The sequence below is a fragment of the Monodelphis domestica genome, chromosome 4, assembly GCF_027887165.1.
Source record: "Monodelphis domestica isolate mMonDom1 chromosome 4, mMonDom1.pri, whole genome shotgun sequence".
Lineage (NCBI taxonomy): Eukaryota > Metazoa > Chordata > Mammalia > Didelphimorphia > Didelphidae > Monodelphis > Monodelphis domestica.
In genome coordinates, this window is record NC_077230.1 from 429,573,263 (window position 1) to 429,709,241 (window position 135,979).

Here is a 135,979-nt window from a genome sequence, read left to right on the forward strand (position 1 = left end):
GTTAATGTTTTTCCGTTTGCTCAAGTCTAGTTTTAGTTGTGTGGCGAGTGTTTTGTAGTTTGTGTTCATATAGTTCCTGTGTTTGTCTCGGGAGGTAGATTCCTAGGTATTTTATTTTGTCTAAGGTGATTTTGAATGGGATTTCTCCTTCTAGTTCTTGCTGCTGAGCTGTGTTGGAGATATATAGAAAAGCTGATGATTTATGTGGGTTTATTTTGTATCCTGCAACTTTGCTAAAGTTGTTGATTATTTCCATTAGCTTTTTGGTTGAATCTCTAGGATTCTTTAAGTAGACCATCATGTCATCCGCAAAGAGTGATAACTTGGTCTCCTCCTTGCCTATTTTGATGCCTTCAATTCCTTTATCTTCTCTAATTGCTACTGCTAGTGTTTCTAGTACAATGTCAAATAGTAGAGGTGATAATGGGCATCCTTGTTTCACTCCTGATCTTACTGGGAATGCATCTAGTTTATCCCCATTGCAGATGATATTAGCTGATGGTTTTAGATATATACTGTTTATTATTTTTAGGAATGACCCTTTTATTCCTATGCTTTCTAGTGTTTTTAATAGGAATGGGTGTTGTATTTTATCAAAGGCTTTTTCTGCGTCTCAATTGAGATAATCATGTGGTTCTTGGTAGTTTGCTTGTTGATGTGGTCAATTATGTGGATGGTTTTCCTAATGTTGAACCAGCCCTGCATCCCTGGTATGAATCCTACTTGATCATGGTGAATGATCCTTCTGATTACTTGCTGGAGTCTTTTTGCTAGTATCCTATTTAAGATTTTTGCATCTATATTCATTAGGGAGATTGGCCTATAGTTTTCTTTCTCTGTTTTTGCCCTGCCTGGTTTTGGAATCAGTACCATGTTTGTGTCGTAAAAGGAGTGTGGTAGAACTCCCTCTTTGCTTATTATGTCAAATAGTTTGTATAGTATTGGGATTAACTGTTCTCTGAATGTTTGATAGAATTCACTGGTGAATTCATCAGGCCCTGGGGATTTTTTCTTAGGAAGTTCTTTGATGGCTTGTTGGATTTCATTTTCTGATATGGGATTATTTAAGAATTCTATTTCCTCTTCTGTTAGTCTAGGCAGTTTGTGTTTTTGTATATATTCATCCATTTCTCCTAAATTGGTGTATTTATTGCCATATAATTGGGCAAAGTAATTTCTAATGATTGCCTTACTTTCCTCTTCATCGGAGGTGCTGTCCCCCTTTTCACCTTTAATGCTGTTAATTTGCTTTTCTTCCTTCCTTTTTTTAATTAGATTGACCAGTACTTTGTCTATTTTGTTTGTTTTTTCAAAGTACCAGCTTCTTGTCTTATTTATTAAATCAATAGTTCTATCACTTTCGATTTTATTAATTTCTCCCTTAATTTTTAGGATTTCTAGTTTGGTTTTGATCGCTTTCGAGTTTTTTCATTTGCATTTCCAGTTGATTGATCTCTGCTCTCCCTTGTTTGTTAATATAAGCATTCAGGGATATGAATTTACCTCTGATTACCGCTTTGGGTGCATCCCAAAAGGTTTGAAAGGATGTCTCGCCATTGTCATTTTCCTTGATGAAATTATTAATTGTTTCTATGACTTCTTCTTTAACCTAAACGGTTTTGGAGTATCATATTGTTTAATTTCCAATTGGTTTTAGATTTGGTTTTCCATGTACCATTACTAATCATTATTTTTATTGCCTTGTGATCTGAGAAGGCTGCATTCACTATTTCTACTTTCCTGCATTTGTGTGCTATGTTTCTGTGACCTAATGTATGGTCAATTTTTGTGAATGTGCCATGTGGTGCTGAGAAGAAGGTGTATTCCTTTTTATCCCTATTTATTTTTCTCCATATGTCTATTAATTCTAATTTTTCTAAGATTTCATTCACTTCTTTTACCTCTTTCTTATTTATTTTTTGATTTGATTTATCTAAATTTGATAATGGTTGGTTTAAGTCTCCCACTAATATGGTTTTACTGTCTATTTCTTCCTTCAATTCTCCTAGTTTCTCCATTAGAAATTTGGGTGCTATGTTATTTGGTGCATACATGTTGATTAATGATATTTCCTCATTGTCTAGAGTCCCTTTTAACAAAATATAATTACCTTCTCTATCCCTTTTGATCAGGTCTAATTTTGCTTTGGCTTTATCAGATATCATGATTAACACTCCTGCCTTCTTTTTATCAGTTGAGGCCCAGAAGGTCTTACTCCATCCTTTAATTCTGACCTTGTGGGTGTCAACCCGCCTCATGTGTGTTTCTTGAAGACAACATATGGTAGGGTTTTGGATTCTAATCCATTCTGCTATTCGTCTACGTTTTATGGGTGAGTTCATCCCATTCACGTTCAAAGTTATGATTGTCATTTGTGGACTCCCTGGCATTTTGATATCCTTCCCTAATTCTAACCTTTTCTTCTTCGGCTCTACCTTTTAGTCCAGTGATTTACTTTGAATCAGTCCCCCTTGTCCCCTCCCTTGATGTTTCCCTTTTTAGTCCCTCCCTTTTTGTTCCCTCCCCCTCCCCCCTCTCTTTCCCTCCCTTTTTGTTTACCCTCTCCCCCATCCCCCCCATCCCCCCCTTGGTTTTCTCTTCTCCCTACCCTTGTTGGGTAAGATAGAATTCATGATCCCAATGGATCTGGATGTTTTTCCCTCTCAGAGTTGATTTCCCTGAGATTAAGGTTTAAGTAAAAAACCCCTCTCTTCCTCTCCTTCTTATAGGAGTTTTCTTCCCCTCCCCTTCCCATGTGAATCTTTGTGTGAGAAAGCTTATTCTATTTGGTCTTTCTTTACCCCCTATTTATACATTACATTTTCCCCACATATTAATATATATAATTTGATGTAAATGTAGTCCTTATAGAAGAGAGTTTGACTTGAAGAAAAAGATAAGATTTATCTCCTTTTCCCTTTCTTTCATATTTCCCTTTTTATGTTTCTCTTGCTTTCTGTGATTGGATATCAAATTTTCCACTAAGTTCTAAGTATTCAGAGAAAATAAAGTGAGAGCATCAAATCAAGATTGATCAATAGAATGAAAAGTGATATAAAATGGTATAAAAATGTTCTTAAAATACTTTCTCTCTTATCCCCTTTTTGTTGTTTTTGAATCGCATACCAAATATATTCGCATCTTTTACATTTTCCAAACAGCAGTGCAAACATCAATTCAAGTATCAATGTTCCCAAAGACATGACATTCTGATTTGTAGTAGACATAATAAGAATGAAGCTAATGAAGTGACCTTGCACCTTCTGGCTGCGTGTTTCTTATATGAGCCTTATTTAAATCTCTGCTTCTGGGTAAATGAACCATTCAATAGAATAACCCAGAATATACCATAACCAATGTTTGCAAAATTCATTCCACCAAACCAACGTTTGGATTAACAGAAACTTGATTTGCTTTCGATGTAGAAGCAATTTCTACAGCTTCTTGTTCATATAGAGTTTGATGTGACTTATTTTTCCTAGTTGTCAATGAATAATATTCCATCTGCTTTTACTACAAGCTTATTAGTGTGTATTTTTTCCTATTTTCAATACATACTCCAAAAGGGGAAACTGAGGGAATACTTTGCCCTTGCTCCATGTATGTGTGCAATAACCTATTCCACCCAGGAGGGTCAACAACTGCGCGTCCACAGACATTGTCCAACCTAGAGCACTCAGTTTACCTCTGAGGCTTTACTTTCATATACCAGAACGTCTTCCAGTACTTGAAGTGGAAGCTAATAAACCACGAATCCAGTGGCCTGCCTGAATTCTGGGACTGGTATTAGAGAGCCAGAAAGAATCCCCATAAAGATATTCCCCAAGAAGATGGAGTTCAAGGACTAATGATCAATAATGATATTAACATGTAACTACAGCAATGGCAGTTGGAACATAATGTCTACATAGGCATTGCCAGGAACATAATCTATACATGGATGTAGATGATCAATTTTCAATAACTTGGGTTCCTAATTAGAATTTCAAAGTGCATTTTGCCTGACATCTCATCGCTTTCCTAAGAGCAGGAGGAGCAGTGGGTTGGCTAGGAGGGTTAATGTCCAGAGCAAGTTGGGACAGAGATTTTGATAATGTTCTTAACTCTCTTTTAATGTTTCTTATGAAAGCTACAATCTCTCCCTGACTTTCCTCTATAAGCTCAAGCCGAGTATTTAGTTCTGCATTTTGTTGAGTAGTAGAAGGAACATTCCGTTGGTTTGACTGAGAAGTGGGTTTTTTAAGGAAATACAATATTACAGCTATAACAATCAAAATCCAAGGGGGAGTACTGTGTTGATTATATTTTGCCATAAATCGCATGGTATGAGAAATTTCAGAGAGACAAAGAATGCGAATTTTACAAGCTTGGTCATAGAGCTGAATAGCCAGTTGTTAAGTATGTTGTGAACTGGCTGTAACCACATATTTCTAAAGTAAACACGTGGGAAGCAGGACAAGGCCAAAAGCTTTCCCAGGTTTTTCTGGTCCTAATTTAGGCAGCTGCTAGCCAGGACCTTAGGACCCTGTTGCTAAGATCTAAAATAGCTTAATTTAAGGAGATTCAAAAAGGTTTTTTACTCACCCGTTCTTGCAGCTGTATTTTTGAAGTCAAGTTAAAAAAAAAGAAAACAAAACTGACTGATAGAGCAAGTAATAAATCAAAGAGAGAAAGGAAAAAGATTTCACAGAAACTTTTTGAGGGTTTTCTCACCAACCTCGTGGTCAGCCATAAACTGTAATGATTAAAATAGTGGAAGACATAAATTGTTGTAGATATAAGAGTGGTTGAGTAAATTGTGACCGCAGAAAATATGGTTTCAAGACAGTGTCTTGTTTTAAAATCAAATATATAAGGTGGTCACCAGGGAAATATTCCCAATTATGAAATATACCCAAATCAACTGGGTTTTATAGAGATTTTAATTCATCCAATGAGGAATTAAAGAAAGAGAGAAAAAGGAAATAATGAGAAACGGATAGGCTAGCCCAGGGCAGCTCTGGCCAACCCAGGCCTTAAGCCCTAAGAGAAAGATCAGTCAGTCCTTAATCACTCACCACAAGATTTGTTCAAGTAAGGATTCTAGTGACACCAGGCCAGCTTCATCTCAGCTGACTTCACCAGCTCAATCCTGAATCTGAATGTCTCTGAGCTCCTATTTGTGAATTTTAAAAGTCTCCATTTTGGTCTAGCACCCAAAAATTATGCACACCCACACTACACGGGCATGCGCTAGTCAATGACAAATCAGAAATAACTAACTGCCCACCTGGGCTGTCCTAAGCCAAGCTAGAGCCAACCATTGGATTTGTGAGACACAGGAAGTGAGGTAGGGAACAGCCTCTGAGATTCGCGGAACTTCCTGTGGGGAGAGCTAGAGAGGGGGTTGGTGTTAGGAGCTTGGAGAGAGAGGACGCCCGCAGACAGCTTTCCTTCAGATCGGTCACGTGAGTTAAGGACTGGTTCTTTCCACCTGGGCCTTTAGGCCTAAACTCCCTCTGCCTTGGTCAGAGGTTGAGTAGCCTCTTTCCCTTTTCTCTTCTCTCTTTCTCTCCCTAACCTTTTCCCTACTCCCAATGTGATTAAACCTTTATAAACCTCATTCTGACTTGAGTGTTTCATTTTAGGAATTTCATAAGTAAATTCCTTGGCGGCCATTGTTAAATATTATATAAATCTTGTAGCCACATTTGTAACCATTACTATATTATAACCTTCTCCCAGAAGCCTTAAATTTCCCCATTACAGTTTTGGCTAACCACTACGGGAAAAAAGAACCTTATCAGTCTTCTGATCTCCTTACTATCACCTGGGAGAAATCCCACCCCGGCTACCCCCCCCTGGCTCTTGGCCCTGCCTTAGTGCTTGGAAGGTTTCTAGAACCTCAATAAATTTCCTGAATTTTCTTGCCTTTTCAACCCACTTATTGCTCACTCCCTCAGTCCTGTTACCAAATACCTTGGCTTAAAGACACAGCTGCCAGAACAGGTGAGTATAAAACACCTTTTCTCTTTTCCCTTTACCCCTTAAGTTAAATTGGGGTCAACAGGATTTTTTTTTTCCTTCTCCTCTTTGTCTCTCATTTCCGTCTCCTTTTACTTTAAGGAGGTGGCTCAGTAGAGAGAGGCAGGCCAGGCTTACCTAATCAACTAAGCAAGGAGGAACCTCAGGAGAAGGAGCTCTTAGGAGCTCCTAGCCCGCAAAAAACAGCTGAATACAGCTAGGGAGCTAACTTAAAACCCATTTTTTTTTTCTGTTTCCTGGCCTTTCTAGTCTTAAAAATTTAAGTGGGCTTTGCTCAAGGAAGATAGCACATGGTCATAGGGGCTTTAGCCTGAGGGCCAAAGAAGATTGCTGGGACCCACCCACATACACTTTGTAAAGAAGGAGAATTTACAATACAATAGGCCCTTAGCCTGTATAGGGTTGTAGACTCAGAGCCACCTATTGTAAAAAGAAAAAGCCTGTGGAAAGTTTGCTGCTTTGCCCTGCTCCCCACTTGCTTTGTGAAATTACAAAATATACATATAAAAATGAGTACTATATCCTTTGACAATTATAAGGCAGCTGAAGAAGTAGGGGCATTGAGGAATGAAGGATACCTCCAAATTTTTATATTAATAGGTACTGTCATTTTTGTACTCCTCAATACTATATTTAGAGATGAAAAAATAAAACAAATTGAGGATAAAATAAAACAAAATGAGGAGAAAATAAAACAAAATGAGGAGAAAATAAAACAAAATGAGGAGGAAATAAAGCAAAATGAGGATAAAATAGAAAATATTGAGGATAAAATAGAAAATGTTGAGGATAAAATAGAAAAAATTGAGGATACAATAGAAAAAATTGAGGATAAAATAGGAAATATTGAGAATAAAATAGAAAAAATTGAGGATAAAATAGGAAATATTGAGAATAAAATAGGAAATATTGAGGATAAAATGGGAAATATGGAAGATAAAATAGGAAAAATTGAGGATAAAATGCAAGCCCAATTAGAAGATCTAAAAAGTTTCTTACAGGATCAATTGACAAACAACCACTCTACCAGAAATAGACCTGTTTCTGAACCTTTGAATGAGGAAATTTCCTTCCCTGAAATAGAGATGGAAAATACCTTTCCTATAGCCAAGTTAACAGACTGCTTCTCTCGTGTAGTGCAAATCTTGTCTGAATTTAATCCCCAAAACCCTTCCCCGGCAATCCCAGATTCTCATGTTCCTTCTCCTACAGAAAACCAAATTCCAATGCAAGAGAGATCTTGTCCCCCTAGAAAAACCTGTCCTTGTCAAACTGACCCACAGGTGCAAAATCCAACTAGAGGCCTGTTTCCTCTAAGAGAAGTACCTGAAATAGGACGAAATGGGGATGTGGTGACTTTAAGACATAGGATACCGTTTACTCCCCAAGAAATAAATGAATTTACACGAAATATTCCCACATATGAACAAGATCCTTTTCTAGTAACAAAAAAGATGGGAGACATATTTTTTCAGTATAATCCGTCTTACAAGGACGTTGAGAGCTTACTCCAGGCTTTTTTAAGTGAACGTGAAAAAAATAAAATAATTGCTCATGTCAACAAAACCAGGGGGCGTAATGCAGCACATTGGCCATCTCAGGATCCCGAATGGGACTATAACAATCCTGAGGATTATCTACAACTATACCGTTGTAGAGAGGCCATCCTCACGTCCATGAAGGAATGTGCGGACAGTACAGATAAGTGGATGGAACTGGAAAAAATTAAGCAAAAGGAAAATGAAACACCCTCCAGATTTATGGACAGAATTATCGAGTTTGGGGACAGATACTTAGATTGGGACTTAACTAAAGAGAGTAGTATAAGACAAGCTAGAAGAATCTTTGTAAACAATTCTTGCAAAGCAATTAAAAATTATTTCAAAACACAATGCCCAAGATGGTCAGATATGGACCTTGAAGAATTGCGAAAAACAGCTATATATGTTTTAAAGGGAAACGAAGAAAAGGAGAAAGAAAATGATGATGACATGGAGGAAATGAAGAAAAAAATGAGATATTTAATAGATAGGATAACTAAATTAGAAAGTGGGCAGGGTAATGAACCAACGACAATTGCCCCTCTCCAGAAATCCAATTATCAATCCATTACTTGCCACTTCTGTGAGAAGAAGGGCCACAAAATGATGGAATGTAGAACCTTTCTTAAGATGTTTGGAAGGAATACACAGTTTAATAATAGTTTTAGAAATAATAACTATAATGAATATAGAAATAAGAACTTTAGAAACCAGAATTATAGAAATAGGAATTGGGAAATTAATGACAATGCTCAAATTGAAGAAAATTTTAATGATAATACTCAACAATATATGAGAAATGGCGCTCGTCCAAAAATTACTCGAGGTACTAATGACTCTCAGAGAGGTGCCCTTCAGGGGGGTGCCCAAGGAATATCCCAAACACAATGATGGTGCCCGGGGGGGGGCTAGGGCACAGGAATCAGAGGATACAACCTTTGATTTCCCGGACCCTGATGTCCTACTACCCGTTGTCCCTATCCACTGCCCTCCCCATACTAATGAACCCCATGTTACCTTAAAGGTGGGTAACACCTATTATGATTGTCTATTAGACACCGGAGCTTCCTGGTCTGTATTGAAGAGAAAACCTGATTTACAATGTTATTCTATTGGCTCAGAGAATGTAATGGGAGTATCAGGAATAACCCAAAGAGTTAAAAGACTTCCTCCTAGAATGGTGTCTGTAGGACCCCTAGAGGTACAACACTCTTTCCTTTTGATGCCTGACTCCCCTTTAAATTTGCTGGGGAGGGACCTTCTATGCAAACTCAGAGCCACAATAACCTGCTCCCCAGATGGCTCATTATCATTAGAAGTACCAGAGGAATCTTTAAAATTACTCCCTGTACTTCTCTCGGAAAACCAGGACGCAAAAGAGCCTTCCATTTTCGAAATACCTAAAGATATACCTGAGTCTCTTTGGGCCACATCTTCTTCTGATGTAGGATTACTTAAATCTGCTGTTCCTGTGCAGATAAAAACTAAATCTAGCCCACCTCCTTCTATCCCTCAGTATCCCCTCTCAAAGGAGGCAATTGAGGGTATTACACCAGTTATTAACTCATTAATAGAACAGGGAATAATAATCCCTTGCAAATCTGAATACAACACGCCCATCCTACCAATTAAAAAACCAAAAAAAGGGCCCGATGGCAAGCACATCTATAGATTTATACAGGATCTAAGGGCAGTAAATAATCACGTTATAAAGAGACACTCCATAGTTTCTAACATACATACTATTATTTCATCTATTCCTAGCACAGCTACATACTTTACAGTAGTAGACTTGTGTTCAGCTTTCTTTTCCATACCAATACATGAAAACTCCAGGCATATTTTTGCTTTCACCTGGAAGGGCTCACAATATACCTGGTGTCGGCTGCCACAGGGTTATGTCGAAAGTCCGAGCTTATTTGAGCAAATTTTGAGCCAAGACACAGACAATATAACATTTAAAAATAGCAAATTAATCAAATATGTAGATGATCTACTCTTGGCTTCAACAGATGCAAAAACATGTCAAGAAGATAGCAAACACCTTCTTTTGGAATTGCACAAAAGAGGTCATAAGATCTCGAAGGACAAAGTTCAGTGGTGTCTCCCCAAAGTAGAATATTTGGGGTTCATTCTGACAGCTGGTGCCCGCTCTATTTCTCCCAAGCGAATTGAGAATATTCAAAAATTGTGTGCTCCTACCACTAAAAAACAGTTAAGAGCAATTCTGGGAGCAACAGGGTTTTGCAGACAATGGATTCCTTGTTATGGGGAAATTACTAAACCTCTTATAGCACTAACAAGGGATGTAGTCCCTGAACCCCTCAAATTAGAGCCTGAACACCTGTCAGCTCTATCAGAGCTAAAAAAGGCTATCTTATCTGCCCCTGCTCTAGGCATCCCAAATTACAACAAGCCATTTACTTTATATGTACATGAGCGAAGAGGAGTAGCCTCAGGCGTTTTAACTCAGACTTTGGGACCTTCTCAGCGCCCAATTGCCTATTATTCTGCCCAACTAGACCCAGTAGCAGCAGGAGCACCACCATGCCTTAGAGGAGTAGCTGCTACAGCCTTACTAGTAACAAAAACCGTTGATTTAGTATTGGGATGTCCATTAACAATAATGTGCCCACATGAGATTGAAGCATTATTGGTAAAACATAGAACACAGGCATTCTCGGATCAGAGAATTACAAGGTATGAAATAACCTTATTAAATAGTGAAAATATTACCTTGAAACGCTGTTCAACTCTTAACCCTGCCACCTTGCTTCCAGATTTACCTACTTCAGGAGAACCACTACATAACTGTGAAACATTAGTGTCCATGGCAGAAAAGCCTCGAGATAATCTCTTGGACACTCCCTTAGACAATGCAGATCTGATTTTATTTACCGATGGTTCCTCTTTTATGAGGGATGGCATACGTTACACTGGAGCTGCTGTAGTCTCAGAATTTGCCACTGAATGGTCAGCTTCACTACCTTCTAACATTAGTGCTCAAGGAGCAGAGCTCATAGCTCTGAAACATGCCTGTATAATTGCCAAGGATAAAAAGGCAACAATTTATACGGATTCTAGATATGCTTTTGGCATTTGTCACTCAGTCGGAATGCTATGGCTCCAGAGAGGATTTTTAACCTCAGCTGGAAAATCCATAGCTAATGCAGAAATTATTAATGAAGTTCTTTCTGCTCTCAAACTGCCTAAAGCCCTAGCTGTAGTTCATTGCTCTGCCCATACAGGAGGCTCAGACCCTGTCTCTAGAGGAAATGACCGAGCAGATGCCGCTGCAAAACTAGCAGCCATAGAAGGACCTGGATTAATTTTAACATTAACAACCACTGATGATTTAAATTTATCACTCTCCTATAATGAAAAGGAAGTGGAAAAATGGAAACAAAAATTTAAAGCAAAACAAATTAATGGAGTATGGGTGTCATCTGAAGGAAAACCCCTGCTCCCTAGAAGTTTCTATAACCAAATTTGCCAATCTATTCATAAAAATGGTCATTTTGGTACCCAGGGCATCGTGGACTCTGTCAAGAGAGTATGGATAGCCCCTGGCATAACTACCATAGCCTCTAAAGTGTGTTCATCCTGCCCTACCTGCCAGGCATATAACCAACATGCCTTTCGTGGTAAAGCCTTTGGTGGACGTCCTCTGGCTTACACACCGTTTGAGCACCTGCAGATAGATTTTATAACGATGCCAAAGGCTGGACAATATAAATTTTGTTTGGTCATAGTAGACCAACTGACCAGATGGCCAGAAGCATTTCCTACAGCCCGAGCCACAGCAGCTTTTGTTGCTAAGGTGCTTTTAAAAGAAATTATTCCTCGCTTTGGCCTACCAGCACGTATTGACTCCGATAGAGGGAGTCATTTTACCGATTCTGTCTTAAACCAGATATATTCTTGCTTGGGGATAACTCCCAAATTCCATGTTCCATATCATCCCCAGAGTTCAGGCCAAGTTGAGAGGATGAACAAAGAACTTAAAACTATGATTGGAAAATTATGCACTGAGACCCATTTAAAATGGCCTGAAATTCTCCCTTTGGCCCTATCTTAGAAGCAGGCCTAGAGGAGACTTACATATTTCACCATTTGAGATGCTTTTTGGACATCCGCCTATACAGGCTAAGCCTTTCTCCCCGGCTTATACATCGCTATTAGGGGGAGATACTACTATTGCTTCCTATATACAGGAATTACAGCACAAACTGCGTGAGCTACATGAATCCGGAGCTGCAGTACAAGCTGGACCATTAGACTTCTCCCTTCACGACCTGAACCCAGGAGACAACGTGTATATTAAGAATTTCAAGCGTACTGGAGCAACTGAACCTTCATGGGAAGGACCATTCCAAATATTGTTAACTACTCCAACATCTATAAAGGTTGGAGAAAAGGACTCTTGGATTCACTGTTCTCATGTAAAGAGAGCATCTTCTGTTGAGACTGATTGACTGTATCCTATACATGCATTGGAGATAACTACCCATTGACAAGTGGAACTGTTTTATTCTGCTTTTGGCACATTGAATTCCTAAATTTAATTTTTTTTCCTTTTTTCCTTTTTTTTTTCTCTTTTCCTTATTTTATTATTATTATTATTTTTACATTATTTTATTTTTTTCCCTTTTTCTCATTTCTATGTACTTAAGGTACATATGATCAATATTAATTTTTATTCTACAATATTAGTTTAAATATATATATACTTGTTGTTATTATTAATACGCACCCAAACAGCTTTAGACTATGGGAACCTGCCATTTATTGATAATTGTTGTGGGACTATGATTAATGTTTATGTCTGATTCTAGATATGAGATCAAACAAGGAGCACAGATATAACCTGGATAATGCCAAAAGAGCTCACAGGTCTAAAAATCAAAAGACCAATCCAGGTAGGATTAATGCATTTCTAAGCCAATACTAAGGACTTGAACCTAGTGTGAGACTCGGGGTTGCGACACTTGACAGACGTTAAGATGTAGGCCTTCCCTGTATCCACACTCTTCGTGAAAATACCTACAGACAAGTACCTAAGGTTGGCTACCATCCTGGCTCCATCCATCCCTGAGAACGAAGGTAAAATCAGACGAGGGAATGACACTTCCCTAGATATAAAATAAGAATCTGGTCCTCTTTTTTCTCTCCTATAGTATGGCAACTTCCTGTAGCCTGGGCTGCAAATGGGGAAGTAAAATATACTGCATTCTGTCCTACAGACTTGTGGGATTAGAAATTACTTAACTGGACCCTAATACAGAGGCCTGTGGAAAAAAAAAAATTTTTTTTTATTCTTGCTTTCTCAAATTTTGTATACATAGATTTTTTTTGAATTTTGATACTAATTTTGAATTCTTCTTTAATATAGATATGCATATATAAAGGGTTTATATTTTTTCCCTTAATTTTTTCCCTTTTTTTCTTCTTCTGATTTTGAATTTTTATTTTATTTTCATTTTGTTTTGTTTTTCTTTTGAATTAACTCACACACCCCCACAACTAAAACTTGAATCCTCAGCTGGACTCAGTGTTTTTTCAACACTTTCTTCAGGGGGGATTGTATTTCATCAATTCCAAGATTTAAATTTTGTTCGAGAGAGAAATCTCCAGAGAAGAAGCTTGCTAACTAACTGAATCCAGAGAATGAACTGTTTGCAGAAAGATATCTAAACCTTTTCACTACAGGAAGATCCAGAATGAACCTTGGGGTGTGGTTGATTGAACATTCTTTGAATGTACACTCTTATGCCAAAGGGGACTGCCCCCTAATTGGCTTTTGTCAATGCGCCCAGCAAAACATTGGTTTGCTGTCCTTCTCTCTCCTCTATTTCCCCATATTTACAACTATTATAATTTTCCTCTTAGTGGGTAAAAAAATTTTTGTATACACATATAGTTAGAAATTTTTGGGGTGCAGTATGCTTATGTTTAGTGATCAATTGGGGAGACTAGTCTCCCAATCATCATCAGGGGGGATTGTGAATTTTAAAAGTCTCCATTTTGGTCTAGCACCCAAAAATTGTGCACACCCACACTACACGGGCATGCGCTAGTCAATGACAAATCAGAAATAACTAACTGCCCACCTGGGCTGTCCTAAGCCAAGCTAGAGCCAACCATTGGATTTGTGAGACACAGGAAGTGAGGTAGGGAACAGCCTCTGAGATTCGCGGAACTTCCTGTGGGGAGAGCTAGAGAGGGGGTTGGTGTTAGGAGCTTGGAGAGAGAGGACGCCCGCAGACAGCTTTCCTTCAGATCGGTCACGTGAGTTAAGGACTGGTTCTTTCCACCTGGGCCTTTAGGCCTAAACTCCCTCTGCCTTGGTCAGAGGTTGAGTAGCCTCTTTCCCTTTTCTCTTCTCTCTTTCTCTCCCTAACCTTTTCCCTACTCCCAATGTGATTAAACCTTTATAAACCTCATTCTGACTTGAGTGTTTCATTTTAGGAATTTCATAAGTAAATTCCTTGGCGGCCATTGTTAAATATTATATAAATCTTGTAGCCACATTTGTAACCATTACTATATTATAACCTTCTCCCAGAAGCCTTAAATTTCCCCATTACAGTTTTGGCTAACCACTACGGGAAAAAAGAACCTTATCAGTCTTCTGATCTCCTTACTATCACCTGGGAGAAATCCCACCCCGGCTACCCCCCCCTGGCTCTTGGCCCTGCCTTAGTGCTTGGAAGGTTTCTAGAACCTCAATAAATTTCCTGAATTTTCTTGCCTTTTCAACCCACTTATTGCTCACTCCCTCAGTCCTGTTACCAAATACCTTGGCTTAAAGACACAGCTGCCAGAACAGGTGAGTATAAAACACCTTTTCTCTTTTCCCTTTACCCCTTAAGTTAAATTGGGGTCAACAGGATTTTTTTTTTCCTTCTCCTCTTTGTCTCTCATTTCCGTCTCCTTTTACTTTAAGGAGGTGGCTCAGTAGAGAGAGGCAGGCCAGGCTTACCTAATCAACTAAGCAAGGAGGAACCTCAGGAGAAGGAGCTCTTAGGAGCTCCTAGCCCGCAAAAAACAGCTGAATACAGCTAGGGAGCTAACTTAAAACCCATTTTTTTTTTCTGTTTCCTGGCCTTTCTAGTCTTAAAAATTTAAGTGGGCTTTGCTCAAGGAAGATAGCACATGGTCATAGGGGCTTTAGCCTGAGGGCCAAAGAAGATTGCTGGGACCCACCCACATACACTTTGTAAAGAAGGAGAATTTACAATACAATAGGCCCTTAGCCTGTATAGGGTTGTAGACTCAGAGCCACCTATTGTAAAAAGAAAAAGCCTGTGGAAAGTTTGCTGCTTTGCCCTGCTCCCCACTTGCTTTGTGAAATTACAAAATATACATATAAAAATGAGTACTATATCCTTTGACAATTATAAGGCAGCTGAAGAAGTAGGGGCATTGAGGAATGAAGGATACCTCCAAATTTTTATATTAATAGGTACTGTCATTTTTGTACTCCTCAATACTATATTTAGAGATGAAAAAATAAAACAAATTGAGGATAAAATAAAACAAAATGAGGAGAAAATAAAACAAAATGAGGAGAAAATAAAACAAAATGAGGAGGAAATAAAGCAAAATGAGGATAAAATAGAAAATATTGAGGATAAAATAGAAAATGTTGAGGATAAAATAGAAAAAATTGAGGATACAATAGAAAAAATTGAGGATAAAATAGGAAATATTGAGAATAAAATAGAAAAAATTGAGGATAAAATAGGAAATATTGAGAATAAAATAGGAAATATTGAGGATAAAATGGGAAATATGGAAGATAAAATAGGAAAAATTGAGGATAAAATGCAAGCCCAATTAGAAGATCTAAAAAGTTTCTTACAGGATCAATTGACAAACAACCACTCTACCAGAAATAGACCTGTTTCTGAACCTTTGAATGAGGAAATTTCCTTCCCTGAAATAGAGATGGAAAATACCTTTCCTATAGCCAAGTTAACAGACTGCTTCTCTCGTGTAGTGCAAATCTTGTCTGAATTTAATCCCCAAAACCCTTCCCCGGCAATCCCAGATTCTCATGTTCCTTCTCCTACAGAAAACCAAATTCCAATGCAAGAGAGATCTTGTCCCCCTAGAAAAACCTGTCCTTGTCAAACTGACCCACAGGTGCAAAATCCAACTAGAGGCCTGTTTCCTCTAAGAGAAGTACCTGAAATAGGACGAAATGGGGATGTGGTGACTTTAAGACATAGGATACCGTTTACTCCCCAAGAAATAAATGAATTTACACGAAATATTCCCACATATGAACAAGATCCTTTTCTAGTAACAAAAAAGATGGGAGACATATTTTTTCAGTATAATCCGTCTTACAAGGACGTTGAGAGCTTACTCCAGGCTTTTTTAAGTGAACGTGAAAAAAATAAAATAATTGCTCATGTCAACAAAACCAGGGGGCGTAATGCAGCACATTGGCCATCTCAGGATCCCGAATGGGACTATAACAATCCTGAGGATTATCTACAACTATACCGTTGTAGAGAGGCCATCCTCACGTCCATGAAGGAATGTGCGGACAGTACAGATAAGTGGATGGAACTGGAAAAAATTAAGCAAAAGGAAAATGAAACACCCTCCAGATTTATGGACAGAATTATCGAGTTTGGGGACAGATACTTAGATTGGGACTTAACTAAAGAGAGTAGTATAAGACAAGCTAGAAGAATCTTTGTAAACAATTCTTGCAAAGCAATTAAAAATTATTTCAAAACACAATGCCCAAGATGGTCAGATATGGACCTTGAAGAATTGCGAAAAACAGCTATATATGTTTTAAAGGGAAACGAAGAAAAGGAGAAAGAAAATGATGATGACATGGAGGAAATGAAGAAAAAAATGAGATATTTAATAGATAGGATAACTAAATTAGAAAGTGGGCAGGGTAATGAACCAACGACAATTGCCCCTCTCCAGAAATCCAATTATCAATCCATTACTTGCCACTTCTGTGAGAAGAAGGGCCACAAAATGATGGAATGTAGAACCTTTCTTAAGATGTTTGGAAGGAATACACAGTTTAATAATAGTTTTAGAAATAATAACTATAATGAATATAGAAATAAGAACTTTAGAAACCAGAATTATAGAAATAGGAATTGGGAAATTAATGACAATGCTCAAATTGAAGAAAATTTTAATGATAATACTCAACAATATATGAGAAATGGCGCTCGTCCAAAAATTACTCGAGGTACTAATGACTCTCAGAGAGGTGCCCTTCAGGGGGGTGCCCAAGGAATATCCCAAACACAATGATGGTGCCCGGGGGGGGGCTAGGGCACAGGAATCAGAGGATACAACCTTTGATTTCCCGGACCCTGATGTCCTACTACCCGTTGTCCCTATCCACTGCCCTCCCCATACTAATGAACCCCATGTTACCTTAAAGGTGGGTAACACCTATTATGATTGTCTATTAGACACCGGAGCTTCCTGGTCTGTATTGAAGAGAAAACCTGATTTACAATGTTATTCTATTGGCTCAGAGAATGTAATGGGAGTATCAGGAATAACCCAAAGAGTTAAAAGACTTCCTCCTAGAATGGTGTCTGTAGGACCCCTAGAGGTACAACACTCTTTCCTTTTGATGCCTGACTCCCCTTTAAATTTGCTGGGGAGGGACCTTCTATGCAAACTCAGAGCCACAATAACCTGCTCCCCAGATGGCTCATTATCATTAGAAGTACCAGAGGAATCTTTAAAATTACTCCCTGTACTTCTCTCGGAAAACCAGGACGCAAAAGAGCCTTCCATTTTCGAAATACCTAAAGATATACCTGAGTCTCTTTGGGCCACATCTTCTTCTGATGTAGGATTACTTAAATCTGCTGTTCCTGTGCAGATAAAAACTAAATCTAGCCCACCTCCTTCTATCCCTCAGTATCCCCTCTCAAAGGAGGCAATTGAGGGTATTACACCAGTTATTAACTCATTAATAGAACAGGGAATAATAATCCCTTGCAAATCTGAATACAACACGCCCATCCTACCAATTAAAAAACCAAAAAAAGGGCCCGATGGCAAGCACATCTATAGATTTATACAGGATCTAAGGGCAGTAAATAATCACGTTATAAAGAGACACTCCATAGTTTCTAACATACATACTATTATTTCATCTATTCCTAGCACAGCTACATACTTTACAGTAGTAGACTTGTGTTCAGCTTTCTTTTCCATACCAATACATGAAAACTCCAGGCATATTTTTGCTTTCACCTGGAAGGGCTCACAATATACCTGGTGTCGGCTGCCACAGGGTTATGTCGAAAGTCCGAGCTTATTTGAGCAAATTTTGAGCCAAGACACAGACAATATAACATTTAAAAATAGCAAATTAATCAAATATGTAGATGATCTACTCTTGGCTTCAACAGATGCAAAAACATGTCAAGAAGATAGCAAACACCTTCTTTTGGAATTGCACAAAAGAGGTCATAAGATCTCGAAGGACAAAGTTCAGTGGTGTCTCCCCAAAGTAGAATATTTGGGGTTCATTCTGACAGCTGGTGCCCGCTCTATTTCTCCCAAGCGAATTGAGAATATTCAAAAATTGTGTGCTCCTACCACTAAAAAACAGTTAAGAGCAATTCTGGGAGCAACAGGGTTTTGCAGACAATGGATTCCTTGTTATGGGGAAATTACTAAACCTCTTATAGCACTAACAAGGGATGTAGTCCCTGAACCCCTCAAATTAGAGCCTGAACACCTGTCAGCTCTATCAGAGCTAAAAAAGGCTATCTTATCTGCCCCTGCTCTAGGCATCCCAAATTACAACAAGCCATTTACTTTATATGTACATGAGCGAAGAGGAGTAGCCTCAGGCGTTTTAACTCAGACTTTGGGACCTTCTCAGCGCCCAATTGCCTATTATTCTGCCCAACTAGACCCAGTAGCAGCAGGAGCACCACCATGCCTTAGAGGAGTAGCTGCTACAGCCTTACTAGTAACAAAAACCGTTGATTTAGTATTGGGATGTCCATTAACAATAATGTGCCCACATGAGATTGAAGCATTATTGGTAAAACATAGAACACAGGCATTCTCGGATCAGAGAATTACAAGGTATGAAATAACCTTATTAAATAGTGAAAATATTACCTTGAAACGCTGTTCAACTCTTAACCCTGCCACCTTGCTTCCAGATTTACCTACTTCAGGAGAACCACTACATAACTGTGAAACATTAGTGTCCATGGCAGAAAAGCCTCGAGATAATCTCTTGGACACTCCCTTAGACAATGCAGATCTGATTTTATTTACCGATGGTTCCTCTTTTATGAGGGATGGCATACGTTACACTGGAGCTGCTGTAGTCTCAGAATTTGCCACTGAATGGTCAGCTTCACTACCTTCTAACATTAGTGCTCAAGGAGCAGAGCTCATAGCTCTGAAACATGCCTGTATAATTGCCAAGGATAAAAAGGCAACAATTTATACGGATTCTAGATATGCTTTTGGCATTTGTCACTCAGTCGGAATGCTATGGCTCCAGAGAGGATTTTTAACCTCAGCTGGAAAATCCATAGCTAATGCAGAAATTATTAATGAAGTTCTTTCTGCTCTCAAACTGCCTAAAGCCCTAGCTGTAGTTCATTGCTCTGCCCATACAGGAGGCTCAGACCCTGTCTCTAGAGGAAATGACCGAGCAGATGCCGCTGCAAAACTAGCAGCCATAGAAGGACCTGGATTAATTTTAACATTAACAACCACTGATGATTTAAATTTATCACTCTCCTATAATGAAAAGGAAGTGGAAAAATGGAAACAAAAATTTAAAGCAAAACAAATTAATGGAGTATGGGTGTCATCTGAAGGAAAACCCCTGCTCCCTAGAAGTTTCTATAACCAAATTTGCCAATCTATTCATAAAAATGGTCATTTTGGTACCCAGGGCATCGTGGACTCTGTCAAGAGAGTATGGATAGCCCCTGGCATAACTACCATAGCCTCTAAAGTGTGTTCATCCTGCCCTACCTGCCAGGCATATAACCAACATGCCTTTCGTGGTAAAGCCTTTGGTGGACGTCCTCTGGCTTACACACCGTTTGAGCACCTGCAGATAGATTTTATAACGATGCCAAAGGCTGGACAATATAAATTTTGTTTGGTCATAGTAGACCAACTGACCAGATGGCCAGAAGCATTTCCTACAGCCCGAGCCACAGCAGCTTTTGTTGCTAAGGTGCTTTTAAAAGAAATTATTCCTCGCTTTGGCCTACCAGCACGTATTGACTCCGATAGAGGGAGTCATTTTACCGATTCTGTCTTAAACCAGATATATTCTTGCTTGGGGATAACTCCCAAATTCCATGTTCCATATCATCCCCAGAGTTCAGGCCAAGTTGAGAGGATGAACAAAGAACTTAAAACTATGATTGGAAAATTATGCACTGAGACCCATTTAAAATGGCCTGAAATTCTCCCTTTGGCCCTATCTTAGAAGCAGGCCTAGAGGAGACTTACATATTTCACCATTTGAGATGCTTTTTGGACATCCGCCTATACAGGCTAAGCCTTTCTCCCCGGCTTATACATCGCTATTAGGGGGAGATACTACTATTGCTTCCTATATACAGGAATTACAGCACAAACTGCGTGAGCTACATGAATCCGGAGCTGCAGTACAAGCTGGACCATTAGACTTCTCCCTTCACGACCTGAACCCAGGAGACAACGTGTATATTAAGAATTTCAAGCGTACTGGAGCAACTGAACCTTCATGGGAAGGACCATTCCAAATATTGTTAACTACTCCAACATCTATAAAGGTTGGAGAAAAGGACTCTTGGATTCACTGTTCTCATGTAAAGAGAGCATCTTCTGTTGAGACTGATTGACTGTATCCTATACATGCATTGGAGATAACTACCCATTGACAAGTGGAACTGTTTTATTCTGCTTTTGGCACATTGAATTCCTAAATTTAATTTTTTTTCCTTTTTTCCTTTTTTTTTTCTCTTTTCCTTATTTTATTATTATTATTATTTTTACATTATTTTATTTTTTTCCCTTTTTCTCATTTCTATGTACTTAAGGTACATATGATCAATATTAATTTTTATTCTACAATATTAGTTTAAATATATATATACTTGTTGTTATTATTAATACGCACCCAAACAGCTTTAGACTATGGGAACCTGCCATTTATTGATAATTGTTGTGGGACTATGATTAATGTTTATGTCTGATTCTAGATATGAGATCAAACAAGGAGCACAGATATAACCTGGATAATGCCAAAAGAGCTCACAGGTCTAAAAATCAAAAGACCAATCCAGGTAGGATTAATGCATTTCTAAGCCAATACTAAGGACTTGAACCTAGTGTGAGACTCGGGGTTGCGACACTTGACAGACGTTAAGATGTAGGCCTTCCCTGTATCCACACTCTTCGTGAAAATACCTACAGACAAGTACCTAAGGTTGGCTACCATCCTGGCTCCATCCATCCCTGAGAACGAAGGTAAAATCAGACGAGGGAATGACACTTCCCTAGATATAAAATAAGAATCTGGTCCTCTTTTTTCTCTCCTATAGTATGGCAACTTCCTGTAGCCTGGGCTGCAAATGGGGAAGTAAAATATACTGCATTCTGTCCTACAGACTTGTGGGATTAGAAATTACTTAACTGGACCCTAATACAGAGGCCTGTGGAAAAAAAAAAATTTTTTTTTATTCTTGCTTTCTCAAATTTTGTATACATAGATTTTTTTTGAATTTTGATACTAATTTTGAATTCTTCTTTAATATAGATATGCATATATAAAGGGTTTATATTTTTTCCCTTAATTTTTTCCCTTTTTTTCTTCTTCTGATTTTGAATTTTTATTTTATTTTCATTTTGTTTTGTTTTTCTTTTGAATTAACTCACACACCCCCACAACTAAAACTTGAATCCTCAGCTGGACTCAGTGTTTTTTCAACACTTTCTTCAGGGGGGATTGTATTTCATCAATTCCAAGATTTAAATTTTGTTCGAGAGAGAAATCTCCAGAGAAGAAGCTTGCTAACTAACTGAATCCAGAGAATGAACTGTTTGCAGAAAGATATCTAAACCTTTTCACTACAGGAAGATCCAGAATGAACCTTGGGGTGTGGTTGATTGAACATTCTTTGAATGTACACTCTTATGCCAAAGGGGACTGCCCCCTAATTGGCTTTTGTCAATGCGCCCAGCAAAACATTGGTTTGCTGTCCTTCTCTCTCCTCTATTTCCCCATATTTACAACTATTATAATTTTCCTCTTAGTGGGTAAAAAAATTTTTGTATACACATATAGTTAGAAATTTTTGGGGTGCAGTATGCTTATGTTTAGTGATCAATTGGGGAGACTAGTCTCCCAATCATCATCAGGGGGGATTGTGAATTTTAAAAGTCTCCATTTTGGTCTAGCACCCAAAAATTGTGCACACCCACACTACACGGGCATGCGCTAGTCAATGACAAATCAGAAATAACTAACTGCCCACCTGGGCTGTCCTAAGCCAAGCTAGAGCCAACCATTGGATTTGTGAGACACAGGAAGTGAGGTAGGGAACAGCCTCTGAGATTCGCGGAACTTCCTGTGGGGAGAGCTAGAGAGGGGGTTGGTGTTAGGAGCTTGGAGAGAGAGGACGCCCGCAGACAGCTTTCCTTCAGATCGGTCACGTGAGTTAAGGACTGGTTCTTTCCACCTGGGCCTTTAGGCCTAAACTCCCTCTGCCTTGGTCAGAGGTTGAGTAGCCTCTTTCCCTTTTCTCTTCTCTCTTTCTCTCCCTAACCTTTTCCCTACTCCCAATGTGATTAAACCTTTATAAACCTCATTCTGACTTGAGTGTTTCATTTTAGGAATTTCATAAGTAAATTCCTTGGCGGCCATTGTTAAATATTATATAAATCTTGTAGCCACATTTGTAACCATTACTATATTATAACCTTCTCCCAGAAGCCTTAAATTTCCCCATTACAGTTTTGGCTAACCACTACGGGAAAAAAGAACCTTATCAGTCTTCTGATCTCCTTACTATCACCTGGGAGAAATCCCACCCCGGCTACCCCCCCCTGGCTCTTGGCCCTGCCTTAGTGCTTGGAAGGTTTCTAGAACCTCAATAAATTTCCTGAATTTTCTTGCCTTTTCAACCCACTTATTGCTCACTCCCTCAGTCCTGTTACCAAATACCTTGGCTTAAAGACACAGCTGCCAGAACAGGTGAGTATAAAACACCTTTTCTCTTTTCCCTTTACCCCTTAAGTTAAATTGGGGTCAACAGGATTTTTTTTTTCCTTCTCCTCTTTGTCTCTCATTTCCGTCTCCTTTTACTTTAAGGAGGTGGCTCAGTAGAGAGAGGCAGGCCAGGCTTACCTAATCAACTAAGCAAGGAGGAACCTCAGGAGAAGGAGCTCTTAGGAGCTCCTAGCCCGCAAAAAACAGCTGAATACAGCTAGGGAGCTAACTTAAAACCCATTTTTTTTTTCTGTTTCCTGGCCTTTCTAGTCTTAAAAATTTAAGTGGGCTTTGCTCAAGGAAGATAGCACATGGTCATAGGGGCTTTAGCCTGAGGGCCAAAGAAGATTGCTGGGACCCACCCACATACACTTTGTAAAGAAGGAGAATTTACAATACAATAGGCCCTTAGCCTGTATAGGGTTGTAGACTCAGAGCCACCTATTGTAAAAAGAAAAAGCCTGTGGAAAGTTTGCTGCTTTGCCCTGCTCCCCACTTGCTTTGTGAAATTACAAAATATACATATAAAAATGAGTACTATATCCTTTGACAATTATAAGGCAGCTGAAGAAGTAGGGGCATTGAGGAATGAAGGATACCTCCAAATTTTTATATTAATAGGTACTGTCATTTTTGTACTCCTCAATACTATATTTAGAGATGAAAAAATAAAACAAATTGAGGATAAAATAAAACAAAATGAGGAGAAAATAAAACAAAATGAGGAGAAAATAAAACAAAATGAGGAGGAAATAAAGCAAAATGAGGATAAAATAGAAAATATTGAGGATAAAATAGAAAATGTTGAGGATAAAATAGAAAAAATTGAGGATACAATAGAAAAAATTGAGGATAAAATAGGAAATATTGAGAATAAAATAGAAAAAATTGAGGATAAAATAGGAAATATTGAGAATAAAATAGGAAATATTGAGGATAAAATGGGAAATATGGAAGATAAAATAGGAAAAATTGAGGATAAAATGCAAGCCCAATTAGAAGATCTAAAAAGTTTCTTACAGGATCAATTGACAAACAACCACTCTACCAGAAATAGACCTGTTTCTGAACCTTTGAATGAGGAAATTTCCTTCCCTGAAATAGAGATGGAAAATACCTTTCCTATAGCCAAGTTAACAGACTGCTTCTCTCGTGTAGTGCAAATCTTGTCTGAATTTAATCCCCAAAACCCTTCCCCGGCAATCCCAGATTCTCATGTTCCTTCTCCTACAGAAAACCAAATTCCAATGCAAGAGAGATCTTGTCCCCCTAGAAAAACCTGTCCTTGTCAAACTGACCCACAGGTGCAAAATCCAACTAGAGGCCTGTTTCCTCTAAGAGAAGTACCTGAAATAGGACGAAATGGGGATGTGGTGACTTTAAGACATAGGATACCGTTTACTCCCCAAGAAATAAATGAATTTACACGAAATATTCCCACATATGAACAAGATCCTTTTCTAGTAACAAAAAAGATGGGAGACATATTTTTTCAGTATAATCCGTCTTACAAGGACGTTGAGAGCTTACTCCAGGCTTTTTTAAGTGAACGTGAAAAAAATAAAATAATTGCTCATGTCAACAAAACCAGGGGGCGTAATGCAGCACATTGGCCATCTCAGGATCCCGAATGGGACTATAACAATCCTGAGGATTATCTACAACTATACCGTTGTAGAGAGGCCATCCTCACGTCCATGAAGGAATGTGCGGACAGTACAGATAAGTGGATGGAACTGGAAAAAATTAAGCAAAAGGAAAATGAAACACCCTCCAGATTTATGGACAGAATTATCGAGTTTGGGGACAGATACTTAGATTGGGACTTAACTAAAGAGAGTAGTATAAGACAAGCTAGAAGAATCTTTGTAAACAATTCTTGCAAAGCAATTAAAAATTATTTCAAAACACAATGCCCAAGATGGTCAGATATGGACCTTGAAGAATTGCGAAAAACAGCTATATATGTTTTAAAGGGAAACGAAGAAAAGGAGAAAGAAAATGATGATGACATGGAGGAAATGAAGAAAAAAATGAGATATTTAATAGATAGGATAACTAAATTAGAAAGTGGGCAGGGTAATGAACCAACGACAATTGCCCCTCTCCAGAAATCCAATTATCAATCCATTACTTGCCACTTCTGTGAGAAGAAGGGCCACAAAATGATGGAATGTAGAACCTTTCTTAAGATGTTTGGAAGGAATACACAGTTTAATAATAGTTTTAGAAATAATAACTATAATGAATATAGAAATAAGAACTTTAGAAACCAGAATTATAGAAATAGGAATTGGGAAATTAATGACAATGCTCAAATTGAAGAAAATTTTAATGATAATACTCAACAATATATGAGAAATGGCGCTCGTCCAAAAATTACTCGAGGTACTAATGACTCTCAGAGAGGTGCCCTTCAGGGGGGTGCCCAAGGAATATCCCAAACACAATGATGGTGCCCGGGGGGGGGATAGGGCACAGGAATCAGAGGATACAACCTTTGATTTCCCGGACCCTGATGTCCTACTACCCGTTGTCCCTATCCACTGCCCTCCCCATACTAATGAACCCCATGTTACCTTAAAGGTGGGTAACACCTATTATGATTGTCTATTAGACACCGGAGCTTCCTGGTCTGTATTGAAGAGAAAACCTGATTTACAATGTTATTCTATTGGCTCAGAGAATGTAATGGGAGTATCAGGAATAACCCAAAGAGTTAAAAGACTTCCTCCTAGAATGGTGTCTGTAGGACCCCTAGAGGTACAACACTCTTTCCTTTTGATGCCTGACTCCCCTTTAAATTTGCTGGGGAGGGACCTTCTATGCAAACTCAGAGCCACAATAACCTGCTCCCCAGATGGCTCATTATCATTAGAAGTACCAGAGGAATCTTTAAAATTACTCCCTGTACTTCTCTCGGAAAACCAGGACGCAAAAGAGCCTTCCATTTTCGAAATACCTAAAGATATACCTGAGTCTCTTTGGGCCACATCTTCTTCTGATGTAGGATTACTTAAATCTGCTGTTCCTGTGCAGATAAAAACTAAATCTAGCCCACCTCCTTCTATCCCTCAGTATCCCCTCTCAAAGGAGGCAATTGAGGGTATTACACCAGTTATTAACTCATTAATAGAACAGGGAATAATAATCCCTTGCAAATCTGAATACAACACGCCCATCCTACCAATTAAAAAACCAAAAAAAGGGCCCGATGGCAAGCACATCTATAGATTTATACAGGATCTAAGGGCAGTAAATAATCACGTTATAAAGAGACACTCCATAGTTTCTAACATACATACTATTATTTCATCTATTCCTAGCACAGCTACATACTTTACAGTAGTAGACTTGTGTTCAGCTTTCTTTTCCATACCAATACATGAAAACTCCAGGCATATTTTTGCTTTCACCTGGAAGGGCTCACAATATACCTGGTGTCGGCTGCCACAGGGTTATGTCGAAAGTCCGAGCTTATTTGAGCAAATTTTGAGCCAAGACACAGACAATATAACATTTAAAAATAGCAAATTAATCAAATATGTAGATGATCTACTCTTGGCTTCAACAGATGCAAAAACATGTCAAGAAGATAGCAAACACCTTCTTTTGGAATTGCACAAAAGAGGTCATAAGATCTCGAAGGACAAAGTTCAGTGGTGTCTCCCCAAAGTAGAATATTTGGGGTTCATTCTGACAGCTGGTGCCCGCTCTATTTCTCCCAAGCGAATTGAGAATATTCAAAAATTGTGTGCTCCTACCACTAAAAAACAGTTAAGAGCAATTCTGGGAGCAACAGGGTTTTGCAGACAATGGATTCCTTGTTATGGGGAAATTACTAAACCTCTTATAGCACTAACAAGGGATGTAGTCCCTGAACCCCTCAAATTAGAGCCTGAACACCTGTCAGCTCTATCAGAGCTAAAAAAGGCTATCTTATCTGCCCCTGCTCTAGGCATCCCAAATTACAACAAGCCATTTACTTTATATGTACATGAGCGAAGAGGAGTAGCCTCAGGCGTTTTAACTCAGACTTTGGGACCTTCTCAGCGCCCAATTGCCTATTATTCTGCCCAACTAGACCCAGTAGCAGCAGGAGCACCACCATGCCTTAGAGGAGTAGCTGCTACAGCCTTACTAGTAACAAAAACCGTTGATTTAGTATTGGGATGTCCATTAACAATAATGTGCCCACATGAGATTGAAGCATTATTGGTAAAACATAGAACACAGGCATTCTCGGATCAGAGAATTACAAGGTATGAAATAACCTTATTAAATAGTGAAAATATTACCTTGAAACGCTGTTCAACTCTTAACCCTGCCACCTTGCTTCCAGATTTACCTACTTCAGGAGAACCACTACATAACTGTGAAACATTAGTGTCCATGGCAGAAAAGCCTCGAGATAATCTCTTGGACACTCCCTTAGACAATGCAGATCTGATTTTATTTACCGATGGTTCCTCTTTTATGAGGGATGGCATACGTTACACTGGAGCTGCTGTAGTCTCAGAATTTGCCACTGAATGGTCAGCTTCACTACCTTCTAACATTAGTGCTCAAGGAGCAGAGCTCATAGCTCTGAAACATGCCTGTATAATTGCCAAGGATAAAAAGGCAACAATTTATACGGATTCTAGATATGCTTTTGGCATTTGTCACTCAGTCGGAATGCTATGGCTCCAGAGAGGATTTTTAACCTCAGCTGGAAAATCCATAGCTAATGCAGAAATTATTAATGAAGTTCTTTCTGCTCTCAAACTGCCTAAAGCCCTAGCTGTAGTTCATTGCTCTGCCCATACAGGAGGCTCAGACCCTGTCTCTAGAGGAAATGACCGAGCAGATGCCGCTGCAAAACTAGCAGCCATAGAAGGACCTGGATTAATTTTAACATTAACAACCACTGATGATTTAAATTTATCACTCTCCTATAATGAAAAGGAAGTGGAAAAATGGAAACAAAAATTTAAAGCAAAACAAATTAATGGAGTATGGGTGTCATCTGAAGGAAAACCCCTGCTCCCTAGAAGTTTCTATAACCAAATTTGCCAATCTATTCATAAAAATGGTCATTTTGGTACCCAGGGCATCGTGGACTCTGTCAAGAGAGTATGGATAGCCCCTGGCATAACTACCATAGCCTCTAAAGTGTGTTCATCCTGCCCTACCTGCCAGGCATATAACCAACATGCCTTTCGTGGTAAAGCCTTTGGTGGACGTCCTCTGGCTTACACACCGTTTGAGCACCTGCAGATAGATTTTATAACGATGCCAAAGGCTGGACAATATAAATTTTGTTTGGTCATAGTAGACCAACTGACCAGATGGCCAGAAGCATTTCCTACAGCCCGAGCCACAGCAGCTTTTGTTGCTAAGGTGCTTTTAAAAGAAATTATTCCTCGCTTTGGCCTACCAGCACGTATTGACTCCGATAGAGGGAGTCATTTTACCGATTCTGTCTTAAACCAGATATATTCTTGCTTGGGGATAACTCCCAAATTCCATGTTCCATATCATCCCCAGAGTTCAGGCCAAGTTGAGAGGATGAACAAAGAACTTAAAACTATGATTGGAAAATTATGCACTGAGACCCATTTAAAATGGCCTGAAATTCTCCCTTTGGCCCTATCTTAGAAGCAGGCCTAGAGGAGACTTACATATTTCACCATTTGAGATGCTTTTTGGACATCCGCCTATACAGGCTAAGCCTTTCTCCCCGGCTTATACATCGCTATTAGGGGGAGATACTACTATTGCTTCCTATATACAGGAATTACAGCACAAACTGCGTGAGCTACATGAATCCGGAGCTGCAGTACAAGCTGGACCATTAGACTTCTCCCTTCACGACCTGAACCCAGGAGACAACGTGTATATTAAGAATTTCAAGCGTACTGGAGCAACTGAACCTTCATGGGAAGGACCATTCCAAATATTGTTAACTACTCCAACATCTATAAAGGTTGGAGAAAAGGACTCTTGGATTCACTGTTCTCATGTAAAGAGAGCATCTTCTGTTGAGACTGATTGACTGTATCCTATACATGCATTGGAGATAACTACCCATTGACAAGTGGAACTGTTTTATTCTGCTTTTGGCACATTGAATTCCTAAATTTAATTTTTTTTCCTTTTTTCCTTTTTTTTTTCTCTTTTCCTTATTTTATTATTATTATTATTTTTACATTATTTTATTTTTTTCCCTTTTTCTCATTTCTATGTACTTAAGGTACATATGATCAATATTAATTTTTATTCTACAATATTAGTTTAAATATATATATACTTGTTGTTATTATTAATACGCACCCAAACAGCTTTAGACTATGGGAACCTGCCATTTATTGATAATTGTTGTGGGACTATGATTAATGTTTATGTCTGATTCTAGATATGAGATCAAACAAGGAGCACAGATATAACCTGGATAATGCCAAAAGAGCTCACAGGTCTAAAAATCAAAAGACCAATCCAGGTAGGATTAATGCATTTCTAAGCCAATACTAAGGACTTGAACCTAGTGTGAGACTCGGGGTTGCGACACTTGACAGACGTTAAGATGTAGGCCTTCCCTGTATCCACACTCTTCGTGAAAATACCTACAGACAAGTACCTAAGGTTGGCTACCATCCTGGCTCCATCCATCCCTGAGAACGAAGGTAAAATCAGACGAGGGAATGACACTTCCCTAGATATAAAATAAGAATCTGGTCCTCTTTTTTCTCTCCTATAGTATGGCAACTTCCTGTAGCCTGGGCTGCAAATGGGGAAGTAAAATATACTGCATTCTGTCCTACAGACTTGTGGGATTAGAAATTACTTAACTGGACCCTAATACAGAGGCCTGTGGAAAAAAAAAAATTTTTTTTTATTCTTGCTTTCTCAAATTTTGTATACATAGATTTTTTTTGAATTTTGATACTAATTTTGAATTCTTCTTTAATATAGATATGCATATATAAAGGGTTTATATTTTTTCCCTTAATTTTTTCCCTTTTTTTCTTCTTCTGATTTTGAATTTTTATTTTATTTTCATTTTGTTTTGTTTTTCTTTTGAATTAACTCACACACCCCCACAACTAAAACTTGAATCCTCAGCTGGACTCAGTGTTTTTTCAACACTTTCTTCAGGGGGGATTGTATTTCATCAATTCCAAGATTTAAATTTTGTTCGAGAGAGAAATCTCCAGAGAAGAAGCTTGCTAACTAACTGAATCCAGAGAATGAACTGTTTGCAGAAAGATATCTAAACCTTTTCACTACAGGAAGATCCAGAATGAACCTTGGGGTGTGGTTGATTGAACATTCTTTGAATGTACACTCTTATGCCAAAGGGGACTGCCCCCTAATTGGCTTTTGTCAATGCGCCCAGCAAAACATTGGTTTGCTGTCCTTCTCTCTCCTCTATTTCCCCATATTTACAACTATTATAATTTTCCTCTTAGTGGGTAAAAAAATTTTTGTATACACATATAGTTAGAAATTTTTGGGGTGCAGTATGCTTATGTTTAGTGATCAATTGGGGAGACTAGTCTCCCAATCATCATCAGGGGGGATTGTGAATTTTAAAAGTCTCCATTTTGGTCTAGCACCCAAAAATTGTGCACACCCACACTACACGGGCATGCGCTAGTCAATGACAAATCAGAAATAACTAACTGCCCACCTGGGCTGTCCTAAGCCAAGCTAGAGCCAACCATTGGATTTGTGAGACACAGGAAGTGAGGTAGGGAACAGCCTCTGAGATTCGCGGAACTTCCTGTGGGGAGAGCTAGAGAGGGGGTTGGTGTTAGGAGCTTGGAGAGAGAGGACGCCCGCAGACAGCTTTCCTTCAGATCGGTCACGTGAGTTAAGGACTGGTTCTTTCCACCTGGGCCTTTAGGCCTAAACTCCCTCTGCCTTGGTCAGAGGTTGAGTAGCCTCTTTCCCTTTTCTCTTCTCTCTTTCTCTCCCTAACCTTTTCCCTACTCCCAATGTGATTAAACCTTTATAAACCTCATTCTGACTTGAGTGTTTCATTTTAGGAATTTCATAAGTAAATTCCTTGGCGGCCATTGTTAAATATTATATAAATCTTGTAGCCACATTTGTAACCATTACTATATTATAACCTTCTCCCAGAAGCCTTAAATTTCCCCATTACATATTTAAAGGGAATTTTCTCCTATGTCACCTCCCCTAAGTTCTTCCATCTACCAATCACAATAGACGTTTTTCAAAGGACAGACCATTCTTAGTTCACACCTAAGGCGGCTTAAATTTTTTTATTAAGTTCACACCAGAAAACTTCTGAGTAAGTTTCTCACCTCTTTGCTCCTTGTAAATTCACAACTTGCCTGACCTTTATAGGTACTTAGCACCCTTTTGTATTATATCCAAAAATAGGCATAGCTTAAGAACTTTTTGTCTTACTATAAGAATGGGTTTAAATACTTTTCATTGTTCAGCAAAGAGTTTACAACTTTATCTTCCCCTAAAGCATGCTTAAGTATGGTGAAGTAGAGTTCTCACATTCCTGATCAAGTACCTTCACTGCCCAAATGAGGAATGGTCCCAATGGGGAATGGTCTTAACCCAACCTTATGAAGTAGGGTCTGGGAATTTTTTAAGGTTTACAATCTTAACCTTATGAAGTAGGGTCTGAGAATTTTTAAGGTTCACACCCCTCTAGGGTAAGCCGAGGGTTCCGGGGCTCCAGATCCACTCTAACCCTCTCACTGTCCAGGACTAGTCAGGGAGAGTCAGGCCCAGAGCATGGAGATCATGCTGGGCCAAAGGCACCTCAGGGAGAGCAACAGCCTGTGGCCCGGCTCTCCAGAGTCCCTTTATAGGGGGCCCTGGTGGCTCCTGGAGGTTCCCCTGAAAAGGCAAAGGGGGCCTGGGGAGGCTGCAACAGCCTCAAGCTACAGCCCTGCTCAAAGACTTCAGAGCTTTCCCCAGAGCCCCTGCCTAGAATGTGGGCTGCCTGTCCTTCCCTCTCCAGAGCTAGCTGAGCAGCGGGCCTTGGGCTTTGGCTCTGAGCTCTGCAGGAAAGGCCCCGGGGCGCCTCCTGAGACAGGCCCAAACTTTCGGGTGGCCCCCCCACACCCCCTTTGTGTCCAGGGGCTGGAGAGGACCTTCCTCCGGGGTGCTGCCCCCTTCTTCCTTGTCCTGCCTTGCATGGGACCCGGGGAATGCTGCCAGCTGGCCCCCCCTGACCCTCCTGACCCATGCATGAGGTCACAACGGGGGCCTCCTGGCTGTGTTACGCCTGCGAGGCTGCCCCTTCTTAGCTCAGCTGTCCCAGAGAGCCATAGCCAGTCTGCCCTCCCCGCAGAGAGTATCCTGGCCCTCCTCCAGCAGCCCCCTCCACCCCCACCCCAGAGCCCTGATCTTCAGGCGCACCGAGACTCCCTGAGCCCAATGAAACCCCGGAAACCCTCACCAGGTGGGGCCCCGGCCTGGGGGGCTGCAGGGATGCAGGGGAGCCCGCGGGGGCCGGCCAGCCCCCAGCTCCGGCCTGCTTCCTCCCTGCTCGCAGTTGTTCTGCCCGGAGAGCTCCACCTGCCGGAAGTGGAAGCGGAACTATCCTTCCCGCTGTGCTTCCCCAAGCCTGGCCCTCTACAGAGAGCCGTGGCGGAGGGCAACTACCCGCCCCTCGGGCCGTTCACGGCCATGTTCGAGAGTGACTTTCTGCAGGTGACCCCAGGCAGGCCGATGGGCCCGGCTGGGGGAGGACGGGGGAGGGCTGGGAGGCGGCGGCGGGAGGGGGGGGGGGTAGTGGGAGGCAGTGAGGGGGTGGCAGGGGGCCGTGGGGGCGGGGGCTGTGGGGGATGGCAGGGGTGGTAGGGGGCGGCGGGGGGGAGGGAGGGGCGGTGGGGGGCGCCAGGCGGAGGTCAGGGTGCTCCCGGCTGCCCCGCCCCGGCCTCCCCAGGTCACCAACAAGGGGGAGCCTGTCTTCCTGCACAAGAAGGAGAACCCGGTGACCATGGCGGTGGCCTCCTCCTTCCCGGGGCTCCTGCTCCCGGACCTCGTCCTGCTGGCCCGGCCCGTCCAAAGCAAGAAGCAGCCTCCGCGGCTGGAGCTCACCAGGTGACCGGGCGGCCCGGCCCTGCCTGCCTGCCCCCCTCTCTGTGCCGGGCCCGGCTCACCCCGTGCTCCCCACAGGCTGCTGCCGGCACAGCTGGTCCGCCTGTTTGTCCACAGCGAGGCCGGATGGAGGCTGAAGCTCCGCCTGGCCTCCGGCCGCAGTTTCTACCTGAGGCTGGTGGCCGAGCCGGCCGAGGGCTGCCTCCTGTTCAACCGCTGGCGCTTCCTGATCTTCCTGATGCAGGGGCCCATCCCGGCCTGGGCCCGGAGCCCCGACGAGCAGGCCGCCCAGGTGAGGGCCGCCCGGAGCCCCCTCTGACGCCGGGAGGCGGCGCGGGCGGCCCGTGACCCCCACTCTTCCTCTCCCCCAGGACGAGAGCGCCCCGATGTCCGCAGCGGGTGAGAAAACCCTCCTCCTGCCTCCTGCCCCGGCGCCTCCGCCTGGCTCTGGGTTTCTGAGGCCCTTCTGGTCCCTCCACAGAGGCCCCCCCCAAACGGAAGGAGGTGGCCTTCCCTCCCCAGTACCCCGTCCCGAGGACCAAGGGGAGCCCGGGCTGGACCTGGGACAAAGCACTGCACTACCCTGGGCCGCTCTCCCAACTGATGGACCAGCAGAGCGCCCCGGCCCTCCCGGAAGTGATGTCGAGAGCGGAAGCCGCCCCCATGTCCTTCCGGTCCCAGCAGAAGCTCCCAGTCAGGAGAGAAGAGCAGCAGAAGTGGGCGTGGCCCCAAGCGTGCGGGGGCGGGGGGGAAGGGGCGGGGGCGGGGGCGGGGGCGGGCACAAGGGCCTGGAGGAGAGGGAGGGCTGGTCCTGGACACCCAGCAGGCCAGAGTGCGGTGGGTTGCTTCCTTAGATCAGAGCCCACCCTTTTCAGGAGGAGCACCCCGGGGAGCCTAGTGGAAGTGGAAGGTAAAGGACGCCCCCCTCCCCCCTGCTCCCCTGCTCTCTGGCTCGGGGCTCTTCCGGAGGCCTAACCCGGTCCCGAATCCCCCCCAGGGCAGCCGAGAGTCACCATCCGGACTCTGTTCTCCACAATTTCCGGGTCTCACCTGTCTAAGGTACTAGGGAGGCTGGGACTGACTGTCAGGCCAGCTGGGCCCGGCCCAGAGGCCCGGCGTGACTCCTCCCCCCTGCCCTTGCCAGGCTGCCTCACCAGCGGAGACGTCCTCTTCAGGGCCCTCCAGGCCACCCTCCCAAGAGCACCCCCAGGAGCCGGGCACTGCCAACAAGCTGCCGCTCCCCCAAGAGCAGCCGCAGCCCCAGGAGCTCCCCCAAGAGCAGCCGCAGCCCCAGGAGCTCCCCCAAGAGCAGCCGCAGCCCCAGGAGTTCCCCCAAGACCAGCCGCAGCCCCAGGAGCTCCCCCAAGACCAGCCGCAGCCCCAAGAGCTCCCCCAAGACCAGCCGCAGCCCCAGGAGCTCCCCCAAGACCAGCCGCAGCCCCAGGAGCTCCCCCAAGACCAGCCGCAGCCCCAGGAGCTCCCCCAAGAGCAGCCGCAGCCCCAGGAGCTCCCCCAAGACCAGCCGCAGCCCCAGGAGCTCCCCCAAGAGCAGCCGCAGCCCCAAGAGCTCCCCCAAGACCAGCCGCAGCCCCAGGAGCTCCCCCAAGAGCAGCCGCAGCCCCAGGAGCTCCCCCAAGACCAGCTGCAGCCCCAGGAGCTCCCCCAAGACCAGCTGCAGCCGCAGCCCCAAGAGGGCCCCCAAGAGAGGCGCCATTCCAAGAGGCACCACCACCACTCAAAACACCACCACCACCATTCAAAATGGCAGCAGCTCCCCCAAGAGCAGCCACAGCCCCGAAGGCTGTGCAAATGCCCGAGCATGCAGGAGCCGCCACTGCGGGTTAAGGTTCGGGAAACCTTAGGGGAGCCCAGAACACTGGCCGAAGGTCTTTTAAAAAAAATTGAGGCCTGGGATGCCTGGCGGTTCGGGTGGGTCCGCTGCCAGCCTCCGGAAGCCGCCGGGGTCGCCACAGAGCAGCCCAAGGACAACCCGAGGGACGGTCCGGAGCCCACCCAGGCCTCACAGCCCTGCGCCAGTTTCAAGGCTCTGAGGAAGGCTATCCAGAAGCCACCGAGCTGGCTCACCAGAGCATGGCAACAGGGCAAAAAGGTGGTCTGCACCTGTACCAGGGGCTCCAGCTAATCCCCTGCCCAGGCCACCTAACTGCATTAGATTTTTTTTTTATTTTTTTTAAATATATTTTATTTGATTATTTCCAAGCATTATTCATTAAAGACATAGATCATTTTCTTTTCCTCCCCCCACCCCCACCCCCCATAGCCAATGCGTAAGTCCACTGGTTATTACATGTTTTCTTGATTTGAACCCATTGCTTTGTTGATAGTATTTGCATTGGAGTGTTCATTTAGAGTCTCTCCTCTGTCATGTCCCCTCAACCGCTGTATTCAGGCAGTTGCTTTTCCTCGGTGTTTCCACTCCCATAGTTTATCCTTTGCTTATGAATGGTGTTTTTTTTTCTCCTGGATCCCTGCAAGTTGTTCAGGGACATTACACCGCCACTAATGGAGAAGTCCATTACCTTCGATTATACCACAGTGTATTAGTCTCTGTGTACGATGTTCTCCTGGTTCTGCTCCTCTCGCTCTGCATCACTTCCTGGAGGTTGTTCCAGTCTCCATGGAACTTCTCCACTTTATTATTCCTTTTAGCACAATAGAATTCCATCACCAACATATACCACAGTTTGTTCAGCCATTCCCCAATTGAAGGGCATCCCCTCGTTTTCCAGTTTGGGGCCACCACAAAGAGCGCAGCTATGAATATTCTTGTACAAGTCTTTTTCCCCATTATCTCTTTGGGGTACAGACCCAGCAGTGCTATGGCTGGATCAAAGGGTAGACAGTCTATTAGCTCCCTTTGGGCATCATTCCAAATTGCCCTCCAGAATGGCTGGATCAGTTCTCAACTCCACCAGCAATGAATTAATGTCCCTACTTTGCCACATCCCCTCCAGCATTCATTACTTTCCTTTGCTGTCCTGTTAGCCAATCTGCTAGGCGTGAGGTGATACCTCAGAGTTATTTTGATTTGCATCTCTCTGATTATACGAGATTTAGAGCACTTCTTCATGTGCTTGTTAATAGTTTTGATTTCTTTATCTGAGAACTGCCTATCCATGTCCCTTGCCCATTTATCAATTGGAGAATGGCTTGATTTTTTTTTGTACAATTGATTTAGCTCTTTATAAATATGAGTAATTAAACCTTTGTCAGAGGTTTCTATGAAGATTTTTTCCCAATTTGTTGTTTCCCTTCTGATTTTAGTTACATTGGTTTTGTTTGTACAAAAGCTTTTTAGTTTGATGTAGTCAAAATTATTTTACATTTTGTGATTCTTTCTATGTCTTGCTTGGTTTTAAAGCCTTTCCCCTCCCAAAGGTCTGATATGTATACTATTCTGTGTTTACCCAATTTACTTATGGTTTCCTTCTTTATGTTTAAGTCACTCACCCATTTTGAATTTATCTTGGTGTAGGGTGTGAGGTGTTGATCTATTCCTAGTCTCTCCCACACTGTCTTCCAACTTTCCCAGCAGATTTTATCGAATAGTGGATTTTTGTCCCAAAAGCTGGGATCTTTGGGTTTATCGTATACTGTCTTGCTGAGGTCACTTTCCCCCAGTCTATTCCACTGATCTTCCTTTCTGTTTCTTAGCCAGTACCAAATTGTTTTGATGACTGATGCTTTGTAATATAGCAAGGCCCCCATCATATGTGTTTTTTTTCATTATTTCCCTGGATATCCTTGATCTTTTGTTCTTCCAAATGAACTTTGTTATGGTTTTTTCTAAATCAGTGAAGAAGTATTTTGGTTGTTCAATGGGTATGGCACTAAATAGATAAATAAGTTTGGGTAGGATGGTCATTTTTATTATATTGGCTCGTCCTATCCATGAGCAGTTAATGTTTTTCCGTTTGCTCAAGTCTAGTTTTAGTTGTGTGGCGAGTGTTTTGTAGTTTGTGTTCATATAGTTCCTGTGTTTGTCTCGGGAGGTAGATTCCTAGGTATTTTATTTTGTCTAAGGTGATTTTGAATGGGATTTCTCCTTCTAGTTCTTGCTGCTGAGCTGTGTTGGAGATATATAGAAAAGCTGATGATTTATGTGGGTTTATTTTGTATCCTGCAACTTTGCTAAAGTTGTTGATTATTTCCATTAGCTTTTTGGTTGAATCTCTAGGATTCTTTAAGTAGACCATCATGTCATCCGCAAAGAGTGATAACTTGGTCTCCTCCTTGCCTATTTTGATGCCTTCAATTCCTTTATCTTCTCTAATTGCTACTGCTAGTGTTTCTAGTACAATGTCAAATAGTAGAGGTGATAATGGGCATCCTTGTTTCACTCCTGATCTTACTGGGAATGCATCTAGTTTATCCCCATTGCAGATGATATTAGCTGATGGTTTTAGATATATACTGTTTATTATTTTTAGGAATGACCCTTTTATTCCTATGCTTTCTAGTGTTTTTAATAGGAATGGGTGTTGTATTTTATCAAAGGCTTTTTCTGCATCTCAATTGAGATAATCATGTGGTTCTTGGTAGTTTGCTTGTTGATGTGGTCAATTATGTGGATGGTTTTCCTAATGTTGAACCAGCCCTGCATCCCTGGTATGAATCCTACTTGATCATGGTGAATGATCCTTCTGATTACTTGCTGGAGTCTTTTTGCTAGTATCCTATTTAAGATTTTTGCATCTATATTCATTAGGGAGATTGGCCTATAGTTTTCTTTCTCTGTTTTTGCCCTGCCTGGTTTTGGAATCAGTACCATGTTTGTGTCGTAAAAGGAGTGTGGTAGAACTCCCTCTTTGCTTATTATGTCAAATAGTTTGTATAGTATTGGGATTAACTGTTCTCTGAATGTTTGATAGAATTCACTGGTGAATTCATCAGGCCCTGGGGATTTTTTCTTAGGAAGTTCTTTGATGGCTTGTTGGATTTCATTTTCTGATATGGGATTATTTAAGAATTCTATTTCCTCTTCTGTTAGTCTAGGCAGTTTGTGTTTTTGTATATATTCATCCATTTCTCCTAAATTGGTGTATTTATTGCCATATAATTGGGCAAAGTAATTTCTAATGATTGCCTTACTTTCCTCTTCATCGGAGGTGCTGTCCCCCTTTTCACCTTTAATGCTGTTAATTTGCTTTTCTTCCTTCCTTTTTTTAATTAGATTGACCAGTACTTTGTCTATTTTGTTTGTTTTTTCAAAGTACCAGCTTCTTGTCTTATTTATTAAATCAATAGTTCTATCACTTTCGATTTTATTAATTTCTCCCTTAATTTTTAGGATTTCTAGTTTGGTTTTGATCGCTTTCGAGTTTTTTCATTTGCATTTCCAGTTGATTGATCTCTGCTCTCCCTTGTTTGTTAATATAAGCATTCAGGGATATGAATTTACCTCTGATTACCGCTTTGGGTGCATCCCAAAAGGTTTGAAAGGATGTCTCGCCATTGTCATTTTCCTTGATGAAATTATTAATTGTTTCTATGACTTCTTCTTTAACCTAAACGGTTTTGGAGTATCATATTGTTTAATTTCCAATTGGTTTTAGATTTGGTTTTCCATGTACCATTACTAATCATTATTTTTATTGCCTTGTGATCTGAGAAGGCTGCATTCACTATTTCTACTTTCCTGCATTTGTGTGCTATGTTTCTGTGACCTAATGTATGGTCAATTTTTGTGAATGTGCCATGTGGTGCTGAGAAGAAGGTGTATTCCTTTTTATCCCTATTTATTTTTCTCCATATGTCTATTAATTCTAATTTTTCTAAGATTTCATTCACTTCTTTTACCTCTTTCTTATTTATTTTTTGATTTGATTTATCTAAATTTGATAATGGTTGGTTTAAGTCTCCCACTAATATGGTTTTACTGTCTATTTCTTCCTTCAATTCTCCTAGTTTCTCCATTAGAAATTTGGGTGCTATGTTATTTGGTGCATACATGTTGATTAATGATATTTCCTCATTGTCTAGAGTCCCTTTTAACAAAATATAATTACCTTCTCTATCCCTTTTGATCAGGTCTAATTTTGCTTTGGCTTTATCAGATATCATGATTAACACTCCTGCCTTCTTTTTATCAGTTGAGGCCCAGAAGGTCTTACTCCATCCTTTAATTCTGACCTTGTGGGTGTCAACCCGCCTCATGTGTGTTTCTTGAAGACAACATATGGTAGGGTTTTGGATTCTAATCCATTCTGCTATTCGTCTACGTTTTATGGGTGAGTTCATCCCATTCACGTTCAAAGTTATGATTGTCATTTGTGGACTCCCTGGCATTTTGATATCCTTCCCTAATTCTAACCTTTTCTTCTTCGGCTCTACCTTTTAGTCCAGTGATTTACTTTGAATCAGTCCCCCTTGTCCCCTCCCTTGATGTTTCCCTTTTTAGTCCCTCCCTTTTTGTTCCCTCCCCCTCCCCCCTCTCTTTCCCTCCCTTTTTGTTTACCCTCTCCCCCATCCCCCCCATCCCCCCCTTGGTTTTCTCTTCTCCCTACCCTTGTTGGGTAAGATAGAATTCATGATCCCAATGGATCTGGATGTTTTTCCCTCTCAGAGTTGATTTCCCTGAGATTAAGGTTTAAGTAAAAAACCCCTCTCTTCCTCTCCTTCTTATAGGAGTTTTCTTCCCCTCCCCTTCCCATGTGAATCTTTGTGTGAGAAAGCTTATTCTATTTGGTCTTTCTTTACCCCCTATTTATACATTACATTTTCCCCACATATTAATATATATAATTTGATGTAAATGTAGTCCTTATAGAAGAGAGTTTGACTTAAAGAAAAAGATAAGATTTATCTCCTTTTCCCTTTCTTTCATATTTCCCTTTTTATGTTTCTCTTGCTTTCTGTGATTGGATATCAAATTTTCCACTAAGTTCTAAGTATTCAGAGAAAATAAAGTGAGAGCATCAAATCAAGATTGATCAATAGAATGAAAAGTGATATAAAATGGTATAAAAATGTTCTTAAAATACTTTCTCTCTTATCCCCTTTTTGTTGTTTTTGAATCGCATACCAAATATATTCGCATCTTTTACATTTTCCAAACAGCAGTGCAAACATCAATTCAAGTATCAATGTTCCCAAAGACATGACATTCTGATTTGTAGTAGACATAATAAGAATGAAGCTAATGAAGTGACCTTGCACCTTCTGGCTGCGTGTTTCTTATATGAGCCTTATTTAAATCTCTGCTTCTGGGTAAATGAACCATTCAATAGAATAACCCAGAATATACCATAACCAATGTTTGCAAAATTCATTCCACCAAACCAACGTTTGGATTAACAGAAACTTGATTTGCTTTCGATGTAGAAGCAATTTCTACAGCTTCTTGTTCATATAGAGTTTGATGTGACTTATTTTTCCTAGTTGTCAATGAATAATATTCCATCTGCTTTTACTACAAGCTTATTAGTGTGTATTTTTTCCTATTTTCAATACATACTCCAAAAGGGGAAACTGAGGGAATACTTTGCCCTTGCTCCATGTATGTGTGCAATAACCTATTCCACCCAGGAGGGTCAACAACTGCGCGTCCACAGACATTGTCCAACCTAGAGCACTCAGTTTACCTCTGAGGCTTTACTTTCATATACCAGAACGTCTTCCAGTACTTGAAGTGGAAGCTAATAAACCACGAATCCAGTGGCCTGCCTGAATTCTGGGACTGGTATTAGAGAGCCAGAAAGAATCCCCATAAAGATATTCCCCAAGAAGATGGAGTTCAAGGACTAATGATCAATAATGATATTAACATGTAACTACAGCAATGGCAGTTGGAACATAATGTCTACATAGGCATTGCCAGGAACATAATCTATACATGGATGTAGATGATCAATTTTCAATAACTTGGGTTCCTAATTAGAATTTCAAAGTGCATTTTGCCTGACATCTCATCGCTTTCCTAAGAGCAGGAGGAGCAGTGGGTTGGCTAGGAGGGTTAATGTCCAGAGCAAGTTGGGACAGAGATTTTGATAATGTTCTTAACTCTCTTTTAATGTTTCTTATGAAAGCTACAATCTCTCCCTGACTTTCCTCTATAAGCTCAAGCCGAGTATTTAGTTCTGCATTTTGTTGAGTAGTAGAAGGAACATTCCGTTGGTTTGACTGAGAAGTGGGTTTTTTAAGGAAATACAATATTACAGCTATAACAATCAAAATCCAAGGGGGAGTACTGTGTTGATTATATTTTGCCATAAATCGCATGGTATGAGAAATTTCAGAGAGACAAAGAATGCGAATTTTACAAGCTTGGTCATAGAGCTGAATAGCCAGTTGTTAAGTATGTTGTGAACTGGCTGTAACCACATATTTCTAAAGTAAACACGTGGGAAGCAGGACAAGGCCAAAAGCTTTCCCAGGTTTTTCTGGTCCTAATTTAGGCAGCTGCTAGCCAGGACCTTAGGACCCTGTTGCTAAGATCTAAAATAGCTTAATTTAAGGAGATTCAAAAAGGTTTTTTACTCACCCGTTCTTGCAGCTGTATTTTTGAAGTCAAGTTAAAAAAAAAGAAAACAAAACTGACTGATAGAGCAAGTAATAAATCAAAGAGAGAAAGGAAAAAGATTTCACAGAAACTTTTTGAGGGTTTTCTCACCAACCTCGTGGTCAGCCATAAACTGTAATGATTAAAATAGTGGAAGACATAAATTGTTGTAGATATAAGAGTGGTTGAGTAAATTGTGACCGCAGAAAATATGGTTTCAAGACAGTGTCTTGTTTTAAAATCAAATATATAAGGTGGTCACCAGGGAAATATTCCCAATTATGAAATATACCCAAATCAACTGGGTTTTATAGAGATTTTAATTCATCCAATGAGGAATTAAAGAAAGAGAGAAAAAGGAAATAATGAGAAAAGGATAGGCTAGCCCAGGGCAGCTCTGGCCAACCCAGGCCTTAAGCCCTAAGAGAAAGATCAGTCAGTCCTTAATCACTCACCACAAGATTTGTTCAAGTAAGGATTCTAGTGACACCAGGCCAGCTTCATCTCAGCTGACTTCACCAGCTCAATCCTGAATCTGAATGTCTCTGAGCTCCTATTTAAAGGGAATTTTCTCCTATGTCACCTCCCCTAAGTTCTTCCATCTACCAATCACAATAGACGTTTTTCAAAGGACAGACCATTCTTAGTTCACACCTAAGGCGGCTTAAATTTTTTTATTAAGTTCACACCAGAAAACTTCTGAGTAAGTTTCTCACCTCTTTGCTCCTTGTAAATTCACAACTTGCCTGACCTTTATAGGTACTTAGCACCCTTTTGTATTATATCCAAAAATAGGCATAGCTTAAGAACTTTTTGTCTTACTATAAGAATGGGTTTAAATACTTTTCATTGTTCAGCAAAGAGTTTACAACTTTATCTTCCCCTAAAGCATGCTTAAGTATGGTGAAGTAGAGTTCTCACATTCCTGATCAAGTACCTTCACTGCCCAAATGAGGAATGGTCCCAATGGGGAATGGTCTTAACCCAACCTTATGAAGTAGGGTCTGGGAATTTTTTAAGGTTTACAATCTTAACCTTATGAAGTAGGGTCTGAGAATTTTTAAGGTTCACACCCCTCTAGGGTAAGCCGAGGGTTCCGGGGCTCCAGATCCACTCTAACCCTCTCACTGTCCAGGACTAGTCAGGGAGAGTCAGGCCCAGAGCATGGAGATCATGCTGGGCCAAAGGCACCTCAGGGAGAGCAACAGCCTGTGGCCCGGCTCTCCAGAGTCCCTTTATAGGGGGCCCTGGTGGCTCCTGGAGGTTCCCCTGAAAAGGCAAAGGGGGCCTGGGGAGGCTGCAACAGCCTCAAGCTACAGCCCTGCTCAAAGACTTCAGAGCTTTCCCCAGAGCCCCTGCCTAGAATGTGGGCTGCCTGTCCTTCCCTCTCCAGAGCTAGCTGAGCAGCGGGCCTTGGGCTTTGGCTCTGAGCTCTGCAGGAAAGGCCCCGGGGCGCCTCCTGAGACAGGCCCAAACTTTCGGGTGGCCCCCCCACACCCCCTTTGTGTCCAGGGGCTGGAGAGGACCTTCCTCCGGGGTGCTGCCCCCTTCTTCCTTGTCCTGCCTTGCATGGGACCCGGGGAATGCTGCCAGCTGGCCCCCCCTGACCCTCCTGACCCATGCATGAGGTCACAACGGGGGCCTCCTGGCTGTGTTACGCCTGCGAGGCTGCCCCTTCTTAGCTCAGCTGTCCCAGAGAGCCATAGCCAGTCTGCCCTCCCCGCAGAGAGTATCCTGGCCCTCCTCCAGCAGCCCCCTCCACCCCCACCCCAGAGCCCTGATCTTCAGGCGCACCGAGACTCCCTGAGCCCAATGAAACCCCGGAAACCCTCACCAGGTGGGGCCCCGGCCTGGGGGGCTGCAGGGATGCAGGGGAGCCCGCGGGGGCCGGCCAGCCCCCAGCTCCGGCCTGCTTCCTCCCTGCTCGCAGTTGTTCTGCCCGGAGAGCTCCACCTGCCGGAAGTGGAAGCGGAACTATCCTTCCCGCTGTGCTTCCCCAAGCCTGGCCCTCTACAGAGAGCCGTGGCGGAGGGCAACTACCCGCCCCTCGGGCCGTTCACGGCCATGTTCGAGAGTGACTTTCTGCAGGTGACCCCAGGCAGGCCGATGGGCCCGGCTGGGGGAGGACGGGGGAGGGCTGGGAGGCGGCGGCGGGAGGGGGGGGGGGTAGTGGGAGGCAGTGAGGGGGTGGCAGGGGGCCGTGGGGGCGGGGGCTGTGGGGGATGGCAGGGGTGGTAGGGGGCGGCGGGGGGGAGGGAGGGGCGGTGGGGGGCGCCAGGCGGAGGTCAGGGTGCTCCCGGCTGCCCCGCCCCGGCCTCCCCAGGTCACCAACAAGGGGGAGCCTGTCTTCCTGCACAAGAAGGAGAACCCGGTGACCATGGCGGTGGCCTCCTCCTTCCCGGGGCTCCTGCTCCCGGACCTCGTCCTGCTGGCCCGGCCCGTCCAAAGCAAGAAGCAGCCTCCGCGGCTGGAGCTCACCAGGTGACCGGGCGGCCCGGCCCTGCCTGCCTGCCCCCCTCTCTGTGCCGGGCCCGGCTCACCCCGTGCTCCCCACAGGCTGCTGCCGGCACAGCTGGTCCGCCTGTTTGTCCACAGCGAGGCCGGATGGAGGCTGAAGCTCCGCCTGGCCTCCGGCCGCAGTTTCTACCTGAGGCTGGTGGCCGAGCCGGCCGAGGGCTGCCTCCTGTTCAACCGCTGGCGCTTCCTGATCTTCCTGATGCAGGGGCCCATCCCGGCCTGGGCCCGGAGCCCCGACGAGCAGGCCGCCCAGGTGAGGGCCGCCCGGAGCCCCCTCTGACGCCGGGAGGCGGCGCGGGCGGCCCGTGACCCCCACTCTTCCTCTCCCCCAGGACGAGAGCGCCCCGATGTCCGCAGCGGGTGAGAAAACCCTCCTCCTGCCTCCTGCCCCGGCGCCTCCGCCTGGCTCTGGGTTTCTGAGGCCCTTCTGGTCCCTCCACAGAGGCCCCCCCCAAACGGAAGGAGGTGGCCTTCCCTCCCCAGTACCCCGTCCCGAGGACCAAGGGGAGCCCGGGCTGGACCTGGGACAAAGCACTGCACTACCCTGGGCCGCTCTCCCAACTGATGGACCAGCAGAGCGCCCCGGCCCTCCCGGAAGTGATGTCGGAAGTGATGTCGAGAGCGGAAGCCGCCCCCATGTCCTTCCGGTCCCAGCAGAAGCTCCCAGTCAGGAGAGAAGAGCAGCAGAAGTGGGCGTGGCCCCAAGCGTGCGGGGGCGGGGGGGAAGGGGCGGGGGCGGGGGCGGGGGCGGGCACAAGGGCCTGGAGGAGAGGGAGGGCTGGTCCTGGACACCCAGCAGGCCAGAGTGCGGTGGGTTGCTTCCTTAGATCAGAGCCCACCCTTTTCAGGAGGAGCACCCCGGGGAGCCTAGTGGAAGTGGAAGGTAAAGGACGCCCCCCTCCCCCCTGCTCCCCTGCTCTCTGGCTCGGGGCTCTTCCGGAGGCCTAACCCGGTCCCGAATCCCCCCCAGGGCAGCCGAGAGTCACCATCCGGACTCTGTTCTCCACAATTTCCGGGTCTCACCTGTCTAAGGTACTAGGGAGGCTGGGACTGACTGTCAGGCCAGCTGGGCCCGGCCCAGAGGCCCGGCGTGACTCCTCCCCCCTGCCCTTGCCAGGCTGCCTCACCAGCGGAGACGTCCTCTTCAGGGCCCTCCAGGCCACCCTCCCAAGAGCACCCCCAGGAGCCGGGCACTGCCAACAAGCTGCCGCTCCCCCAAGAGCAGCCGCAGCCCCAGGAGCTCCCCCAAGAGCAGCCGCAGCCCCAGGAGCTCCCCCAAGAGCAGCCGCAGCCCCAGGAGTTCCCCCAAGACCAGCCGCAGCCCCAGGAGCTCCCCCAAGACCAGCCGCAGCCCCAAGAGCTCCCCCAAGACCAGCCGCAGCCCCAGGAGCTCCCCCAAGACCAGCCGCAGCCCCAGGAGCTCCCCCAAGACCAGCCGCAGCCCCAGGAGCTCCCCCAAGAGCAGCCGCAGCCCCAGGAGCTCCCCCAAGACCAGCCGCAGCCCCAAGAGCTCCCCCAAGACCAGCCGCAGCCCCAGGAGCTCCCCCAAGACCAGCCGCAGCCCCAGGAGCTCCCCCAAGACCAGCCGCAGCCCCAGGAGCTCCCCCAAGAGCAGCCGCAGCCCCAGGAGCTCCCCCAAGACCAGCCGCAGCCCCAGGAGCTCCCCCAAGAGCAGCCGCAGCCCCAAGAGCTCCCCCAAGACCAGCCGCAGCCCCAGGAGCTCCCCCAAGAGCAGCCGCAGCCCCAGGAGCTCCCCCAAGACCAGCTGCAGCCCCAGGAGCTCCCCCAAGACCAGCTGCAGCCGCAGCCCCAAGAGGGCCCCCAAGAGAGGCGCCATTCCAAGAGGCACCACCACCACTCAAAACACCACCACCACCATTCAAAATGGCAGCAGCTCCCCCAAGAGCAGCCACAGCCCCGAAGGCTGTGCAAATGCCCGAGCATGCAGGAGCCGCCACTGCGGGTTAAGGTTCGGGAAACCTTAGGGGAGCCCAGAACACTGGCCGAAGGTCTTTTAAAAAAAATTGAGGCCTGGGATGCCTGGCGGTTCGGGTGGGTCCGCTGCCAGCCTCCGGAAGCCGCCGGGGTCGCCACAGAGCAGCCCAAGGACAACCCGAGGGACGGTCCGGAGCCCACCCAGGCCTCACAGCCCTGCGCCAGTTTCAAGGCTCTGAGGAAGGCTATCCAGAAGCCACCGAGCTGGCTCACCAGAGCATGGCAACAGGGCAAAAAGGTGGTCTGCACCTGTACCAGGGGCTCCAGCTAATCCCCTGCCCAGGCCACCTAACTGCATTAGATTTTTTTTTTTATTTTTTTAAAATATATTTTATTTGATTATTTCCAAGCATTATTCATTAAAGACATAGATCATTTTCTTTTCCTCCCCCCACCCCCACCCCCCATAGCCAATGCGTAAGTCCACTGGTTATTACATGTTTTCTTGATTTGAACCCATTGCTTTGTTGATAGTATTTGCATTGGAGTGTTCATTTAGAGTCTCTCCTCTGTCATGTCCCCTCAACCGCTGTATTCAGGCAGTTGCTTTTCCTCGGTGTTTCCACTCCCATAGTTTATCCTTTGCTTATGAATGGTGTTTTTTTTTTCTCCTGGATCCCTGCAAGTTGTTCAGGGACATTACACCGCCACTAATGGAGAAGTCCATTACCTTCGATTATACCACAGTGTATTAGTCTCTGTGTACGATGTTCTCCTGGTTCTGCTCCTCTCGCTCTGCATCACTTCCTGGAGGTTGTTCCAGTCTCCATGGAACTTCTCCACTTTATTATTCCTTTTAGCACAATAGAATTCCATCACCAACATATACCACAGTTTGTTCAGCCATTCCCCAATTGAAGGGCATCCCCTCGTTTTCCAGTTTGGGGCCACCACAAAGAGCGCAGCTATGAATATTCTTGTACAAGTCTTTTTCCCCATTATCTCTTTGGGGTACAGACCCAGCAGTGCTATGGCTGGATCAAAGGGTAGACAGTCTATTAGCTCCCTTTGGGCATCATTCCAAATTGCCCTCCAGAATGGCTGGATCAGTTCTCAACTCCACCAGCAATGAATTAATGTCCCTACTTTGCCACATCCCCTCCAGCATTCATTACTTTCCTTTGCTGTCCTGTTAGCCAATCTGCTAGGCGTGAGGTGATACCTCAGAGTTATTTTGATTTGCATCTCTCTGATTATACGAGATTTAGAGCACTTCTTCATGTGCTTGTTAATAGTTTTGATTTCTTTATCTGAGAACTGCCTATCCATGTCCCTTGCCCATTTATCAATTGGAGAATGGCTTGATTTTTTTTTGTACAATTGATTTAGCTCTTTATAAATATGAGTAATTAAACCTTTGTCAGAGGTTTCTATGAAGATTTTTTCCCAATTTGTTGTTTCCCTTCTGATTTTAGTTACATTGGTTTTGTTTGTACAAAAGCTTTTTAGTTTGATGTAGTCAAAATTATTTTACATTTTGTGATTCTTTCTATGTCTTGCTTGGTTTTAAAGCCTTTCCCCTCCCAAAGGTCTGATATGTATACTATTCTGTGTTTACCCAATTTACTTATGGTTTCCTTCTTTATGTTTAAGTCACTCACCCATTTTGAATTTATCTTGGTGTAGGGTGTGAGGTGTTGATCTATTCCTAGTCTCTCCCACACTGTCTTCCAACTTTCCCAGCAGATTTTATCGAATAGTGGATTTTTGTCCCAAAAGCTGGGATCTTTGGGTTTATCGTATACTGTCTTGCTGAGGTCACTTTCCCCCAGTCTATTCCACTGATCTTCCTTTCTGTTTCTTAGCCAGTACCAAATTGTTTTGATGACTGATGCTTTGTAATATAGCAAGGCCCCCATCATATGTGTTTTTTTTCATTATTTCCCTGGATATCCTTGATCTTTTGTTCTTCCAAATGAACTTTGTTATGGTTTTTTCTAAATCAGTGAAGAAGTATTTTGGTTGTTCAATGGGTATGGCACTAAATAGATAAATAAGTTTGGGTAGGATGGTCATTTTTATTATATTGGCTCGTCCTATCCATGAGCAGTTAATGTTTTTCCGTTTGCTCAAGTCTAGTTTTAGTTGTGTGGCGAGTGTTTTGTAGTTTGTGTTCATATAGTTCCTGTGTTTGTCTCGGGAGGTAGATTCCTAGGTATTTTATTTTGTCTAAGGTGATTTTGAATGGGATTTCTCCTTCTAGTTCTTGCTGCTGAGCTGTGTTGGAGATATATAGAAAAGCTGATGATTTATGTGGGTTTATTTTGTATCCTGCAACTTTGCTAAAGTTGTTGATTATTTCCATTAGCTTTTTGGTTGAATCTCTAGGATTCTTTAAGTAGACCATCATATCTCTAGGATTCTTTAAGTAGACCATCATGTCATCCGCAAAGAGTGATAACTTGGTCTCCTCCTTGCCTATTTTGATGCCTTCAATTCCTTTATCTTCTCTAATTGCTACTGCTAGTGTTTCTAGTACAATGTCAAATAGTAGAGGTGATAATGGGCATCCTTGTTTCACTCCTGATCTTACTGGGAATGCATCTAGTTTATCCCCATTGCAGATGATATTAGCTGATGGTTTTAGATATATACTGTTTATTATTTTTAGGAATGACCCTTTTATTCCTATGCTTTCTAGTGTTTTTAATAGGAATGGGTGTTGTATTTTATCAAAGGCTTTTTCTGCGTCTCAATTGAGATAATCATGTGGTTCTTGGTAGTTTGCTTGTTGATGTGGTCAATTATGTGGATGGTTTTCCTAATGTTGAACCAGCCCTGCATCCCTGGTATGAATCCTACTTGATCATGGTGAATGATCCTTCTGATTACTTGCTGGAGTCTTTTTGCTAGTATCCTATTTAAGATTTTTGCATCTATATTCATTAGGGAGATTGGCCTATAGTTTTCTTTCTCTGTTTTTGCCCTGCCTGGTTTTGGAATCAGTACCATGTTTGTGTCGTAAAAGGAGTGTGGTAGAACTCCCTCTTTGCTTATTATGTCAAATAGTTTGTATAGTATTGGGATTAACTGTTCTCTGAATGTTTGATAGAATTCACTGGTGAATTCATCAGGCCCTGGGGATTTTTTCTTAGGAAGTTCTTTGATGGCTTGTTGGATTTCATTTTCTGATATGGGATTATTTAAGAATTCTATTTCCTCTTCTGTTAGTCTAGGCAGTTTGTGTTTTTGTATATATTCATCCATTTCTCCTAAATTGGTGTATTTATTGCCATATAATTGGGCAAAGTAATTTCTAATGATTGCCTTACTTTCCTCTTCATCGGAGGTGCTGTCCCCCTTTTCACCTTTAATGCTGTTAATTTGCTTTTCTTCCTTCCTTTTTTTAATTAGATTGACCAGTACTTTGTCTATTTTGTTTGTTTTTTCAAAGTACCAGCTTCTTGTCTTATTTATTAAATCAATAGTTCTATCACTTTCGATTTTATTAATTTCTCCCTTAATTTTTAGGATTTCTAGTTTGGTTTTGATCGCTTTCGAGTTTTTTCATTTGCATTTCCAGTTGATTGATCTCTGCTCTCCCTTGTTTGTTAATATAAGCATTCAGGGATATGAATTTACCTCTGATTACCGCTTTGGGTGCATCCCAAAAGGTTTGAAAGGATGTCTCGCCATTGTCATTTTCCTTGATGAAATTATTAATTGTTTCTATGACTTCTTCTTTAACCTAAACGGTTTTGGAGTATCATATTGTTTAATTTCCAATTGGTTTTAGATTTGGTTTTCCATGTACCATTACTAATCATTATTTTTATTGCCTTGTGATCTGAGAAGGCTGCATTCACTATTTCTACTTTCCTGCATTTGTGTGCTATGTTTCTGTGACCTAATGTATGGTCAATTTTTGTGAATGTGCCATGTGGTGCTGAGAAGAAGGTGTATTCCTTTTTATCCCTATTTATTTTTCTCCATATGTCTATTAATTCTAATTTTTCTAAGATTTCATTCACTTCTTTTACCTCTTTCTTATTTATTTTTTGATTTGATTTATCTAAATTTGATAATGGTTGGTTTAAGTCTCCCACTAATATGGTTTTACTGTCTATTTCTTCCTTCAATTCTCCTAGTTTCTCCATTAGAAATTTGGGTGCTATGTTATTTGGTGCATACATGTTGATTAATGATATTTCCTCATTGTCTAGAGTCCCTTTTAACAAAATATAATTACCTTCTCTATCCCTTTTGATCAGGTCTAATTTTGCTTTGGCTTTATCAGATATCATGATTAACACTCCTGCCTTCTTTTTATCAGTTGAGGCCCAGAAGGTCTTACTCCATCCTTTAATTCTGACCTTGTGGGTGTCAACCCGCCTCATGTGTGTTTCTTGAAGACAACATATGGTAGGGTTTTGGATTCTAATCCATTCTGCTATTCGTCTACGTTTTATGGGTGAGTTCATCCCATTCACGTTCAAAGTTATGATTGTCATTTGTGGACTCCCTGGCATTTTGATATCCTTCCCTAATTCTAACCTTTTCTTCTTCGGCTCTACCTTTTAGTCCAGTGATTTACTTTGAATCAGTCCCCCTTGTCCCCTCCCTTGATGTTTCCCTTTTTAGTCCCTCCCTTTTTGTTCCCTCCCCCTCCCCCCTCTCTTTCCCTCCCTTTTTGTTTACCCTCTCCCCCATCCCCCCCATCCCCCCCTTGGTTTTCTCTTCTCCCTACCCTTGTTGGGTAAGATAGAATTCATGATCCCAATGGATCTGGATGTTTTTCCCTCTCAGAGTTGATTTCCCTGAGATTAAGGTTTAAGTAAAAAACCCCTCTCTTCCTCTCCTTCTTATAGGAGTTTTCTTCCCCTCCCCTTCCCATGTGAATCTTTGTGTGAGAAAGCTTATTCTATTTGGTCTTTCTTTACCCCCTATTTATACATTACATTTTCCCCACATATTAATATATATAATTTGATGTAAATGTAGTCCTTATAGAAGAGAGTTTGACTTGAAGAAAAAGATAAGATTTATCTCCTTTTCCCTTTCTTTCATATTTCCCTTTTTATGTTTCTCTTGCTTTCTGTGATTGGATATCAAATTTTCCACTAAGTTCTAAGTATTCAGAGAAAATAAAGTGAGAGCATCAAATCAAGATTGATCAATAGAATGAAAAGTGATATAAAATGGTATAAAAATGTTCTTAAAATACTTTCTCTCTTATCCCCTTTTTGTTGTTTTTGAATCGCATACCAAATATATTCGCATCTTTTACATTTTCCAAACAGCAGTGCAAACATCAATTCAAGTATCAATGTTCCCAAAGACATGACATTCTGATTTGTAGTAGACATAATAAGAATGAAGCTAATGAAGTGACCTTGCACCTTCTGGCTGCGTGTTTCTTATATGAGCCTTATTTAAATCTCTGCTTCTGGGTAAATGAACCATTCAATAGAATAACCCAGAATATACCATAACCAATGTTTGCAAAATTCATTCCACCAAACCAACGTTTGGATTAACAGAAACTTGATTTGCTTTCGATGTAGAAGCAATTTCTACAGCTTCTTGTTCATATAGAGTTTGATGTGACTTATTTTTCCTAGTTGTCAATGAATAATATTCCATCTGCTTTTACTACAAGCTTATTAGTGTGTATTTTTTCCTATTTTCAATACATACTCCAAAAGGGGAAACTGAGGGAATACTTTGCCCTTGCTCCATGTATGTGTGCAATAACCTATTCCACCCAGGAGGGTCAACAACTGCGCGTCCACAGACATTGTCCAACCTAGAGCACTCAGTTTACCTCTGAGGCTTTACTTTCATATACCAGAACGTCTTCCAGTACTTGAAGTGGAAGCTAATAAACCACGAATCCAGTGGCCTGCCTGAATTCTGGGACTGGTATTAGAGAGCCAGAAAGAATCCCCATAAAGATATTCCCCAAGAAGATGGAGTTCAAGGACTAATGATCAATAATGATATTAACATGTAACTACAGCAATGGCAGTTGGAACATAATGTCTACATAGGCATTGCCAGGAACATAATCTATACATGGATGTAGATGATCAATTTTCAATAACTTGGGTTCCTAATTAGAATTTCAAAGTGCATTTTGCCTGACATCTCATCGCTTTCCTAAGAGCAGGAGGAGCAGTGGGTTGGCTAGGAGGGTTAATGTCCAGAGCAAGTTGGGACAGAGATTTTGATAATGTTCTTAACTCTCTTTTAATGTTTCTTATGAAAGCTACAATCTCTCCCTGACTTTCCTCTATAAGCTCAAGCCGAGTATTTAGTTCTGCATTTTGTTGAGTAGTAGAAGGAACATTCCGTTGGTTTGACTGAGAAGTGGGTTTTTTAAGGAAATACAATATTACAGCTATAACAATCAAAATCCAAGGGGGAGTACTGTGTTGATTATATTTTGCCATAAATCGCATGGTATGAGAAATTTCAGAGAGACAAAGAATGCGAATTTTACAAGCTTGGTCATAGAGCTGAATAGCCAGTTGTTAAGTATGTTGTGAACTGGCTGTAACCACATATTTCTAAAGTAAACACGTGGGAAGCAGGACAAGGCCAAAAGCTTTCCCAGGTTTTTCTGGTCCTAATTTAGGCAGCTGCTAGCCAGGACCTTAGGACCCTGTTGCTAAGATCTAAAATAGCTTAATTTAAGGAGATTCAAAAAGGTTTTTTACTCACCCGTTCTTGCAGCTGTATTTTTGAAGTCAAGTTAAAAAAAAAGAAAACAAAACTGACTGATAGAGCAAGTAATAAATCAAAGAGAGAAAGGAAAAAGATTTCACAGAAACTTTTTGAGGGTTTTCTCACCAACCTCGTGGTCAGCCATAAACTGTAATGATTAAAATAGTGGAAGACATAAATTGTTGTAGATATAAGAGTGGTTGAGTAAATTGTGACCGCAGAAAATATGGTTTCAAGACAGTGTCTTGTTTTAAAATCAAATATATAAGGTGGTCACCAGGGAAATATTCCCAATTATGAAATATACCCAAATCAACTGGGTTTTATAGAGATTTTAATTCATCCAATGAGGAATTAAAGAAAGAGAGAAAAAGGAAATAATGAGAAACGGATAGGCTAGCCCAGGGCAGCTCTGGCCAACCCAGGCCTTAAGCCCTAAGAGAAAGATCAGTCAGTCCTTAATCACTCACCACAAGATTTGTTCAAGTAAGGATTCTAGTGACACCAGGCCAGCTTCATCTCAGCTGACTTCACCAGCTCAATCCTGAATCTGAATGTCTCTGAGCTCCTATTTAAAGGGAATTTTCTCCTATGTCACCTCCCCTAAGTTCTTCCATCTACCAATCACAATAGACGTTTTTCAAAGGACAGACCATTCTTAGTTCACACCTAAGGCGGCTTAAATTTTTTTATTAAGTTCACACCAGAAAACTTCTGAGTAAGTTTCTCACCTCTTTGCTCCTTGTAAATTCACAACTTGCCTGACCTTTATAGGTACTTAGCACCCTTTTGTATTATATCCAAAAATAGGCATAGCTTAAGAACTTTTTGTCTTACTATAAGAATGGGTTTAAATACTTTTCATTGTTCAGCAAAGAGTTTACAACTTTATCTTCCCCTAAAGCATGCTTAAGTATGGTGAAGTAGAGTTCTCACATTCCTGATCAAGTACCTTCACTGCCCAAATGAGGAATGGTCCCAATGGGGAATGGTCTTAACCCAACCTTATGAAGTAGGGTCTGGGAATTTTTTAAGGTTTACAATCTTAACCTTATGAAGTAGGGTCTGAGAATTTTTAAGGTTCACACCCCTCTAGGGTAAGCCGAGGGTTCCGGGGCTCCAGATCCACTCTAACCCTCTCACTGTCCAGGACTAGTCAGGGAGAGTCAGGCCCAGAGCATGGAGATCATGCTGGGCCAAAGGCACCTCAGGGAGAGCAACAGCCTGTGGCCCGGCTCTCCAGAGTCCCTTTATAGGGGGCCCTGGTGGCTCCTGGAGGTTCCCCTGAAAAGGCAAAGGGGGCCTGGGGAGGCTGCAACAGCCTCAAGCTACAGCCCTGCTCAAAGACTTCAGAGCTTTCCCCAGAGCCCCTGCCTAGAATGTGGGCTGCCTGTCCTTCCCTCTCCAGAGCTAGCTGAGCAGCGGGCCTTGGGCTTTGGCTCTGAGCTCTGCAGGAAAGGCCCCGGGGCGCCTCCTGAGACAGGCCCAAACTTTCGGGTGGCCCCCCCACACCCCCTTTGTGTCCAGGGGCTGGAGAGGACCTTCCTCCGGGGTGCTGCCCCCTTCTTCCTTGTCCTGCCTTGCATGGGACCCGGGGAATGCTGCCAGCTGGCCCCCCCTGACCCTCCTGACCCATGCATGAGGTCACAACGGGGGCCTCCTGGCTGTGTTACGCCTGCGAGGCTGCCCCTTCTTAGCTCAGCTGTCCCAGAGAGCCATAGCCAGTCTGCCCTCCCCGCAGAGAGTATCCTGGCCCTCCTCCAGCAGCCCCCTCCACCCCCACCCCAGAGCCCTGATCTTCAGGCGCACCGAGACTCCCTGAGCCCAATGAAACCCCGGAAACCCTCACCAGGTGGGGCCCCGGCCTGGGGGGCTGCAGGGATGCAGGGGAGCCCGCGGGGGCCGGCCAGCCCCCAGCTCCGGCCTGCTTCCTCCCTGCTCGCAGTTGTTCTGCCCGGAGAGCTCCACCTGCCGGAAGTGGAAGCGGAACTATCCTTCCCGCTGTGCTTCCCCAAGCCTGGCCCTCTACAGAGAGCCGTGGCGGAGGGCAACTACCCGCCCCTCGGGCCGTTCACGGCCATGTTCGAGAGTGACTTTCTGCAGGTGACCCCAGGCAGGCCGATGGGCCCGGCTGGGGGAGGACGGGGGAGGGCTGGGAGGCGGCGGCGGGAGGGGGGGGGGTAGTGGGAGGCAGTGAGGGGGTGGCAGGGGGCCGTGGGGGCGGGGGCTGTGGGGGATGGCAGGGGTGGTAGGGGGCGGCGGGGGGGAGGGAGGGGCGGTGGGGGGCGCCAGGCGGAGGTCAGGGTGCTCCCGGCTGCCCCGCCCCGGCCTCCCCAGGTCACCAACAAGGGGGAGCCTGTCTTCCTGCACAAGAAGGAGAACCCGGTGACCATGGCTGTGGCCTCCTCCTTCCCGGGGCTCCTGCTCCCGGACCTCGTCCTGCTGGCCCGGCCCGTCCAAAGCAAGAAGCAGCCTCCGCGGCTGGAGCTCACCAGGTGACCGGGCGGCCCGGCCCTGCCTGCCTGCCCCCCTCTCTGTGCCGGGCCCGGCTCACCCCGTGCTCCCCACAGGCTGCTGCCGGCACAGCTGGTCCGCCTGTTTGTCCACAGCGAGGCCGGATGGAGGCTGAAGCTCCGCCTGGCCTCCGGCCGCAGTTTCTACCTGAGGCTGGTGGCCGAGCCGGCCGAGGGCTGCCTCCTGTTCAACCGCTGGCGCTTCCTGATCTTCCTGATGCAGGGGCCCATCCCGGCCTGGGCCCGGAGCCCCGACGAGCAGGCCGCCCAGGTGAGGGCCGCCCGGAGCCCCCTCTGACGCCGGGAGGCGGCGCGGGCGGCCCGTGACCCCCACTCTTCCTCTCCCCCAGGACGAGAGCGCCCCGATGTCCGCAGCGGGTGAGAAAACCCTCCTCCTGCCTCCTGCCCCGGCGCCTCCGCCTGGCTCTGGGTTTCTGAGGCCCTTCTGGTCCCTCCACAGAGGCCCCCCCCAAACGGAAGGAGGTGGCCTTCCCTCCCCAGTACCCCGTCCCGAGGACCAAGGGGAGCCCGGGCTGGACCTGGGACAAAGCACTGCACTACCCTGGGCCGCTCTCCCAACTGATGGACCAGCAGAGCGCCCCGGCCCTCCCGGAAGTGATGTCGAGAGCGGAAGCCGCCCCCATGTCCTTCCGGTCCCAGCAGAAGCTCCCAGTCAGGAGAGAAGAGCAGCAGAAGTGGGCGTGGCCCCAAGCGTGCGGGGGCGGGGGGGAAGGGGCGGGGGCGGGGGCGGGGGCGGGCACAAGGGCCTGGAGGAGAGGGAGGGCTGGTCCTGGACACCCAGCAGGCCAGAGTGCGGTGGGTTGCTTCCTTAGATCAGAGCCCACCCTTTTCAGGAGGAGCACCCCGGGGAGCCTAGTGGAAGTGGAAGGTAAAGGACGCCCCCCTCCCCCCTGCTCCCCTGCTCTCTGGCTCGGGGCTCTTCCGGAGGCCTAACCCGGTCCCGAATCCCCCCCAGGGCAGCCGAGAGTCACCATCCGGACTCTGTTCTCCACAATTTCCGGGTCTCACCTGTCTAAGGTACTAGGGAGGCTGGGACTGACTGTCAGGCCAGCTGGGCCCGGCCCAGAGGCCCGGCGTGACTCCTCCCCCCTGCCCTTGCCAGGCTGCCTCACCAGCGGAGACGTCCTCTTCAGGGCCCTCCAGGCCACCCTCCCAAGAGCACCCCCAGGAGCCGGGCACTGCCAACAAGCTGCCGCTCCCCCAAGAGCAGCCGCAGCCCCAGGAGCTCCCCCAAGAGCAGCCGCAGCCCCAGGAGCTCCCCCAAGAGCAGCCGCAGCCCCAGGAGTTCCCCCAAGACCAGCCGCAGCCCCAGGAGCTCCCCCAAGACCAGCCGCAGCCCCAAGAGCTCCCCCAAGACCAGCCGCAGCCCCAGGAGCTCCCCCAAGACCAGCCGCAGCCCCAGGAGCTCCCCCAAGACCAGCCGCAGCCCCAGGAGCTCCCCCAAGAGCAGCCGCAGCCCCAGGAGCTCCCCCAAGACCAGCCGCAGCCCCAGGAGCTCCCCCAAGAGCAGCCGCAGCCCCAAGAGCTCCCCCAAGACCAGCCGCAGCCCCAGGAGCTCCCCCAAGAGCAGCCGCAGCCCCAGGAGCTCCCCCAAGACCAGCTGCAGCCCCAGGAGCTCCCCCAAGACCAGCTGCAGCCGCAGCCCCAAGAGGGCCCCCAAGAGAGGCGCCATTCCAAGAGGCACCACCACCACTCAAAACACCACCACCACCATTCAAAATGGCAGCAGCTCCCCCAAGAGCAGCCACAGCCCCGAAGGCTGTGCAAATGCCCGAGCATGCAGGAGCCGCCACTGCGGGTTAAGGTTCGGGAAACCTTAGGGGAGCCCAGAACACTGGCCGAAGGTCTTTTAAAAAAAATTGAGGCCTGGGATGCCTGGCGGTTCGGGTGGGTCCGCTGCCAGCCTCCGGAAGCCGCCGGGGTCGCCACAGAGCAGCCCAAGGACAACCCGAGGGACGGTCCGGAGCCCACCCAGGCCTCACAGCCCTGCGCCAGTTTCAAGGCTCTGAGGAAGGCTATCCAGAAGCCACCGAGCTGGCTCACCAGAGCATGGCAACAGGGCAAAAAGGTGGTCTGCACCTGTACCAGGGGCTCCAGCTAATCCCCTGCCCAGGCCACCTAACTGCATTAGATTTTTTTTTTTATTTTTTTTAAATATATTTTATTTGATTATTTCCAAGCATTATTCATTAAAGACATAGATCATTTTCTTTTCCTCCCCCCACCCCCACCCCCCATAGCCAATGCGTAAGTCCACTGGTTATTACATGTTTTCTTGATTTGAACCCATTGCTTTGTTGATAGTATTTGCATTGGAGTGTTCATTTAGAGTCTCTCCTCTGTCATGTCCCCTCAACCGCTGTATTCAGGCAGTTGCTTTTCCTCGGTGTTTCCACTCCCATAGTTTATCCTTTGCTTATGAATGGTGTTTTTTTTTTCTCCTGGATCCCTGCAAGTTGTTCAGGGACATTACACCGCCACTAATGGAGAAGTCCATTACCTTCGATTATACCACAGTGTATTAGTCTCTGTGTACGATGTTCTCCTGGTTCTGCTCCTCTCGCTCTGCATCACTTCCTGGAGGTTGTTCCAGTCTCCATGGAACTTCTCCACTTTATTATTCCTTTTAGCACAATAGAATTCCATCACCAACATATACCACAGTTTGTTCAGCCATTCCCCAATTGAAGGGCATCCCCTCGTTTTCCAGTTTGGGGCCACCACAAAGAGCGCAGCTATGAATATTCTTGTACAAGTCTTTTTCCCCATTATCTCTTTGGGGTACAGACCCAGCAGTGCTATGGCTGGATCAAAGGGTAGACAGTCTATTAGCTCCCTTTGGGCATCATTCCAAATTGCCCTCCAGAATGGCTGGATCAGTTCTCAACTCCACCAGCAATGAATTAATGTCCCTACTTTGCCACATCCCCTCCAGCATTCATTACTTTCCTTTGCTGTCCTGTTAGCCAATCTGCTAGGCGTGAGGTGATACCTCAGAGTTATTTTGATTTGCATCTCTCTGATTATACGAGATTTAGAGCACTTCTTCATGTGCTTGTTAATAGTTTTGATTTCTTTATCTGAGAACTGCCTATCCATGTCCCTTGCCCATTTATCAATTGGAGAATGGCTTGATTTTTTTTTGTACAATTGATTTAGCTCTTTATAAATATGAGTAATTAAACCTTTGTCAGAGGTTTCTATGAAGATTTTTTCCCAATTTGTTGTTTCCCTTCTGATTTTAGTTACATTGGTTTTGTTTGTACAAAAGCTTTTTAGTTTGATGTAGTCAAAATTATTTTACATTTTGTGATTCTTTCTATGTCTTGCTTGGTTTTAAAGCCTTTCCCCTCCCAAAGGTCTGATATGTATACTATTCTGTGTTTACCCAATTTACTTATGGTTTCCTTCTTTATGTTTAAGTCACTCACCCATTTTGAATTTATCTTGGTGTAGGGTGTGAGGTGTTGATCTATTCCTAGTCTCTCCCACACTGTCTTCCAACTTTCCCAGCAGATTTTATCGAATAGTGGATTTTTGTCCCAAAAGCTGGGATCTTTGGGTTTATCGTATACTGTCTTGCTGAGGTCACTTTCCCCCAGTCTATTCCACTGATCTTCCTTTCTGTTTCTTAGCCAGTACCAAATTGTTTTGATGACTGATGCTTTGTAATATAGCAAGGCCCCCATCATATGTGTTTTTTTTCATTATTTCCCTGGATATCCTTGATCTTTTGTTCTTCCAAATGAACTTTGTTATGGTTTTTTCTAAATCAGTGAAGAAGTATTTTGGTTGTTCAATGGGTATGGCACTAAATAGATAAATAAGTTTGGGTAGGATGGTCATTTTTATTATATTGGCTCGTCCTATCCATGAGCAGTTAATGTTTTTCCGTTTGCTCAAGTCTAGTTTTAGTTGTGTGGCGAGTGTTTTGTAGTTTGTGTTCATATAGTTCCTGTGTTTGTCTCGGGAGGTAGATTCCTAGGTATTTTATTTTGTCTAAGGTGATTTTGAATGGGATTTCTCCTTCTAGTTCTTGCTGCTGAGCTGTGTTGGAGATATATAGAAAAGCTGATGATTTATGTGGGTTTATTTTGTATCCTGCAACTTTGCTAAAGTTGTTGATTATTTCCATTAGCTTTTTGGTTGAATCTCTAGGATTCTTTAAGTAGACCATCATGTCATCCGCAAAGAGTGATAACTTGGTCTCCTCCTTGCCTATTTTGATGCCTTCAATTCCTTTATCTTCTCTAATTGCTACTGCTAGTGTTTCTAGTACAATGTCAAATAGTAGAGGTGATAATGGGCATCCTTGTTTCACTCCTGATCTTACTGGGAATGCATCTAGTTTATCCCCATTGCAGATGATATTAGCTGATGGTTTTAGATATATACTGTTTATTATTTTTAGGAATGACCCTTTTATTCCTATGCTTTCTAGTGTTTTTAATAGGAATGGGTGTTGTATTTTATCAAAGGCTTTTTCTGCGTCTCAATTGAGATAATCATGTGGTTCTTGGTAGTTTGCTTGTTGATGTGGTCAATTATGTGGATGGTTTTCCTAATGTTGAACCAGCCCTGCATCCCTGGTATGAATCCTACTTGATCATGGTGAATGATCCTTCTGATTACTTGCTGGAGTCTTTTTGCTAGTATCCTATTTAAGATTTTTGCATCTATATTCATTAGGGAGATTGGCCTATAGTTTTCTTTCTCTGTTTTTGCCCTGCCTGGTTTTGGAATCAGTACCATGTTTGTGTCGTAAAAGGAGTGTGGTAGAACTCCCTCTTTGCTTATTATGTCAAATAGTTTGTATAGTATTGGGATTAACTGTTCTCTGAATGTTTGATAGAATTCACTGGTGAATTCATCAGGCCCTGGGGATTTTTTCTTAGGAAGTTCTTTGATGGCTTGTTGGATTTCATTTTCTGATATGGGATTATTTAAGAATTCTATTTCCTCTTCTGTTAGTCTAGGCAGTTTGTGTTTTTGTATATATTCATCCATTTCTCCTAAATTGGTGTATTTATTGCCATATAATTGGGCAAAGTAATTTCTAATGATTGCCTTACTTTCCTCTTCATCGGAGGTGCTGTCCCCCTTTTCACCTTTAATGCTGTTAATTTGCTTTTCTTCCTTCCTTTTTTTAATTAGATTGACCAGTACTTTGTCTATTTTGTTTGTTTTTTCAAAGTACCAGCTTCTTGTCTTATTTATTAAATCAATAGTTCTATCACTTTCGATTTTATTAATTTCTCCCTTAATTTTTAGGATTTCTAGTTTGGTTTTGATCGCTTTCGAGTTTTTTCATTTGCATTTCCAGTTGATTGATCTCTGCTCTCCCTTGTTTGTTAATATAAGCATTCAGGGATATGAATTTACCTCTGATTACCGCTTTGGGTGCATCCCAAAAGGTTTGAAAGGATGTCTCGCCATTGTCATTTTCCTTGATGAAATTATTAATTGTTTCTATGACTTCTTCTTTAACCTAAACGGTTTTGGAGTATCATATTGTTTAATTTCCAATTGGTTTTAGATTTGGTTTTCCATGTACCATTACTAATCATTATTTTTATTGCCTTGTGATCTGAGAAGGCTGCATTCACTATTTCTACTTTCCTGCATTTGTGTGCTATGTTTCTGTGACCTAATGTATGGTCAATTTTTGTGAATGTGCCATGTGGTGCTGAGAAGAAGGTGTATTCCTTTTTATCCCTATTTATTTTTCTCCATATGTCTATTAATTCTAATTTTTCTAAGATTTCATTCACTTCTTTTACCTCTTTCTTATTTATTTTTTGATTTGATTTATCTAAATTTGATAATGGTTGGTTTAAGTCTCCCACTAATATGGTTTTACTGTCTATTTCTTCCTTCAATTCTCCTAGTTTCTCCATTAGAAATTTGGGTGCTATGTTATTTGGTGCATACATGTTGATTAATGATATTTCCTCATTGTCTAGAGTCCCTTTTAACAAAATATAATTACCTTCTCTATCCCTTTTGATCAGGTCTAATTTTGCTTTGGCTTTATCAGATATCATGATTAACACTCCTGCCTTCTTTTTATCAGTTGAGGCCCAGAAGGTCTTACTCCATCCTTTAATTCTGACCTTGTGGGTGTCAACCCGCCTCATGTGTGTTTCTTGAAGACAACATATGGTAGGGTTTTGGATTCTAATCCATTCTGCTATTCGTCTACGTTTTATGGGTGAGTTCATCCCATTCACGTTCAAAGTTATGATTGTCATTTGTGGACTCCCTGGCATTTTGATATCCTTCCCTAATTCTAACCTTTTCTTCTTCGGCTCTACCTTTTAGTCCAGTGATTTACTTTGAATCAGTCCCCCTTGTCCCCTCCCTTGATGTTTCCCTTTTTAGTCCCTCCCTTTTTGTTCCCTCCCCCTCCCCCCTCTCTTTCCCTCCCTTTTTGTTTACCCTCTCCCCCATCCCCCCCATCCCCCCCTTGGTTTTCTCTTCTCCCTACCCTTGTTGGGTAAGATAGAATTCATGATCCCAATGGATCTGGATGTTTTTCCCTCTCAGAGTTGATTTCCCTGAGATTAAGGTTTAAGTAAAAAACCCCTCTCTTCCTCTCCTTCTTATAGGAGTTTTCTTCCCCTCCCCTTCCCATGTGAATCTTTGTGTGAGAAAGCTTATTCTATTTGGTCTTTCTTTACCCCCTATTTATACATTACATTTTCCCCACATATTAATATATATAATTTGATGTAAATGTAGTCCTTATAGAAGAGAGTTTGACTTGAAGAAAAAGATAAGATTTATCTCCTTTTCCCTTTCTTTCATATTTCCCTTTTTATGTTTCTCTTGCTTTCTGTGATTGGATATCAAATTTTCCACTAAGTTCTAAGTATTCAGAGAAAATAAAGTGAGAGCATCAAATCAAGATTGATCAATAGAATGAAAAGTGATATAAAATGGTATAAAAATGTTCTTAAAATACTTTCTCTCTTATCCCCTTTTTGTTGTTTTTGAATCGCATACCAAATATATTCGCATCTTTTACATTTTCCAAACAGCAGTGCAAACATCAATTCAAGTATCAATGTTCCCAAAGACATGACATTCTGATTTGTAGTAGACATAATAAGAATGAAGCTAATGAAGTGACCTTGCACCTTCTGGCTGCGTGTTTCTTATATGAGCCTTATTTAAATCTCTGCTTCTGGGTAAATGAACCATTCAATAGAATAACCCAGAATATACCATAACCAATGTTTGCAAAATTCATTCCACCAAACCAACGTTTGGATTAACAGAAACTTGATTTGCTTTCGATGTAGAAGCAATTTCTACAGCTTCTTGTTCATATAGAGTTTGATGTGACTTATTTTTCCTAGTTGTCAATGAATAATATTCCATCTGCTTTTACTACAAGCTTATTAGTGTGTATTTTTTCCTATTTTCAATACATACTCCAAAAGGGGAAACTGAGGGAATACTTTGCCCTTGCTCCATGTATGTGTGCAATAACCTATTCCACCCAGGAGGGTCAACAACTGCGCGTCCACAGACATTGTCCAACCTAGAGCACTCAGTTTACCTCTGAGGCTTTACTTTCATATACCAGAACGTCTTCCAGTACTTGAAGTGGAAGCTAATAAACCACGAATCCAGTGGCCTGCCTGAATTCTGGGACTGGTATTAGAGAGCCAGAAAGAATCCCCATAAAGATATTCCCCAAGAAGATGGAGTTCAAGGACTAATGATCAATAATGATATTAACATGTAACTACAGCAATGGCAGTTGGAACATAATGTCTACATAGGCATTGCCAGGAACATAATCTATACATGGATGTAGATGATCAATTTTCAATAACTTGGGTTCCTAATTAGAATTTCAAAGTGCATTTTGCCTGACATCTCATCGCTTTCCTAAGAGCAGGAGGAGCAGTGGGTTGGCTAGGAGGGTTAATGTCCAGAGCAAGTTGGGACAGAGATTTTGATAATGTTCTTAACTCTCTTTTAATGTTTCTTATGAAAGCTACAATCTCTCCCTGACTTTCCTCTATAAGCTCAAGCCGAGTATTTAGTTCTGCATTTTGTTGAGTAGTAGAAGGAACATTCCGTTGGTTTGACTGAGAAGTGGGTTTTTTAAGGAAATACAATATTACAGCTATAACAATCAAAATCCAAGGGGGAGTACTGTGTTGATTATATTTTGCCATAAATCGCATGGTATGAGAAATTTCAGAGAGACAAAGAATGCGAATTTTACAAGCTTGGTCATAGAGCTGAATAGCCAGTTGTTAAGTATGTTGTGAACTGGCTGTAACCACATATTTCTAAAGTAAACACGTGGGAAGCAGGACAAGGCCAAAAGCTTTCCCAGGTTTTTCTGGTCCTAATTTAGGCAGCTGCTAGCCAGGACCTTAGGACCCTGTTGCTAAGATCTAAAATAGCTTAATTTAAGGAGATTCAAAAAGGTTTTTTACTCACCCGTTCTTGCAGCTGTATTTTTGAAGTCAAGTTAAAAAAAAAGAAAACAAAACTGACTGATAGAGCAAGTAATAAATCAAAGAGAGAAAGGAAAAAGATTTCACAGAAACTTTTTGAGGGTTTTCTCACCAACCTCGTGGTCAGCCATAAACTGTAATGATTAAAATAGTGGAAGACATAAATTGTTGTAGATATAAGAGTGGTTGAGTAAATTGTGACCGCAGAAAATATGGTTTCAAGACAGTGTCTTGTTTTAAAATCAAATATATAAGGTGGTCACCAGGGAAATATTCCCAATTATGAAATATACCCAAATCAACTGGGTTTTATAGAGATTTTAATTCATCCAATGAGGAATTAAAGAAAGAGAGAAAAAGGAAATAATGAGAAACGGATAGGCTAGCCCAGGGCAGCTCTGGCCAACCCAGGCCTTAAGCCCTAAGAGAAAGATCAGTCAGTCCTTAATCACTCACCACAAGATTTGTTCAAGTAAGGATTCTAGTGACACCAGGCCAGCTTCATCTCAGCTGACTTCACCAGCTCAATCCTGAATCTGAATGTCTCTGAGCTCCTATTTAAAGGGAATTTTCTCCTATGTCACCTCCCCTAAGTTCTTCCATCTACCAATCACAATAGACGTTTTTCAAAGGACAGACCATTCTTAGTTCACACCTAAGGCGGCTTAAATTTTTTTATTAAGTTCACACCAGAAAACTTCTGAGTAAGTTTCTCACCTCTTTGCTCCTTGTAAATTCACAACTTGCCTGACCTTTATAGGTACTTAGCACCCTTTTGTATTATATCCAAAAATAGGCATAGCTTAAGAACTTTTTGTCTTACTATAAGAATGGGTTTAAATACTTTTCATTGTTCAGCAAAGAGTTTACAACTTTATCTTCCCCTAAAGCATGCTTAAGTATGGTGAAGTAGAGTTCTCACATTCCTGATCAAGTACCTTCACTGCCCAAATGAGGAATGGTCCCAATGGGGAATGGTCTTAACCCAACCTTATGAAGTAGGGTCTGGGAATTTTTTAAGGTTTACAATCTTAACCTTATGAAGTAGGGTCTGAGAATTTTTAAGGTTCACACCCCTCTAGGGTAAGCCGAGGGTTCCGGGGCTCCAGATCCACTCTAACCCTCTCACTGTCCAGGACTAGTCAGGGAGAGTCAGGCCCAGAGCATGGAGATCATGCTGGGCCAAAGGCACCTCAGGGAGAGCAACAGCCTGTGGCCCGGCTCTCCAGAGTCCCTTTATAGGGGGCCCTGGTGGCTCCTGGAGGTTCCCCTGAAAAGGCAAAGGGGGCCTGGGGAGGCTGCAACAGCCTCAAGCTACAGCCCTGCTCAAAGACTTCAGAGCTTTCCCCAGAGCCCCTGCCTAGAATGTGGGCTGCCTGTCCTTCCCTCTCCAGAGCTAGCTGAGCAGCGGGCCTTGGGCTTTGGCTCTGAGCTCTGCAGGAAAGGCCCCGGGGTGCCTCCTGAGACAGGCCCAAACTTTCGGGTGGCCCCCCCACACCCCCTTTGTGTCCAGGGGCTGGAGAGGACCTTCCTCCGGGGTGCTGCCCCCTTCTTCCTTGTCCTGCCTTGCATGGGACCCGGGGAATGCTGCCAGCTGGCCCCCCCTGACCCTCCTGACCCATGCATGAGGTCACAACGGGGGCCTCCTGGCTGTGTTACGCCTGCGAGGCTGCCCCTTCTTAGCTCAGCTGTCCCAGAGAGCCATAGCCAGTCTGCCCTCCCCGCAGAGAGTATCCTGGCCCTCCTCCAGCAGCCCCCTCCACCCCCACCCCAGAGCCCTGATCTTCAGGCGCACCGAGACTCCCTGAGCCCAATGAAACCCCGGAAACCCTCACCAGGTGGGGCCCCGGCCTGGGGGGCTGCAGGGATGCAGGGGAGCCCGCGGGGGCCGGCCAGCCCCCAGCTCCGGCCTGCTTCCTCCCTGCTCGCAGTTGTTCTGCCCGGAGAGCTCCACCTGCCGGAAGTGGAAGCGGAACTATCCTTCCCGCTGTGCTTCCCCAAGCCTGGCCCTCTACAGAGAGCCGTGGCGGAGGGCAACTACCCGCCCCTCGGGCCGTTCACGGCCATGTTCGAGAGTGACTTTCTGCAGGTGACCCCAGGCAGGCCGATGGGCCCGGCTGGGGGAGGACGGGGGAGGGCTGGGAGGCGGCGGCGGGAGGGGGGGGGGGGTAGTGGGAGGCAGTGAGGGGGTGGCAGGGGGCCGTGGGGGCGGGGGCTGTGGGGGATGGCAGGGGTGGTAGGGGGCGGCGGGGGGGAGGGAGGGGCGGTGGGGGGCGCCAGGCGGAGGTCAGGGTGCTCCCGGCTGCCCCGCCCCGGCCTCCCCAGGTCACCAACAAGGGGGAGCCTGTCTTCCTGCACAAGAAGGAGAACCCGGTGACCATGGCGGTGGCCTCCTCCTTCCCGGGGCTCCTGCTCCCGGACCTCGTCCTGCTGGCCCGGCCCGTCCAAAGCAAGAAGCAGCCTCCGCGGCTGGAGCTCACCAGGTGACCGGGCGGCCCGGCCCTGCCTGCCTGCCCCCCTCTCTGTGCCGGGCCCGGCTCACCCCGTGCTCCCCACAGGCTGCTGCCGGCACAGCTGGTCCGCCTGTTTGTCCACAGCGAGGCCGGATGGAGGCTGAAGCTCCGCCTGGCCTCCGGCCGCAGTTTCTACCTGAGGCTGGTGGCCGAGCCGGCCGAGGGCTGCCTCCTGTTCAACCGCTGGCGCTTCCTGATCTTCCTGATGCAGGGGCCCATCCCGGCCTGGGCCCGGAGCCCCGACGAGCAGGCCGCCCAGGTGAGGGCCGCCCGGAGCCCCCTCTGACGCCGGGAGGCGGCGCGGGCGGCCCGTGACCCCCACTCTTCCTCTCCCCCAGGACGAGAGCGCCCCGATGTCCGCAGCGGGTGAGAAAACCCTCCTCCTGCCTCCTGCCCCGGCGCCTCCGCCTGGCTCTGGGTTTCTGAGGCCCTTCTGGTCCCTCCACAGAGGCCCCCCCCAAACGGAAGGAGGTGGCCTTCCCTCCCCAGTACCCCGTCCCGAGGACCAAGGGGAGCCCGGGCTGGACCTGGGACAAAGCACTGCACTACCCTGGGCCGCTCTCCCAACTGATGGACCAGCAGAGCGCCCCGGCCCTCCCGGAAGTGATGTCGAGAGCGGAAGCCGCCCCCATGTCCTTCCGGTCCCAGCAGAAGCTCCCAGTCAGGAGAGAAGAGCAGCAGAAGTGGGCGTGGCCCCAAGCGTGCGGGGGCGGGGGGGAAGGGGCGGGGGCGGGGGCGGGGGCGGGCACAAGGGCCTGGAGGAGAGGGAGGGCTGGTCCTGGACACCCAGCAGGCCAGAGTGCGGTGGGTTGCTTCCTTAGATCAGAGCCCACCCTTTTCAGGAGGAGCACCCCGGGGAGCCTAGTGGAAGTGGAAGGTAAAGGACGCCCCCCTCCCCCCTGCTCCCCTGCTCTCTGGCTCGGGGCTCTTCCGGAGGCCTAACCCGGTCCCGAATCCCCCCCAGGGCAGCCGAGAGTCACCATCCGGACTCTGTTCTCCACAATTTCCGGGTCTCACCTGTCTAAGGTACTAGGGAGGCTGGGACTGACTGTCAGGCCAGCTGGGCCCGGCCCAGAGGCCCGGCGTGACTCCTCCCCCCTGCCCTTGCCAGGCTGCCTCACCAGCGGAGACGTCCTCTTCAGGGCCCTCCAGGCCACCCTCCCAAGAGCACCCCCAGGAGCCGGGCACTGCCAACAAGCTGCCGCTCCCCCAAGAGCAGCCGCAGCCCCAGGAGCTCCCCCAAGAGCAGCCGCAGCCCCAGGAGCTCCCCCAAGAGCAGCCGCAGCCCCAGGAGTTCCCCCAAGACCAGCCGCAGCCCCAGGAGCTCCCCCAAGACCAGCCGCAGCCCCAAGAGCTCCCCCAAGACCAGCCGCAGCCCCAGGAGCTCCCCCAAGACCAGCCGCAGCCCCAGGAGCTCCCCCAAGACCAGCCGCAGCCCCAGGAGCTCCCCCAAGAGCAGCCGCAGCCCCAGGAGCTCCCCCAAGACCAGCCGCAGCCCCAGGAGCTCCCCCAAGAGCAGCCGCAGCCCCAAGAGCTCCCCCAAGACCAGCCGCAGCCCCAGGAGCTCCCCCAAGAGCAGCCGCAGCCCCAGGAGCTCCCCCAAGACCAGCTGCAGCCCCAGGAGCTCCCCCAAGACCAGCTGCAGCCGCAGCCCCAAGAGGGCCCCCAAGAGAGGCGCCATTCCAAGAGGCACCACCACCACTCAAAACACCACCACCACCATTCAAAATGGCAGCAGCTCCCCCAAGAGCAGCCACAGCCCCGAAGGCTGTGCAAATGCCCGAGCATGCAGGAGCCGCCACTGCGGGTTAAGGTTCGGGAAACCTTAGGGGAGCCCAGAACACTGGCCGAAGGTCTTTTAAAAAAAATTGAGGCCTGGGATGCCTGGCGGTTCGGGTGGGTCCGCTGCCAGCCTCCGGAAGCCGCCGGGGTCGCCACAGAGCAGCCCAAGGACAACCCGAGGGACGGTCCGGAGCCCACCCAGGCCTCACAGCCCTGCGCCAGTTTCAAGGCTCTGAGGAAGGCTATCCAGAAGCCACCGAGCTGGCTCACCAGAGCATGGCAACAGGGCAAAAAGGTGGTCTGCACCTGTACCAGGGGCTCCAGCTAATCCCCTGCCCAGGCCACCTAACTGCATTAGATTTTTTTTTTATTTTTTTTAAATATATTTTATTTGATTATTTCCAAGCATTATTCATTAAAGACATAGATCATTTTCTTTTCCTCCCCCCACCCCCACCCCCCATAGCCAATGCGTAAGTCCACTGGTTATTACATGTTTTCTTGATTTGAACCCATTGCTTTGTTGATAGTATTTGCATTGGAGTGTTCATTTAGAGTCTCTCCTCTGTCATGTCCCCTCAACCGCTGTATTCAGGCAGTTGCTTTTCCTCGGTGTTTCCACTCCCATAGTTTATCCTTTGCTTATGAATGGTGTTTTTTTTTTCTCCTGGATCCCTGCAAGTTGTTCAGGGACATTACACCGCCACTAATGGAGAAGTCCATTACCTTCGATTATACCACAGTGTATTAGTCTCTGTGTACGATGTTCTCCTGGTTCTGCTCCTCTCGCTCTGCATCACTTCCTGGAGGTTGTTCCAGTCTCCATGGAACTTCTCCACTTTATTATTCCTTTTAGCACAATAGAATTCCATCACCAACATATACCACAGTTTGTTCAGCCATTCCCCAATTGAAGGGCATCCCCTCGTTTTCCAGTTTGGGGCCACCACAAAGAGCGCAGCTATGAATATTCTTGTACAAGTCTTTTTCCCCATTATCTCTTTGGGGTACAGACCCAGCAGTGCTATGGCTGGATCAAAGGGTAGACAGTCTATTAGCTCCCTTTGGGCATCATTCCAAATTGCCCTCCAGAATGGCTGGATCAGTTCTCAACTCCACCAGCAATGAATTAATGTCCCTACTTTGCCACATCCCCTCCAGCATTCATTACTTTCCTTTGCTGTCCTGTTAGCCAATCTGCTAGGCGTGAGGTGATACCTCAGAGTTATTTTGATTTGCATCTCTCTGATTATACGAGATTTAGAGCACTTCTTCATGTGCTTGTTAATAGTTTTGATTTCTTTATCTGAGAACTGCCTATCCATGTCCCTTGCCCATTTATCAATTGGAGAATGGCTTGATTTTTTTTTGTACAATTGATTTAGCTCTTTATAAATATGAGTAATTAAACCTTTGTCAGAGGTTTCTATGAAGATTTTTTCCCAATTTGTTGTTTCCCTTCTGATTTTAGTTACATTGGTTTTGTTTGTACAAAAGCTTTTTAGTTTGATGTAGTCAAAATTATTTTACATTTTGTGATTCTTTCTATGTCTTGCTTGGTTTTAAAGCCTTTCCCCTCCCAAAGGTCTGATATGTATACTATTCTGTGTTTACCCAATTTACTTATGGTTTCCTTCTTTATGTTTAAGTCACTCACCCATTTTGAATTTATCTTGGTGTAGGGTGTGAGGTGTTGATCTATTCCTAGTCTCTCCCACACTGTCTTCCAACTTTCCCAGCAGATTTTATCGAATAGTGGATTTTTGTCCCAAAAGCTGGGATCTTTGGGTTTATCGTATACTGTCTTGCTGAGGTCACTTTCCCCCAGTCTATTCCACTGATCTTCCTTTCTGTTTCTTAGCCAGTACCAAATTGTTTTGATGACTGATGCTTTGTAATATAGCAAGGCCCCCATCATATGTGTTTTTTTTCATTATTTCCCTGGATATCCTTGATCTTTTGTTCTTCCAAATGAACTTTGTTATGGTTTTTTCTAAATCAGTGAAGAAGTATTTTGGTTGTTCAATGGGTATGGCACTAAATAGATAAATAAGTTTGGGTAGGATGGTCATTTTTATTATATTGGCTCGTCCTATCCATGAGCAGTTAATGTTTTTCCGTTTGCTCAAGTCTAGTTTTAGTTGTGTGGCGAGTGTTTTGTAGTTTGTGTTCATATAGTTCCTGTGTTTGTCTCGGGAGGTAGATTCCTAGGTATTTTATTTTGTCTAAGGTGATTTTGAATGGGATTTCTCCTTCTAGTTCTTGCTGCTGAGCTGTGTTGGAGATATATAGAAAAGCTGATGATTTATGTGGGTTTATTTTGTATCCTGCAACTTTGCTAAAGTTGTTGATTATTTCCATTAGCTTTTTGGTTGAATCTCTAGGATTCTTTAAGTAGACCATCATGTCATCCGCAAAGAGTGATAACTTGGTCTCCTCCTTGCCTATTTTGATGCCTTCAATTCCTTTATCTTCTCTAATTGCTACTGCTAGTGTTTCTAGTACAATGTCAAATAGTAGAGGTGATAATGGGCATCCTTGTTTCACTCCTGATCTTACTGGGAATGCATCTAGTTTATCCCCATTGCAGATGATATTAGCTGATGGTTTTAGATATATACTGTTTATTATTTTTAGGAATGACCCTTTTATTCCTATGCTTTCTAGTGTTTTTAATAGGAATGGGTGTTGTATTTTATCAAAGGCTTTTTCTGCGTCTCAATTGAGATAATCATGTGGTTCTTGGTAGTTTGCTTGTTGATGTGGTCAATTATGTGGATGGTTTTCCTAATGTTGAACCAGCCCTGCATCCCTGGTATGAATCCTACTTGATCATGGTGAATGATCCTTCTGATTACTTGCTGGAGTCTTTTTGCTAGTATCCTATTTAAGATTTTTGCATCTATATTCATTAGGGAGATTGGCCTATAGTTTTCTTTCTCTGTTTTTGCCCTGCCTGGTTTTGGAATCAGTACCATGTTTGTGTCGTAAAAGGAGTGTGGTAGAACTCCCTCTTTGCTTATTATGTCAAATAGTTTGTATAGTATTGGGATTAACTGTTCTCTGAATGTTTGATAGAATTCACTGGTGAATTCATCAGGCCCTGGGGATTTTTTCTTAGGAAGTTCTTTGATGGCTTGTTGGATTTCATTTTCTGATATGGGATTATTTAAGAATTCTATTTCCTCTTCTGTTAGTCTAGGCAGTTTGTGTTTTTGTATATATTCATCCATTTCTCCTAAATTGGTGTATTTATTGCCATATAATTGGGCAAAGTAATTTCTAATGATTGCCTTACTTTCCTCTTCATCGGAGGTGCTGTCCCCCTTTTCACCTTTAATGCTGTTAATTTGCTTTTCTTCCTTCCTTTTTTTAATTAGATTGACCAGTACTTTGTCTATTTTGTTTGTTTTTTCAAAGTACCAGCTTCTTGTCTTATTTATTAAATCAATAGTTCTATCACTTTCGATTTTATTAATTTCTCCCTTAATTTTTAGGATTTCTAGTTTGGTTTTGATCGCTTTCGAGTTTTTTCATTTGCATTTCCAGTTGATTGATCTCTGCTCTCCCTTGTTTGTTAATATAAGCATTCAGGGATATGAATTTACCTCTGATTACCGCTTTGGGTGCATCCCAAAAGGTTTGAAAGGATGTCTCGCCATTGTCATTTTCCTTGATGAAATTATTAATTGTTTCTATGACTTCTTCTTTAACCTAAACGGTTTTGGAGTATCATATTGTTTAATTTCCAATTGGTTTTAGATTTGGTTTTCCATGTACCATTACTAATCATTATTTTTATTGCCTTGTGATCTGAGAAGGCTGCATTCACTATTTCTACTTTCCTGCATTTGTGTGCTATGTTTCTGTGACCTAATGTATGGTCAATTTTTGTGAATGTGCCATGTGGTGCTGAGAAGAAGGTGTATTCCTTTTTATCCCTATTTATTTTTCTCCATATGTCTATTAATTCTAATTTTTCTAAGATTTCATTCACTTCTTTTACCTCTTTCTTATTTATTTTTTGATTTGATTTATCTAAATTTGATAATGGTTGGTTTAAGTCTCCCACTAATATGGTTTTACTGTCTATTTCTTCCTTCAATTCTCCTAGTTTCTCCATTAGAAATTTGGGTGCTATGTTATTTGGTGCATACATGTTGATTAATGATATTTCCTCATTGTCTAGAGTCCCTTTTAACAAAATATAATTACCTTCTCTATCCCTTTTGATCAGGTCTAATTTTGCTTTGGCTTTATCAGATATCATGATTAACACTCCTGCCTTCTTTTTATCAGTTGAGGCCCAGAAGGTCTTACTCCATCCTTTAATTCTGACCTTGTGGGTGTCAACCCGCCTCATGTGTGTTTCTTGAAGACAACATATGGTAGGGTTTTGGATTCTAATCCATTCTGCTATTCGTCTACGTTTTATGGGTGAGTTCATCCCATTCACGTTCAAAGTTATGATTGTCATTTGTGGACTCCCTGGCATTTTGATATCCTTCCCTAATTCTAACCTTTTCTTCTTCGGCTCTACCTTTTAGTCCAGTGATTTACTTTGAATCAGTCCCCCTTGTCCCCTCCCTTGATGTTTCCCTTTTTAGTCCCTCCCTTTTTGTTCCCTCCCCCTCCCCCCTCTCTTTCCCTCCCTTTTTGTTTACCCTCTCCCCCATCCCCCCCATCCCCCCCTTGGTTTTCTCTTCTCCCTACCCTTGTTGGGTAAGATAGAATTCATGATCCCAATGGATCTGGATGTTTTTCCCTCTCAGAGTTGATTTCCCTGAGATTAAGGTTTAAGTAAAAAACCCCTCTCTTCCTCTCCTTCTTATAGGAGTTTTCTTCCCCTCCCCTTCCCATGTGAATCTTTGTGTGAGAAAGCTTATTCTATTTGGTCTTTCTTTACCCCCTATTTATACATTACATTTTCCCCACATATTAATATATATAATTTGATGTAAATGTAGTCCTTATAGAAGAGAGTTTGACTTGAAGAAAAAGATAAGATTTATCTCCTTTTCCCTTTCTTTCATATTTCCCTTTTTATGTTTCTCTTGCTTTCTGTGATTGGATATCAAATTTTCCACTAAGTTCTAAGTATTCAGAGAAAATAAAGTGAGAGCATCAAATCAAGATTGATCAATAGAATGAAAAGTGATATAAAATGGTATAAAAATGTTCTTAAAATACTTTCTCTCTTATCCCCTTTTTGTTGTTTTTGAATCGCATACCAAATATATTCGCATCTTTTACATTTTCCAAACAGCAGTGCAAACATCAATTCAAGTATCAATGTTCCCAAAGACATGACATTCTGATTTGTAGTAGACATAATAAGAATGAAGCTAATGAAGTGACCTTGCACCTTCTGGCTGCGTGTTTCTTATATGAGCCTTATTTAAATCTCTGCTTCTGGGTAAATGAACCATTCAATAGAATAACCCAGAATATACCATAACCAATGTTTGCAAAATTCATTCCACCAAACCAACGTTTGGATTAACAGAAACTTGATTTGCTTTCGATGTAGAAGCAATTTCTACAGCTTCTTGTTCATATAGAGTTTGATGTGACTTATTTTTCCTAGTTGTCAATGAATAATATTCCATCTGCTTTTACTACAAGCTTATTAGTGTGTATTTTTTCCTATTTTCAATACATACTCCAAAAGGGGAAACTGAGGGAATACTTTGCCCTTGCTCCATGTATGTGTGCAATAACCTATTCCACCCAGGAGGGTCAACAACTGCGCGTCCACAGACATTGTCCAACCTAGAGCACTCAGTTTACCTCTGAGGCTTTACTTTCATATACCAGAACGTCTTCCAGTACTTGAAGTGGAAGCTAATAAACCACGAATCCAGTGGCCTGCCTGAATTCTGGGACTGGTATTAGAGAGCCAGAAAGAATCCCCATAAAGATATTCCCCAAGAAGATGGAGTTCAAGGACTAATGATCAATAATGATATTAACATGTAACTACAGCAATGGCAGTTGGAACATAATGTCTACATAGGCATTGCCAGGAACATAATCTATACATGGATGTAGATGATCAATTTTCAATAACTTGGGTTCCTAATTAGAATTTCAAAGTGCATTTTGCCTGACATCTCATCGCTTTCCTAAGAGCAGGAGGAGCAGTGGGTTGGCTAGGAGGGTTAATGTCCAGAGCAAGTTGGGACAGAGATTTTGATAATGTTCTTAACTCTCTTTTAATGTTTCTTATGAAAGCTACAATCTCTCCCTGACTTTCCTCTATAAGCTCAAGCCGAGTATTTAGTTCTGCATTTTGTTGAGTAGTAGAAGGAACATTCCGTTGGTTTGACTGAGAAGTGGGTTTTTTAAGGAAATACAATATTACAGCTATAACAATCAAAATCCAAGGGGGAGTACTGTGTTGATTATATTTTGCCATAAATCGCATGGTATGAGAAATTTCAGAGAGACAAAGAATGCGAATTTTACAAGCTTGGTCATAGAGCTGAATAGCCAGTTGTTAAGTATGTTGTGAACTGGCTGTAACCACATATTTCTAAAGTAAACACGTGGGAAGCAGGACAAGGCCAAAAGCTTTCCCAGGTTTTTCTGGTCCTAATTTAGGCAGCTGCTAGCCAGGACCTTAGGACCCTGTTGCTAAGATCTAAAATAGCTTAATTTAAGGAGATTCAAAAAGGTTTTTTACTCACCCGTTCTTGCAGCTGTATTTTTGAAGTCAAGTTAAAAAAAAAGAAAACAAAACTGACTGATAGAGCAAGTAATAAATCAAAGAGAGAAAGGAAAAAGATTTCACAGAAACTTTTTGAGGGTTTTCTCACCAACCTCGTGGTCAGCCATAAACTGTAATGATTAAAATAGTGGAAGACATAAATTGTTGTAGATATAAGAGTGGTTGAGTAAATTGTGACCGCAGAAAATATGGTTTCAAGACAGTGTCTTGTTTTAAAATCAAATATATAAGGTGGTCACCAGGGAAATATTCCCAATTATGAAATATACCCAAATCAACTGGGTTTTATAGAGATTTTAATTCATCCAATGAGGAATTAAAGAAAGAGAGAAAAAGGAAATAATGAGAAAAGGATAGGCTAGCCCAGGGCAGCTCTGGCCAACCCAGGCCTTAAGCCCTAAGAGAAAGATCAGTCAGTCCTTAATCACTCACCACAAGATTTGTTCAAGTAAGGATTCTAGTGACACCAGGCCAGCTTCATCTCAGCTGACTTCACCAGCTCAATCCTGAATCTGAATGTCTCTGAGCTCCTATTTAAAGGGAATTTTCTCCTATGTCACCTCCCCTAAGTTCTTCCATCTACCAATCACAATAGACGTTTTTCAAAGGACAGACCATTCTTAGTTCACACCTAAGGCGGCTTAAATTTTTTTATTAAGTTCACACCAGAAAACTTCTGAGTAAGTTTCTCACCTCTTTGCTCCTTGTAAATTCACAACTTGCCTGACCTTTATAGGTACTTAGCACCCTTTTGTATTATATCCAAAAATAGGCATAGCTTAAGAACTTTTTGTCTTACTATAAGAATGGGTTTAAATACTTTTCATTGTTCAGCAAAGAGTTTACAACTTTATCTTCCCCTAAAGCATGCTTAAGTATGGTGAAGTAGAGTTCTCACATTCCTGATCAAGTACCTTCACTGCCCAAATGAGGAATGGTCCCAATGGGGAATGGTCTTAACCCAACCTTATGAAGTAGGGTCTGGGAATTTTTTAAGGTTTACAATCTTAACCTTATGAAGTAGGGTCTGAGAATTTTTAAGGTTCACACCCCTCTAGGGTAAGCCGAGGGTTCCGGGGCTCCAGATCCACTCTAACCCTCTCACTGTCCAGGACTAGTCAGGGAGAGTCAGGCCCAGAGCATGGAGATCATGCTGGGCCAAAGGCACCTCAGGGAGAGCAACAGCCTGTGGCCCGGCTCTCCAGAGTCCCTTTATAGGGGGCCCTGGTGGCTCCTGGAGGTTCCCCTGAAAAGGCAAAGGGGGCCTGGGGAGGCTGCAACAGCCTCAAGCTACAGCCCTGCTCAAAGACTTCAGAGCTTTCCCCAGAGCCCCTGCCTAGAATGTGGGCTGCCTGTCCTTCCCTCTCCAGAGCTAGCTGAGCAGCGGGCCTTGGGCTTTGGCTCTGAGCTCTGCAGGAAAGGCCCCGGGGCGCCTCCTGAGACAGGCCCAAACTTTCGGGTGGCCCCCCCACACCCCCTTTGTGTCCAGGGGCTGGAGAGGACCTTCCTCCGGGGTGCTGCCCCCTTCTTCCTTGTCCTGCCTTGCATGGGACCCGGGGAATGCTGCCAGCTGGCCCCCCCTGACCCTCCTGACCCATGCATGAGGTCACAACGGGGGCCTCCTGGCTGTGTTACGCCTGCGAGGCTGCCCCTTCTTAGCTCAGCTGTCCCAGAGAGCCATAGCCAGTCTGCCCTCCCCGCAGAGAGTATCCTGGCCCTCCTCCAGCAGCCCCCTCCACCCCCACCCCAGAGCCCTGATCTTCAGGCGCACCGAGACTCCCTGAGCCCAATGAAACCCCGGAAACCCTCACCAGGTGGGGCCCCGGCCTGGGGGGCTGCAGGGATGCAGGGGAGCCCGCGGGGGCCGGCCAGCCCCCAGCTCCGGCCTGCTTCCTCCCTGCTCGCAGTTGTTCTGCCCGGAGAGCTCCACCTGCCGGAAGTGGAAGCGGAACTATCCTTCCCGCTGTGCTTCCCCAAGCCTGGCCCTCTACAGAGAGCCGTGGCGGAGGGCAACTACCCGCCCCTCGGGCCGTTCACGGCCATGTTCGAGAGTGACTTTCTGCAGGTGACCCCAGGCAGGCCGATGGGCCCGGCTGGGGGAGGACGGGGGAGGGCTGGGAGGCGGCGGCGGGAGGGGGGGGGGGTAGTGGGAGGCAGTGAGGGGGTGGCAGGGGGCCGTGGGGGCGGGGGCTGTGGGGGATGGCAGGGGTGGTAGGGGGCGGCGGGGGGGAGGGAGGGGCGGTGGGGGGCGCCAGGCGGAGGTCAGGGTGCTCCCGGCTGCCCCGCCCCGGCCTCCCCAGGTCACCAACAAGGGGGAGCCTGTCTTCCTGCACAAGAAGGAGAACCCGGTGACCATGGCGGTGGCCTCCTCCTTCCCGGGGCTCCTGCTCCCGGACCTCGTCCTGCTGGCCCGGCCCGTCCAAAGCAAGAAGCAGCCTCCGCGGCTGGAGCTCACCAGGTGACCGGGCGGCCCGGCCCTGCCTGCCTGCCCCCCTCTCTGTGCCGGGCCCGGCTCACCCCGTGCTCCCCACAGGCTGCTGCCGGCACAGCTGGTCCGCCTGTTTGTCCACAGCGAGGCCGGATGGAGGCTGAAGCTCCGCCTGGCCTCCGGCCGCAGTTTCTACCTGAGGCTGGTGGCCGAGCCGGCCGAGGGCTGCCTCCTGTTCAACCGCTGGCGCTTCCTGATCTTCCTGATGCAGGGGCCCATCCCGGCCTGGGCCCGGAGCCCCGACGAGCAGGCCGCCCAGGTGAGGGCCGCCCGGAGCCCCCTCTGACGCCGGGAGGCGGCGCGGGCGGCCCGTGACCCCCACTCTTCCTCTCCCCCAGGACGAGAGCGCCCCGATGTCCGCAGCGGGTGAGAAAACCCTCCTCCTGCCTCCTGCCCCGGCGCCTCCGCCTGGCTCTGGGTTTCTGAGGCCCTTCTGGTCCCTCCACAGAGGCCCCCCCCAAACGGAAGGAGGTGGCCTTCCCTCCCCAGTACCCCGTCCCGAGGACCAAGGGGAGCCCGGGCTGGACCTGGGACAAAGCACTGCACTACCCTGGGCCGCTCTCCCAACTGATGGACCAGCAGAGCGCCCCGGCCCTCCCGGAAGTGATGTCGAGAGCGGAAGCCGCCCCCATGTCCTTCCGGTCCCAGCAGAAGCTCCCAGTCAGGAGAGAAGAGCAGCAGAAGTGGGCGTGGCCCCAAGCGTGCGGGGGCGGGGGGGGAAGGGGCGGGGGCGGGGGCGGGGGCGGGCACAAGGGCCTGGAGGAGAGGGAGGGCTGGTCCTGGACACCCAGCAGGCCAGAGTGCGGTGGGTTGCTTCCTTAGATCAGAGCCCACCCTTTTCAGGAGGAGCACCCCGGGGAGCCTAGTGGAAGTGGAAGGTAAAGGACGCCCCCCTCCCCCCTGCTCCCCTGCTCTCTGGCTCGGGGCTCTTCCGGAGGCCTAACCCGGTCCCGAATCCCCCCCAGGGCAGCCGAGAGTCACCATCCGGACTCTGTTCTCCACAATTTCCGGGTCTCACCTGTCTAAGGTACTAGGGAGGCTGGGACTGACTGTCAGGCCAGCTGGGCCCGGCCCAGAGGCCCGGCGTGACTCCTCCCCCCTGCCCTTGCCAGGCTGCCTCACCAGCGGAGACGTCCTCTTCAGGGCCCTCCAGGCCACCCTCCCAAGAGCACCCCCAGGAGCCGGGCACTGCCAACAAGCTGCCGCTCCCCCAAGAGCAGCCGCAGCCCCAGGAGCTCCCCCAAGAGCAGCCGCAGCCCCAGGAGCTCCCCCAAGAGCAGCCGCAGCCCCAGGAGTTCCCCCAAGACCAGCCGCAGCCCCAGGAGCTCCCCCAAGACCAGCCGCAGCCCCAAGAGCTCCCCCAAGACCAGCCGCAGCCCCAGGAGCTCCCCCAAGACCAGCCGCAGCCCCAGGAGCTCCCCCAAGACCAGCCGCAGCCCCAGGAGCTCCCCCAAGAGCAGCCGCAGCCCCAGGAGCTCCCCCAAGACCAGCCGCAGCCCCAGGAGCTCCCCCAAGAGCAGCCGCAGCCCCAAGAGCTCCCCCAAGACCAGCCGCAGCCCCAGGAGCTCCCCCAAGAGCAGCCGCAGCCCCAGGAGCTCCCCCAAGACCAGCTGCAGCCCCAGGAGCTCCCCCAAGACCAGCTGCAGCCGCAGCCCCAAGAGGGCCCCCAAGAGAGGCGCCATTCCAAGAGGCACCACCACCACTCAAAACACCACCACCACCATTCAAAATGGCAGCAGCTCCCCCAAGAGCAGCCACAGCCCCGAAGGCTGTGCAAATGCCCGAGCATGCAGGAGCCGCCACTGCGGGTTAAGGTTCGGGAAACCTTAGGGGAGCCCAGAACACTGGCCGAAGGTCTTTTAAAAAAAATTGAGGCCTGGGATGCCTGGCGGTTCGGGTGGGTCCGCTGCCAGCCTCCGGAAGCCGCCGGGGTCGCCACAGAGCAGCCCAAGGACAACCCGAGGGACGGTCCGGAGCCCACCCAGGCCTCACAGCCCTGCGCCAGTTTCAAGGCTCTGAGGAAGGCTATCCAGAAGCCACCGAGCTGGCTCACCAGAGCATGGCAACAGGGCAAAAAGGTGGTCTGCACCTGTACCAGGGGCTCCAGCTAATCCCCTGCCCAGGCCACCTAACTGCATTAGATTTTTTTTTTTATTTTTTTAAAATATATTTTATTTGATTATTTCCAAGCATTATTCATTAAAGACATAGATCATTTTCTTTTCCTCCCCCCACCCCCACCCCCCATAGCCAATGCGTAAGTCCACTGGTTATTACATGTTTTCTTGATTTGAACCCATTGCTTTGTTGATAGTATTTGCATTGGAGTGTTCATTTAGAGTCTCTCCTCTGTCATGTCCCCTCAACCGCTGTATTCAGGCAGTTGCTTTTCCTCGGTGTTTCCACTCCCATAGTTTATCCTTTGCTTATGAATGGTGTTTTTTTTTTCTCCTGGATCCCTGCAAGTTGTTCAGGGACATTACACCGCCACTAATGGAGAAGTCCATTACCTTCGATTATACCACAGTGTATTAGTCTCTGTGTACGATGTTCTCCTGGTTCTGCTCCTCTCGCTCTGCATCACTTCCTGGAGGTTGTTCCAGTCTCCATGGAACTTCTCCACTTTATTATTCCTTTTAGCACAATAGAATTCCATCACCAACATATACCACAGTTTGTTCAGCCATTCCCCAATTGAAGGGCATCCCCTCGTTTTCCAGTTTGGGGCCACCACAAAGAGCGCAGCTATGAATATTCTTGTACAAGTCTTTTTCCCCATTATCTCTTTGGGGTACAGACCCAGCAGTGCTATGGCTGGATCAAAGGGTAGACAGTCTATTAGCTCCCTTTGGGCATCATTCCAAATTGCCCTCCAGAATGGCTGGATCAGTTCTCAACTCCACCAGCAATGAATTAATGTCCCTACTTTGCCACATCCCCTCCAGCATTCATTACTTTCCTTTGCTGTCCTGTTAGCCAATCTGCTAGGCGTGAGGTGATACCTCAGAGTTATTTTGATTTGCATCTCTCTGATTATACGAGATTTAGAGCACTTCTTCATGTGCTTGTTAATAGTTTTGATTTCTTTATCTGAGAACTGCCTATCCATGTCCCTTGCCCATTTATCAATTGGAGAATGGCTTGATTTTTTTTTGTACAATTGATTTAGCTCTTTATAAATATGAGTAATTAAACCTTTGTCAGAGGTTTCTATGAAGATTTTTTCCCAATTTGTTGTTTCCCTTCTGATTTTAGTTACATTGGTTTTGTTTGTACAAAAGCTTTTTAGTTTGATGTAGTCAAAATTATTTTACATTTTGTGATTCTTTCTATGTCTTGCTTGGTTTTAAAGCCTTTCCCCTCCCAAAGGTCTGATATGTATACTATTCTGTGTTTACCCAATTTACTTATGGTTTCCTTCTTTATGTTTAAGTCACTCACCCATTTTGAATTTATCTTGGTGTAGGGTGTGAGGTGTTGATCTATTCCTAGTCTCTCCCACACTGTCTTCCAACTTTCCCAGCAGATTTTATCGAATAGTGGATTTTTGTCCCAAAAGCTGGGATCTTTGGGTTTATCGTATACTGTCTTGCTGAGGTCACTTTCCCCCAGTCTATTCCACTGATCTTCCTTTCTGTTTCTTAGCCAGTACCAAATTGTTTTGATGACTGATGCTTTGTAATATAGCAAGGCCCCCATCATATGTGTTTTTTTTCATTATTTCCCTGGATATCCTTGATCTTTTGTTCTTCCAAATGAACTTTGTTATGGTTTTTTCTAAATCAGTGAAGAAGTATTTTGGTTGTTCAATGGGTATGGCACTAAATAGATAAATAAGTTTGGGTAGGATGGTCATTTTTATTATATTGGCTCGTCCTATCCATGAGCAGTTAATGTTTTTCCGTTTGCTCAAGTCTAGTTTTAGTTGTGTGGCGAGTGTTTTGTAGTTTGTGTTCATATAGTTCCTGTGTTTGTCTCGGGAGGTAGATTCCTAGGTATTTTATTTTGTCTAAGGTGATTTTGAATGGGATTTCTCCTTCTAGTTCTTGCTGCTGAGCTGTGTTGGAGATATATAGAAAAGCTGATGATTTATGTGGGTTTATTTTGTATCCTGCAACTTTGCTAAAGTTGTTGATTATTTCCATTAGCTTTTTGGTTGAATCTCTAGGATTCTTTAAGTAGACCATCATGTCATCCGCAAAGAGTGATAACTTGGTCTCCTCCTTGCCTATTTTGATGCCTTCAATTCCTTTATCTTCTCTAATTGCTACTGCTAGTGTTTCTAGTACAATGTCAAATAGTAGAGGTGATAATGGGCATCCTTGTTTCACTCCTGATCTTACTGGGAATGCATCTAGTTTATCCCCATTGCAGATGATATTAGCTGATGGTTTTAGATATATACTGTTTATTATTTTTAGGAATGACCCTTTTATTCCTATGCTTTCTAGTGTTTTTAATAGGAATGGGTGTTGTATTTTATCAAAGGCTTTTTCTGCGTCTCAATTGAGATAATCATGTGGTTCTTGGTAGTTTGCTTGTTGATGTGGTCAATTATGTGGATGGTTTTCCTAATGTTGAACCAGCCCTGCATCCCTGGTATGAATCCTACTTGATCATGGTGAATGATCCTTCTGATTACTTGCTGGAGTCTTTTTGCTAGTATCCTATTTAAGATTTTTGCATCTATATTCATTAGGGAGATTGGCCTATAGTTTTCTTTCTCTGTTTTTGCCCTGCCTGGTTTTGGAATCAGTACCATGTTTGTGTCGTAAAAGGAGTGTGGTAGAACTCCCTCTTTGCTTATTATGTCAAATAGTTTGTATAGTATTGGGATTAACTGTTCTCTGAATGTTTGATAGAATTCACTGGTGAATTCATCAGGCCCTGGGGATTTTTTCTTAGGAAGTTCTTTGATGGCTTGTTGGATTTCATTTTCTGATATGGGATTATTTAAGAATTCTATTTCCTCTTCTGTTAGTCTAGGCAGTTTGTGTTTTTGTATATATTCATCCATTTCTCCTAAATTGGTGTATTTATTGCCATATAATTGGGCAAAGTAATTTCTAATGATTGCCTTACTTTCCTCTTCATCGGAGGTGCTGTCCCCCTTTTCACCTTTAATGCTGTTAATTTGCTTTTCTTCCTTCCTTTTTTTAATTAGATTGACCAGTACTTTGTCTATTTTGTTTGTTTTTTCAAAGTACCAGCTTCTTGTCTTATTTATTAAATCAATAGTTCTATCACTTTCGATTTTATTAATTTCTCCCTTAATTTTTAGGATTTCTAGTTTGGTTTTGATCGCTTTCGAGTTTTTTCATTTGCATTTCCAGTTGATTGATCTCTGCTCTCCCTTGTTTGTTAATATAAGCATTCAGGGATATGAATTTACCTCTGATTACCGCTTTGGGTGCATCCCAAAAGGTTTGAAAGGATGTCTCGCCATTGTCATTTTCCTTGATGAAATTATTAATTGTTTCTATGACTTCTTCTTTAACCTAAACGGTTTTGGAGTATCATATTGTTTAATTTCCAATTGGTTTTAGATTTGGTTTTCCATGTACCATTACTAATCATTATTTTTATTGCCTTGTGATCTGAGAAGGCTGCATTCACTATTTCTACTTTCCTGCATTTGTGTGCTATGTTTCTGTGACCTAATGTATGGTCAATTTTTGTGAATGTGCCATGTGGTGCTGAGAAGAAGGTGTATTCCTTTTTATCCCTATTTATTTTTCTCCATATGTCTATTAATTCTAATTTTTCTAAGATTTCATTCACTTCTTTTACCTCTTTCTTATTTATTTTTTGATTTGATTTATCTAAATTTGATAATGGTTGGTTTAAGTCTCCCACTAATATGGTTTTACTGTCTATTTCTTCCTTCAATTCTCCTAGTTTCTCCATTAGAAATTTGGGTGCTATGTTATTTGGTGCATACATGTTGATTAATGATATTTCCTCATTGTCTAGAGTCCCTTTTAACAAAATATAATTACCTTCTCTATCCCTTTTGATCAGGTCTAATTTTGCTTTGGCTTTATCAGATATCATGATTAACACTCCTGCCTTCTTTTTATCAGTTGAGGCCCAGAAGGTCTTACTCCATCCTTTAATTCTGACCTTGTGGGTGTCAACCCGCCTCATGTGTGTTTCTTGAAGACAACATATGGTAGGGTTTTGGATTCTAATCCATTCTGCTATTCGTCTACGTTTTATGGGTGAGTTCATCCCATTCACGTTCAAAGTTATGATTGTCATTTGTGGACTCCCTGGCATTTTGATATCCTTCCCTAATTCTAACCTTTTCTTCTTCGGCTCTACCTTTTAGTCCAGTGATTTACTTTGAATCAGTCCCCCTTGTCCCCTCCCTTGATGTTTCCCTTTTTAGTCCCTCCCTTTTTGTTCCCTCCCCCTCCCCCCTCTCTTTCCCTCCCTTTTTGTTTACCCTCTCCCCCATCCCCCCCATCCCCCCCTTGGTTTTCTCTTCTCCCTACCCTTGTTGGGTAAGATAGAATTCATGATCCCAATGGATCTGGATGTTTTTCCCTCTCAGAGTTGATTTCCCTGAGATTAAGGTTTAAGTAAAAAACCCCTCTCTTCCTCTCCTTCTTATAGGAGTTTTCTTCCCCTCCCCTTCCCATGTGAATCTTTGTGTGAGAAAGCTTATTCTATTTGGTCTTTCTTTACCCCCTATTTATACATTACATTTTCCCCACATATTAATATATATAATTTGATGTAAATGTAGTCCTTATAGAAGAGAGTTTGACTTGAAGAAAAAGATAAGATTTATCTCCTTTTCCCTTTCTTTCATATTTCCCTTTTTATGTTTCTCTTGCTTTCTGTGATTGGATATCAAATTTTCCACTAAGTTCTAAGTATTCAGAGAAAATAAAGTGAGAGCATCAAATCAAGATTGATCAATAGAATGAAAAGTGATATAAAATGGTATAAAAATGTTCTTAAAATACTTTCTCTCTTATCCCCTTTTTGTTGTTTTTGAATCGCATACCAAATATATTCGCATCTTTTACATTTTCCAAACAGCAGTGCAAACATCAATTCAAGTATCAATGTTCCCAAAGACATGACATTCTGATTTGTAGTAGACATAATAAGAATGAAGCTAATGAAGTGACCTTGCACCTTCTGGCTGCGTGTTTCTTATATGAGCCTTATTTAAATCTCTGCTTCTGGGTAAATGAACCATTCAATAGAATAACCCAGAATATACCATAACCAATGTTTGCAAAATTCATTCCACCAAACCAACGTTTGGATTAACAGAAACTTGATTTGCTTTCGATGTAGAAGCAATTTCTACAGCTTCTTGTTCATATAGAGTTTGATGTGACTTATTTTTCCTAGTTGTCAATGAATAATATTCCATCTGCTTTTACTACAAGCTTATTAGTGTGTATTTTTTCCTATTTTCAATACATACTCCAAAAGGGGAAACTGAGGGAATACTTTGCCCTTGCTCCATGTATGTGTGCAATAACCTATTCCACCCAGGAGGGTCAACAACTGCGCGTCCACAGACATTGTCCAACCTAGAGCACTCAGTTTACCTCTGAGGCTTTACTTTCATATACCAGAACGTCTTCCAGTACTTGAAGTGGAAGCTAATAAACCACGAATCCAGTGGCCTGCCTGAATTCTGGGACTGGTATTAGAGAGCCAGAAAGAATCCCCATAAAGATATTCCCCAAGAAGATGGAGTTCAAGGACTAATGATCAATAATGATATTAACATGTAACTACAGCAATGGCAGTTGGAACATAATGTCTACATAGGCATTGCCAGGAACATAATCTATACATGGATGTAGATGATCAATTTTCAATAACTTGGGTTCCTAATTAGAATTTCAAAGTGCATTTTGCCTGACATCTCATCGCTTTCCTAAGAGCAGGAGGAGCAGTGGGTTGGCTAGGAGGGTTAATGTCCAGAGCAAGTTGGGACAGAGATTTTGATAATGTTCTTAACTCTCTTTTAATGTTTCTTATGAAAGCTACAATCTCTCCCTGACTTTCCTCTATAAGCTCAAGCCGAGTATTTAGTTCTGCATTTTGTTGAGTAGTAGAAGGAACATTCCGTTGGTTTGACTGAGAAGTGGGTTTTTTAAGGAAATACAATATTACAGCTATAACAATCAAAATCCAAGGGGGAGTACTGTGTTGATTATATTTTGCCATAAATCGCATGGTATGAGAAATTTCAGAGAGACAAAGAATGCGAATTTTACAAGCTTGGTCATAGAGCTGAATAGCCAGTTGTTAAGTATGTTGTGAACTGGCTGTAACCACATATTTCTAAAGTAAACACGTGGGAAGCAGGACAAGGCCAAAAGCTTTCCCAGGTTTTTCTGGTCCTAATTTAGGCAGCTGCTAGCCAGGACCTTAGGACCCTGTTGCTAAGATCTAAAATAGCTTAATTTAAGGAGATTCAAAAAGGTTTTTTACTCACCCGTTCTTGCAGCTGTATTTTTGAAGTCAAGTTAAAAAAAAAGAAAACAAAACTGACTGATAGAGCAAGTAATAAATCAAAGAGAGAAAGGAAAAAGATTTCACAGAAACTTTTTGAGGGTTTTCTCACCAACCTCGTGGTCAGCCATAAACTGTAATGATTAAAATAGTGGAAGACATAAATTGTTGTAGATATAAGAGTGGTTGAGTAAATTGTGACCGCAGAAAATATGGTTTCAAGACAGTGTCTTGTTTTAAAATCAAATATATAAGGTGGTCACCAGGGAAATATTCCCAATTATGAAATATACCCAAATCAACTGGGTTTTATAGAGATTTTAATTCATCCAATGAGGAATTAAAGAAAGAGAGAAAAAGGAAATAATGAGAAACGGATAGGCTAGCCCAGGGCAGCTCTGGCCAACCCAGGCCTTAAGCCCTAAGAGAAAGATCAGTCAGTCCTTAATCACTCACCACAAGATTTGTTCAAGTAAGGATTCTAGTGACACCAGGCCAGCTTCATCTCAGCTGACTTCACCAGCTCAATCCTGAATCTGAATGTCTCTGAGCTCCTATTTAAAGGGAATTTTCTCCTATGTCACCTCCCCTAAGTTCTTCCATCTACCAATCACAATAGACGTTTTTCAAAGGACAGACCATTCTTAGTTCACACCTAAGGCGGCTTAAATTTTTTTATTAAGTTCACACCAGAAAACTTCTGAGTAAGTTTCTCACCTCTTTGCTCCTTGTAAATTCACAACTTGCCTGACCTTTATAGGTACTTAGCACCCTTTTGTATTATATCCAAAAATAGGCATAGCTTAAGAACTTTTTGTCTTACTATAAGAATGGGTTTAAATACTTTTCATTGTTCAGCAAAGAGTTTACAACTTTATCTTCCCCTAAAGCATGCTTAAGTATGGTGAAGTAGAGTTCTCACATTCCTGATCAAGTACCTTCACTGCCCAAATGAGGAATGGTCCCAATGGGGAATGGTCTTAACCCAACCTTATGAAGTAGGGTCTGGGAATTTTTTAAGGTTTACAATCTTAACCTTATGAAGTAGGGTCTGAGAATTTTTAAGGTTCACACCCCTCTAGGGTAAGCCGAGGGTTCCGGGGCTCCAGATCCACTCTAACCCTCTCACTGTCCAGGACTAGTCAGGGAGAGTCAGGCCCAGAGCATGGAGATCATGCTGGGCCAAAGGCACCTCAGGGAGAGCAACAGCCTGTGGCCCGGCTCTCCAGAGTCCCTTTATAGGGGGCCCTGGTGGCTCCTGGAGGTTCCCCTGAAAAGGCAAAGGGGGCCTGGGGAGGCTGCAACAGCCTCAAGCTACAGCCCTGCTCAAAGACTTCAGAGCTTTCCCCAGAGCCCCTGCCTAGAATGTGGGCTGCCTGTCCTTCCCTCTCCAGAGCTAGCTGAGCAGCGGGCCTTGGGCTTTGGCTCTGAGCTCTGCAGGAAAGGCCCCGGGGCGCCTCCTGAGACAGGCCCAAACTTTCGGGTGGCCCCCCCACACCCCCTTTGTGTCCAGGGGCTGGAGAGGACCTTCCTCCGGGGTGCTGCCCCCTTCTTCCTTGTCCTGCCTTGCATGGGACCCGGGGAATGCTGCCAGCTGGCCCCCCCTGACCCTCCTGACCCATGCATGAGGTCACAACGGGGGCCTCCTGGCTGTGTTACGCCTGCGAGGCTGCCCCTTCTTAGCTCAGCTGTCCCAGAGAGCCATAGCCAGTCTGCCCTCCCCGCAGAGAGTATCCTGGCCCTCCTCCAGCAGCCCCCTCCACCCCCACCCCAGAGCCCTGATCTTCAGGCGCACCGAGACTCCCTGAGCCCAATGAAACCCCGGAAACCCTCACCAGGTGGGGCCCCGGCCTGGGGGGCTGCAGGGATGCAGGGGAGCCCGCGGGGGCCGGCCAGCCCCCAGCTCCGGCCTGCTTCCTCCCTGCTCGCAGTTGTTCTGCCCGGAGAGCTCCACCTGCCGGAAGTGGAAGCGGAACTATCCTTCCCGCTGTGCTTCCCCAAGCCTGGCCCTCTACAGAGAGCCGTGGCGGAGGGCAACTACCCGCCCCTCGGGCCGTTCACGGCCATGTTCGAGAGTGACTTTCTGCAGGTGACCCCAGGCAGGCCGATGGGCCCGGCTGGGGGAGGACGGGGGAGGGCTGGGAGGCGGCGGCGGGAGGGGGGGGGGGTAGTGGGAGGCACTGAGGGGGTGGCAGGGGGCCGTGGGGGCGGGGGCTGTGGGGGATGGCAGGGGTGGTAGGGGGCGGCGGGGGGGAGGGAGGGGCGGTGGGGGGCGCCAGGCGGAGGTCAGGGTGCTCCCGGCTGCCCCGCCCCGGCCTCCCCAGGTCACCAACAAGGGGGAGCCTGTCTTCCTGCACAAGAAGGAGAACCCGGTGACCATGGCGGTGGCCTCCTCCTTCCCGGGGCTCCTGCTCCCGGACCTCGTCCTGCTGGCCCGGCCCGTCCAAAGCAAGAAGCAGCCTCCGCGGCTGGAGCTCACCAGGTGACCGGGCGGCCCGGCCCTGCCTGCCTGCCCCCCTCTCTGTGCCGGGCCCGGCTCACCCCGTGCTCCCCACAGGCTGCTGCCGGCACAGCTGGTCCGCCTGTTTGTCCACAGCGAGGCCGGATGGAGGCTGAAGCTCCGCCTGGCCTCCGGCCGCAGTTTCTACCTGAGGCTGGTGGCCGAGCCGGCCGAGGGCTGCCTCCTGTTCAACCGCTGGCGCTTCCTGATCTTCCTGATGCAGGGGCCCATCCCGGCCTGGGCCCGGAGCCCCGACGAGCAGGCCGCCCAGGTGAGGGCCGCCCGGAGCCCCCTCTGACGCCGGGAGGCGGCGCGGGCGGCCCGTGACCCCCACTCTTCCTCTCCCCCAGGACGAGAGCGCCCCGATGTCCGCAGCGGGTGAGAAAACCCTCCTCCTGCCTCCTGCCCCGGCGCCTCCGCCTGGCTCTGGGTTTCTGAGGCCCTTCTGGTCCCTCCACAGAGGCCCCCCCCAAACGGAAGGAGGTGGCCTTCCCTCCCCAGTACCCCGTCCCGAGGACCAAGGGGAGCCCGGGCTGGACCTGGGACAAAGCACTGCACTACCCTGGGCCGCTCTCCCAACTGATGGACCAGCAGAGCGCCCCGGCCCTCCCGGAAGTGATGTCGAGAGCGGAAGCCGCCCCCATGTCCTTCCGGTCCCAGCAGAAGCTCCCAGTCAGGAGAGAAGAGCAGCAGAAGTGGGCGTGGCCCCAAGCGTGCGGGGGCGGGGGGGAAGGGGCGGGGGCGGGGGCGGGGGCGGGCACAAGGGCCTGGAGGAGAGGGAGGGCTGGTCCTGGACACCCAGCAGGCCAGAGTGCGGTGGGTTGCTTCCTTAGATCAGAGCCCACCCTTTTCAGGAGGAGCACCCCGGGGAGCCTAGTGGAAGTGGAAGGTAAAGGACGCCCCCCTCCCCCCTGCTCCCCTGCTCTCTGGCTCGGGGCTCTTCCGGAGGCCTAACCCGGTCCCGAATCCCCCCCAGGGCAGCCGAGAGTCACCATCCGGACTCTGTTCTCCACAATTTCCGGGTCTCACCTGTCTAAGGTACTAGGGAGGCTGGGACTGACTGTCAGGCCAGCTGGGCCCGGCCCAGAGGCCCGGCGTGACTCCTCCCCCCTGCCCTTGCCAGGCTGCCTCACCAGCGGAGACGTCCTCTTCAGGGCCCTCCAGGCCACCCTCCCAAGAGCACCCCCAGGAGCCGGGCACTGCCAACAAGCTGCCGCTCCCCCAAGAGCAGCCGCAGCCCCAGGAGCTCCCCCAAGAGCAGCCGCAGCCCCAGGAGCTCCCCCAAGAGCAGCCGCAGCCCCAGGAGTTCCCCCAAGACCAGCCGCAGCCCCAGGAGCTCCCCCAAGACCAGCCGCAGCCCCAAGAGCTCCCCCAAGACCAGCCGCAGCCCCAGGAGCTCCCCCAAGAGCAGCCGCAGCCCCAGGAGCTCCCCCAAGACCAGCCGCAGCCCCAGGAGCTCCCCCAAGAGCAGCCGCAGCCCCAAGAGCTCCCCCAAGACCAGCCGCAGCCCCAGGAGCTCCCCCAAGAGCAGCCGCAGCCCCAGGAGCTCCCCCAAGACCAGCTGCAGCCCCAGGAGCTCCCCCAAGACCAGCTGCAGCCGCAGCCCCAAGAGGGCCCCCAAGAGAGGCGCCATTCCAAGAGGCACCACCACCACTCAAAACACCACCACCACCATTCAAAATGGCAGCAGCTCCCCCAAGAGCAGCCACAGCCCCGAAGGCTGTGCAAATGCCCGAGCATGCAGGAGCCGCCACTGCGGGTTAAGGTTCGGGAAACCTTAGGGGAGCCCAGAACACTGGCCGAAGGTCTTTTAAAAAAAATTGAGGCCTGGGATGCCTGGCGGTTCGGGTGGGTCCGCTGCCAGCCTCCGGAAGCCGCCGGGGTCGCCACAGAGCAGCCCAAGGACAACCCGAGGGACGGTCCGGAGCCCACCCAGGCCTCACAGCCCTGCGCCAGTTTCAAGGCTCTGAGGAAGGCTATCCAGAAGCCACCGAGCTGGCTCACCAGAGCATGGCAACAGGGCAAAAAGGTGGTCTGCACCTGTACCAGGGGCTCCAGCTAATCCCCTGCCCAGGCCACCTAACTGCATTAGATTTTTTTTTAATTTTTTTTAAATATATTTTATTTGATTATTTCCAAGCATTATTCATTAAAGACATAGATCATTTTCTTTTCCTCCCCCCACCCCCACCCCCCATAGCCAATGCGTAAGTCCACTGGTTATTACATGTTTTCTTGATTTGAACCCATTGCTTTGTTGATAGTATTTGCATTGGAGTGTTCATTTAGAGTCTCTCCTCTGTCATGTCCCCTCAACCGCTGTATTCAGGCAGTTGCTTTTCCTCGGTGTTTCCACTCCCATAGTTTATCCTTTGCTTATGAATGGTGTTTTTTTTTTCTCCTGGATCCCTGCAAGTTGTTCAGGGACATTACACCGCCACTAATGGAGAAGTCCATTACCTTCGATTATACCACAGTGTATTAGTCTCTGTGTACGATGTTCTCCTGGTTCTGCTCCTCTCGCTCTGCATCACTTCCTGGAGGTTGTTCCAGTCTCCATGGAACTTCTCCACTTTATTATTCCTTTTAGCACAATAGAATTCCATCACCAACATATACCACAGTTTGTTCAGCCATTCCCCAATTGAAGGGCATCCCCTCGTTTTCCAGTTTGGGGCCACCACAAAGAGCGCAGCTATGAATATTCTTGTACAAGTCTTTTTCCCCATTATCTCTTTGGGGTACAGACCCAGCAGTGCTATGGCTGGATCAAAGGGTAGACAGTCTATTAGCTCCCTTTGGGCATCATTCCAAATTGCCCTCCAGAATGGCTGGATCAGTTCTCAACTCCACCAGCAATGAATTAATGTCCCTACTTTGCCACATCCCCTCCAGCATTCATTACTTTCCTTTGCTGTCCTGTTAGCCAATCTGCTAGGCGTGAGGTGATACCTCAGAGTTATTTTGATTTGCATCTCTCTGATTATACGAGATTTAGAGCACTTCTTCATGTGCTTGTTAATAGTTTTGATTTCTTTATCTGAGAACTGCCTATCCATGTCCCTTGCCCATTTATCAATTGGAGAATGGCTTGATTTTTTTTTGTACAATTGATTTAGCTCTTTATAAATATGAGTAATTAAACCTTTGTCAGAGGTTTCTATGAAGATTTTTTCCCAATTTGTTGTTTCCCTTCTGATTTTAGTTACATTGGTTTTGTTTGTACAAAAGCTTTTTAGTTTGATGTAGTCAAAATTATTTTACATTTTGTGATTCTTTCTATGTCTTGCTTGGTTTTAAAGCCTTTCCCCTCCCAAAGGTCTGATATGTATACTATTCTGTGTTTACCCAATTTACTTATGGTTTCCTTCTTTATGTTTAAGTCACTCACCCATTTTGAATTTATCTTGGTGTAGGGTGTGAGGTGTTGATCTATTCCTAGTCTCTCCCACACTGTCTTCCAACTTTCCCAGCAGATTTTATCGAATAGTGGATTTTTGTCCCAAAAGCTGGGATCTTTGGGTTTATCGTATACTGTCTTGCTGAGGTCACTTTCCCCCAGTCTATTCCACTGATCTTCCTTTCTGTTTCTTAGCCAGTACCAAATTGTTTTGATGACTGATGCTTTGTAATATAGCAAGGCCCCCATCATATGTGTTTTTTTTCATTATTTCCCTGGATATCCTTGATCTTTTGTTCTTCCAAATGAACTTTGTTATGGTTTTTTCTAAATCAGTGAAGAAGTATTTTGGTTGTTCAATGGGTATGGCACTAAATAGATAAATAAGTTTGGGTAGGATGGTCATTTTTATTATATTGGCTCGTCCTATCCATGAGCAGTTAATGTTTTTCCGTTTGCTCAAGTCTAGTTTTAGTTGTGTGGCGAGTGTTTTGTAGTTTGTGTTCATATAGTTCCTGTGTTTGTCTCGGGAGGTAGATTCCTAGGTATTTTATTTTGTCTAAGGTGATTTTGAATGGGATTTCTCCTTCTAGTTCTTGCTGCTGAGCTGTGTTGGAGATATATAGAAAAGCTGATGATTTATGTGGGTTTATTTTGTATCCTGCAACTTTGCTAAAGTTGTTGATTATTTCCATTAGCTTTTTGGTTGAATCTCTAGGATTCTTTAAGTAGACCATCATGTCATCCGCAAAGAGTGATAACTTGGTCTCCTCCTTGCCTATTTTGATGCCTTCAATTCCTTTATCTTCTCTAATTGCTACTGCTAGTGTTTCTAGTACAATGTCAAATAGTAGAGGTGATAATGGGCATCCTTGTTTCACTCCTGATCTTACTGGGAATGCATCTAGTTTATCCCCATTGCAGATGATATTAGCTGATGGTTTTAGATATATACTGTTTATTATTTTTAGGAATGACCCTTTTATTCCTATGCTTTCTAGTGTTTTTAATAGGAATGGGTGTTGTATTTTATCAAAGGCTTTTTCTGCATCTCAATTGAGATAATCATGTGGTTCTTGGTAGTTTGCTTGTTGATGTGGTCAATTATGTGGATGGTTTTCCTAATGTTGAACCAGCCCTGCATCCCTGGTATGAATCCTACTTGATCATGGTGAATGATCCTTCTGATTACTTGCTGGAGTCTTTTTGCTAGTATCCTATTTAAGATTTTTGCATCTATATTCATTAGGGAGATTGGCCTATAGTTTTCTTTCTCTGTTTTTGCCCTGCCTGGTTTTGGAATCAGTACCATGTTTGTGTCGTAAAAGGAGTGTGGTAGAACTCCCTCTTTGCTTATTATGTCAAATAGTTTGTATAGTATTGGGATTAACTGTTCTCTGAATGTTTGATAGAATTCACTGGTGAATTCATCAGGCCCTGGGGATTTTTTCTTAGGAAGTTCTTTGATGGCTTGTTGGATTTCATTTTCTGATATGGGATTATTTAAGAATTCTATTTCCTCTTCTGTTAGTCTAGGCAGTTTGTGTTTTTGTATATATTCATCCATTTCTCCTAAATTGGTGTATTTATTGCCATATAATTGGGCAAAGTAATTTCTAATGATTGCCTTACTTTCCTCTTCATCGGAGGTGCTGTCCCCCTTTTCACCTTTAATGCTGTTAATTTGCTTTTCTTCCTTCCTTTTTTTAATTAGATTGACCAGTACTTTGTCTATTTTGTTTGTTTTTTCAAAGTACCAGCTTCTTGTCTTATTTATTAAATCAATAGTTCTATCACTTTCGATTTTATTAATTTCTCCCTTAATTTTTAGGATTTCTAGTTTGGTTTTGATCGCTTTCGAGTTTTTTCATTTGCATTTCCAGTTGATTGATCTCTGCTCTCCCTTGTTTGTTAATATAAGCATTCAGGGATATGAATTTACCTCTGATTACCGCTTTGGGTGCATCCCAAAAGGTTTGAAAGGATGTCTCGCCATTGTCATTTTCCTTGATGAAATTATTAATTGTTTCTATGACTTCTTCTTTAACCTAAACGGTTTTGGAGTATCATATTGTTTAATTTCCAATTGGTTTTAGATTTGGTTTTCCATGTACCATTACTAATCATTATTTTTATTGCCTTGTGATCTGAGAAGGCTGCATTCACTATTTCTACTTTCCTGCATTTGTGTGCTATGTTTCTGTGACCTAATGTATGGTCAATTTTTGTGAATGTGCCATGTGGTGCTGAGAAGAAGGTGTATTCCTTTTTATCCCTATTTATTTTTCTCCATATGTCTATTAATTCTAATTTTTCTAAGATTTCATTCACTTCTTTTACCTCTTTCTTATTTATTTTTTGATTTGATTTATCTAAATTTGATAATGGTTGGTTTAAGTCTCCCACTAATATGGTTTTACTGTCTATTTCTTCCTTCAATTCTCCTAGTTTCTCCATTAGAAATTTGGGTGCTATGTTATTTGGTGCATACATGTTGATTAATGATATTTCCTCATTGTCTAGAGTCCCTTTTAACAAAATATAATTACCTTCTCTATCCCTTTTGATCAGGTCTAATTTTGCTTTGGCTTTATCAGATATCATGATTAACACTCCTGCCTTCTTTTTATCAGTTGAGGCCCAGAAGGTCTTACTCCATCCTTTAATTCTGACCTTGTGGGTGTCAACCCGCCTCATGTGTGTTTCTTGAAGACAACATATGGTAGGGTTTTGGATTCTAATCCATTCTGCTATTCGTCTACGTTTTATGGGTGAGTTCATCCCATTCACGTTCAAAGTTATGATTGTCATTTGTGGACTCCCTGGCATTTTGATATCCTTCCCTAATTCTAACCTTTTCTTCTTCGGCTCTACCTTTTAGTCCAGTGATTTACTTTGAATCAGTCCCCCTTGTCCCCTCCCTTGATGTTTCCCTTTTTAGTCCCTCCCTTTTTGTTCCCTCCCCCTCCCCCCTCTCTTTCCCTCCCTTTTTGTTTACCCTCTCCCCCATCCCCCCCATCCCCCCCTTGGTTTTCTCTTCTCCCTACCCTTGTTGGGTAAGATAGAATTCATGATCCCAATGGATCTGGATGTTTTTCCCTCTCAGAGTTGATTTCCCTGAGATTAAGGTTTAAGTAAAAAACCCCTCTCTTCCTCTCCTTCTTATAGGAGTTTTCTTCCCCTCCCCTTCCCATGTGAATCTTTGTGTGAGAAAGCTTATTCTATTTGGTCTTTCTTTACCCCCTATTTATACATTACATTTTCCCCACATATTAATATATATAATTTGATGTAAATGTAGTCCTTATAGAAGAGAGTTTGACTTGAAGAAAAAGATAAGATTTATCTCCTTTTCCCTTTCTTTCATATTTCCCTTTTTATGTTTCTCTTGCTTTCTGTGATTGGATATCAAATTTTCCACTAAGTTCTAAGTATTCAGAGAAAATAAAGTGAGAGCATCAAATCAAGATTGATCAATAGAATGAAAAGTGATATAAAATGGTATAAAAATGTTCTTAAAATACTTTCTCTCTTATCCCCTTTTTGTTGTTTTTGAATCGCATACCAAATATATTCGCATCTTTTACATTTTCCAAACAGCAGTGCAAACATCAATTCAAGTATCAATGTTCCCAAAGACATGACATTCTGATTTGTAGTAGACATAATAAGAATGAAGCTAATGAAGTGACCTTGCACCTTCTGGCTGCGTGTTTCTTATATGAGCCTTATTTAAATCTCTGCTTCTGGGTAAATGAACCATTCAATAGAATAACCCAGAATATACCATAACCAATGTTTGCAAAATTCATTCCACCAAACCAACGTTTGGATTAACAGAAACTTGATTTGCTTTCGATGTAGAAGCAATTTCTACAGCTTCTTGTTCATATAGAGTTTGATGTGACTTATTTTTCCTAGTTGTCAATGAATAATATTCCATCTGCTTTTACTACAAGCTTATTAGTGTGTATTTTTTCCTATTTTCAATACATACTCCAAAAGGGGAAACTGAGGGAATACTTTGCCCTTGCTCCATGTATGTGTGCAATAACCTATTCCACCCAGGAGGGTCAACAACTGCGCGTCCACAGACATTGTCCAACCTAGAGCACTCAGTTTACCTCTGAGGCTTTACTTTCATATACCAGAACGTCTTCCAGTACTTGAAGTGGAAGCTAATAAACCACGAATCCAGTGGCCTGCCTGAATTCTGGGACTGGTATTAGAGAGCCAGAAAGAATCCCCATAAAGATATTCCCCAAGAAGATGGAGTTCAAGGACTAATGATCAATAATGATATTAACATGTAACTACAGCAATGGCAGTTGGAACATAATGTCTACATAGGCATTGCCAGGAACATAATCTATACATGGATGTAGATGATCAATTTTCAATAACTTGGGTTCCTAATTAGAATTTCAAAGTGCATTTTGCCTGACATCTCATCGCTTTCCTAAGAGCAGGAGGAGCAGTGGGTTGGCTAGGAGGGTTAATGTCCAGAGCAAGTTGGGACAGAGATTTTGATAATGTTCTTAACTCTCTTTTAATGTTTCTTATGAAAGCTACAATCTCTCCCTGACTTTCCTCTATAAGCTCAAGCCGAGTATTTAGTTCTGCATTTTGTTGAGTAGTAGAAGGAACATTCCGTTGGTTTGACTGAGAAGTGGGTTTTTTAAGGAAATACAATATTACAGCTATAACAATCAAAATCCAAGGGGGAGTACTGTGTTGATTATATTTTGCCATAAATCGCATGGTATGAGAAATTTCAGAGAGACAAAGAATGCGAATTTTACAAGCTTGGTCATAGAGCTGAATAGCCAGTTGTTAAGTATGTTGTGAACTGGCTGTAACCACATATTTCTAAAGTAAACACGTGGGAAGCAGGACAAGGCCAAAAGCTTTCCCAGGTTTTTCTGGTCCTAATTTAGGCAGCTGCTAGCCAGGACCTTAGGACCCTGTTGCTAAGATCTAAAATAGCTTAATTTAAGGAGATTCAAAAAGGTTTTTTACTCACCCGTTCTTGCAGCTGTATTTTTGAAGTCAAGTTAAAAAAAAAGAAAACAAAACTGACTGATAGAGCAAGTAATAAATCAAAGAGAGAAAGGAAAAAGATTTCACAGAAACTTTTTGAGGGTTTTCTCACCAACCTCGTGGTCAGCCATAAACTGTAATGATTAAAATAGTGGAAGACATAAATTGTTGTAGATATAAGAGTGGTTGAGTAAATTGTGACCGCAGAAAATATGGTTTCAAGACAGTGTCTTGTTTTAAAATCAAATATATAAGGTGGTCACCAGGGAAATATTCCCAATTATGAAATATACCCAAATCAACTGGGTTTTATAGAGATTTTAATTCATCCAATGAGGAATTAAAGAAAGAGAGAAAAAGGAAATAATGAGAAAAGGATAGGCTAGCCCAGGGCAGCTCTGGCCAACCCAGGCCTTAAGCCCTAAGAGAAAGATCAGTCAGTCCTTAATCACTCACCACAAGATTTGTTCAAGTAAGGATTCTAGTGACACCAGGCCAGCTTCATCTCAGCTGACTTCACCAGCTCAATCCTGAATCTGAATGTCTCTGAGCTCCTATTTAAAGGGAATTTTCTCCTATGTCACCTCCCCTAAGTTCTTCCATCTACCAATCACAATAGACGTTTTTCAAAGGACAGACCATTCTTAGTTCACACCTAAGGCGGCTTAAATTTTTTTATTAAGTTCACACCAGAAAACTTCTGAGTAAGTTTCTCACCTCTTTGCTCCTTGTAAATTCACAACTTGCCTGACCTTTATAGGTACTTAGCACCCTTTTGTATTATATCCAAAAATAGGCATAGCTTAAGAACTTTTTGTCTTACTATAAGAATGGGTTTAAATACTTTTCATTGTTCAGCAAAGAGTTTACAACTTTATCTTCCCCTAAAGCATGCTTAAGTATGGTGAAGTAGAGTTCTCACATTCCTGATCAAGTACCTTCACTGCCCAAATGAGGAATGGTCCCAATGGGGAATGGTCTTAACCCAACCTTATGAAGTAGGGTCTGGGAATTTTTTAAGGTTTACAATCTTAACCTTATGAAGTAGGGTCTGAGAATTTTTAAGGTTCACACCCCTCTAGGGTAAGCCGAGGGTTCCGGGGCTCCAGATCCACTCTAACCCTCTCACTGTCCAGGACTAGTCAGGGAGAGTCAGGCCCAGAGCATGGAGATCATGCTGGGCCAAAGGCACCTCAGGGAGAGCAACAGCCTGTGGCCCGGCTCTCCAGAGTCCCTTTATAGGGGGCCCTGGTGGCTCCTGGAGGTTCCCCTGAAAAGGCAAAGGGGGCCTGGGGAGGCTGCAACAGCCTCAAGCTACAGCCCTGCTCAAAGACTTCAGAGCTTTCCCCAGAGCCCCTGCCTAGAATGTGGGCTGCCTGTCCTTCCCTCTCCAGAGCTAGCTGAGCAGCGGGCCTTGGGCTTTGGCTCTGAGCTCTGCAGGAAAGGCCCCGGGGCGCCTCCTGAGACAGGCCCAAACTTTCGGGTGGCCCCCCCACACCCCCTTTGTGTCCAGGGGCTGGAGAGGACCTTCCTCCGGGGTGCTGCCCCCTTCTTCCTTGTCCTGCCTTGCATGGGACCCGGGGAATGCTGCCAGCTGGCCCCCCCTGACCCTCCTGACCCATGCATGAGGTCACAACGGGGGCCTCCTGGCTGTGTTACGCCTGCGAGGCTGCCCCTTCTTAGCTCAGCTGTCCCAGAGAGCCATAGCCAGTCTGCCCTCCCCGCAGAGAGTATCCTGGCCCTCCTCCAGCAGCCCCCTCCACCCCCACCCCAGAGCCCTGATCTTCAGGCGCACCGAGACTCCCTGAGCCCAATGAAACCCCGGAAACCCTCACCAGGTGGGGCCCCGGCCTGGGGGGCTGCAGGGATGCAGGGGAGCCCGCGGGGGCCGGCCAGCCCCCAGCTCCGGCCTGCTTCCTCCCTGCTCGCAGTTGTTCTGCCCGGAGAGCTCCACCTGCCGGAAGTGGAAGCGGAACTATCCTTCCCGCTGTGCTTCCCCAAGCCTGGCCCTCTACAGAGAGCCGTGGCGGAGGGCAACTACCCGCCCCTCGGGCCGTTCACGGCCATGTTCGAGAGTGACTTTCTGCAGGTGACCCCAGGCAGGCCGATGGGCCCGGCTGGGGGAGGACGGGGGAGGGCTGGGAGGCGGCGGCGGGAGGGGGGGGGGGTAGTGGGAGGCACTGAGGGGGTGGCAGGGGGCCGTGGGGGCGGGGGCTGTGGGGGATGGCAGGGGTGGTAGGGGGCGGCGGGGGGGAGGGAGGGGCGGTGGGGGGCGCCAGGCGGAGGTCAGGGTGCTCCCGGCTGCCCCGCCCCGGCCTCCCCAGGTCACCAACAAGGGGGAGCCTGTCTTCCTGCACAAGAAGGAGAACCCGGTGACCATGGCTGTGGCCTCCTCCTTCCCGGGGCTCCTGCTCCCGGACCTCGTCCTGCTGGCCCGGCCCGTCCAAAGCAAGAAGCAGCCTCCGCGGCTGGAGCTCACCAGGTGACCGGGCGGCCCGGCCCTGCCTGCCTGCCCCCCTCTCTGTGCCGGGCCCGGCTCACCCCGTGCTCCCCACAGGCTGCTGCCGGCACAGCTGGTCCGCCTGTTTGTCCACAGCGAGGCCGGATGGAGGCTGAAGCTCCGCCTGGCCTCCGGCCGCAGTTTCTACCTGAGGCTGGTGGCCGAGCCGGCCGAGGGCTGCCTCCTGTTCAACCGCTGGCGCTTCCTGATCTTCCTGATGCAGGGGCCCATCCCGGCCTGGGCCCGGAGCCCCGACGAGCAGGCCGCCCAGGTGAGGGCCGCCCGGAGCCCCCTCTGACGCCGGGAGGCGGCGCGGGCGGCCCGTGACCCCCACTCTTCCTCTCCCCCAGGACGAGAGCGCCCCGATGTCCGCAGCGGGTGAGAAAACCCTCCTCCTGCCTCCTGCCCCGGCGCCTCCGCCTGGCTCTGGGTTTCTGAGGCCCTTCTGGTCCCTCCACAGAGGCCCCCCCCAAACGGAAGGAGGTGGCCTTCCCTCCCCAGTACCCCGTCCCGAGGACCAAGGGGAGCCCGGGCTGGACCTGGGACAAAGCACTGCACTACCCTGGGCCGCTCTCCCAACTGATGGACCAGCAGAGCGCCCCGGCCCTCCCGGAAGTGATGTCGAGAGCGGAAGCCGCCCCCATGTCCTTCCGGTCCCAGCAGAAGCTCCCAGTCAGGAGAGAAGAGCAGCAGAAGTGGGCGTGGCCCCAAGCGTGCGGGGGCGGGGGGGAAGGGGCGGGGGCGGGGGCGGGGGCGGGCACAAGGGCCTGGAGGAGAGGGAGGGCTGGTCCTGGACACCCAGCAGGCCAGAGTGCGGTGGGTTGCTTCCTTAGATCAGAGCCCACCCTTTTCAGGAGGAGCACCCCGGGGAGCCTAGTGGAAGTGGAAGGTAAAGGACGCCCCCCTCCCCCCTGCTCCCCTGCTCTCTGGCTCGGGGCTCTTCCGGAGGCCTAACCCGGTCCCGAATCCCCCCCAGGGCAGCCGAGAGTCACCATCCGGACTCTGTTCTCCACAATTTCCGGGTCTCACCTGTCTAAGGTACTAGGGAGGCTGGGACTGACTGTCAGGCCAGCTGGGCCCGGCCCAGAGGCCCGGCGTGACTCCTCCCCCCTGCCCTTGCCAGGCTGCCTCACCAGCGGAGACGTCCTCTTCAGGGCCCTCCAGGCCACCCTCCCAAGAGCACCCCCAGGAGCCGGGCACTGCCAACAAGCTGCCGCTCCCCCAAGAGCAGCCGCAGCCCCAGGAGCTCCCCCAAGAGCAGCCGCAGCCCCAGGAGCTCCCCCAAGAGCAGCCGCAGCCCCAGGAGTTCCCCCAAGACCAGCCGCAGCCCCAGGAGCTCCCCCAAGACCAGCCGCAGCCCCAAGAGCTCCCCCAAGACCAGCCGCAGCCCCAGGAGCTCCCCCAAGACCAGCCGCAGCCCCAGGAGCTCCCCCAAGACCAGCCGCAGCCCCAGGAGCTCCCCCAAGAGCAGCCGCAGCCCCAGGAGCTCCCCCAAGACCAGCCGCAGCCCCAGGAGCTCCCCCAAGAGCAGCCGCAGCCCCAAGAGCTCCCCCAAGACCAGCCGCAGCCCCAGGAGCTCCCCCAAGAGCAGCCGCAGCCCCAGGAGCTCCCCCAAGACCAGCCGCAGCCCCAGGAGCTCCCCCAAGACCAGCTGCAGCCGCAGCCCCAAGAGGGCCCCCAAGAGAGGCGCCATTCCAAGGGGCACCACCACCACTCAAAACACCACCACCACCATTCAAAATGGCAGCAGCTCCCCCAAGAGCAGCCACAGCCCCGAAGGCTGTGCAAATGCCAGAGCATGCAGGAGCCGCCACTGCGGGTTAAGGTTCGGGACACCTTAGGGGAGCCCAGAACACTGGCCGAAGGTCTTTTAAAAAAAATTGAGGCCTGGGATGCCTGGCGGTTCGGGTGGGTCCGCTGCCAGCCTCCGGAAGCCGCCGGGGTCGCCACAGAGCAGCCCAAGGACAACCCGAGGGACGGTCCGGAGCCCACCCAGGCCTCACAGCCCTGCGCCAGTTTCAAGGCTCTGAGGAAGGCTATCCAGAAGCCACCGAGCTGGCTCACCAGAGCATGGCAACAGGGCAAAAAGGTGGTCTGCACCTGTACCAGGGGCTCCAGCTAATCCCCTGCCCAGGCCACCTAACTGCATTAGATTTTTTTTTTATTTTTTTAAAATATATTTTATTTGATTATTTCCAAGCATTATTCATTAAAGACATAGATCATTTTCTTTTCCTCCCCCCACCCCCACCCCCCATAGCCAATGCGTAAGTCCACTGGTTATTACATGTTTTCTTGATTTGAACCCATTGCTTTGTTGATAGTATTTGCATTGGAGTGTTCATTTAGAGTCTCTCCTCTGTCATGTCCCCTCAACCGCTGTATTCAGGCAGTTGCTTTTCCTCGGTGTTTCCACTCCCATAGTTTATCCTTTGCTTATGAATGGTGTTTTTTTTTCTCCTGGATCCCTGCAAGTTGTTCAGGGACATTACACCGCCACTAATGGAGAAGTCCATTACCTTCGATTATACCACAGTGTATTAGTCTCTGTGTACGATGTTCTCCTGGTTCTGCTCCTCTCGCTCTGCATCACTTCCTGGAGGTTGTTCCAGTCTCCATGGAACTTCTCCACTTTATTATTCCTTTTAGCACAATAGAATTCCATCACCAACATATACCACAGTTTGTTCAGCCATTCCCCAATTGAAGGGCATCCCCTCGTTTTCCAGTTTGGGGCCACCACAAAGAGCGCAGCTATGAATATTCTTGTACAAGTCTTTTTCCCCATTATCTCTTTGGGGTACAGACCCAGCAGTGCTATGGCTGGATCAAAGGGTAGACAGTCTATTAGCTCCCTTTGGGCATCATTCCAAATTGCCCTCCAGAATGGCTGGATCAGTTCTCAACTCCACCAGCAATGAATTAATGTCCCTACTTTGCCACATCCCCTCCAGCATTCATTACTTTCCTTTGCTGTCCTGTTAGCCAATCTGCTAGGCGTGAGGTGATACCTCAGAGTTATTTTGATTTGCATCTCTCTGATTATACGAGATTTAGAGCACTTCTTCATGTGCTTGTTAATAGTTTTGATTTCTTTATCTGAGAACTGCCTATCCATGTCCCTTGCCCATTTATCAATTGGAGAATGGCTTGATTTTTTTTTGTACAATTGATTTAGCTCTTTATAAATATGAGTAATTAAACCTTTGTCAGAGGTTTCTATGAAGATTTTTTCCCAATTTGTTGTTTCCCTTCTGATTTTAGTTACATTGGTTTTGTTTGTACAAAAGCTTTTTAGTTTGATGTAGTCAAAATTATTTTACATTTTGTGATTCTTTCTATGTCTTGCTTGGTTTTAAAGCCTTTCCCCTCCCAAAGGTCTGATATGTATACTATTCTGTGTTTACCCAATTTACTTATGGTTTCCTTCTTTATGTTTAAGTCACTCACCCATTTTGAATTTATCTTGGTGTAGGGTGTGAGGTGTTGATCTATTCCTAGTCTCTCCCACACTGTCTTCCAACTTTCCCAGCAGATTTTATCGAATAGTGGATTTTTGTCCCAAAAGCTGGGATCTTTGGGTTTATCGTATACTGTCTTGCTGAGGTCACTTTCCCCCAGTCTATTCCACTGATCTTCCTTTCTGTTTCTTAGCCAGTACCAAATTGTTTTGATGACTGATGCTTTGTAATATAGCAAGGCCCCCATCATATGTGTTTTTTTTCATTATTTCCCTGGATATCCTTGATCTTTTGTTCTTCCAAATGAACTTTGTTATGGTTTTTTCTAAATCAGTGAAGAAGTATTTTGGTTGTTCAATGGGTATGGCACTAAATAGATAAATAAGTTTGGGTAGGATGGTCATTTTTATTATATTGGCTCGTCCTATCCATGAGCAGTTAATGTTTTTCCGTTTGCTCAAGTCTAGTTTTAGTTGTGTGGCGAGTGTTTTGTAGTTTGTGTTCATATAGTTCCTGTGTTTGTCTCGGGAGGTAGATTCCTAGGTATTTTATTTTGTCTAAGGTGATTTTGAATGGGATTTCTCCTTCTAGTTCTTGCTGCTGAGCTGTGTTGGAGATATATAGAAAAGCTGATGATTTATGTGGGTTTATTTTGTATCCTGCAACTTTGCTAAAGTTGTTGATTATTTCCATTAGCTTTTTGGTTGAATCTCTAGGATTCTTTAAGTAGACCATCATGTCATCCGCAAAGAGTGATAACTTGGTCTCCTCCTTGCCTATTTTGATGCCTTCAATTCCTTTATCTTCTCTAATTGCTACTGCTAGTGTTTCTAGTACAATGTCAAATAGTAGAGGTGATAATGGGCATCCTTGTTTCACTCCTGATCTTACTGGGAATGCATCTAGTTTATCCCCATTGCAGATGATATTAGCTGATGGTTTTAGATATATACTGTTTATTATTTTTAGGAATGACCCTTTTATTCCTATGCTTTCTAGTGTTTTTAATAGGAATGGGTGTTGTATTTTATCAAAGGCTTTTTCTGCGTCTCAATTGAGATAATCATGTGGTTCTTGGTAGTTTGCTTGTTGATGTGGTCAATTATGTGGATGGTTTTCCTAATGTTGAACCAGCCCTGCATCCCTGGTATGAATCCTACTTGATCATGGTGAATGATCCTTCTGATTACTTGCTGGAGTCTTTTTGCTAGTATCCTATTTAAGATTTTTGCATCTATATTCATTAGGGAGATTGGCCTATAGTTTTCTTTCTCTGTTTTTGCCCTGCCTGGTTTTGGAATCAGTACCATGTTTGTGTCGTAAAAGGAGTGTGGTAGAACTCCCTCTTTGCTTATTATGTCAAATAGTTTGTATAGTATTGGGATTAACTGTTCTCTGAATGTTTGATAGAATTCACTGGTGAATTCATCAGGCCCTGGGGATTTTTTCTTAGGAAGTTCTTTGATGGCTTGTTGGATTTCATTTTCTGATATGGGATTATTTAAGAATTCTATTTCCTCTTCTGTTAGTCTAGGCAGTTTGTGTTTTTGTATATATTCATCCATTTCTCCTAAATTGGTGTATTTATTGCCATATAATTGGGCAAAGTAATTTCTAATGATTGCCTTACTTTCCTCTTCATCGGAGGTGCTGTCCCCCTTTTCACCTTTAATGCTGTTAATTTGCTTTTCTTCCTTCCTTTTTTTAATTAGATTGACCAGTACTTTGTCTATTTTGTTTGTTTTTTCAAAGTACCAGCTTCTTGTCTTATTTATTAAATCAATAGTTCTATCACTTTCGATTTTATTAATTTCTCCCTTAATTTTTAGGATTTCTAGTTTGGTTTTGATCGCTTTCGAGTTTTTTCATTTGCATTTCCAGTTGATTGATCTCTGCTCTCCCTTGTTTGTTAATATAAGCATTCAGGGATATGAATTTACCTCTGATTACCGCTTTGGGTGCATCCCAAAAGGTTTGAAAGGATGTCTCGCCATTGTCATTTTCCTTGATGAAATTATTAATTGTTTCTATGACTTCTTCTTTAACCTAAACGGTTTTGGAGTATCATATTGTTTAATTTCCAATTGGTTTTAGATTTGGTTTTCCATGTACCATTACTAATCATTATTTTTATTGCCTTGTGATCTGAGAAGGCTGCATTCACTATTTCTACTTTCCTGCATTTGTGTGCTATGTTTCTGTGACCTAATGTATGGTCAATTTTTGTGAATGTGCCATGTGGTGCTGAGAAGAAGGTGTATTCCTTTTTATCCCTATTTATTTTTCTCCATATGTCTATTAATTCTAATTTTTCTAAGATTTCATTCACTTCTTTTACCTCTTTCTTATTTATTTTTTGATTTGATTTATCTAAATTTGATAATGGTTGGTTTAAGTCTCCCACTAATATGGTTTTACTGTCTATTTCTTCCTTCAATTCTCCTAGTTTCTCCATTAGAAATTTGGGTGCTATGTTATTTGGTGCATACATGTTGATTAATGATATTTCCTCATTGTCTAGAGTCCCTTTTAACAAAATATAATTACCTTCTCTATCCCTTTTGATCAGGTCTAATTTTGCTTTGGCTTTATCAGATATCATGATTAACACTCCTGCCTTCTTTTTATCAGTTGAGGCCCAGAAGGTCTTACTCCATCCTTTAATTCTGACCTTGTGGGTGTCAACCCGCCTCATGTGTGTTTCTTGAAGACAACATATGGTAGGGTTTTGGATTCTAATCCATTCTGCTATTCGTCTACGTTTTATGGGTGAGTTCATCCCATTCACGTTCAAAGTTATGATTGTCATTTGTGGACTCCCTGGCATTTTGATATCCTTCCCTAATTCTAACCTTTTCTTCTTCGGTTCTACCTTTTAGTCCAGTGATTTACTTTGAATCAGTCCCCCTTGTCCCCTCCCTTGTTGTTTCCCTTTTTAGTCCCTCCCTTTTTGTTCCCTCCCCCTCCCCCCTCTCTTTCCCTCCCTTTTTGTTTACCCTCTCCCCCATCCCCCCCTTGGTTTTCTCTTCTCCCTACCCTTGTTGGGTAAGATAGAATTCATGATCCCAATGGATCTGGATGTTTTTCCCTCTCAGAGTTGATTTCCCTGAGATTAAGGTTTAAGTAAAAAACCCCTCTCTTCCTCTCCTTCTTATAGGAGTTTTCTTCCCCTCCCCTTCCCATGTGAATCTTTGTGTGAGAAAGCTTATTCTATTTGGTCTTTCTTTACCCCCTATTTATACATTACATTTTCCCCACATATTAGTATACATAGATTGATAGAAATGTAGTCCTTATAGAAGAGAGTTTGAGTAAAAGAAGATAACATTTTCCCCCCTTTCATTAATATTTACCTTTTCAGGTATTCCTTGCTCTTTGATTTTTGGTATCAAACTTTCCACAGAGCTCTGGTCTTTTCTTTGCAAAAAGTTGGAAATCTTCTATTTTGTTGAATGCCCATACTTTCCCTTGGAAGTATATAGTCAGTTTTGCTGGGTAGCTGATTCTTGGTTGGAGACCCAGCTCTCTTGCCTTTCTGAAGATCATGTTCCATGCCTTACGATCATTCAGAGTAGAACTTGCAAGGTCTTGTGTGACCCTGATTGGCATTCCTTTATATCTAAATTGTCTTTTTCTGGCTTCCTGTAGGATTTTTTCTTTTGTTTGATAGCTTTGGAATTTGGCAATTACATTCCTGGGAGTTGTCTTTTGGGGGTTTAGTGTAGAAGGTGTTCTGTGAGCTGTGTCAGTGGCTGTATTGCCCCCTTGTTCTAGAATCTCTGGGCAATTTTCTTTGATTATATCTTGTATCACCATGTCCAGTTTGGTGTTTATTTCTGGCTTTTCTGGGAGTCCAATTATTCTTAAATTATCTCTTCTCCCTCTATTTTCCAGATCTGTCACCTTGTCGGTGAGATATTTTATGTTCTCTTCTAATTTCTTGGTATTTTGGCTTTGCTTTATTAATTCTTGCTCTTTTACACGATTGTTGTCTTCCAGCTGCCTGATTCTGGCCTTTTTAAAGCCTGGTTTTCCTTTTCAGTTTGGTCACACCAGTTTTGTAGATGTGTGAATTTCTTTTGCATTATCTCCCACTTTTCCTCCCAGAAGGCTTCCATCTTTTTGGTCATTTCCGATTCAAATTCTTCATGGGTTTGTGGAGAGTTTCCATTTCCTTTGGAAGGTTTCGGAGGATTTTCTTGCATATCGTCCTCTATCTCTTCTGTATTTTGTATTTTGGCTCCATAGAATGTGTCCAAGGTCGCCCCTTTCTTCTTATTTTTCTTGGGATTTTGGGGCTTCTGTGCTTCTGTGGAGTTTGCCATCTCTGAATGGGGAGGATTAGCTTTTCTTATCTCTGTCTGGTGTTCAGAGGCTTTAGTCCTGGGCAGATTGTCGGTTCTATGAGGTTTCCCTGGGTTAAATTGAGTATGCCTCACTGGAACTGGAATGGAAGGGTCGGACCAGGGGGCCACACTCTCCCCCGGCTCTCTGGGTCGGGTTGCTTTCCGGAAGTTGCCTTCAGAATAGCTGGCCGTGAGGCTCTTTTCTCGGCCCTGAGGGTTGCTGTTGTATCAGAGGACCCTGCTCTTTGCGGGGGAAGGAGTCGCAGCTTCCCGGAGCTCCGAGGTCAGTGACTTTCACTGAGACCTGGATAGCAGGGTCCAGCTGGTGAGGCTGTCTTGCCCGCCCTGAGGGTTGCTGTTGTTTCAGACGACCCTGCTCTCTGAGCGGGGAGGGGCTGCGGCTTCCCGGAGCCTTGGACTCTGCGCTCCTACCCCTTAGGTCCGAGTGATCTCGGGCTCTGGCTTTTGAGGGGGGTCTTACCTTTTGATCCAGGTCCGGGTCCAGGAGGAGGATTCCCAGGGTCTATGCTGTTGATCGTTTTGAATTTCGGCTCCTTAGGAGCTTATAGTTTGGGATCGGTCGGAAAGGGTTTTCCGGAGATCTGAACTTTAGCTTTCTCTAAGCCTCCATCTTGACCGGAAGTCCCCACTGCGTTAGATTTAAAATAGTTTTGTGTTAAATTGTTGTAGATAAGAGAGTGGGAGCCATAGACTGTGATAATTAAAATGTTTGGGAGCAAGGGAAATATATATATCAATTATGACCACTGAAATTGGTTTTATATAAATATATATATATATATTTATTTATTTATTTTATTTTATTTATTTTATATATATATATATACATTGGTTTTATATAAATATAAGAAGGTCACCAGGGAATATATTCCCAATTTATGAATATGCCCAAGCCAACTGGTTTTATAGAGAAATCTAATATATAATACACTGATTAATCAATAGAAAAAGAGAGAAAGTAAGAAAGGAATGAATGAATAAATCAGTCAGTTGGTTTTATCACTCACCCAAGATCTCTCTAGGTAAGGCTTCTCATGCCAACCTCAGGCTCCACCTTCAAGAGAGCCTTCTTTCAAGAAATGTTTCCAGAGAATTCTTCTCCTTCAGAGCCAGCCTTCTCTCCTGGTCCTCCCACAGAGCAACCTCCTCAGTCCTCCTTCAGAGCCACCTCACTCAGAGCAAAACCTCTCCTTAGAGCAAAACCTCTCAGAGCAAAGAACTCTCCTCTGGCCCCCTCCTGTCCTCAGACTCTGCTATCTTTAAGGACACCATCTAAGTCCCCTCCCCTCAGTTCTCACATCTACCATCACTGTCGATGTCTCCCCTGTGCCAATGGTGGCTCTAGCTTAACCCAGGACCACCCAGAGGTCTGTTTCCTTTGCACATGTCTGTTGTAGGTCATATTCTCAAATAATTAAATCTTGATCTTTGCTGCAGCCCTTCCTAAATCCTGTTACTCTGAGTAGGGTGGAGATTGTAAGTTCCAAGACCTGGTTCTGTCATTCCAAGTATCTCTATTGTATCAATTCTAAAATCAATCAGGACTCAAAGAACTTCCTGTTCTATGCTTAAGCATAGGTCAAAGCCCTTTCCATTATTTAGCAAAAGGTTTCTGTCCTAAAGTAGTCTTAGGTAGGGAGGAGAAGGACCCTCCCATGCCAAGGGTTTTCACATTCCAATAGAGTTCTTACTATCAGTAGGAAATTTTTTCCAAGTATGAAATTTCCCAATGGTGAAATTTCCAACATTCATAAGTCTAAGAAATTTTAAGTTTTACAACTGCTGGCACAGCGTACCCCAGGCACAAACACCCCAAAAAGTCTTCCTCCCCCACCTCTGCCAAGGCCTCCCCCGAGCAGCCTCCTGGGAGCCCAAAGAGCAAGAGCTCCACCTCACCCTTCTCCTTACCGCCCAGCAGAGCCTCCTCCTCCCCTTCCACCAAGGCCACACTCCACTCTGGCCTCGTGAAGCCTGGCCAGCCTAGAGAGCTCTCTGCCCAATGGCTTTAGGCCTACCCGAAGGACCGCCTCCAGGAGTGCTGGTAAGAGTTGCGCCCAGGCATCCATCCCACCCCCACGGCATTTCAGCTTCCCCCTCTTCGGTTCTCACTTGTCTCTGACACCAAATACCTCTTCCCAAATCCCCAGCCCATCAAGGCTCCTCTCTGCCTCTCTCCCTCCCCAGTGCACCCTAGCTCAGACCCAGGACTCATAGTCACCGAGTCCATAGTAGGAACCGGAATTAAGGCAACGAGTGATCATGGTCCCAGGATGCCAAGTCTCCATCCTTTTCTCCCCTCAGAGACTCTGTTTTCTTATTGATTCTAAGACAGAAGAGTAACAAGGGCTGGGCAATGTGGGTGAAGGGACTTGCCCACGGTCACCCATCTAGGAAGTGTCTGAGACCATATTGGAATCCAGGTCCTCCCAGGTCACTGTGCTACCTAACCATCCTGACAGACACCCAGGCTTTAAACCCCATTAGGACCCAGGTATCCAGGTCCCCAGGCCTTTACTCCCTTCCAGTGTCCAGAGTCTTGGCCTTCCTGAAGGACCTGGGCATCCAGACCCGCTCCCTCTCCCTCTCCTCTCCATATAGGTTCCTTGGTGTTGGGGAAATGCCTCCTCTCCCTGTCAGCTCACTGGAAGAAAAGAATCAGACACTCGTTTGGAACTGCTGAGGGGCTTGTGGCCCCTGGATTCACCTATTAAAAGGCTGTGAATGAGCACAAAGGAGAGGCCCATGCGTGTGTCTCCTCCCACTCCCACCAGTGTGTGTGTGTGAGACAGAGAGAGAAAGTCACATTTCCCAGAAGCACCAGAGGCAGCTCCACTGACCTGGGTCATTTGGAGCAGCAATAAGAACAGCAGTCCAGAGTCCACAGGTTGGAACTTGTGTAGGCATGACTTAGACAGAAAAGGGGACACGACACGCAGATTAGGGGAGCACAGAACAGCCTGCCTCTTAGACCTAGAAAGGTCTCGTGTCTCAAATGACGAGAGAATTGGTTTGCAAACTGTAAGGACTGAATACTCTTTTGTAGCAGTCCAGGCCATATATATAATTAAGATGTAAGGATTGCGTGTGGACACATGGCCATTCTTGCACATGGCAATGAACTCCCATCCCAGCATTGCTAAGGTTAAGGTGCAAAACTTAGATCCCTTTGTCTTATCCACCCTGGGATAAACTCCACCTTTACCTTGTTCCAATCTACCAATCAATACACTCTGTATTCCTGATTATGCATTCTGCATCTTTGCATATCAAAGACATTAAAAGCAGCAGCCCACAGGCACCTCCCTCTCTCTCTTGGATCTGAGGCCTTGCCCAACACTGTCTCTCTCTCTCCTCCTCTTCTCTCTCACCTGGGACCTGGCCTTTGGCCAGGCACTTTCCTTTTCCAATGCTAATACCTAGCTCTTTCTAATTCATCCTATTATCTACACCCTATTCTCTCAGCCATAGGGTTCCTGCTTGGCAACTAGCCCAAGGAACCTAGGCTAATTTCTCAGCTAAGCTTTAGCATTCCTCTCACCTGAGTGGTGTTAATTGTGGACTCCTGGATGGTTCTTTCCTTTGAGATTTTCAGTGGTGGGAGGGGTGCTGTGGGCTCCATCAAAATCAATCCGGCATGCTTTCTGACTCAATTCGTCTCGCCCCGGCGGAATTCAAACTACTCTCCTTTCTCTCTTCTTGAGCCATTCGTGGGCGAGTGCCTCATCTTTCTACCCAGATATTATATATTTTATAAGGTTTATTGGAAAGGGTAGACAGCCATTCCTCTAAGTAACCTGACCACGTGGGCCCTAGCCTGCAAGCCTCTTCCTCCTTCCCTTCACCTGTTCCCGGCTTCTTCCTAACTCCTTCTCTTCTCAGTTCTCTCCCTCTCAAGCCCCAAAGCCTCGACTTTTCTTGACCTACCCTAGCATGTAGAGGGACCGAACCTGGCACAACTGTATTATCTCAGGAATGTTTGATGGACGGGTCAAGTGACTCAGAAGGGGGAGGGAATGAACTTCCTTGACACAAAACATACAAGAAGACAAGTCATTCCCCAAATGATAAATGGTCAAAGAAGAAGGTCAGGGAGGTTTGGAAGAACTCCAAGTGATCTAGAATCATGGGGAAAACTGTTCCTCAATCACTGCTGATTTGAGAAATGCACATTAAAACACCTCTGAGGTATCACCTCACACTTAACAGAAATGACAAACACTGGAAGGAGTAATGGAAAAATAGGTAAACTAAGAAACTGCTGATGAAGGAGCCAACGGATCTAACCAATTTGGAGAACAGTTTGAAACCAGGCCCAAAGGGCCATCAAACAGCATATCCTTTGACCCAGTGATACCACTCCTGGGTCTGTATCCCAAAGACATCAGAGAGAATGGAACACATGTGGACACAAATATTTCTAGCAGCTCTTTTTGTGGTGGCAAAGAACTGGAAACTGAAGGGGTGTCCATCAACTGGGAAATGGCTGAACTAATTGTGGTAAATTATGGTGATGGAATCCCGTTGTGGGTTTTAAAAAATTTTTTTACCTTCTGCCTTAGAATAGATACTCCATCTAGCATGTTTCTTTGCTTCTGTCCTTGCACTTATAAGATGGAGCTAGTGCATTTGGTCAGCTAACTGCTTCACAGAGTGTTAAATTTATTAAGATTAGCAAAGTTTCGAGCTAGATAGCACAGTAGATAGAGTCAAGCCTAGACTAGGCTGGAGGTCCTAGGTTCAAATCTGGCCTCAGAGACTTCCTAGCTATGTGACCCTGGGCAAGTCACTTCACCCTGTAAGAAAACCCTCTGATGACAGATAATATACCAGAGGTGAAAGTGGAGATAGGCAAAGATGGGCACCTCAAAATTTGGGGTACTTGAGGTTACAGAGAACCTCCCCCCAAAAACCCATACTCTCTTCCGGGGCCTCTCACTCTTACAAAGATATCTGACTGCATTATTTAACTAAAGATGAATTTAATAACAAGTTTAGATTGGGAAGGTATCAGGGTAGAGGGAATAGGGATTTCCCTATATTTTGTCACAGATTGGGTTTGAGTCACTCTCAGCTTTTGAACTGAGGTCAGGCCTCGCAGGCTGGTGGAGGGTTTCTTTTATTCCTGTCTATGCTCATCTATGCTAGGTTTCTTAAGTTCAAAGTCTTTAGCAATAGACAGCAAGAGGAAGAAAATATTCTGACTTTCAGAGCTGGTTGGCCCTGTCTCTTCAGGCTAGCACCCCTAAAGACCGGCCTTAAGTTCAAGCTGCTCCCCTTAAATCCCTTTGCTTGATGACACGATCCATAGGAATCCAGGTAGAGTACACAGTTGGGAAAAATCTACGAATAGAGGTACTTCTACCCCGAGACATGGAGAAAGCATTCTTTCTAGTCCAATGGCCAGGAAAGAGTCCCCTCAAGAGCAACTGTCACTCTCCAAGTCTCCTACAACCCCCACCAACTGCCTTCGCTGTCAATATCTTCACTCTAACATTCCAACTTCTGTCTGCTCCACCTCAGTGACAGAAATGCCAAAGCTTAATTCAGTTTTCCTTTCCACAATCCCCTTTTTTTTGTTGTGACCGTCCCAAGGTCACTTATATTTATTATGCTTACCAAGCTACTAAATCTACTTTCTACCTACTCCCCCCCCCCCCAAACAATAAACTTCCCTTTATATCTATTCTATGCTAATCTTATCTAATCTAAGGAATTTTATGCAGGAAAGTTTTGGGTAAGGGGGTAGTTTTGGGGTTTTACAATAAATTCAGTACAATAAATGTTTGAACAAAACCATTACAAAGAAATTTGAATTGCAATGCTAATATTACTTACTCTTGCTAAGTTAAACTAGTACAAACATTTTTCCTGTTTTATTTACCTATAATTATTTGCAAACTATTTTATCTCTATATCTGTCCATTAAACACAATTTCAGTATCAGCTTTACAATAAACAATTAAAAGTGCACTATCTGCAAATGTAGCTTCAATCTATTCCTAAGTATAACTGTGTATGCTATGCTTAATTTATCTTACTCCTAATCTATTCCCTACTTATTATAATTATTCTCTAAGTCCTTAGTCTATAACCTAATCTTATGTACAATGTATATATATGCTATGTTACATATTTATAGGCCCTCCCACTACATTACTTACCTTCTTATAGTATATATATTATTTACAGAGATTATTTACATATGTACATCAATCATACTTCCAAGATGCTAAGATGCCTGGTGTGCTACATATCCCCTTTTTGTTTAAAAATTAAAGCAAGACTATATTATGTTAACAGAAAAATAAAAATTATAAACTCAATCGAAAACAAAAATGGTAGTGAGTGGAGTAAAATTAATTAATCAAAATGAATTCCAAATAGAATAGCCAAATTAAAATTAAAAATTATGAAAGACCAATAATAAAAATAAAAATTATCTTAACTTAGAAATAATCCTGTAAAAATGAGAAGATAAAAATGAATTTTTACCTCATCTGGCAAAGTCAAATGTAAAAAGTTTATCAAACATCAATAAAAAAATAATAATAAAATGATCTTCACTCTTTAGTGATCCTGAATTAATGTGATATCAGTTCCATAGTCCACAGGACATGTGCATTAATATGTCATTTTACCCATGTACAGTCAGGACTATAAGAAGTTGTCAGACCTTTAATAGTTAAAGAAAAGGACTATATCACGCACGAGATGAGAGCAAATTCTTTTCTTTCCCTTGTCCTGTATGCTACAGGTTAGGCTCAGAGTTTTAGGGTTAGCGTTAGGGTTGGGGTTAGGCTTAGAGTTAGGCTTAGAGTTTTAGGGTTAGAGTTAGGGTTGGGGTTAGGGTTAGAGTTTTAGGGTTAGCATTAGGGTTGGGGTTAGGGTTAGGCTTAGAGTTTGGGTTGTTTTTATAGTCTGGCCCTCCAATGCTCTGAGGGACAGTGAACTGGCCACCTGTGTAAAAAGTTTGGGGACCCCTGCCCTGGAGGTTTTGATGGCAAACATCTCCTCTCATTTCTCTGAGCTTGAGTCAATGGCCTATGAAATGAAACAGTTCCTTCATCCCCACTTACCAGGGCATGAAGAAGGGCTTGGCTCTAACCAATGTTAAATCGAGTTGGCACTCCCTGAGATAGGCTGGGCACCTAAAGTGCCCAGGTAGCCATCCGTGCTTGGGCTGGGATTCAGACATAAAGGAGTCCTTTTACAAGAATACAAGACCCCAAAACTTAACTTAAAAAAAGAGAAATGTTGCATGTGGCCAGGAGGGCAGCTTAGGCGGAAGCCTGCTTCCTAGGGGGAAGAGCCTGGGCATAAGAGGTGTGTGTTCCCCCCCCTTCCAGGCCATGAGTTCTGGGGATTTTATACTCTACAATGGTGAGGGTGTGACTGGAGCAGGGGGTGGCAGAAGGTTTCCCACAGGGCAGGGGTTGGACAGATGGACGAGGGGTGTTTCTTGGTCCATCTCAAACCAACAGGACAATCCAAGGAGGTGGATCCTCCAGGTCAGACTTTGGGGTTGGGGGTCCCAAGGGTGTGAGGGAGCAGAAGATAGAAAATAGTTTTGTGTTAAATAATTGTAGATAAGAGAGTGGGAGCCATAAACTGTGATAATTAAAATGTTTGGGAGCAAGGGAAATATATATATCAATTATGACCTATGAAATATGTTTTCTACTGTGTCTTGGTTTTATATAAATATAAGATGGTCACCAGGGAATATATTCCCAATTTATGAATATGCCCAAGCCAACTGGGTTTTATAGAGAAATCTAATATATAATACACTGATTAATCAATAGAAAAAGAGAGAAAGTAAGAAAGGAATGAATGAATAAATCAGTCAGTTGGTTTTATCACTCACCCAAGATCTCTCTAGGTAAGGCTTCTCATGCCAACCTCAGGCTCCACCTTCAAGAGAGCCTCCTTTCAAGAAATGTTTCCAGAGAATTCTTCTCCTTCAGAGCCAGCCTTCTCTCCTGGTCCTCCCACAGAGCAACCTCCTCAGTCCTCCTTCAGAGCCACCTCACTCAGAGCAAAACCTCTCCTTAGAGCAAAACCTCTCAGAGCAAAGAACTCTCCTCTGGCCCCCTCCTGTCCTCAGACTCTGCTATCTTTAAGGACACCATCTAAGTCCCCTCCCCTCAGTTCTCACATCTACCATCACTGTCGATGTCTCCCCTGTGCCAATGGTGGCTCTAGCTTAACCCAGGACCACCCAGAGGTCTGTTTCCTTTGCACATGTCTGTTGTAGGTCATATTCTCAAATAATTAAATCTTGATCTTTGCTGCAGCCCTTCCTAAATCCTGTTACTCTGAGTAGGGTGGAGATTGTAAGTTCCAAGACCTGGTTCTGTCATTCCAAGTATCTCTATTGTATCAATTCTAAAATCAATCAGGACTCAAAGAACTTCCTGTTCTATGCTTAAGCATAGGTCAAAGCCCTTTCCATTATTTAGCAAAAGGTTTCTGTCCTAAAGTAGTCTTAGGTAGGGAGGAGAAGGACCCTCCCATGCCAAGGGTTTTCACATTCCAATAGAGTTCTTACTATCAGTAGGAAATTTTTTCCAAGTATGAAATTTCCCAATGGTGAAATTTCCAACATTCATAAGTCTAAGAAATTTTAAGTTTTACAACTGCTGGCACAGCGTACCCCAGGCACAAACACCCCAAAAAGTCTTCCTCCCCCACCTCTGCCAAGGCCTCCCCCGAGCAGCCTCCTGGGAGCCCAAAGAGCAAGAGCTCCACCTCACCCTTCTCCTTACCGCCCAGCAGAGCCTCCTCCTCCCCTTCCACCAAGGCCACACTCCACTCTGGCCTCGTGAAGCCTGGCCAGCCTAGAGAGCTCTCTGCCCAATGGCTTTAGGCCTACCCGAAGGACCGCCTCCAGGAGTGCTGGTAAGAGTTGCGCCCAGGCATCCATCCCACCCCCACGGCATTTCAGCTTCCCCCTCTTCGGTTCTCACTTGTCTCTGACACCAAATACCTCTTCCCAAATCCCCAGCCCATCAAGGCTCCTCTCTGCCTCTCTCCCTCCCCAGTGCACCCTAGCTCAGACCCAGGACTCATAGTCACCGAGTCCATAGTAGGAACCGGAATTAAGGCAACGAGTGATCATGGTCCCAGGATGCCAAGTCTCCATCCTTTTCTCCCCTCAGAGACTCTGTTTTCTTATTGATTCTAAGACAGAAGAGTAACAAGGGCTGGGCAATGTGGGTGAAGGGACTTGCCCACGGTCACCCATCTAGGAAGTGTCTGAGACCATATTGGAATCCAGGTCCTCCCAAGTCACTGTGCTACCTAACCATCCTGACAGACACCCAGGCTTTAAACCCCATTAGGACCCAGGTATCCAGGTCCCCAGGCCTTTACTCCCTTCCAGTGTCCAGAGTCTTGGCCTTCCTGAAGGACCTGGGCATCCAGACCCGCTCCCTCTCCCTCTCCTCTCCATATAGGTTCCTTGGTGTTGGGGAAATGCCTCCTCTCCCTGTCAGCTCACTGGAAGAAAAGAATCAGACACTCGTTTGGAACTGCTGAGGGGCTTGTGGCCCCTGGATTCACCTATTAAAAGGCTGTGAATGAGCACAAAGGAGAGGCCCATGCGTGTGTCTCCTCCCACTCCCACCAGTGTGTGTGTGTGAGACAGAGAGAGAAAGTCACATTTCCCAGAAGCACCAGAGGCAGCTCCACTGACCTGGGTCATTTGGAGCAGCAATAAGAACAGCAGTCCAGAGTCCACAGGTTGGAACTTGTGTAGGCATGACTTAGACAGAAAAGGGGACACGACACGCAGATTAGGGGAGCACAGAACAGCCTGCCTCTTAGACCTAGAAAGGTCTCGTGTCTCAAATGACGAGAGAATTGGTTTGCAAACTGTAAGGACTGAATACTCTTTTGTAGCAGTCCAGGCCATATATATAATTAAGATGTAAGGATTGCGTGTGGACACATGGCCATTCTTGCACATGGCAATGAACTCCCATCCCAGCATTGCTAAGGTTAAGGTGCAAAACTTAGATCCCTTTGTCTTATCCACCCTGGGATAAACTCCACCTTTACCTTGTTCCAATCTACCAATCAATACACTCTGTATTCCTGATTATGCATTCCACATCTTTGCATATCAAAGACATTAAAAGCAGCAGCCCACAGGCACCTCCCTCTCTCTCTTGGATCTGAGGCCTTGCCCAACTTGTCTCTCTCTCTCCTCCTCTTCTCTCTCACCTGGGACCTGGCCTTTGGCCAGGCACTTTCCTTTTCCAATGCTAATACCTAGCTCTTTCTAATTCATCCTATTATCTACACCCTATTCTCTCAGCCATAGGGTTCCTGCTTGGCAACTAGCCCAAGGAACCTAGGCTAATTTCTCAGCTAAGCTTTAGCATTCCTCTCACCTGAGTGGTGTTAATTGTGGACTCCTGGATGGTTCTTTCCTTTGAGATTTTCAGTGGTGGGAGGGGTGCTGTGGGCTCCATCAAAATCAATCCGGCATGCTTTCTGACTCAATTCGTCTCGCCCCGGCGGAATTCAAACTACTCTCCTTTCTCTCTTCTTGAGCCATTCGTGGGCGAGTGCCTCATCTTTCTACCCAGATATTATATATTTTATAAGGTTTATTGGAAAGGGTAGACAGCCATTCCTCTAAGTAACCTGACCACGTGGGCCCTAGCCTGCAAGCCTCTTCCTCCTTCCCTTCACCTGTTCCCGGCTTCTTCCTAACTCCTTCTCTTCTCAGTTCTCTCCCTCTCAAGCCCCAAAGCCTCGACTTTTCTTGACCTACCCTAGCATGTAGAGGGACCGAACCTGGCACAACTGTATTATCTCAGGAATGTTTGATGGACGGGTCAAGTGACTCAGAAGGGGGAGGGAATGAACTTCCTTGACACAAAACATACAAGAAGACAAGTCATTCCCCAAATGATAAATGGTCAAAGAAGAAGGTCAGGGAGGTTTGGAAGAACTCCAAGTGATCTAGAATCATGGGGAAAACTGTTCCTCAATCACTGCTGATTTGAGAAATGCACATTAAAACACCTCTGAGGTATCACCTCACACTTAACAGAAATGACAAACACTGGAAGGAGTAATGGAAAAATAGGTAAACTAAGAAACTGCTGATGAAGGAGCCAACGGATCTAACCAATTTGGAGAACAGTTTGAAACCAGGCCCAAAGGGCCATCAAACAGCATATCCTTTGACCCAGTGATACCACTCCTGGGTCTGTATCCCAAAGACATCAGAGAGAATGGAACACATGTGGACACAAATATTTCTAGCAGCTCTTTTTGTGGTGGCAAAGAACTGGAAACTGAAGGGGTGTCCATCAACTGGGAAATGGCTGAACTAATTGTGGTAAATTATGGTGATGGAATCCCGTTGTGGGTTTTAAAAAATTTTTTTACCTTCTGCCTTAGAATAGATACTCCATCTAGCATGTTTCTTTGCTTCTGTCCTTGCACTTATAAGATGGAGCTAGTGCATTTGGTCAGCTAACTGCTTCACAGAGTGTTAAATTTATTAAGATTAGCAAAGTTTCGAGCTAGATAGCACAGTAGATAGAGTCAAGCCTAGACTAGGCTGGAGGTCCTAGGTTCAAATCTGGCCTCAGATACTTCCTAGCTATGTGACCCTGGGCAAGTCACTTCACCCTGTAAGATAACCCTCTGATGACAGATAATATACCAGAGGTGAAAGCGGGGAGAGGCAAAGATGGGCACCTCAAAATTTGGGGTACTTGAGGTTACAGAGAACCTCCCCCAAAAAACCCATACTCTCTTCCGGGGCCTCTCACTCTTACAAAGATATCTGACTGCGTTATTTAACTAAAGATGAATTTAATAACAAGTTTGGATTGGGAAGGTATCAGGGTAGAGGGAATAGGGATTTCCCTATACTTTGTCACAGATTGGGTTTGAGTCTCTCTCAGCTTTTTAACTGAGGTCAGGCCTCGCAGGCTGGTGGAGGGTTTCTTTTATTCCTGTCTATGCTCATCTATGCTAGGTTTCTTAAGTTCAAAGTCTTTAGCAATAGACAGCAAGAGGAAGAAAATATTCTGACTTTCAGAGCTGGTTGGGCCTATCTCTTCAGGCTAGCACCCCTAAAGACTGGCCTTAAGTTCAAGCTGCTCCCCTTAAATCCCTTTGCTTGATGACACGATCCATAGGAATCCAGGTAGAGTACACAGTTGGGAAAAATCTACGAATAGAGGTACTTCTACCCCGAGACATGGAGAAAGCATTCTTTCTAGTCCAATGGCCAGGAAAGAGTCCCCTCAAGAGCAACTGTCACTCTCCAAGTCTCCTCCAACCCCCACCAACTGCCTTCGCTGTCAATATCTTCACTCTAACATTCCAACTTCTGTCTGCTCCACCTCAGTGACAGAAATGCCAAAGCTTAATTCAGTTTTCCTTTCCACAATCCCCTTTTTTTTGTTGTGACCGTCCCAAGGTCACTTATATTTATTATGCTTACCAAGCTACTAAATCTACTTTCTACCTACCCCCCCCCCAAACAATAAACTTCCCTTTATATCTATTCTATGCTAATCTTATCTAATCTAAGGAATTTTATGCAGGAAAGTTTTGGGTAAGGGGATAGTTTTGGGGTTTTACAATAAATTCAGTACAATAAATGTTTGAACAAAACCATTACAAAGAAATTTGAATTGCAATGCTAATATTACTTACTCTTGCTAAGTTAAACTAGTACAAACATTTTTCCTGTTTTATTTACCTATAATTATTTGCAAACTATTTTATCTCTATATCTGTCCATTAAACACAATTTCAGTATCAGCTTTACAATAAACAATTAAAAGTGCACTATCTGCAAATGTAGCTTCAATCTATTCCTAAGTATAACTGTGTATGCTATGCTTAATTTAACTTACTCCTAATCTATTCCCTACTTATTATAACTATTCTCTAAGTCCTTAGTCTATAACCTAATCTTATGTACAATGTATATACATGCTATGTTACATATTTATAGGCCCTCCCACTACATTACTAACCTACTTATAATATATATATATTATTTACGGAGGTTATTTACATATAGTACAATAATATACATTGTTCCCGTATCCTGATGTCAGTCAAATAGAAATATCTATTGATCTTTCGATTTGCCCAAGACCTTATGGAACTAACTAACTAACTATATATATATATTTTTTTTTCATAAATGCAATTTTAGACACTCATTTATTTACACAAGGTCTCCTAATATATGTCAGTTTGTGATTTTGTGATTTATGTCTAATAGTGTTGTGTGGAATGGATATTATTAAGTTTCTTCCACTTCTCATGTTGACTGATGGATCTCTTCTTTCTTCCAAGTATGTAGTGTTGCATGCTATTTCTCTAATATGTGAAATTAATTTTGTTTTATGCTTCCAACACACTCGGTCTTACATATAAATTCAGTTTTACGGCTGTCCTTTTCTTGTATAAACAAATGTGCAAAGTTCAAAGTCTTAGCTGCCTGTTTCAGGTTTTTTTCTCTTTGTTTCTTCTTTCTGGCAGCTTTTCTTGTTGCTTTTGTCTAATTATCTTCTTCTTCTATGACTGTTACAGTGATGTTGGATTTTTCTGGTTTTATGTGGGAAGAGTGGAACCATGAGTCTTTCCCTGCAATTTTTATAGCTGTCAGGGTAGTAAGCAATACGTTGTGTGGTCCAAACAATTTTATGTCTGTAGCCAGTTTTCTATTGAAATTTTTTGTGTATACTTTGTCTCCTGGTTTAATGTTGTGCAAACTGTAATCCAGGGGTACTGTTTGTTGTATGAAGCCCATTTTGTGCAACTCTGCTATTCTTGTTTGTACAGCTTGTATATATTTTGTTAACAATCTCCTCCTATCATTGCAATGTATGCTGGTTTACAAGTCTTTCTTTGTCAAATTCCATGTCTGTATAGCATATCAAATGGAGAGATGGGCAGATCTCCATTGGGTCTTGTTCTAAGATGGAACAGAACTAATGGTAGAATGTCTGTCCATTTTAAGTGTTTCTGCACAAAATTTTCCTATTAATGTTTTGATGTCTTTATTTAATCTCTCCACTTGCCCTGAACTTTGGGGATGATACAGTGTGTGGCATGTTGCTTGTATTCCTAGTTTTTTATCAATTTCATTTAATATTGATTGAGTAAAGTGACTTCCATGGTCTGAGTCCAATTTTGTGGGAATCACAAATCCAGGTATGATTTCTTTTAATAGGATTTTGACCACAAAAGCTGAGTTATTCTTTTTGGCAAGAAAAACTTCTGGCCATCTAGTCAGTCTGTCTATGATCACAAGGCAATACTTAAATCCTTTGTTTTTTGGCATGTTGATAAAATCTATCTGTATGCATTCAAATGGAGTATATGCTAAGGGACGACCTCCTTACCCTTTGGTCTTATAAACTCCCTGATTGAACTACATACAAATTTTACATTTTTGACAAACTCTTATGGCATATGAGGATATTCCTGGTGCAGTCCAACATCATCTCGCTGAATCGATCACGGCTTGGGTTCCAGAGTGTCCTTCTGCATGTATTGCTTTGCACATGTGATAGAATAAGGTTCTAGGCAGGATGGGTTTGCCTAGTAGTGAAAACCATATGCCCCTTATTTGTTTTGTCCCCAAGTTCTCTTTTAGAGGGCACAAGAATTCCAAATAATGATTTTTATTTATTTTTTATTTTATTTAATTAGATGATTTAGAATAATTTTCCATAGTTACAAGACTCATGTTACTTCCATTCCCTCTCCCCACTCCCTCCCATATCTGACATGTAATCCCACTGGGTTTAACATGTGCCATCGATCAAGATCCATTTCCTTATTATTAATATTTGCACTAGGGTGATCTTTTGGAGTCTACTTTCCCAGTCATAGCCCCACCAACCCATGTGATCAAGCGTTGTTTTTCTTCTGTGTTTCTTTTTGCACAGTGCTTCCTCTGGATGTGGATAGCATCTTTCTCATATGTCCCTCTGAATAGTTGTGGATGATTGCATTGCTGCTAGTAGAGAAGTCCATTGCATTCGATTGTGCCACAGTGTATCCGTCTCTGTGTACAATGTTCTCCTGGTTTTGCTCCTTTCACTCCGCATCAATTCCTGGAGGTCGTTCCAGTTCACATGGAATCCCTCCAGTTCATTATTCCTTTGAGCACAATAGTATTCCATCACCAGCATATACCACAATTTGTTCAGCCATTCTCCAAGGAGAGAACTGGAACTCAAAAAAAATTTTTTAAACAAATGTTAAAATGTTTTCATGTGTAACTGAGGAAAAGAAAATAAAACTGGAATAAAAGGCATCGATACAACTTAAAAAAAATGACAGGTTAAACAAGGCCACAAATATTCACCAATTCAGAAAATAAGGAAACCATGTGTCATGCCTGACCCCAGTGTAAGATTTTTCATTTTCTGCCCCAGCTGAAGGACTAACGAATGATCACAGTATGAGGGAGTATATATTAGCTGGTCATCTCCTTTCTAGAGGAGAACATGAAGAGACTTGAGGAATGCCTCTCCCCACTCCAGATCACTGGAGACAATGAAGCATTCCCAAGGGAAAGATAAGCAAGGCTCAGATGGCAAAGAAATTCTCTGAGGTGGAAGAGGGGAGAAATGACTCATATCAGAAGGCTACACAACAGTTCCATAGAGGATGAAAGGAAGGAATGGGACACTTGCTTGGTCAGAATTCAACGGAGAGCTGAGGTTCTTCTTGGAGAGGAGGACCCTGGGTGCTCTGAGGAGGAAGCGAGGGCTTGTCCTCCAAAGAATGATAGCAGAGGGCCCCAGCAGCTGCCAGGGAAGCCATCCTTCTGGAAGGGTCAAAAAAAGAAGAGTTATAATTGGTGACTCCCAGCTCAGGGATACCAAGGCTGCTGATAAGGAGCCGGATACAGTCAAGAGATAACAGAGACCCTCCCAAGGTTTCTCAGAATGGGCGACAATGACCTTCTTCTGGGCATTTCCATGAACACTGATGTTATTAGTTCCACAAGGAACCTAAGAAGGTCTGCCAAAGATGGCAAGAAATGAAGGACCAGACTTGGGGGCAAAAGCTGCATCTTCTTCCCTTGCCCATTCAAAGTATGTGAGTCCCTCACACTCTGTATGAAAGGGGATCCTTTTCAGTCAGTCTCACTCCCTGGAGCAGGGGTCCCCAAACTATGGCCTGCAGGCCACATGAGGCCCCCTGAGGCCATGTATCCGGCCCCCACTGCACTTCCAGAAGGGGCACTTCTTTCATTGGTTTGTAGTGAGAGGAGCACTGGATGTGGCGGCACCACAAAGCATGGCTTTGTACAGTACTACTTCTGGTGACATAATCCTTTGCGTGGCACCTTAGAACTAGGCACCATGCAAAGCATTATGTAGCTGCACAGTGGAAGACGTCAGCATGGTGAGCAGCGACCTGGGGGAGGGAATTCCGCACTGTGTATACTGCTGCCCGGTTAGGGTTAGTATAAGGACCGGCCTGCAGTCCCTATATATTTTTACCTGTGGGTAATCACCTGAGAAGGAGAAGGGAGACTAAGGAATTGGGTGAATAATAAAGACTCAGAGACAACAAGTTCAAACAGATGGGGAGTGGCGCGATCTCCGTGAATATTTCCCTTGGATAATTAATTAAAGGGAAACGTGAGGAATAAGAAAACACGTGGGGAGTCACAACTCCTTAATGCCTCCTATGGACAAGAGAGTCCAAGCATTAATAGGAAGCATTGGGGCGACAGCATCTCGAGGATCAGCAGGAAAAGATGGGACAGAGAAGTCAGAAGGTCCAGAAAAGTAAGAGAGAGATTCGCGCTTGTTCCCCAGTATTTATTGGAGGTTTTAGGAATGTGGATTAGGAGGAGATCAATGCATACGTAACATGGCAAAGGTCTTAACATTGGTTGAATTGACAATGACTGAATCAAAGAGGTGGAGATTAATCCAACCTGAGCTTTGCAAATGAATGTACTTCCAGCCAAGGCATGGCTGTCAAGGCCCAGCCCAGGAATTTGCCCATCCTTTGCTAGTCCTTTGGACTGTCCCTTTCCATGCCAGGTGTCTGGTAAATGAATATACAGGATACAATATCAATACATCAATCATACTTCCAAGATGCTAAGATGCCTGGTGTGCTACATATCCCCCTTTCTGTTTAAAAAGTAAAACAAGACTATATTATGTTAACAGAAAAATAAAAATTATAAACTCAATCGAAAACAAAAATGGTAGTGAGTGGAGTAAAATTAATTAATCAAAATGAATTCCAAATAGAATAGCCAAATTAAAATTAAAAATTATGAAAGACCAATAATAAGAATAAAAATTATTTTAACTTAGAAATAATCCTATAAAAATGAGAAGATAAAAATGAATTTTTACCTCATCTGGCAAAGTCAAATGTAAAAAGTTTATCAAACATCAATAAAAAAATAATAATAAAATGATCTTCACTCTTTAGTGATCCTGAATTAATGTGATATCAGTTCCATAGTCCACAGGACATGTGCATTAATATGTCATTTTACCCATGTACAGTCAGGACTATAAGAAGTTGTCAGACCTTTAATAGTTAAAGAAAAGGACTATATCACGCACGAGATGAGAGCAAATTCTTTTCTTTCCCTTGTCCTGTATGCTACAGGTTAGGCTCAGAGTTTTAGGGTTAGGCTTAGAGTTTTAGGGTTAGCGTTAGGGTTGGGGTTAGAGTTAGGGTTAGGCTTAGAGTTTTAGGGTTAGGGTTAGGCTTAGAGTTTGGGTTGTTTTTATAGTCTGGCCCTCCAATGCTCTGAGAGACAGTGAACTGGCCACCTGTGTAAAAAGTTTGGGGACCCCTGCCCTGGAGGTTTTGATGGCAAACATCTCCTCTCATTTCTCTGAGCTTGAGTCAATGGCCTATGAAATGAAACAGTTCCTTCATCCCCACTTACCAGGGCATGAAGAAGGGCTTGGATCTAACCAATGTTAAATCGAGTTGGCACTCCCTGAGGTAGGCTGGGCACCTAAAGTGCCCAGGTAGCCATCCGTGCTTGGGCTGGGATGCAGACATGAAGGAGGCCTTTTGCAAGAATACAAGACCCCAAAACTTAACTTAAAAAAAGAGAAATGTTGCATGTGGCCAGGAGGGCAGCCTAGGTGGAAGCCTGCTTCCTAGGGGGAAGAGCCTGGATATAAGAGCTGTGTGTTCCCCCCCCTTCCAGGCCATCAGTTCTGGGGATTTTATACTCTACAATGGTGAGGGTGTGACTGGAGCAGGGGGTGGCAGGTTTCCCACAGGGCAAGGCGGTGGACAGATGGACGAGGGGTGTCTCTTGGTCCATCTGAAACCAACAGGACAATCCAAGGAGGTGGATCCTCCAGGTCAGACTTTGGGGTTGGGGGTCCCAAGGGTGTGAGGGAGCAGAAGAACTCCCCTGCTGACAGTCTGCCTGAGTGCTGGGGGTGCAATGCCCCAACATCTCTACCCCCCAAATATCTAAGGGAATGGGGGTGATGACCTCCTCAGTCTTCTGTAGTTTCTTCAAGGCTGTCCCTGCCTGTTCTCAGCAGAGGGGGAGGCCTGGCTGCGGGGGCTGGGATAGCATCTCACAGGGGAGTAGCCAGAACTGGGGTGGATGGAATCTCCTGGAAGCCTCAGGTTTGGGGTAAGCCCCGAAGGCACTGAGTCCTTGGGATAGAGGCCTGGGGTTCTCTCTGCATTGGGGGCTGCTTCCCTGTGCTGGATCAGAGAGTTATCTGTCTGGATGGCTGGCCATCCGTGATTTAAAACACAGGAAAAGGCCCAGAATGTAAGGAAAGGGATAGTTATGGGGCAGGTAGTTGAGCTAACACAAGAGGGGCTCAGATAACAGGGAGGGGGAGCTGGGTGGCTCAGTGAACTCAGAGCCAGGCCTGGGCAGGAGGTCCTGGGTTCAAATATGGCCTCAGACACTTGCTACATGTGTGATCCTGGGCAAGTCACTTGACCCCCCTTGCCTAGCCCTTACCACTCCTCTGCCTTGGAGCCAATACACAGTATTGATTCCAGGATGGAAGGTAAGAGTTTAAAAAAAAGATAACAGGGAGGGGGGTCTTCAGGGGCACATCCTCAGGGAATGTGGGGAGCTGAAGGACATCGAGCCGCTGCTTCCTGTAACCGGCTGACCCGTCACAAAGAGGACAGTCAGTCCCGAAGGCAGAAGCAGAGAAAGCAGGACTGGGGCAACAGCCATGAACAGAGAAGATCAGTCCAGCAGATGCGCCATTCAGCATCAGCATCTGGGGGTCTCAGCCGCAGCCGCCATCTCCAGAGCACCACTTCGCACCGGCTTCCTCCGTTGATCCTTTGGCAACGTCCACCTCAGTGTGGCATCCAGGCTCGCTGGAGCGACCCAGTTTACAGGTGACTCTCTTCCCCCGGATCCTGGGGCAGATCCAGAGAGCTCTGGGCTGTGGTCCCTCATGGCCCTCCGTCAGGGCTGGACCCTATCCTGTCCCCTGGCCATCTGAAGGAGCGGAGACAGGTCAGTTTGGAATCTCTGAAGGGCAACTTTCCAGAGCCATCCCAGAATCCTATGTGATTTTCCAAAGCCACCTTCAGCCATTCTAGAAGTTATGCCTCAGTTAAAGATCCAATGATGAGAGCAGAATCTCTATCTGTTCTCTCCCTCTCCGCTCTCGATTTCTCTGTCTCTCTCTCTGTCTCTCCCTCCCTCTCTGTCTCTCTCTCTCTCCCTTTTTCCTTCTCTCTCTCTCTCAAACTCTCCCTCTCTCTGTCTCTCTCTCCCTCCCTCTCTGTCTCTCTCTCCCTCCCTCTCTCTCTCTCTCCCTTTCTCCCTCTCTCTCACCCTCTCCCTCCCTCTCTCTCTCCCTCCTCTATTTTGCTATCTATCCCTCTCCCTCTCTCTCTCTCCTCTCTCTCTCCTCTCTCTCCCTCTTCCTCCCTCTCTCTCTTTCTCTCTCCCTCTCTCTCCCTCCTCCCCTCTCCCTCCCTCTCTCTCTTTCCTTCTCTCTCTCTCTCTTTCTTCTCTCTCTCCCTCTCTCCCTGTCAGAGACCATATTCGGGGACAACTTGACCTGAAACAAGATTTAAGATCCTAGGGAAACTGAACAAACAAGTTACCTCCCAGGCGTCGCCAAGACCAACAGCCACAAAACATAACAATAACCATTCTTTATGTTCCCTCCTGGTACAAGCAGTCTTTAGTCACCACCACCACCCCCCTTTACCTCAAGCATATATATTCTACCTTACACCTGCAATAAACGGAGCCTTGACACTACCAGATTGACTCTGTCTCTCTATTGCGTGCTTGGTCTCCCCCTCTCTCCCCCTATGGGCTCTTTTTAGGTGGCTGCCCCCCGGACCCCACCGTTGAAGTCCGGCAGGCCCGGATAGATGGCGCCTCAACGTGTTGGGATTTGAGTAAGACAGCTTACCGGACGACTGAGAAACAGATTCCGCGGACAAAGTAAACGGTAGAGGCTGAACGGACAGCCTTGAGATAAGGGTAAGTCGTCCCATCCCCCATAGGCATAAGAAATTGAGAGTGATCACCCCAGAGTGACTGTATGTGACTGTGGGTAATAACTGTGTGAATGAGATGGGGAAGACACTCTCAAAAGAAACTCTATTTGTTAAAGAATTAAAAAATAGTCTCAGGGAGAGAGGTATTAGGGTAAAAAAGAAAAATTTATTTAAGTTCTTCTGCTTCATAGAGGAACATTGCCCCTGGCTCATTCTACATGGCCCGGGAATTCACCCCCTTACTTGGAACAAAGTGGGTAAAGAATTGAATAGCCTAATAAAATCAGGCCAAGAGATCTCCGATGAATATTTTTCTTACTACGGACTAATCCGTGATATTCTTAAAGAAGCCGACACCAATAAACAGGTGTCCCACCTCCTTAGCTTAGCTGAAGAGGCTATCTTAGACCATAAAACAAAAATTGAGAAGGAGGAAATACCACCAGAAAAAGACAAACGTCCTCCTTCCCTCTTAGATGAACCAATTGAAAATTCCTCCCTTAGGGAACCCCTTGTCCCTTCCAAACCCCACCTTTATCCTGTTCTATATACAAACCCCGAATCAGAGAATATACTTAAACCCAATTATCAGACAGAACTAGAAGAAGAGGCCGCCCGCTATCAGGACAGCAATCGCCTGGAAAACAGGCCCCCCCTGCAGTATAAAAAAAAATCTTTCCCGCACGATCTCTGTGGCAGCCTCACTCCTCCTATTTTTTCTGTACTTCCTGGTTCTGAGAATCTTAAAGAGGCCACAAAACAACTCAGCCAACAAGTTACTGAACTTAAAAATTTCCTAGGACTTCAAAAGGAGGTGCATACATTAACCAACCAATTACATGAGCTGCAAATAGATATTTTTCGGCCTCTGATCCCTAAGTCCAAGCCAACTCGATTAAAAGATAAGACCACTCTTGCCTTCCCGGTTGTTACTAGGCAACAACAAGCAGCTCAGATTCTACCCGAGGACATTCCCCTCCCCCCTTCTGCCGAATCCTCTGACTCTGAAGGAGCAGAGGGAGATGATACAGAGGAAAAAAACCCTAGTGGGGCTGACATTTCAACCTTACAACAATCCTGTAACCCGATCTATAAAAAATTAAAATTCAAACACATTAAAGACCTCCATTCAGCTGTTAAAAATTATGGCCTTAACGCTCCTTTTACACTCTCCATTCTGGAGGGGCTTGGAGGAGAAGGACACATGCTCCCCTCTGAATGGTCCAAAGTAGTGCAGTCCGTCCTCTCCAGGGGACAATTTTTAATTTGGAAGGCAGAATTCCTTGAAAGGGCAGAAAATCAGGCTAAACTTAACTTGAAAAATGCCCAGACAGCTACTTGGACGGTTGACAAAATCGTCGGCCGTGACCGCTTTGCATCAGAAAGCCAGCAAATGAAATTAACCCCTGGCTTGCTCATGCAAACTGCACAAGCTGCTATGGCTGCTTGGCGGGCATTTCCTGGCGCTGGGTCAGTCACAGCACCCCTCTCAAAAATTCTCCAGGGACCCAATGAGCCATACGCTCAATTTGTTGCAAAACTTTTAGAAACCGCTGAAAGGGTCTTGGGCCAAGATGGAGCAGATAACCCGATGGTGAGACATTTGGCAATCGAAAATGCTAATTCTGCCTGTAAGGCTGCCCTAAGAGGAAAAGCAAGAGATCTTGATCTAGATGGAATGATCCGCTTATGCAATGATATTGATGCTTATGATCACAAAATAAACAAGTCTATCTCCTTAGCCATCGGGGCTGCCATCCAGGCTTCTCGCCCCAACACCCCCCGCAATTGCTTTAAATGCGGACAACTTGGTCATTTTGCACGTCAATGCCCTTCTGGACAAAATCCTAGGCAGGCACCCGCACCAATAATAGCCCCTCCCAAACCACCGCCTAGCATTTGCCCAAAGTGTAGGAAGGGCCGGCACTGGGCCCGAGACTGCCGATCCAGAACCACCTTTAATGGGCAGATATTTCCCCCGGTTCAGGGAAACGGGGTGCGGGGCTCCTTCGGGAGCCCCTGTCCAACTCCCTTACTCGAGCCACAGCAGGTAGTGCAGGCTTGGACCTCTGTGCCTCCACCACCAGAATACTGACACCAGAGGAGGGCCCAATAATTCTCCCTACTGGCAAATTCGGACCACCACCCCCTGGTATGTTTTTCTTGGTCATAGGTAGAGCACTCACCACCCTGCAAGGTGTTGTAGTACATCCCACCCTTGTCGATAATGATTACACAGGAGAAATAAAAATCATCATAGAATCCCCACATGGCCCTGTTACCATCCCTGCAGGCAAACGCTTAGCCCAAGCACTCCCCCTCCCCATGATTGGCAATTTTCCAGCGGTAGCCCACACACGGGGCCCCTCCTCCCCAGGCTCCTCCAATATTTACTGGGTGCAGCAACTTACTGAGTCCCGGCCCACACTCCAGTTGAAAATCGAAGGGAAAACCTTCACTGGATTACTAGATACAGGAGCGGATTCTACTGTTATTTCTCAGGCTCACTGGCCCCGCTCCTGGCCCCTTCAACCTTCATCTACCCATCTATCAGGAATAGGCCAAGTCCAAGACACCCTTCAGAGTTCTAAGATCCTTAATTGGCAAGATACTGAGGGCAATAGAGGCACCACACGCCCATATGTAGTTGCAGGGCTTCCTGTCAATCTCTGGGGCAGAGACATCCTAGCCCAAATGAGACTTCTCATGGTTAGCCCTAGTGACCCTGTCACCACCATGATGTTAAAATCTGGATACCTTCCAGGAAAGGGCCTTGGAAAAAGGGAACAAGGCCTCCCCCACCCCATTTCCTTTCGACCCCATAAGGACAGGGAAGGTCTGGGGTTGCAAAGTTTTTCACAAAATTTTTCATAAGGGTCACTGATCCTCCTGCACTCCAGGCTGATAAAATTACATGGAAATCTGACACCCCTGTCTGGATTGATCAGTGGCCCTTAACATCTGAGAAGGTTCAGGCTGCCATAACGCTGGTGCAGGAGCAACTTTCATTAGGGCACCTAGAACCCTCTAATTCCCCCTGGAACATGCCCATTTTCGTTATCAAAAAGAAATCTGGGGGATGGAGGCTCTTGCAGGACCTAAGAGAGGTCAATAAAACTATGCTTCCCATGGGGGCTTTACAACCAGGCCTTCCATCTCCAACTGCTATCCCAAAAGGTTTTAGTAAAATAGTCATTGATATCAAGGACTGTTTCTTTTCCATTCCCCTTGACCCAGCCAACAGTCCCCACTTCGCATTTTCTATCCCCATAGTTAATCACATTGGGCCCAACCCCCGTTTCGCATGGCGAGTCCTCCCACAAGGAATGGCCAACTCCCCCACCTTATGCCAAAAGTTTGTAGCCCAGTCCATTAACCCTGTAAGGACACAATTCCCTTCAGCTTACATCATTCATTATATGGATGACCTCCTGATAGCAGCTCCATCCTCCCACTTAACACAGACTATAGCTCAGACCATTGTATGCGCACTCCAGGCCCGGGGCTTCAGAATAGCCCCTGACAAGGTCCAGACCCAGTATCCCTTCACCTTCCTGGGATTCCGCCTTGAGCTTGACTCCTTATTTTCACTTAAGGTTTCACTCACACGCTCCACTCTCAAAACCCTTAATGATTTCCAGAAACTTCTAGGGGACATCAATTGGCTACGCCCCTATCTACAACTTGCCAAGGCAGACCTTCGCCCTCTGGAAGACATCCTTCGAGGAGATGCTGACCCCTCCTCTCCTCGTTCCCTGACCCCAGCAGGTGAAGCTTCCCTTAAGAAAGTAGAGCAAGCTATAGCTACACAGAACATTGGGTATTTTTCTCCCCACCTTCCCCTTTACCTTCTCATCTTTTCCACTGAATTCTCCCCCACGGGACTTCTATGGCAAGATCCCTCTCCACTCATTTGGATCCACCTCCCTATGTATAACCGGAAGATTCTTGCCCCTTATCCTGACCTGATCGCCCGATTAGCAATGGTGGGCATCCGTCTCTCCACCCGGCATTTCGGCCGCTCCCCTGACCATGTGGTTTCCCCCTATAATAAGGAGCAGCTTGACTGGCTCAAATCTCAAAATGATAATTGGGCTGTACTCATCTCTACCTACCAGGGCAGCTTGGACAACCACATGCCCAGCAATAAATTGTTGCAGTTTTTCACCCTTACCCCCTTCATACGTACACGCCAAACCCGATCCTCGCCTATCCCGGGGGCACCCACGGTCTTTGTGGACGGCTCTAAAACTGGTCTTGCCGCCATAGTTATAAATAACCGCCCCCGCTCTATCAAAACACCCTATGAGTCTGCACAGCTGGTAGAGCTTTATGCTGCTCTAACTGTCTTCCATTCCCTGTCTGATACCCCATTTAACCTCTACTCAGATAGCAGATACGTTGTTCAATCTCTGCTCCAACTCGAGATTGTTCCCGCTGTTCAGCCAACGACCGCCACCTTTTCCCTTTTTTTCCCAACTTCAACAAGCCATCAGACGGCGGTCCCGTCCCTTTTTCGCGGGTCACATACGTGCCCACTCCGGCCTCCCAGGCCCTTTGTCTTTCGGGAACAATCTTGCGGATCAACACACTCGCTTAGCTGCCATGGTTGCCACAACTACCCCCCCTCCCCATCCCTCAACCGATCCTGTCTCCCTTGCAACAGAGGCACATAGACTGCACCACCTCAACTCTCAAACCCTTCGCCTGGCCTACAAAATCACCAGGGAACAGGCCAGGTCAATTGTTAAAGGTTGCAAGAATTGTGTTACACTCTTGCCTGAACCCCATCTGGGGATCAACCCCCGAGGGCTTCTCCCTGGCCACCTATGGCAAATGGACGTTACTCACGTCCCCTCTTTTGCTAGACTCAAGTATGTCCATGTCTCCATCGATACGTTTAGTGGCTTTCTTTTTGCATCTGCACAATCCGGTGAAGCCACAAAGCATGTTATCAAACATATGTTCCTTGCTATGTCCATGATGGGGAAACCCCTCTCCATCAAGACAGATAATGGCCCTGGCTACACCAGCCAGGCCTTTAAACAATTCTGTTCCCAGTTAGGCATAAAACACGTTACAGGTATTCCTTACAACCCACAAGGACAAGGTATTGTCGAACGTGCACACCAAACCCTCAAGAACACCCTCTTCAAACTTAAGACCCAGGAAACCTTTTACCCACTGTGTGGCAATCAGACCCTGCTTCTTGCACATGCACTTTTTGTTCTTAACTTCCTCACTCTGGATGCAGAGGGGCGCTCTGCTGCTGATCGCCACTGGCATCCACACACCCCATCTGATCTGGCAAGAGTCCTTTGGCGAGACCCACTTACAGGCCTTTGGCAAGGCCCTGACCCTGTCCTCACTTGGGGAAAAGGCTCAGCTTGCATCTTTGATGCCAAAGCAAACAACGCCCGTTGGGTCCCGTCTAGATTAATCAAAACCACAAATATCCCCTCCCCTTAATCACCTTCCAGGGCCCATCCCTGAGAAAATCTTCTGTTCTCTTTCAGCTACTTCACAATGGAACAGATGGCGACAGTTCTGACAGTAACCCTCATCTGTATCCTGCTACCAGCCGCCAGATCAGGAAGTCCACACATCCCCGTTCATCAAGTATGGGAGATTGTCAATCCAGTGAATCAAGCCGTTCTTGCCTCTGTCTCCAGTTCCCAGTGGCCGCGCCTTACTTGGTTCCCCCAACTGATCATCGACCTTTGTGTCCTCGGTATCCCATACCAGTCATCAATGCTCTATTGCGCCCCAAATGTGCCTGGCCTCCCGATTCAGGACTATTGGACTCAATATACCCAATACCCTCTATACGGCTGCCCTGGGTTCGGCCAGCCAGAGCACTGTGGGGGCCAGTCAGATGGATTCTGTGCCACATGGGGCTGTGTGACTTTTGGCACCGCTTATTGGATCACCAACAAAGATTTGATTACCATCACCCGAAATCCCTCCCGCCCTCAGACCTGCTCCTTTAATCCCCCCAATTGCAATCCCCTTATTATCAAATTCACCAACAAGGGCAAAACGGATCCCCGTTGGACGGAAGGACTCACCTGGGGACTGCGCCTTTATAAAAGGGGCCCCGATGATGTCCTTCTCTTCACACTCCGACTGCGCGTGACCCCTATTACCAACTCTATGGGTCCTAATTTTGTTCTCACCGACCAACACCGCCCTTCATATCAGTACCCCCAGCCCCCCCCCGACCCCTCTCCCCCACCCAATTCCCCTCCCTTACACTCCCACCTACCCCTATTCCCAAAGTACCTCCTGGTACCACTGATAGACTCCTCAAACTCATTGATAGCTCCTATTTGGCTCTGAATGCTACTGCCCCAAACCTTACAATCAGTTGTTGGCTATGTCTCCACTCGCAGCCCCCATACTATGAAGGAATTGCCTTTACCGATCACCCTCACAACACCTCTGCCCCTTCCCCTCGCTGCGCCCGGTCCCCCCACCACTTCACCCTTGCCGAAGTCTCCGGAAAAGGCCTTTGCATAGGTCACCCCCCTTCCTCTCACTCCCATCTTTGTAATGTTACCCTTCCCATCTCCCACTCCCCTTATTATCTAGAGGCCCCCAATAACACCTTTTGGGCCTGCAACACCGGCCTCACCCCCTGCATCTCCCTTCAGGTCTTTAATACCTCCTCAGAATTCTGTGTACTTATACAATTATGGCCCAGAATTACTTATCACACAGACACTGCTTTAGAAAAAATTTTGTCTCCGTTCCCTCGGATTGTACGGGAACCCCTCTCTACTATTGCCATTATTCTAGGTATTGGTGGTCTTGCTGCCGGCATTGGTACCGGCACCACCGCTTACCTACAGACCCAACACCTCACAGCCTTACATTCTGCTATGACAACTGACATTGAGGTCCTAGAAAAGTCTGTCTCTGCTTTAGCAAATTCTCTATCCTCCCTCTCAGAAGTTGTACTGCAGAACAGACGTGGCCTCGACCTACTTTTTTTAAAAGAAGGGGGATTATGTGTAGCCATTAAAGAAGAATGTTGCTTTTATGCTGACCACACGGGCATGGTCAGAGAATCAATGGCAAAATTAAGAGAACGCCTAGCCCTTAGAAAAAAGAAGGCCGAGGCCCAAGAAGGATGGTACAACAACCTTTTGAGAGATTCCCCTTGGCTCTTTACCCTAATTCCCACAATAATAGCTCCCTTTATTATCATCCTCCTAATACTCACCTTTGGCCCTTGGGCTTTCCAACGCCTGACTGGATTTATTAAATCAAACATTGACTCAGCCCTTACTAAGTTCCCTACGGTCCAATACCATCGTATCGAAATAACAGATACTGACCGACCACACATCCCTACTGATCGTCTCCAATTTACTAGCAGGGCGGTAACCCAATGACGGGAATAGCACAGGTCCTTGACCCTTCATGGTCAAGCAACTCCCCCTGTGTAGCCTAAGACAGGGGCCGTCGCTGCGGTCCTGACTTAAAACCTACCCTCTATAAAAAAGAAAGGGGGAATTGTAAGAGACCATATTCGGGGACAACTTGACCTGAAACAAGATTTAAGATCCTAGGGAAACTGAACAAACAAGTTACCTCCCAGGCGTCGCCAAGACCAACAGCCACAAAACATAACAATAACCATTCTTTATGTTCCCTCCTGGTACAAGCAGTCTTTAGTCACCACCACCACCCCCCCCTTTACCTCAAGCATATATATTCTACCTTACACCTGCAATAAACGGAGCCTTGACACTACCAGATTGACTCTGTCTCTCTATTGCGTGCTTGGTCTCCCCCTCTCTCCCCCTATGGGCTCTTTTTAGGTGGCTGCTCCCCAAACCCCACCGTTGAAGTCCGGCAGGCCCGGATATCTCCCCTCTCTCTCTGTCTCTCTGTCTCTGTCTCTCTCCCTCTCTGTCAGTGTCTCTCTCTCTCTCTGCCTCTCCCTTTGCATACTCAAGCACTATGGACTTTAGATCAAAGTCCCTCTTTCTTCTCTGACTTGCTTTTAATTTTCCATTTGGTATCACTTGAATTGCTAATTGGTAACTGTAAACCTTAAAATTTCTTAGACTTAAGAATGTTGGAAATTTCCCCATTGCGAAATTTCATACTGGAAAAAATTTCCTACTGATAGTAAGAACTTTATTGGAATGTGAAAACCCTTGGCATGGGAGGATCCTTCTCCTCCCTACTTAAGACTACTTTAGGACAGAAACCTTTTGCTAAACAATGGAAAGGGCTTTAACCTATGCTTAAGCATAGAACAGGAAGTTCTTTGAGTCATGATTGATTTTAGAATTGATACAATAGAGATACTTGGAATGACAGAACCAGGTCTTGGAAAATACAATCTCCACCCTACTTAAAATAACAGGATTTAGGAAGGGCTGCAGCAAAGATCAAGATTTAATTATTTGAGAATATGACCTTCAACAGACATGTGCAAAGCCACAGACCTCTGGGCAGTCCTAGGTTAAACTAGAGCCACCATTGGCACAGGGGAGACATCGACAGTGATTGGTAGATGTGAGAACTGAGGGGAGGGAACTTAGATGGTTTCCTTACATATAGCGGGGTCTGAGGACA

General features: G+C 45.1%; 13 protein-coding genes and 5 long non-coding RNA genes across 42 annotated transcripts; 13 read left to right on the top strand and 5 right to left on the bottom strand.

Annotated features, from left to right (window-relative positions):
- Window positions 1-31,054: 31,054 nt before the first annotated feature.
- Window positions 31,055-31,582, bottom strand: LOC130458764 (uncharacterized). Its single transcript, XR_008918156.1, has 2 exons — window positions 31,447-31,582; window positions 31,055-31,400 (listed from the first exon to the last, which is right to left on the bottom strand). It is a non-coding gene; the product is annotated as an uncharacterized LOC130458764 (long non-coding RNA).
- LOC130458763 (acetylcholinesterase collagenic tail peptide-like) lies at window positions 31,394-32,649 on the top strand. Its single transcript, XM_056825386.1, has 2 exons — window positions 31,394-32,248; window positions 32,342-32,649. Exons 1-2 carry the CDS (start codon window positions 31,576-31,578, stop codon window positions 32,647-32,649), a joined length of 981 nt encoding a protein of 326 aa, XP_056681364.1. The 5' UTR covers window positions 31,394-31,575.
- A 109-nt stretch (window positions 32,650-32,758) lies between these two features.
- Window positions 32,759-36,132, top strand: LOC130458761 (cell surface glycoprotein 1-like). 4 transcript variants are annotated; one of them, XM_056825381.1, is made up of 7 exons: window positions 32,759-32,892; window positions 32,968-33,181; window positions 33,261-33,288; window positions 33,371-33,605; window positions 33,744-33,799; window positions 33,887-33,948; window positions 34,034-35,104. In XM_056825381.1, the coding sequence occupies exons 1-7, from the start codon at window positions 32,789-32,791 to the stop codon at window positions 35,030-35,032; spliced, it is 1,698 nt and encodes a 565-aa protein (XP_056681359.1). In that variant the 5' UTR covers window positions 32,759-32,788; the 3' UTR covers window positions 35,033-35,104. The 4 variants fall into 4 exon arrangements, with proteins under 4 accessions (XP_056681359.1, XP_056681360.1, XP_056681361.1 ...); XM_056825382.1 differs by having other exon boundaries at window positions 33,765-33,799; XM_056825383.1 differs by lacking the exon at window positions 33,887-33,948 and having other exon boundaries at window positions 33,261-33,605; window positions 34,034-36,132.
- Window positions 36,133-42,053: 5,921 nt separating this feature from the next.
- Window positions 42,054-42,581, bottom strand: LOC130458765 (uncharacterized). The gene is made up of 2 exons (XR_008918157.1): window positions 42,446-42,581; window positions 42,054-42,399 (listed from the first exon to the last, which is right to left on the bottom strand). It is a non-coding gene; the product is annotated as an uncharacterized LOC130458765 (long non-coding RNA).
- LOC130458762 (acetylcholinesterase collagenic tail peptide-like) lies at window positions 42,393-43,648 on the top strand. The gene is made up of 2 exons (XM_056825385.1): window positions 42,393-43,247; window positions 43,341-43,648. Exons 1-2 carry the CDS (start codon window positions 42,575-42,577, stop codon window positions 43,646-43,648), a joined length of 981 nt encoding a protein of 326 aa, XP_056681363.1. The 5' UTR covers window positions 42,393-42,574.
- A 109-nt stretch (window positions 43,649-43,757) lies between these two features.
- Window positions 43,758-47,484, top strand: LOC130458760 (cell surface glycoprotein 1-like). 3 transcript variants are annotated; one of them, XM_056825379.1, is made up of 7 exons: window positions 43,758-43,891; window positions 43,967-44,180; window positions 44,260-44,287; window positions 44,370-44,616; window positions 44,755-44,810; window positions 44,898-44,959; window positions 45,045-47,484. In XM_056825379.1, exons 1-7 carry the CDS (start codon window positions 43,788-43,790, stop codon window positions 46,191-46,193), a joined length of 1,860 nt encoding a protein of 619 aa, XP_056681357.1. In that variant the 5' UTR covers window positions 43,758-43,787; the 3' UTR covers window positions 46,194-47,484. The 3 variants fall into 3 exon arrangements, with proteins under 3 accessions (XP_056681357.1, XP_056681358.1, XP_056681356.1); XM_056825380.1 differs by having other exon boundaries at window positions 44,776-44,810; XM_056825378.1 differs by having other exon boundaries at window positions 44,370-44,810.
- Window positions 47,485-53,262: 5,778 nt separating this feature from the next.
- Window positions 53,263-53,774, bottom strand: LOC130458771 (uncharacterized). The gene is made up of 2 exons (XR_008918158.1): window positions 53,639-53,774; window positions 53,263-53,592 (listed from the first exon to the last, which is right to left on the bottom strand). It is a non-coding gene; the product is annotated as an uncharacterized LOC130458771 (long non-coding RNA).
- On the top strand, window positions 53,586-58,306 carry LOC130458766 (Golgi-associated RAB2 interactor protein 5B-like). Of its 6 annotated transcripts, none has more exons than XM_056825387.1 (9): window positions 53,586-54,440; window positions 54,534-54,691; window positions 54,926-55,083; window positions 55,159-55,372; window positions 55,452-55,479; window positions 55,562-55,796; window positions 55,935-55,990; window positions 56,078-56,139; window positions 56,225-58,306. In XM_056825387.1, exons 1-9 carry the CDS (start codon window positions 53,768-53,770, stop codon window positions 57,221-57,223), a joined length of 2,583 nt encoding a protein of 860 aa, XP_056681365.1. In that variant the 5' UTR covers window positions 53,586-53,767; the 3' UTR covers window positions 57,224-58,306. The 6 variants fall into 6 exon arrangements, with proteins under 6 accessions (XP_056681365.1, XP_056681366.1, XP_056681369.1 ...); XM_056825388.1 differs by having other exon boundaries at window positions 55,956-55,990; XM_056825391.1 differs by lacking the exon at window positions 56,078-56,139 and having other exon boundaries at window positions 56,225-57,065.
- A 6,461-nt stretch (window positions 58,307-64,767) lies between these two features.
- Window positions 64,768-65,787, top strand: LOC130459022 (acetylcholinesterase collagenic tail peptide-like). Its single transcript, XM_056826237.1, has 2 exons — window positions 64,768-65,440; window positions 65,534-65,787. Exons 1-2 carry the CDS (start codon window positions 64,768-64,770, stop codon window positions 65,785-65,787), a joined length of 927 nt encoding a protein of 308 aa, XP_056682215.1.
- Window positions 65,788-65,951: 164 nt separating this feature from the next.
- On the top strand, window positions 65,952-68,297 carry LOC130458767 (cell surface glycoprotein 1-like). Of its 4 annotated transcripts, none has more exons than XM_056825393.1 (7): window positions 65,952-66,085; window positions 66,161-66,374; window positions 66,454-66,481; window positions 66,564-66,798; window positions 66,937-66,992; window positions 67,080-67,141; window positions 67,227-68,297. In XM_056825393.1, exons 1-7 carry the CDS (start codon window positions 65,982-65,984, stop codon window positions 68,223-68,225), a joined length of 1,698 nt encoding a protein of 565 aa, XP_056681371.1. In that variant the 5' UTR covers window positions 65,952-65,981; the 3' UTR covers window positions 68,226-68,297. The 4 variants fall into 4 exon arrangements, with proteins under 4 accessions (XP_056681371.1, XP_056681372.1, XP_056681373.1 ...); XM_056825394.1 differs by having other exon boundaries at window positions 66,958-66,992; XM_056825395.1 differs by lacking the exon at window positions 67,080-67,141 and having other exon boundaries at window positions 66,454-66,798; window positions 67,227-68,081.
- Window positions 68,298-75,247: 6,950 nt separating this feature from the next.
- LOC130458772 (uncharacterized) lies at window positions 75,248-75,775 on the bottom strand. The gene is made up of 2 exons (XR_008918159.1): window positions 75,640-75,775; window positions 75,248-75,593 (listed from the first exon to the last, which is right to left on the bottom strand). It is a non-coding gene; the product is annotated as an uncharacterized LOC130458772 (long non-coding RNA).
- Window positions 75,587-76,842, top strand: LOC130458769 (acetylcholinesterase collagenic tail peptide-like). Its single transcript, XM_056825401.1, has 2 exons — window positions 75,587-76,441; window positions 76,535-76,842. Exons 1-2 carry the CDS (start codon window positions 75,769-75,771, stop codon window positions 76,840-76,842), a joined length of 981 nt encoding a protein of 326 aa, XP_056681379.1. The 5' UTR covers window positions 75,587-75,768.
- A 109-nt stretch (window positions 76,843-76,951) lies between these two features.
- LOC130458768 (cell surface glycoprotein 1-like) lies at window positions 76,952-79,410 on the top strand. 4 transcript variants are annotated; one of them, XM_056825397.1, is made up of 7 exons: window positions 76,952-77,085; window positions 77,161-77,374; window positions 77,454-77,481; window positions 77,564-77,798; window positions 77,938-77,993; window positions 78,081-78,142; window positions 78,228-79,410. In XM_056825397.1, the coding sequence occupies exons 1-7, from the start codon at window positions 76,982-76,984 to the stop codon at window positions 79,224-79,226; spliced, it is 1,698 nt and encodes a 565-aa protein (XP_056681375.1). In that variant the 5' UTR covers window positions 76,952-76,981; the 3' UTR covers window positions 79,227-79,410. The 4 variants fall into 4 exon arrangements, with proteins under 4 accessions (XP_056681375.1, XP_056681376.1, XP_056681377.1 ...); XM_056825398.1 differs by having other exon boundaries at window positions 77,959-77,993; XM_056825399.1 differs by lacking the exon at window positions 78,081-78,142 and having other exon boundaries at window positions 77,454-77,798; window positions 78,228-79,082.
- Window positions 79,411-86,005: 6,595 nt separating this feature from the next.
- Window positions 86,006-87,844, top strand: LOC130459023 (acetylcholinesterase collagenic tail peptide-like). The gene is made up of 2 exons (XM_056826238.1): window positions 86,006-87,443; window positions 87,537-87,844. The coding sequence occupies exons 1-2, from the start codon at window positions 86,771-86,773 to the stop codon at window positions 87,842-87,844; spliced, it is 981 nt and encodes a 326-aa protein (XP_056682216.1). The 5' UTR covers window positions 86,006-86,770.
- Window positions 87,818-90,350, top strand: LOC130458774 (nascent polypeptide-associated complex subunit alpha, muscle-specific form-like). Of its 4 annotated transcripts, none has more exons than XM_056825408.1 (7): window positions 87,820-88,087; window positions 88,163-88,376; window positions 88,456-88,483; window positions 88,566-88,800; window positions 88,939-88,994; window positions 89,082-89,143; window positions 89,229-90,350. In XM_056825408.1, the coding sequence occupies exons 1-7, from the start codon at window positions 87,984-87,986 to the stop codon at window positions 90,165-90,167; spliced, it is 1,638 nt and encodes a 545-aa protein (XP_056681386.1). In that variant the 5' UTR covers window positions 87,820-87,983; the 3' UTR covers window positions 90,168-90,350. The 4 variants fall into 4 exon arrangements, with proteins under 4 accessions (XP_056681389.1, XP_056681390.1, XP_056681386.1 ...); XM_056825410.1 differs by having other exon boundaries at window positions 88,960-88,994; XM_056825411.1 differs by lacking the exon at window positions 89,082-89,143 and having other exon boundaries at window positions 87,818-88,087; window positions 88,456-88,800; window positions 89,229-90,023.
- A 6,839-nt stretch (window positions 90,351-97,189) lies between these two features.
- On the bottom strand, window positions 97,190-97,717 carry LOC130458776 (uncharacterized). The gene is made up of 2 exons (XR_008918161.1): window positions 97,582-97,717; window positions 97,190-97,535 (listed from the first exon to the last, which is right to left on the bottom strand). It is a non-coding gene; the product is annotated as an uncharacterized LOC130458776 (long non-coding RNA).
- On the top strand, window positions 97,529-101,239 carry LOC130458773 (Golgi-associated RAB2 interactor protein 5B-like). 6 transcript variants are annotated; one of them, XM_056825402.1, is made up of 9 exons: window positions 97,529-98,383; window positions 98,477-98,634; window positions 98,870-99,027; window positions 99,103-99,316; window positions 99,396-99,423; window positions 99,506-99,740; window positions 99,879-99,934; window positions 100,022-100,083; window positions 100,169-101,239. In XM_056825402.1, the coding sequence occupies exons 1-9, from the start codon at window positions 97,711-97,713 to the stop codon at window positions 101,165-101,167; spliced, it is 2,583 nt and encodes an 860-aa protein (XP_056681380.1). In that variant the 5' UTR covers window positions 97,529-97,710; the 3' UTR covers window positions 101,168-101,239. The 6 variants fall into 6 exon arrangements, with proteins under 6 accessions (XP_056681380.1, XP_056681381.1, XP_056681384.1 ...); XM_056825403.1 differs by having other exon boundaries at window positions 99,900-99,934; XM_056825406.1 differs by lacking the exon at window positions 100,022-100,083.
- A 27,739-nt stretch (window positions 101,240-128,978) lies between these two features.
- Window positions 128,979-135,143, top strand: LOC130459024 (MLV-related proviral Env polyprotein-like). The gene is made up of 8 exons (XM_056826239.1): window positions 128,979-129,018; window positions 129,375-129,539; window positions 130,661-130,767; window positions 130,984-131,155; window positions 131,369-131,709; window positions 132,642-132,767; window positions 132,904-133,006; window positions 133,667-135,143. The coding sequence occupies exons 1-8, from the start codon at window positions 128,979-128,981 to the stop codon at window positions 134,782-134,784; spliced, it is 2,172 nt and encodes a 723-aa protein (XP_056682217.1). The 3' UTR covers window positions 134,785-135,143.
- The last annotated feature ends 836 nt before the right edge of the window (window positions 135,144-135,979 follow it).

Coding starts and splice junctions, on each gene's coding strand:
- LOC130458763 (XM_056825386.1), top strand. CDS start 31,576: ATGGAGATCATGCTGGGCCAAAGGCACCTCAGGGAGAGCAACAGCCTG. Junction 32,249..32,341: donor ACCCCGGAAACCCTCACCAG/GTGGGGCCCCGG, acceptor CCCTGCTCGCAG/TTGTTCTGCCCGGAGAGCTC.
- LOC130458761 (XM_056825381.1), top strand. CDS start 32,789: ATGGCGGTGGCCTCCTCCTTCCCGGGGCTCCTGCTCCCGGACCTCGTC. Junction 33,289..33,370: donor CGCCCCGATGTCCGCAGCGG/GTGAGAAAACCC, acceptor GTCCCTCCACAG/AGGCCCCCCCCAAACGGAAG. Junction 33,800..33,886: donor GAGCCTAGTGGAAGTGGAAG/GTAAAGGACGCC, acceptor AATCCCCCCCAG/GGCAGCCGAGAGTCACCATC.
- LOC130458762 (XM_056825385.1), top strand. CDS start 42,575: ATGGAGATCATGCTGGGCCAAAGGCACCTCAGGGAGAGCAACAGCCTG. Junction 43,248..43,340: donor ACCCCGGAAACCCTCACCAG/GTGGGGCCCCGG, acceptor CCCTGCTCGCAG/TTGTTCTGCCCGGAGAGCTC.
- LOC130458760 (XM_056825378.1), top strand. CDS start 43,788: ATGGCGGTGGCCTCCTCCTTCCCGGGGCTCCTGCTCCCGGACCTCGTC. Junction 44,181..44,259: donor CCGACGAGCAGGCCGCCCAG/GTGAGGGCCGCC, acceptor CCTCTCCCCCAG/GACGAGAGCGCCCCGATGTC. Junction 44,288..44,369: donor CGCCCCGATGTCCGCAGCGG/GTGAGAAAACCC, acceptor GTCCCTCCACAG/AGGCCCCCCCCAAACGGAAG.
- LOC130458766 (XM_056825387.1), top strand. CDS start 53,768: ATGGAGATCATGCTGGGCCAAAGGCACCTCAGGGAGAGCAACAGCCTG. Junction 55,480..55,561: donor CGCCCCGATGTCCGCAGCGG/GTGAGAAAACCC, acceptor GTCCCTCCACAG/AGGCCCCCCCCAAACGGAAG. Junction 55,991..56,077: donor GAGCCTAGTGGAAGTGGAAG/GTAAAGGACGCC, acceptor AATCCCCCCCAG/GGCAGCCGAGAGTCACCATC.
- LOC130459022 (XM_056826237.1), top strand. CDS start 64,768: ATGGAGATCATGCTGGGCCAAAGGCACCTCAGGGAGAGCAACAGCCTG. Junction 65,441..65,533: donor ACCCCGGAAACCCTCACCAG/GTGGGGCCCCGG, acceptor CCCTGCTCGCAG/TTGTTCTGCCCGGAGAGCTC.
- LOC130458767 (XM_056825393.1), top strand. CDS start 65,982: ATGGCGGTGGCCTCCTCCTTCCCGGGGCTCCTGCTCCCGGACCTCGTC. Junction 66,375..66,453: donor CCGACGAGCAGGCCGCCCAG/GTGAGGGCCGCC, acceptor CCTCTCCCCCAG/GACGAGAGCGCCCCGATGTC. Junction 66,482..66,563: donor CGCCCCGATGTCCGCAGCGG/GTGAGAAAACCC, acceptor GTCCCTCCACAG/AGGCCCCCCCCAAACGGAAG.
- LOC130458769 (XM_056825401.1), top strand. CDS start 75,769: ATGGAGATCATGCTGGGCCAAAGGCACCTCAGGGAGAGCAACAGCCTG. Junction 76,442..76,534: donor ACCCCGGAAACCCTCACCAG/GTGGGGCCCCGG, acceptor CCCTGCTCGCAG/TTGTTCTGCCCGGAGAGCTC.
- LOC130458768 (XM_056825397.1), top strand. CDS start 76,982: ATGGCGGTGGCCTCCTCCTTCCCGGGGCTCCTGCTCCCGGACCTCGTC. Junction 77,375..77,453: donor CCGACGAGCAGGCCGCCCAG/GTGAGGGCCGCC, acceptor CCTCTCCCCCAG/GACGAGAGCGCCCCGATGTC. Junction 77,482..77,563: donor CGCCCCGATGTCCGCAGCGG/GTGAGAAAACCC, acceptor GTCCCTCCACAG/AGGCCCCCCCCAAACGGAAG.
- LOC130459023 (XM_056826238.1), top strand. CDS start 86,771: ATGGAGATCATGCTGGGCCAAAGGCACCTCAGGGAGAGCAACAGCCTG. Junction 87,444..87,536: donor ACCCCGGAAACCCTCACCAG/GTGGGGCCCCGG, acceptor CCCTGCTCGCAG/TTGTTCTGCCCGGAGAGCTC.
- LOC130458774 (XM_056825408.1), top strand. CDS start 87,984: ATGGCGGTGGCCTCCTCCTTCCCGGGGCTCCTGCTCCCGGACCTCGTC. Junction 88,484..88,565: donor CGCCCCGATGTCCGCAGCGG/GTGAGAAAACCC, acceptor GTCCCTCCACAG/AGGCCCCCCCCAAACGGAAG. Junction 88,801..88,938: donor AGGAGAGAAGAGCAGCAGAA/GTGGGCGTGGCC, acceptor TTGCTTCCTTAG/ATCAGAGCCCACCCTTTTCA.
- LOC130458773 (XM_056825402.1), top strand. CDS start 97,711: ATGGAGATCATGCTGGGCCAAAGGCACCTCAGGGAGAGCAACAGCCTG. Junction 98,635..98,869: donor TCGAGAGTGACTTTCTGCAG/GTGACCCCAGGC, acceptor CGGCCTCCCCAG/GTCACCAACAAGGGGGAGCC. Junction 99,935..100,021: donor GAGCCTAGTGGAAGTGGAAG/GTAAAGGACGCC, acceptor AATCCCCCCCAG/GGCAGCCGAGAGTCACCATC.
- LOC130459024 (XM_056826239.1), top strand. CDS start 128,979: ATGGTGAGACATTTGGCAATCGAAAATGCTAATTCTGCCT. Junction 131,710..132,641: donor CCTATGAGTCTGCACAGCTG/GTAGAGCTTTAT, acceptor CTCTGGATGCAG/AGGGGCGCTCTGCTGCTGAT. Junction 133,007..133,666: donor CACACATCCCCGTTCATCAA/GTATGGGAGATT, acceptor CTATTCCCAAAG/TACCTCCTGGTACCACTGAT.